We start from the raw sequence: 112933 nt of genomic DNA, 5'->3' as shown, positions 1-112933 counted from the left end.
ATGAAGCCAGCTGAACCTTTTGTCCTGTTCTTACAGGCCTTCCTGTGCCATGCTTCAACATCGGATCACGCCTCAAGTACGTGCTATGTTGCCGACAGCTACGATGGTCATCTTTTGCGGCTGCCTGCGTGGAAAGCTACCGCATGGAACGGACTGGCGCATGCGCTCCCTGGGACTACAACTTCGTCGATGATAACGGACCGCACTGGCTATTTAAGCTCAGTCTTCATCGAGCATTCGTGTGGGCACGGCGAGGCCTTCAGAATGAAGCCAGCTGAACCTTTTGTCCTGTTCTTACAGGCCTTCCTGTGCCATGCTTCAACATCGGATCACGCCTCAAGTACGTGCTATGTTGCCGACAGCTACGATGGTCATCTTTTGCGGCTGCCTGCGTGGAAAGCTACCGCATGAAACGGACTGGCGCATGCGCTCCCTGGGACTACAACTTCGTCGATGATAACGGACCGCACTGGCTATTTAAGCTCAGTCTTCATCGAGCATTCGTGTGGGCACGGCGAGGCCTTCAGAATGAAGCCAGCTGAACCTTTTGTCCTGTTCTTACAGGCCTTCCTGTGCCATGCTTCAACATCGGATCACGCCTCAAGTACGTGCTATGTTGCCGACAGCTACGATGGTCATCTTTTGCGGCTGCCTGCGTGGAAAGCTACCGCATGGAACGGACTGGCGCATGCGCTCCCTGGGACTACAACTTCGTCGATGATAACGGACCGCACTGGCTATTTAAGCTCAGTCTTCATCGAGCATTCGTGTGGGCACGGCGAGGCCTTCAGAATGAAGCCAGCTGAACCTTTTGTCCTGTTCTTACAGGTTAGTAAACAACATAAATGTTTTAGAAGTGATGATAGGTTCATTATTGTTCTGCCGTGCCCCACAGTGTGTGTTGATCTTGTACTGGAATGTATCTCATTGTTGTTGATACTTGCTGGTGATGTTGAGCAAAATCCTGGGCCTGATACTGTCGAAAAAATGTTCAGTGAGCTCTTGAAAGGACAGAAAGCGCTCATTGAGGATATGAGGCAAGTTAAAGAAAACCAGAGTTTGCTTTCCCAGCAATTTGATAAAGTGAATGAGAAGATGCTAGAAATTGAGAGCAATTTATTGAATATGCGCAAAAAAGAAGAAAAACTAGAAGCATTGGTGCATGACCTGGGAGTAACTATCCGTTCACAGCAACAGAAAATAGTCGAGATGGAAGACCGAGGCCGACGAAATAATCTTCTCGTATTCGGAATATCGGAAACTGATAGTGAAACTAGCGTCGAACTTAAGAAGAAAGTATTGGACGATGTGTTCCACGAACGCCTTGGTGTCAGAGTTAACACGGTAGAACGGATACACAGGCTCGGAAAGAGGGGTGTGGACAAGGTGCGCCCAGTGATCGTTCGTTTCTTCGACTACAATGAAAAAATGAATTTATTTAGGAACTGCAAGAAACTAAAGGGCAGCAATACTTCTTTATCACATGATTATTCCCAGGCGACTTTACATAAGCGTAAGAAACTGTGGGCAAGTGCACAGCATGAGAAGGACAATGGCGCAAAGATTCGGCTCGAGCATGACAGGCTTTTTATTGATAAAGAGGAATTTGTCTGGGATGACGACAACCACTGCCGCGTGAGGGTAGAACGCACGCTTGCTACTGTTAATAAAAACGAATGACAGTTTGGGACAAAAGAAAGAAATTTTACATTGATAAATTTGAATGCACGCAGTCTCCTGAATAAAACTACTGAGCTAGAACACATTATCATGCTTTACCAGCCAGATGTCATTGCAGTAACAGAAACATGGTTGCGTCCTGAAATAACTGATAGTGAGATAGTACCACCTACGTATCGAATGATACGTGGTGGTACGCGCGGTGGTGGTGTGGCGCTTATTTTTAAAGAAGGAATCGAATTTGTTCTTATGAAGGATTGCCCTAACACGGAGAGCATCTGGTGCCGGATAAAAGTTGGTGTTTCTTCTTGTGTTATTGCCGCAGTATATCGACCCCCCAGTGCCCCTATTACATTTCTTGAATCGTTACAAGAATACGTTTCAAATAATGTACCTAGAAACGCAAGTGTGATCATTGCCGGTGATTTCAATTTGCCTAGTATATCTTGGGAGTCACTTGATGCAGGCACAACTGATGCTAAACACTGTGAGGTCATGTTAGACATTGCTTTTAATAATGATCTCACGCAAATTGTCAAACGCACAACAAGGATTGGAGCAAGTACGGAATCAATACTGGACTTGGTTTTTGTAAACAGCAAAATAACTGAATATGATGTGTCCGTTAAGGAAGGGCTTTCTGACCATAACCTTGTTTTAGTTTCTTTCAAACGGCTTAGACCACCGGAAAAAACGAAAAGGCTAACTATTTCTGTTAACGATTTTTCGAATGCTGATGATGTCAGCATCATAGACTACTTGGAAATGACCTTGGATTCTTACCACGGGGAGGATGACGTCAACACTTTGTGGGAGAGGTTTAAAAATATAATCAGGTACTGCCTGCAAAAGTTTGTTCCGCAACGTCAAAAAACGATAAAGAAACGTAACCCTTGGATAAATCGTGAGATAATCCAGCTAAAGCGAAGGATAAAGCGAAGAAAACGCAACAGAGTAAGGAATCAAAATGAAATTTCGCACCTATCTTCGATACTTAAAGAGAAGTTATTGACAGCAAAAGATAGGTATTTTTCCGAAAAGCTCACCCAATTTATGAAAACCTCCCCACAGCGTTTTTGGCGTCACCTTTCACCCTCGAGGGAAAAAATGGAGTTTCTTACAGTGGATGGTTGTGTTGTTACTGATAAATCAGAAATCGCTAACAGATGTAATGCCTATTTTCATTCTGTATTTAGCCCTTCTAACTCTATGCCCCAGAATTCAATAAGCGGATTATGCTCCAAACCGTCTGACACACCCGCTATTACATTGTCCCATGAAGGAATATTTTCCCTCCTCCTTAATTTAGATACAAAAAAGTCTTCCGGTCCTGATTCTATTCCTAATGAGTTCCTAAGAAGATACGCGGAATGGATCGCAAAATATTTAATTATCATATTCAATGCATCACTGAAGCAACATTCCTTGCCAAATGACTGGCTGCAGGCTAGGATAGTTCCAGTACACAAATCTGGAAGCAAGCACGTTCCCGACAATTACAGACCTATTTCTATCACCTGCTCCTGTTGCAAGATGCTTGAGCACGTCGTGGCAAACTGCTTATCCAAATATCTTGAGGACACGAACAAACTAAATCCCAATCAACATGGTTTCAGGCGGAAGCTCTCTACTGTTACCCAACTTGTTGAAACACTGCATGATTTTTCAAAAGCCTTAAACAACAGAGACCAAGTGGATGCAGTTTGCCTAGACATGTCTAAAGCATTCGACCGTGTACCCCATGATGAACTTCTTAACAGGCTCATTGACTTAGGCATAAACAGATATTGTGTACTGGATTAAAGCTTACCTTACTAATAGAACCCAGTATGTGGAGGTAGACGGTGCGAAATCTGACGTCCTGGGTGTACCCTCAGGTGTCCCTCAGGGGTCTGTGCTGGGGCCCATATTATTTTTATGCTATGTTAACAACATCGCAGTCTCACTTCCTCCTCAAATAACAGTCCGACTATTTGCGGATGACTGTTTAATATACTCAATCATATCAAAGCCAGAAGACCAGCTCACATTAAATTTGGCGTTGAACTCCATTAATCAATGGTGCGCAGCTTCTAGAATGAAAATTAATTATACGAAAACATCATATATTACACTGACAAACAAAACCAAAAATATTTTTTCATTTGGTTATGAAATAGATGGGCGGAATATAACATGTGTCAACTCCTTTAAGTATTTAGGTGTCACTATATCATCTAATCTAAGTTGGAATTTACATATTGACAACATATGTTCAAAAGCTGAAACTAAGTTGTGGTACCTTAGAAGAAAACTGAAACTTGCATCCACAAAAGCAAAACTAACTGCCTATCTCGCGCTGGTACGTCCGACACTGGAATATGCAAGCGTCATATGGGATCCGTATCAGTCAAATCAAACGTATAAGATTGAAAAAGTTCAAAGAAGGGCCGCCAGGTTCATTCTGTCAAAATATAGATATACTGATTCCGTGACTGACATGCTGCAAGAATTACAACTTCCTTCACTGTCGAAACGAAGGAAGATCGCCAGGCTAAAATTTCTTTATCTTTTGCGCAATAATCACTTCAACTTAAACACAAGCTGCTATTTGCAACAGCGTTCGTGTCGCCCTGTAAGAAGCTCCCACAGTTACCAGATTACACCCATGATGGCCCGTATTAACTGTTTTAAATACTCCTTTTTCCCCAGAACAATAACAGAGTGGAATTCCCTGCCTCAGACCTTTCTGCAAATAGACAATCTCCCCCAATTTGAAAATTGCTTGTACCGTCACTTACCTGAATAGACATCCTTGTAATTTTGTTTTTCTTTTCATACGTTTTGTTTCCATACTGCTATTTTATGGTTGTAAGCTAAAATATTTACCCGCTAGCGTTTGTGCTTTAGGTCTGTATCTGCAGTGCAGGACAGCTGTGTTGCGATGACTGTCGTTTTCAATTTGACTATTTTGAATTGTGCACTGTTCATACTTGTGGCTGTGTGACATAACTTACATATGTATCTGTTTTCACCCTGTAACGGCCTACGGCTGACAGTATCAATAAATAAATAAATAAATGCACCAAGAATAGCCGGGGCACTACGACGGCAACTGGGCAAGGGTATGATGGTGTAATGAGTCTATGACCGCCATGCGACTGTGGCCGATGTGCACCGGAGGCTCACTCAAGGACACAGTGAGCCTGGACACAACCTCCAGCTGCTAGTCCTGCACGCAGGTGCGGCGGATGTGATTAAAGGTGCCCAGTCGGAAGTGGTCGTCAAATCAGTCAGACAGCTTTTCGCCCCTATGCCCAGAAGATGGCAATATGTTCCGTCCCTGAAGTTAAAACACGGGGAAAAGAGCCACGGGCGAAAGCAATGCTCCTCAACACACAGCCGAGGAAGCTATGCGCCTCGGGGAGTATTCAGTGTTCGTTGACTTCTCCAAGTTCCTGGAGGGCAACAAACGAATGGCGCAGGTTGGCGTACACTGCCTGGCTGCCACAGCTCGCCAAACAGTGAAAGAGCTGGCACTCGCGGCTCTCCCTTATTCAGGGTGAAGGCGGGAGCCTCGGAGCGGACGACTCAACAGACTGCATCCGAAAACACTGGCCCTGAAGACCGTTCGGTCGGCCCCAGGAAAAGGGACAGCTCGTGGACAAGCGGAACTTGCCGGGAGGAGACCGAACGCAGCCACGCGGTCGGGGCAGCGGAACTAGCCCCAGCAGATCAAGAGGTGCGGGTGAGCTCCAGAACAAGGACAGGCCTCACAAAGCGCCTCAACCTTGGGCCCAACCGATGTACTGGGCGCAGCTGCCCCCGGGGCACAGATGCCACTGGCGGGGCCCCATGACACCTGGGCATGATGTGGAGCAATGTGAATGACATCGCAGGGTGACCCAACCCCTCTCCAGGCGACCCCCACGCTATACCATATCACCTGGGAGTGCGAACTCGACTACGCATTCTACCAACACAAAACCCCGAGTGCGGAGCAATGGGAGAGCCGGCTCACCAGCTGCGAGCTCACTGCCCAAAGGGCACTAGTGCAGCACGCAAGCGAAGCAGCTAGGCTATGTGGAGCCCTGGAATAGGGGCGGAATCTTGCTGAGAGAGGTCAAGCGTCGACAGCGATGAAGACGAAGACCGAACTGCCAATCTCTTAAGAGACCTCAATAAAGTTTTTTTCTCTCTCTCCCGCGATTGGCCTACCCGGGGGGGGGGGGGGGGGTGGAGGGGTACGCCCGGTGACCTTTTCCAGATGGTTGGCGACCTCATCCGACACCACATCTTGCAGCAGTGGCCGCAGCAAGCGCAGTAAGGGGCGCGCAGCAGCGTCCCCGCCCAGCACCTTGGCGCAAGGAACAAAGAAGCTTCAGAGCGGGCTTTCTGAACCTTCACGGCGCTCGACGAGAACAAAAGTGGGCGGGATTCTACAGCGCGCTTCGCACAGATGAATTATCCGTATACGCGGTTGCCGAAACCCACCTCCGCGATCTCGAGGAGCCTCCCATCGACCCGACCTGGTGTTGGGCGGGCAAGAACAGATTGGGTGAAAGCCGGAAAGGTGGAGGTGTGGGAGTGATGTGGCGCCGTGATTTGCAGTGGCAGGCGCATAGTGCAGTGATCGTGTGGGTCATGATAAGGGATGCAGCGACCACTTATGAGTTGTAGGTGATCTCGGGGTCCCCACAGCGCTATGCGTGGTATGTTTTCCGTCCGCAGCGGTCGTCCCGACAAAAACCGTGGTTTAGTGGAGTGCGTGTGCAGATACGCCCACCTGGTTGCAAATGACAGCTAGGGAGGTGATCATTCTTGGGGACTTCAATGGCCACCTCTCCGAGCTTGACGGATATACTGACGCTAACGGTGACGTCATCCGGCTGACGGAACAGCTCCAGCTCAACGTCGCCAATCTGGACCCGAGATGCGACAGCCAATATACGTGGTGCGCCAGAAACAGTGCAACATGTATTGACTATGCGCTGCTATCGCCTCGTTTACTGAGCCTTCAGCAGCACCTCGACATTGATGAAGAGGGACTGGTTAGTATGGGCAGCGACAATAATAGCCTGCGTTTGGACTTCAGCCGCAAACAACGTCGGAAGACCAGACCACGACGGTCGAAAGCTCTCTACCTTCCGGTAAGGCAGATGGAGGTCGTCACCAAGGAATTTGAAGAGAGCCAGAGGCGGCTCGGAGCCGCTAGATACTGCGAGTACATGGAAGCCTTGCGTTCGATAATGCGCTCACACATTGTCCACAAGGGGCATGGACAAGCCTACTAGAAGCCATGGTGGGACAGGCAGGTGGCAGAGGCATGGCAAGCGCGCCGGGACGCGAATGGCGCCCATCGCAGGGCGGTGAAAGATTAAGACCCTGAGGCAGAAGCAGCGCCGTGGGACATGTACCTGCAGCACAAACATGAAATGTAGTCACTGGTGCAAAGTTAGCTGTTGCAAATCTCAAGCAAATGCAAACCCTGCGGGCTGATGGCAAGTCGGTGGCTCAGAAATTCTGGCGGTATGTCAGCTCACTGGACAGGGAAAGCGAGGGGCCAACAGAAACGGCGGATAGTGCTACAGGACCGCTCATCCCCGACCTGCAGCAGCATGTCATTGACTACTTGTCAGGCCTGTGTGGGCCACCAGCCTACATGCCTGAGTACAAGCTTGATGAGACATCGCCCTCAGCTCCAACCCATGACCAAGCGGAAATCATATGGGAGGTCGCACTGGCAGGCATGAACCGGGCACTGGGCCGCATCAGCGCTTGCACAGCCAGGGGACCCGATGGGATACCAGCTCGCCTACTAAAGCTACTCGGTCCAAACTCGAGAGAACAGCTTGCCGATTTGTTTACCACCATCATAAACGGCGGAGACATCCGAGGACTGGCACAATGGCAGGGTGGTGCTCCTGCTGAAGGACGGCGGCAATGCAGCCCACATCGGCGACTACCGGGCACTCACGGTCACCAGCGTGGTGTACCGAGTTTTCATGCAAGTCTTGAAAACCTGGATCAGCGGATGGGCAGAATCAGCGCACGTCCTAACGGAGGTGCAGAATGGGTTTCGTCCGGGCATGCGGCTAGAAGACAACTTAGCTCTTCGTACTCACCAGTTGTATAGACATCGCCAGGAATGAAGGCTTTCTGGACGTCTAAAAGGCATATGGTGGTGGAAGAGAGTTTCGTGCGGAACGTTATCATATGCAACGTTTCGCACGAAACTCTCTTCCATCGACTTGGCACTCTGGGGACGGCACCACCACTACTCAATAAGATAGAGGTCGTGCCGGGAAACGCAGTCACAGCCTTATTTGGCAATCGGAACGGGTCTATGTCCACAAGGGGCTTCGTCAGGGATGCCCATTGTCTCCCCTCTTCTACCTGCTGCATGTGTCCGGTCTGGAAAAGGCACTCCTGCAGGCAAACCTGAGATTCGGCTTTAAGTAGTCCCAAAGGAATTGAAAACTCTAGCCGACTGCCGGGTCTTGCCTTTGCTGATGACTTAGTAATTATGGGAGAAACTCCACAGGATGCACAAAAATTGCTAGACTTAGTGCCGCGGAACTGAGAAGCCTTGGCCTCAAGTTCAACCAACGAAAATGCATGGTTGTTCAGCTGACTGGCGTGGAGACTGATCAGTTGTCGCTTACGTTTAATGAAGAGCCTCTGACAGTCGACACATCGTACAAATACCTGGGCATAAATTTGTGCGCTGAGACTGACATGTTCAGGTTGCACGAGGCCAAGGTCCGTCAATCTGCACTCCGAGCGCAAAGCCTCCTCAGACGTCAGTGCTAAAGCCCCTCCATGACGCTACCGCAAACTGGTCGGAAAAAAACGTCATGGAGGGGCTTTAGTAAGTGCCTGTGGGGAAGCCACCAGTATATTATGGTCGGCGACCTCTGGAAGCTAGCGCACGTACCAGGACTCACGTTCGCCAGCGCGGTGGTCTGCCCCCCTCCCCCCCCCCCCTTCCATCAGCCGCCAGGAATTGGCTAGAGCGCAGAGGTCGGCCGCACTGCAGTCGGATGTCATGGACGGGTGGCCAGTGCAGCCGCCCAAGGCGAACTTGGATGGTCTAGTTTTGAGGCAAGGGAGGCATGCAGCAAGCTAGTGTACCGCGGTCGATTCCAGTTTATGAGCCGCGACCGATGGGCATGGTGGGTCTTAATAATAATAATAATTGGTTTTTGGGGAAAGGAAATGGCGCAGTTTCTGTCTCATATATCGTCGAACACCTGAACCACGCCGTAAGGGAAGGGAGTGAAAAGAAGAAAGGAAGAAGGAGGTGCCGTAGTGGAGGGCTCCGGAATAGTTTCGACCACCTGGGGATATTTAACGTGCACTGACATCGCACAGCACACGGGCGCCTTAGCGTTTATCCTCCATAAAAACGCAGCCGCGGGTCTTTGAATACCTCGCTGCGACATGCCTAAGTACTACATGGTGAAGCGCCTCCACAGGATAGAAGACAAGTATGTCCTTTTCCAGACACACATAAATGCTGAATCAGCAAATGCGAGGAAACAGGAGGCAAGGAGACGGATCCAGGAACAAGAGAATAAGCAATGGCTGCAGGCGCTCGCCCTGGCTGTGTACCGCGAGTGCAAGAACAGCATCGGACTCGGAAAGATATTTGACAACGGCCTAGGTAACACATTATTGTTTTAGGCCCGTGCCGGAGCGCTGCGAACGCTAGTGTACTATGCACCGTCGCTTCGCTGCAGCCACTGTACCAGAAGCACAGGCAGCACTCTGCCGAGCGTGTGGCGACGCGGAGACCATCGAGCACCTGGTGATGTTGTACCAGAGACTACATCCGATGCCGACAGAGGGCACCACATTCCCACAGGCGCTCGGGTTTCACGGTCCTGCAGTGGACGACGGAGGCAGCTCCAAGGACGAGGGCGAGGGGGTGCTGCGAACCAAGCGTCGACTAACTCATTGGTGGAGGGAGCACTGCGTCTAACCGCGAGAAACCGCAGAGTCGGACGTGAACGGGGTCGATGGATTCTTGTGCGCTTTCATCTTCTCGTAATTTTCTTTTTTCTTGCTATACCTTCTTTTGGTCCGGGTGCCCAACCTAGCGGTGCCCGCCCGTTACAAAGGGTAAGGCAGGTGTCTGTGAAAGATCGCAAGTTTGGTTCGCCGTCACCACAGACGATGAAGATTTCCGATTGACCGAATCAGGCACGTACACCACCAAAACGTAACATAAAACAATACTGAACCCCCAAATCCCACCTTTGTGCGAATTTTGAGCGCTAACGAGCGGCGGTTAGGCCGAGGAAGTTTTTTTTTCGATTTTATCTGATTTACGCGACAGTGAGAATTTGGTCATTTTTAGTTTACATTCATAGATTCCTGAAAGTCTCCATACTACTCCTAGCGCAGTGGTGTAGCGTTTAAGCGATGCGGCACTGCCTTGCGATGGCAGGTGCTGCCACCGGTGGGTCTTGCGCTACCCTGGTTGCTGTTCCCGAGCGGCCAATCATTCATTAAATGCCGCGGTGGGCGGTTTATAATGAAGCCGCAATGTCTTGGACATAGGTGGCCCATCTGCCTCCTAGGTTGCTTCTCCGGGGATCTTTCATGGATTTTTCGCTCACGATCGATCAAGACGCCGACGTTGGGTTTTCTGCGACACGAGATCCTAAACGCTATCGCGTTAAAAAGTCCAGTTGTCGCGCACACGTCTGGTGCCGGTCTCTCGCGCGAATCCTGCCATGCGATGCCATGTGACCCACGTGACGTGCAGCCGTGAGGGACTGTCATTGGCCCTCCAAAAACTGCAACGGCGTTCGTCGACGATCGGAGCACGCAAGGGCATGGCCGACTGCAGACGACGGCACGCCGTATATAGTTGGGTACAACACAAAAACGAACCGGCAAATGAACCTCAAAGGAGGCCGTCTAGCCAGCGGCGTCTACCGATTCTTATGACGTCGCGGTTAATCCCCTTGGACCTGCTGGCGTGACTTAACAGAGGGTGGCAGATTAAGTGGAATTAACCACGGCTTCATCGGATGAACTGCGATGTCATGAAAATCGTCGATGCTGTTGGCTGTAGGGCATATGTGCTTTGGGGGGCTTCAGCTGTTTTGTTCATATAAAAAACCACGGTGTAAGAATATATTCTTACACGAGGCCTTGGGCGTCCGCCTCGGCTGCGGAAGGTGGTTGGTTGGAAACCCACCGCCGGCTACCCCCGGTAAAAATGGGTACAAGCGTCCCCCGGCTTGGCGCCCGGCTTCCTCAGGGGTGTGTGGGCTTGGAAGAGGCTCCGCAAACCCCGCTGCACCCTGCGGGGTCAAAACCAGTTTCGGACACTCATTCTTCGTGATTCAGTTCAGATTCACGTTTCGGCAGTAAGATGAAGTTTAAATGAGTGCTCTACTCGACTTGAGTCCCAGTCTTCGAAGATCGAGAGTTCGGCATGCTCCGCCATCAAAAAAAAAAAAAAAACAGGGGGGGGGGGCACAAATGGCTTCTACCGCACAAGGCGGATTTAGGCTTAGCTTGACGGCTGAACTTACCTCTGATCCATCAAGGCAACTGTGGTCAAGACCCTTTTCCCAAGCATCTCACTGCAGAAGAGCCGAGCACCAGGCCCGGGGAAACCTTGTACCCATTCGAAAACCGGTGGGTACCCGGCGGCACTGGGAATCAAACCCAGCACCTCCTGAAAGCGAGGCGGATGCTCTACCACAAGGTACCACGGTGCAAGAATATATTCTTACACCGTGAGAAAAACTGAACAAGTGTATTCTGTGGTAACGTTGGCCTTAAGTGCCTCAAGGGGCCAGGGGGGGTAGGCATGCACTGAGGCACCTTTCATTTTCACCTCCACTCTTGTGCCGTGGCGGGAAAGAGAGTGGCTACACATGGGTGGACTGTAGCCCTGAACTGTAATCTTTCCTAGTGCACTATAGCACTAAAGCTTTCATTCAGCCGCTTTCCGAGTGGTCCCTGTGTGGGCAGGTTGACACATCACAAGGTCGCGTGACCTAGGTGGCCAACCAGCCACCTAGGCTGCTTCTCTAGAGATTTTAGTGCGCTAGCACTAGAGCCCCCGCTCGCCAATTTCACCGATGCTTTTTCCGTCGCTCTGCAACCTTGGAAGAGCTGGGTGCCACCTGTTGGGCGACACGTAGGCCACCTAGGTCACGTGACCTTGTGACGTCATCACAATCTGCCCACCGAACTGTGAGCAAACCACCCACTGTGCACACTGCCTATAAAAGCGGCCCTGAATCTAATAAACACCAGTTGATAGTTTGCGCTCTTTCAGTCTCCTTCGTGCTTTTCTTGTGTGTGTCTTTTGTGCGCAATTCATACCTACAACAGTATGCACCAACTCGCCCAACAAGAAGTTCTTCTTAACCACCCACTGTGGCAGGTCAGTTAACCAATTAGCTGCAAGAGGTTGCTCGGGAAGAGCGACCTGGGTCTCACAAGCCCCACCGGTGGCAGCACCTGCCATCGCACGACAGCGGCGCATTGCTTAACGGCTTAGGAATGGTACAAGGACTCCCTGCACTATAAGAGTGTATGTGGAGAATGGCCAATGAGAGAACGAAAACCGAAACGCTAGCGCGCCCAATTTGAATCTGACCTAGGCTAAACTGTCGATAACTTTTTTTTTTTCCGGCCCTTTCCATTGCTTGAGTTGAGTGACAAAAAAAGGCTGGGGTTCAACGTGACTTGAACCTAGTTATACGAGCGAAAGTTCTGTTAAGCATGGTCTCTACTGTCTGAAATCAAATGTCAAGTTTAGGTCCCCAATGGTCATAGTCATATGATCATGTATACTACCATAGCTTGGGCCATACCAGCACGCAGTTAAGTTTGGTTTGAACTTGTGAGGCATTGAAGGTCACTGTCTCAGCCACATCGAAATCGGAAGTTGTACCCCGAGTAGTAGAGCTCTTGCTCTAGAAGTGGATGGTCGATTTTAATCGCTGATATCTTTGGCGCTACAGAAGTATAGATAGAATATTTTTGCAGGAGGATGATGGGCGATTCAATATGTCATTTTTCTTGTTCCCGGTGAAAACCTTTTCACCGGACAGCCAGATGAACTCGTGTACGTATCCTTCTAGTAAGGGGCTACAGTTACACAAGCCCAGCGGATGGCAAGACAGTCATAAACAAAATTGACTAGTGTATTTTTTGCCGCAAAGTTCTTCCACCAAATATTAATGATGTAGCTAAAGGTGCTGTATGCCACATGGCCAACCAGAACACTCGTAAACAAAACGAAGCGAGACGTGGCCATACACTCGTATCGGTATAATATATATAGTTTATTAGTCATCGTTGCAGCAGATGTTCCATATATAATGTATGCGAGGCTCAGCAGCGATCGAGCCGACCAAGACGAGCGAGACAGAAAACAGACAACGGACACAAGACGACACGACTGACAGGAATGGATGGAGTCCTCGACCAGCTGACGTCGCTGGCCTTTGCCTCGCGCCGTGCGGAGCAAAAGCTCTGTAACATATTTTTTTATCGCTTAGGACGGCACCGCCCAAGAAAAGGAAAATAACACCCAGAAGGATGCGTGGAAACACGCGAACAGCCACTTAATTCACACATGCGATAAATCAGGGCACCGTAGGTTGACCACGTGTGCAAACCCAGCATAACCCCTCTCGTGGCCCAATCTTTGCACGGGACTTCAGAAGGGCTTTGTATACAGATTAAGTATTTAGGCTTTTTTTTTTTCTTGAATTTGAGAACCTGCATGTACACAGCGAGCAGTTTCCCCATGCTGCAAGCCAATGTGTACGTGTTGGAAGTTTTGCAGGACAAGAGTCCCAACAAATAGCCTCTACGCGCCTCTACGCACCGTTCTGGGTGTAAAAGTGCTTACAATGCGGCATAGTAGCGCAACACACCAGGTGCCTCATTCCCCGTGGTAAATGAGAAAAAAAAAAGGCCCCGGGTGAAAACGACACCACTTACGAAACATGGATATGTTGCAGTGTGATAACCAATTGCACTGAATTGTTCACATATTTGATTACAGCAACGGAACACTACAAATGCAACGTTCGTTGACGACAGTGACATCAGCTACTAGCAATGTGAATGCGATGGCGGGTGCAAACACCTTCAAGACAGGTACGGCGTACTTTTCCAAACGTATCTGATTCGTTTGCATGTTAAGTTCAAGAGGAAACAGTGAAAAATCGGCTAAAGGAACTAACATACACCATGCGTTGATGCGCGCTGTTTGCGACAACTTGTGCGTTACTATCCACATACACTGCTGGCGTGTAAGTGTCGCTGATAAATGCAGTCTTCGCACTCAAATATTTGCACAGCCTCTAGGGTCATTAACATTGCACTTTTTCTTGTCAGACAGATAACGCTTATTTGGAATAAAGTTTCGAGTGACCATATCGCACAGGAACAATAAAGATGCACAACCTAAAGTATGTCATTACGCTTCAGTGTACAGTGTCCAACACGTGAGCAATAAGGTGCAGCTCTACGTAGCTTTGTAACAGGTACACATCAGCTACGCTGAAAGTGATTCGTGAAAATGCCACCGACACTTGCGCCAACGGCTGACGACAGCTTGGAGTTCATCACTATAGGCGAACCAAGCAACGTGACGGGAGGAAAGACACACCCAGTTACCATGCTTGCCCCCCCCAACAGCGTCTCCGAATACTTTGATTCAACCAGTGAGCGTAGCATATTCTGCCATCGGCACTGTTTACTGAGCGCAAAGCACATGGGTCACTACATGGTGGCAGAGACGTCATTCAGTTAACGTACAGAGTCACACAACTGTTCCACCAGGCAAGGCTGCACAAATTTTCCAACATTAACCTGAAAAGCGTGCTATACGCTCCGGCCCTGCTGCACAATGGCTTCAAGGCAGTGCAACTTGATTTTCAGACTTTTGTAATGCAGTACCTTTTGCGAATGTGTTCTAAGAGGCGTTTTTCAAGAGAATGGACCGTTTGCACCAGCATTCCAGGACTCGCAAAAGCTCGCAGCACGAACACTCATGCCACCGTGCCTTTTGTCACAGCTGAGTGAATGCGTACATCCAGTTACTACAGCCACAACGACCCCAGTGCGCTACTGCAACAGATTCTTGTTTTTTCCTAAAATACAGAACAGACTATTGTTAAAGTGAACAGAAGACCGCACTGCCTGCCAGTGCTCCACGGAGCGCCACATGCGGGTGCCTTGAAAACCAATGAGCAGATGCGTATATCGCGGGAAACTGTGTGGACATGTCATGTGCTATACAGGAGAAGCACACTTCCATTTCAGTGCAGGAAACTTTTCTGATTTATAATTCTGAAAGAGTAAATTCCCACACTACAAGAATAAGAGGCAACCTACTCTGTAGAGAGGACTCAAATAGTGTCCACGAGAGGAAAAAGTTGCGTTTGCCTTGCCGCAATGTAAGAATGTTCCAGTAGCTGTCGACGCACTGATGGTGTACAGGTCACTCTGCACATGCGCATCAGTTTGCAAGATGCCTGCTGTGGCACTCAGTGGAATGTTGGTCACGCGTTCCTGTGTTCACGCTAACACTGTAGTACTCTGTGCACACATTCGAAAAGAGACAGCCACTCAAAAAAAAAAAAAGCAGCCACTTCAAACAGGAGAATCACATAGCACAACATGAGGTGAGCGCGCAAACCAGCACACCTAACAGGTTACATGTCACATCATCAACATGGGAAACAGCAAAAGCTCTGTGATGCATGTGTAGCATGCGCACACGCGGGAGAGCAGGTCACCGACCAAGTTCACACCAAACAATGCGATATGAGCCCACTGCAAAGGGTCGCATCATTTTCGAAAAGAAGGCAGGTCACCCGAAAGGAGCCGCTACAACGCCGCTTCTGGACGCTGCTAGACGGCGACAGCAAGGGATGTGGTGGGAATAACAAGTGGTTGATTCAATAGACACGCTAGGTAAGTGCAGCCGTCACCTCTAATCCACAAGGGAACTACATGGAGTAAGATATGCTTTGTAAGAGTTCAGGGGCAAGCAGAAACAACGTTGCGAGCATGACTTGTTTACCAAACAGGATGACTGCGATGCTACTTCCATATACACTGCAGCACAGACACACGTCACAAAAACCATGCACTAACGATATGCACATCCTGGCTGACACTAGGCTGTCTGGAAGTGCACAAGTTCTAAACTGGCGGGATTTGACAACAAATGGGCAGTTCATTAAAAGATGACGGCTGCACTGTGTACAGCACAACACAGAGCAGGAGAGGACAATATTCAGTGACGACAGTTTTGAGCACTTGACAGCAGGATGGCTCGATCGCTGCAAAGTTGCTGCACCAATAGGTGCTTGGCTCTGAGGCACTAGAAGGAACTGTAAAACTCTTCACTGTGAACTGCCAAAGCGCACAGGACAAGGTGAAGGAAAACTATGGAAAGAGCCCAGACGGAGAAGCCAATACGGTTAGGGCCACTTCACAGGTGGGAGGCAGGTTTTCAAACTGCAGAGCACAACCTTGAAGCAGCAGGCAAGCTAGTGAAATCAAGCCCTACAGGAAAGAACAGAAGCTCTGACAAATGTGATCATGAAGAGACGACCTAATGGTTCACATACAAGAGAGATGGCAAACTAGTAACACTTCAATTTCTTATTTCATGCCATTCAGTTTATTGTTGCACTGCCTTTTTCATGATATCATACTGGATACTTGCACATACAACTCTATTCTGCCATCTTTTTATTCTTTCCACTACAGATTTGCATGGCAATATTTTAATGCTGCCATACCTTGTCAAAGCTCAATTGTTACTTGTTTTCTAAATGACATTGCTACTCATGTTGAGGCTTTTTTAAAAAAATGGAATAAGAAAAACACTATTCAATCTTTCTATACATGGCTGCAAGCAATAATAATTAGCAGATGTTCACATTTCCCCTTCCAAGCCATGTTTTTTTTTTTAAGAAGCAATGACCTTTGAGCCAACACTGCTGCTTGCTGCAACACTCAGCAGCAAGCAATGTGCCTGTGTGGCAAGTTGCAAAGAGCAATACTAAGCTAGACTACAATGAACAAGAGCTACAGTGCAACTTTGAGAACAGCTGCAACGAGGGTAAATGCTTTGGCACTGAAGGGGGCATCATTTCAAGTCTGGCACAAGCACGGCTATAGTCGATACCTCCACAGGAATAACTGGAACGCCAGTGAAAATACAGTATTGGCAACGAGAAAGAAAGTACACCTCGAGGGAAGGGTGCATGTACATTGCATAATTGTGTGGCAGCCCATGTTACAAGGATCTGTGCTTGAAAGCTAAGCTTGGGGGTTGCTGCAATCTTCACAAAAACAAGTGCTTGCAACAACAGCAAGGCACAAAGAAGCAACATCATTGAGCTTCGAACACAGCTGTGATCATTGTATAGCACATTGTATAGCAGCAGGGTTTCAAGTCAGCCCTCTAGAAGGGTGAAGAACTGCAAGCCACCTAGTGCTGTCGGGGTTTCGATGCACCCCTGTCTCAACAGTTGCTTGTGCAGTCTACTCAGTGCATCGTACCTCAGCTACGGCCAATGTAAACAGTTACATGGCACAAGCTTTTAAATAAGGCAAGTTAAAATTGCACCTGAACAGCCAGCAGAAGTGTTCCAAGAATGAAAGCTCATGTGCACCATAGTTTCAGTTAAGTGCCTACAGGGACTGTAAAGCAACTGCACTACAGCCAAAGGTAATTTCAGCAATGCAGGCTGTGCATGCATGTTTCCAAGGCCCCTTAGCTATTGAAGCATGGGATTCGTTTTTTTAGGCTGTAGTATGCAGCCTAAACCACAACAGCTGCAGCCAGAAGACTAATGGCAGAGCAGACTAGCTTGCTTTTGTCCAAACCATCAATTCCAGTGCTCAGTGCAGAATTAAGCTCTAGGGTCTGAGCAAGACTTTCATATGAAAGCCAGATGACAATCACACAGTCCTTGAGCCAAACTTGAAAGCAAGCTAGTCAGCACTCACAGCAGCTGTTCTCTACTGGCCAACAGGCACAAATTTGTTATCTTTTTAATTCATTGTTCTTGTTTGTGTGTGTGCATGAAAAGCTGAAGGAAATAGGCTAGCATGTGCTACTGCTAATCTGCCGCCGTAAACAATCACTATCAGAACTGTAATGCAAACATGGACAGGAGAAACAAAAGCGACAAGCAAAGGCACTGTGTTCCTTTCATTTTGTGCTCGTTTCTTTTCACCGTTTGTGTTACTTTCTTTGTACAGTTTTTGTTTGCACCGTAGTTTGCTTTTTTTATTCACTCGAAATTAACACTCATCCAGACCCCTATTCTGCCTCATTACTTCCTTGTTCAATTAGCAATTAAACACAAGCAAGTAACGAAGTATCCTGCATTGTCAACACACCACACAGCACTACTAACATCAGCTTGACAATCTCTCACACGTAGGAATTAGCGTCCCAAGATGTAACCTGCAGTGCCATTGCTGCTTTACAGTCCCTCAAAGGCTGAACAGAAATGCTTTGTTGGTGCCGTAGATCCCAAGCAGAGCAGAAAGCACAAGCCCCCGTAAGCAAGCTGTTTGGCAGGAATTCACTCTGAGCTTTTTGCCAGTGATAACGCATGCATACACGCGACGCTCCTTGATATGCTGGTTCAAAAGGATATGCCTGCTTAATGATACGCACAACTGCGCCATCTACTCCATGGAGAGCAACATTATTTGTCAAGTGCAGCAAGCAAAAGACAGCACAGCTTTGACCAGGAAACAAGGACACAACCATGGCTCCACTTGAATGTGCTCTGGCATAAAAAATAATGTTACAGTGTAACTCTCGCTTCTGTTTCATAAGAGGGTGAAAGGTGGTAGCACAATAAATGCACAGTGCCGCCATATGAGGGAGTTACGAACCTTTGTTCACTTTGAACTTTGTTTCGAAGCACAACCAGAAGTAGTGGGGGAGGCAGCAGCCCAAGGAAGCTCTCCTCTGAAGATCAGCTTTTCGGAACAAATGTTTGTGCTACAGAGGCAGCGACATGAGCAATGAATCACGTTATTCAGGCCCGCTAATGCAACACAATACTGCCAATGAGGAGCAACGTGACGTGCGTTCCTTGATGCTCAACTCAAAAGCACAGATTTTCCAGCTATTCCGCAAGCTTGTAAAAGAGATCCACTTCAGAGGGAGAGCCTCCTAAACCAGTGGCGTGCAGCGCGGGTATGTTCTGCAACGCATGCACTCTGTGCCATTGTCCCAAAGCATGCTTTCAGATGTGATGGACGGGCAGAGGACAAAAACAAGCAGCAGCACTCCCAACCATTTTGGCACAAAGCATCCCCTTCTCCCCCCCAGGAGAAACATATTGCTGCTTTAGGCTAACTGGTGAAAAACGTGTGAGCAAGAGTAAGCAGTGGGCTGGAGAGACGTCTCCACACTCAGCAACGGCGCCACTTTCCCGTCTCCCTATTCTTTCTTCTCGCCAATTCTGCTTTCTTCTCCATCTGTCCCTGCCCATTACCTTTACTCCTATTCTTTTTCCCCTTTCCCCTGTCCCTGCTCTCATCTCCCTGTGCCCCTCGCAGACTAGCCATTCTCAGCAAGTTTTGTACGCTAGCTGCTGATATGTTGCGGCACAAAAGAGCCCACTTTGATGCGAGGCTGGACACGTGTCGCAGACAAAAATCCTGCAACTGTGATTTGCCACTCCGAACAGCATGAAAACTAGCAATAAAATGCAGTGCTCACAGCCATCTCACGGCTTGCACTCAGTGGCATACAAGACATCAAGGCGCTGCTGCGCCTCTGGAGTCTCAGTGAAGCTTGTATTAGTGCTACTCAAAGACATTTGCAAGGAACCACATCCATGCATCCTCAGATCAGCTACCAGAGTGATAAGCTGTTAAAGAAAGCACACCTTATTACATGAGCACATTCAACGCAAATAGTACTCCACTAACACAGTTACTTTGTGACGAGGTTTGGTGTGGCAGCTCACTCTTTTGAGAAAAATATCGCTAGCAAGAATTCAGTTTTTTCTGCTTATAAGAAGAGGCAGACTGAAACCTATGTTTCGATGTCAGCTAGGCACTGCAAGTTTTCCCCACAGTGTACAGCTTCTCTTGGTCGGGCAATGGACCAAACTGTTATGGAGTAATACGAAGACTAATACAATATATTCCACGTAGCAGCATGCTCTAACTATGTTGACTCAGATGAATGCACAGCATGCTTTGAGCTAGCCACCTGACAAATGCTCCAATGCATATCTTCCTCGACTCAACTCTTGCTTCCTCAGCTTAGTGAGCCTAACAAAGCTCAGTCACGAAGACCAGTACTTCTTCAACAGCATACTTCCGCTTTTCCAGTGCATAAAGCTTGCATTATGAGAGCATGATGGAATCAACTAGCTCACATGCACCTCTAACAAACTCGAAGTACAGCACTTATTTTTGCTTTTTGGCTCATTAAGCACGTTCACATCGGGAGCTGGTCTGCAATTTCACACCGTGGAGACCCTAAGGCTTAATGACTCATCGTCAAACGTGCACATATTGAGGGACAGTGCCCGAACAAGAAAAGTAGTGCAGTGCTTGGCTGTTGCACAAGATAAAAACAATAAGTAAGTATTAACCAGCACACAGATCAGTATGTCACACTACTCAAAGTACAAAGCTCAAAATTCCATAAACGGACTGGTAGATACAGCATTGCAATCATACACACAGCTGTTAACAAAAAGTATGTTCACCTGAATTCTACACCAGAGACTTCTGGAATGTCCATAATGGCACAATTACTATTATATAGAAATAAGCAGGAAACAAATCTACACAGCAACTCCGCACAAAGCTATGAAATGAAAATTAAGAATCATGATGCTGTGCACAACAAAATAAAATAATGGAAAGTTGCAAAACTGAAAACTGCCCTGCTCTTCACTTTTCTCAGGTCACACCTTGAATACATCTTTCACAGAGCCTTTGGCTCTCACACAATTCTTGCTGTCTTGAATACTGAAAATGTGGGCCTTTAAAGTAGCAACCCAGTGAAGAAGGGAGGTATAGTTAAAATACTAAAAGTGCAACCCAGGAAAAAATAACAATAATGCTAAACTCTCTTTTCCACAAAATTTCTCCACTAGTCACAAAAATATTACAAGATTATGTGCTCCACCATGACACCAATACCTGATGGGAACAAACAATCAGTAAAAAGTCTAACACGCCTATAGCCTACACTTATCGTGTCTGTTATATGCATCAGCACCAGCTCCTTCATAGAAGCACGCTTCAAGCCATTTGTCAAAGCCATTTAGCTGGACTGCGCAAAGAAAAACAAAGATTGCTTTTGAATGTTCACTGCCTGCAGTTACCATACGCAAATGCAGGGCACATGTATCCAGCAAAGCAACTCTTTGCTGCCACGCAATGCCAAAATATTGAACATAAGTCTGTGAACACAAAACAGCACCATATGGTACTTATTCTGAATCTAGAGGAAGGCGTATTTCTACATCCGCACTCAAATTGCAGGCTGCTGTCTTGAGCAAGCTGTGCCTTGCACAGTTGAAAATCTCAAAGACAGCTAAAAGCGTGCAACAATGCTAATGCTTGCGGCAGTAGATCAGCTTTTAGACGCCTTTAGGCCCCCCACAACTCAAGTGCCTGCATTCTGCCGATAAGAAAGCTCTCTTCAACACGGCTTCTGTTCATGGCATGCGCGTCATCAGTCTAGCATTGCTTGTCTATCGACAAAAGTCTTTTGTCGAGTCTGCTTGGTGTTCATAGCAAATTAACTACTGCGCGCCTAAAATTTCTTGCAAAAAACCAGCAGAACAATGCCTTCAACCAAAGATGGGCCCTTTTAGTTTAAAAGGCTTGGATAAAACTGCCACACCACTAAAGCAGCATCGCAGCATGCTACTATTCCCGTTTCTCCTTCCGAACACCGTTTAATCAGGTAGATGCCCTTCGCTCAGAACAGCTAGCCTCCAGAGACACGCTGCCGCTGTTTACGTTGCCAGGAGCCATGGGACGGTCGAAAAGTGCTGAATCCTCTGCTCTTGCAAACGCTGGTGTGTGGTGAGACAGTGCACCATCAGTGCCAACGGCGCTGCCGTCAGAATCGGTAGGCAACCTGTCACTTCGACTTCTGTCAGTAGCGAGAGGACGTTCAGGAGGCCTCGATGCCTCCCCTCGCACCTCTCTACCAGTGTATGCTGGCACATCGTAGAAAGGCCTGCTGCAGATAGCCACTTCCTCCGCAGAGCAGTGGTTGCCAGCAATCCCAGTCGCCTCGTCAAAGGCTGGCAAGAGGCATTGGGCTTCGCACTCACTCAAGTCCTGTATGGAAGAGAAGCGCGGTGGTGGCGATTCATCCCGTGGCCACAGCTGGCATGGCCACGATGGGTGGGTGGCAGCGGCAGTAGGACCACGTGCCGCTGCTGCGGCTGTGTTCCCCGTAAATGATGAGACAGAGCCCGAGTGCTGGTCCTTGCTGTTGGTGGCGAGCTGCTCAGTGCTCTGGTAGGGTGGTGGCGGGCCTTGGGCGAGCGGCGAGTACTCGGGCGGCTTGGGAAGCTGCTGGAGGAAGTGCAGCTTGGGCCGGCCACCCGGAGTGCCGCTGCTGCTGTACGTGGCCACCACGTAGCTGCCGTGGGCGCACGTCACCGTCCGCAGGTCAGCTCCCGCCAGATGAGCACAAGACGCAGGGCCCCCTTCACCAAAGCCCACCTGTCCTCAGGCAGGAGGAGGGGAAAGAAAAAAAAATGCAAATGTCTGGTTATTTAGCACACAGTCCGACAGACCAATGCAGATATGCTTCAAAGTGGGCAAGCTTGGGAGAGAGTACACCTTGCTGAGCAGCTCTATTTAGGGACACCAAAACCATGGGAAGGGATGAAGGGGGGATTGAAAGAAGGAAAAGAGAAAGAGGAGCCATAATGGAGGCCTCCAGAAAAAATTCAAGCACCTGGGAATCTTCAATATGCAATGACATCGCATAGCACATAGTCATCTTTAGCAGCAGGCCATTTTAAGCCATTTTTAAGGCTCCTAGTTTCCCGCAATTACGAGGTTCCGCAGGAAAATTGTGCATTTAAGCACTTTTTGCGGGACTGTATGCTAGCATCTATATATATTGGCCGCTGAAAAGTGTTATCAATCCTCTCCCCATGTAATACCTCAACTTAGGGGCCTTTAAAGGTGAATGAATGATAAACGATGACAATTCTCTCGCTTTTATACTAGTGATGCTACGGACATCAGCAGGAATGACAGAAAGATTGGGAAATGACTAATCTACCTTATTTGCATGAACATAACACGAGAGGGTAGTTTCAGACCTGAGGAGAATTTTAGAAGAAATATTATGATTATAATGCAATCTGAAACTTTCAGGCAAATCATAGCCGAGGGTTCCCCCAGAAAAAACAGACGCCACACTAAAATATGGCAACAATGGCATTACTTGTGACGCAACGCTTTAAATGTGCAGGCGACTCACCCCTGCTGCAGTGACGGGGTGATGCAGTGGGCGGCACCACGGCAGACAGCGATGGTCAGTGCGGCTGCTGACGAAAGGGAACGGGCTCGCCATAACGGAGCGTCGCATGTGTATGCGACAGATGGCGGCCACCATGACCGTGGCAACCAGGATGAAGACCACCGCGCAGCTCACCACCGTGTATACAGATGACTGCAGGTATTCGACGCTGGCACCCAGCCGCTGGTGCGGGGCACCCGTGAGCACACCCACAAGTGCAGTTGTAGTGTTGGCTGCAAGCGCCGCATGGTGTAAAGAAAAACCAACAAAGTGAATTCCAGCGGCACGCTCTGTGAAAGCTGGCGAACGTGTGTTCACAGCAAACATAGTTTGTGCATGTGATGTAGGAAACTCACTACTGAAACTGCGCTTGTCCAAACAGGGAAACTAACGTGAGGACGGATGGCACCACGGAAGCACCATTTTTGTAAAGATTTTTTTGTCAAGTGTTCTGCTCAACGACAGCTAGGGGTTAATTAAAAGCGGTAATTCCATGGACACCTGCTAGGCGTATGCACTGCGTGCCACCCCGCGTGAGCCGTCAGAACGGGGCATCCATCTCCATGCGTCTCGTGGTAGCTAGCACCACTTTGTCCTCATGCTGTTGTGCATGATTAGCAAATTTCACACACAGAAGAGCAGCTGCAAAAGCTGCAGTCAGCCCAGACTCGTCCCACACAAGTGCAGCTGTAGACATCTGGCAAGTACAGATCTGGACGCCACGCACCTGCGTAGACTGGCCCCAGCATACGTGTGGGTGCACAAACACGCTGTGCGTACACCTAGGAAGTGTCCATAGAATCGGAGCTTCGGCTTTGCGTGCTGCAATGCCATCCCAAAGGAGGTATATTGAACCGAAACCGCACAAAGCAAGTGTTTCACGAATGTTATTCCCTCAAGAAGAACACTTCGAGATTTCAAATACCAAATATGTCGATTGAATGCAATACTGAATGCCAAATATTCGGACCGAATCGAATATTGAATACTTCGCTATTTGATCGAATATTCGACCCTAGCGATTAAATATTACCTTCCCTTCAATAAACTACCTTCATCCTCAAAACTTCTTCCAGGACCATTTTCCCCTTAGTGGACACTGCAACACCATTCCAAAATGAAGGCTGTCCGATTTTGCTGAGCTGGAGCCTTGTTTAGAAGCCCCCAATTTAGAAGCAGTCCTACAAGGCTCCCACATCTGTATCCAGGGGACCTAATTTTAAATAATGTAACTGCTGAACAAGGTGCAGAGGCGTTTACTGACAATTTCAATTCATAAAAATGCTGATCAACATTTCTTGGCACAAGGTCTGAGCAGCTTAACAAGTGCTCGCAGAATTCAGTCTACATTTGCACTGTCTTGAGCGTGGAAGGAACTTGACAAAGTTGGCGAATTTTGGCAAAAGTAGCCAAAGTCGCTTCCCTGTCGGACGCTTCGCGCCTTGCACCAAAGCACTGTGGGGAAACCACCTCAGCAAGTGATTGTCATAGAGTTGGCGTTTCATACTGCATTCCCCAGACCCGGCCTGCTCGTATGTAAGCGCATAGCTGCATTTCTCAAATGCTTCGCCATTTGCCCTTAAGCATTACAAAATAACCCAGTGTTTCTCCTCTTCATGTCGCGTCCATGCAAAAATGGTTCTCTCATATGTTAATGACCAATTTTTTTTTGGTGCTTCGCCCCTTTGCACCTAGGTACAGCAGAGAAGCCAACATGGCGGGTGACTGCCACTAAATTCCTGCTCTTAATGTTGCATACCCTCACGTTCGGCCTATTTGCATGTTTCCATATGTTTAGTTCGTCACTGAACGTATTGTACGACCTGAATTTGTCAATTTATAACATAGTAAATAGAAAGTCATGTTACCCAGGAACATATTAACCAGGAGAGGTATAGTGTAACACAATGGGACATTTTTAATGCCCGTAATTTCGAGTGTATGAATCGGGAACATATCAACAATTTACTATATTTTATAGCCATCAGCAGCTCACGAACACCCCCCACCCCTTCCCGAGCTTGCTCCATGAGAAGTATAAGTGGTTCAAACCCCGATTCAAAACCCTGAGTCGGCATGAGTGTTCTTGGCCAGATTCAAGTGCTCTATCCCCCCAACCCTCCCACTTGAACTTTCTCCAGCAGGAGCATAAGTGTTTCTGATTCGGGGCGAGTGTTCTCGGCTCTGTCGCAGAGGAGTTCACCATTAGGCAGGCAAAGAAGCACCAGAACGCCATTCGTGATATGGAGGATGACAGGTGGAAATGGACAAACCGACCAAGACATACACCACCATGTGAGGTGGCACGCCTCATTTGCAACAGAAAAAAAAAAAATTACACGATGGTTACGACTTTGTAATGTCAATGAGCCAGGGTTAGCTGGCTTGTGAAGAAATGTAAACATATTAGAGTGGATGTTCTACCATGGCATCACAGCTGTCAGGTGGTTAGCGTATCCACCTCATAATTAGAAGGTGCTGGGCCCATGTCAGAGCTACATTTTTAATTTTTGCAGGCGGTAGGCCGAACGTACAGTTTTACTTGTGGGTGCTGGGCTCATAGGCCAGCCTTTACAGCAGTGGTGGCCCAGTGGTTTGAGCATCCGCCTCGCATGCGGGAGCTGCAGTGTTCGATTCACAGCACCACCGGGCACCCACCGATTTTCTGACAGATGCAAGGCTTCTCACATCCTGATGCTCGGCTTTTCAGGTGTGAAATGCATAGGAAAAGGATGTCTGGCTGTCCCCCTCCTTTCGACAAATCACTGACACGTGAAAGCTTCAATTCACCTCCCATGTGCTTTGGTAAAGCCCATTTGTGATCAATCAATCTAATTGAGCACTCTGCCCGTTACAAGGAACCTCACCTATGCTGGCCAAGTACTTCTTGCAGCAAGGAAGCACGTAGGTAACCCTACAGTCTGGCTGCATTGCCGGGTCACAGCACAGCGAGCGGGGAAGACAGCGGCGATCTTCACAGAGCACCTTGTCCTCACAAGGATCAGGCCCTGGAAATATAAAACCCACATTAACAATTTGACAGTCAAGAGTCATCACATGCCTTAGTCTTCTGAAGCCCTCAATGTGAGCATTGTTCAGAGAGTTGGCTGTTCATCATCGCAAAGCTAACTGCACATTTGCAAACAAGGAGGTGAAGGGAATACAACAAGGCAGACTTGAAGGGAACATACATACTTAAAGGGGCACTCTAGTCATATCATAAGCATCAATTTTTCAAGCAGATCCCTGTCGCCTTATATTCAAATGACTGACAGTTACTTTTTCAGGTAATGGTTGGTTAGTAGTACTCTCAAAGCAGGTGTCGTTTTTTGGTGCAAAACTTGATTCCAGATGCTGCTACGCCCAATGCAACGCAGCTAAACAAGCTGGTTCTCCGGTCATGTATGCTCACGAAAGACTATGCAAATAAACCAGAAAAATGCAACAAATTTTACAAGCCACCTGTACAACACATGTGAAAATGTTAAAGAGAGGACGCCACTACAGATATGGTGCGGGATGGCTTCACAAAGCCATATGATGTCACATACTTCTGGAGTCTCGTAAGCCTCCTAAGAAACACAGAATGAAGTCATTTGCCATTTCACAATGTGACTAATGTACTCTAACCTTCTCGAATGCTAATACACATTGAGCCACCACCACCACCAACCCTGAACCATGAAACTGGCAAAGCCTATGCGTTCATAACACACTGTTTGTTTGCTGTTCAACAAACACTTAAATGAAGTCAGCAAATGAAGTTTATAACCGTACTGGGGTCGAGATAGCTTCTTTTTAACTGATGCCAAATAATTAGTATGTCAAGAAATAATGTAATAAAAAAACGATGAGCATATGCAGAACAAGCTGTGAAATACAAATAACTGTAAAAAATACATTTCTATTTAGTTTCCTTTTCCTTGATAATGGATCTCATGACCTCAGAAAGGTCAATGACCTACAAGACTAACCTAAACTAAAAAAAATAGCCGGGGTGAAACAGAATTCCAGAATTGTTTTCAGAGAATAAAAACCATATTACTCTCCACATGTGAGCTAAGAGAATTGTATTTCTAGCCACAAAAGCACAAATTTAAAACTGATAGTGGCATTCCAGTGAAGAGCTCAAAGCGAGTCTGAGCTACCCACTGTTTCCTACTTTGTCAAAGGTTCAGCATGATGTCGTCTTGCAGTTTGGTAATGCATGCACAGAAAGTGAACTTGCAAGCTTGTACACGAAAGACTTAATTCTTAGTTTAACCATAGCGGCAAGTCCCTTACTTGTTTTAAATCGTAAAAAAATTTTGGGGAGGAACCTACCACAGTGTTCTGGTGCCTCGTCAGAACTATCAAGGCAGTCGACACGACCATCACACGCAAACCGCTTTGGGATGCAGTGGCCATTTCCACACACGAAGGACTGGTTGTAACATGGTGGCCGCCTGCCAGACAAGGCTGCAGGAGAAAGTAACGACAGCAACAATCAGATATTTTGGCAGAAAAACAATCCAAACAGCGGTATCGCCAGAGTGAAGCTATCAGCTAACTCCTTTCTTCATGAGGAGTCTGCATAAAAGTACACTTTACTTTGCTGGAACAAAACCTTCAAACAAGCGACAACACAAGCCGATAGTCACAGTTACCAAAAGAGCCATGTACAATATGAACACAACATTCAATGTAAGCTGAAAGTGACACGTGGACTGCTCTCTTGAACACTTGGTTGACGCAGGGATTGTGGTGGCAGTAGCAGCAGCGTAGAGTCACTCAGACGTCGTTTTGCCAGCAACCTAGTATCGTGACCTATTACGTTGCCCTCCTGTTTCTTTATATGCCCAGTTCCTATCTGCAATAAACTTTGTTCTTCACCGACAGCCGGCCTGCGTGCATCCTGCCCACATCCTGCCAGCCGGCCTGCCTACTTCTTTCTTCGTGAAGAGTTTGTATTAGAGTACACTTTGCTTTGCTGGAACAAAACCTTCAAACAAGCGACAATAACACAAGCCGATATTCACAGTTACCAAAAGAGCCGTATAGAATACGAACACAACACTCACTGTAAGCTGAAACCAACACGTGGACTGTTCTGTTGAACACTCGGTTGACGGAGGGATCGTGGTGACGGGCAACACATGTGTACCAGCCGGAATCGGGCTCTTCCAGGTGATAGATGGTCACCGTCCTTTCGTTGAAGTGTACCTCCTCGATCTTGATTCGGTGCGCTTGGCGCACCTTGTCTTGAGGGATCACCCATGTTATGCGGTACCTAGGAACCGAACCACACAGCAGTCTTCAACGTCCGCTAGCCATTGCGAGTTTGGGCTGAAATCAGCGACTCGACACTGGGACGGAGGTTTGGCGATGAGTATTACGATGCGCTTACCTTTCTTTAGAAGCGACTCTACAGGTGAGGTTGAGGTCATCCTCGACTCGCCGCGTTACTTTGCCAGACGGGACGGTTATGACAGGCTCTTTATCTGGAACGAAACGAATACTTGTTACCATCGACGAAACGAAGATTACAAGTCAGGCAACGCGTAGGGCCAGCGATCAACCATTTACCTTCATACTCGGAGGACCCGTGTACTGCACCAAAAAGAACCACGACTGCAAGCAATTGGCGAAAAGTAGGGAGGATATCCATTTATATAAACGCATTAAGGCAGCATTCACAGGGACGCTCGGATAGGCGACTACTCCAATTCCGAGCGCGTAAAAGAACCTGCGTTCCGCTCTTTGGCATCCGGCAAAACGGCGTAAAGATGTTAATCTTCTACGCAATTGGGTGGGAGTAAACTTAACAGCGTTTTACTACTACAACAAAACACACGCAACACTCAAAGCATAAACATTATCGTGTTGCCAACAGCTTTGCGTCCCGATTCTGCCAAAACAGGAAAGCAGGGAAGCGGCTTTGCTTAGAGAAGTGGTGGAAGAATTTCACACGCTACGAAAATATTTTCTTTCCAGCTTGTAAAACAGCCTGTTTTTGTTGAGGTAAAACGAGAAAGTAGATTTATTTAACCTTTCTAAAAATGGATAAACGCAGGCCAAGCAGATCTAGTCACGTGGTCCAAAACGGACGCGTGAAATGAAAAGCACGAAAAGGTGCCGCGGCTGTGTTCAGTTGGCGGTTAACTTTTGTTGCTAGTTTAGCCGGTTTAGCCAATGTTTGGTTTTATTGGTTGTAACAACACATTAGGGCCGATCACGATCCTTCGTGGCTGCCTTTCGTAAGGAGGATCGGTAAATCGAAATACTGAATCGGCGCGTAGAACGTGCCGAGTGTTTTTGATGTGACGCTGTTGAGCTTTTGAAAGATGTCCTTCTGAGCAAACCTGCGAAACGTTGGCATCGCTGCTTAGTTGCAGTGAATCGGGTGAGCGGAATATTTGTATTGCCATTAAGCGGTGTTGTGAATTGCAATTTTGAGCGTCGTTGGTTTTTCGGCTTCGCGCGTCGACTTCTCGCGTAGCCCATGCTACCTTGTTCGCGCCTTGCATTGAACTTGCATTGAATTTTGTCATCGCCTTCATGCCACCGCCTGCCGCAGTTCGTCCATGGTACTTTGTATCGCTAAGTATTCCCGTGTCGAAATTATTCTTGAGTCTGTAGGCCACGACGTGATTCGTGATTCACGGTGTTGTTTTGACGCGTTAAAACCTCTTCGTATTGACACTAGTGCTTGTATTTACAGGACTTAAGCCGACATGGATCAGCCGTGGATGCGCCAGGAAGATGAAGAGAGTGAAGATGAGAGCAGTACCGTGGTACTTTCCTTATTTATTAATGTTTCAGCTTATTAATGTTACATGAAATGCATGATACTACCGACAATAATAGTACAGACGAGAGTACCGGAGTCACAGACTGGGTTGAGACCGTGTGCAGGTGTTCGCTGCATTTCCTTGCTGCTAATAATCAAAAAACTTTCTTTTATGACAGGACTATGGACAGGCTGTTGATGGCATTTTGTTCCTTATCGATGCAACCGAAAGCATGTTTGAAGACACAGACGGCAGCACTGCCTTCATGCAATGCCTTCAGGTGGGAATAGCTAGGTTCTGTTTTCAGCATTCTCTCTTGTGTATTAACGCAGAACGAGTGCTGTTGAAACAAATTACCCTTGTGACAATCGTTGTGTGTTGTGCACTTAATACACGTTGCGTGAAACATGCTGGTGGTTCAGTGCTTTTGCAACATGATTACACCTTCACCACTTTAGTTCAATTTTGAGACATGTACCGATCGGAAAAAGAAAAAAAGTATTACAGTATGTCTGAAAACTCGGTGTTTATTGTTTAATAGCAGCTGTGTGAATACATAACCAAACACTTTTGTTACTGAAACATATTATTTTACCAGTTTTTACGACCGCTATTGAAATCTGTTTTATTGAGTGAAAGCTAAAGCAGAAAAACAGATACCAGTCTTGCATCGTTGCATCCTTACACCTTCAACATATTTGATGTTGTACACATCCCTCCAATATGAAAGGAAACTACCGTTCTGTGCAAAAAGACGAATTTTTTTATTATTCTCTACCAGTGTTGAAAATTGACGTTTGGATATTATAAGCCAGGAGGAAAACTAGTTGGAAAATGAAAAGTTGTGCTTGTTACACATAATTATAGGGTAGTCATTAATTGAATGTTCAAACTTTTTTTCCCTTTCATTTTGGAAAGACTTTAACAATCCCCCCCCCTTTCTCTCTCTCTCCTTGAACTCGATACTGCAATAAACGTCTTGGCCATTTGACACAATCATCAGCTGAACTGAGTCCATTGTAGTGCAGAGGTCTCTCCCAGGGACCTCTATTTATTGCTGTTTTGTGCCAAGGCTATAGATTGAGCATATTATCATTCACAAATATGCCAGACATTTGTAAGAATCGTTCATTCTAGTTGTTTGCTAGAAGCACTACAAAACTGCTAATCAAAAAGGGTTGTTGGAAAGCAGATGTAATTTCTTCGTTTTTTTTTTCTTTGCATATCTACAGGAAGTGTGCAGACTGTATGTTGGTAACAGTTACATGCAGAGAATAATGGAGAATACCTGTGGGGTCTCTGATGTGCTAACAATGTGGACCCCCTTAGCAACAATACAATCGCATGTCCAGTAATTAAGGACTTGCACTAGTTAAGCGCAATGGCAAGCTTAAAAATTACTGCAAAGAACACAGAAGTAATGATCGATAGTTGAATCACGGACTCTGGAACGGGGCGGCAAGGGGGTTGGTTGCCCACCCCAACATTTCTCCGGAGGGGGCAGCGCCCGCCCCACAAGTCTCCAACTTCTTGCAGTCAAATCAGATTCCTGACAAACGCTTGAATTTTAGGACATTATTAATGTAAAGCACAGTGGGTCTAAGCTCGCTGGCTTCATAGCCAGCATTAAAATGTTTAATTTCAGTAACCCAAATCAATTATGTCCCAACAGAAGCTTAGTTGACTGAGCTTTGTTCATGAGCATGATTACTAGCACTGAAACAGCATGAACAAAAAGTTTTTTTATGGCATTCAATCACAATCCTGATGTGTACATCATTATATATATATAAAGAGGTATATAAGAGAGATTTCAATTCAAGTTTTATGGCCATTACAAATGCGCTTTTGAAAAGCGAAGTATGAAAGTGTAAACAAAAGTAAATTAAATTGAATAAACATTTAAATAAAACATGCAATAACTAAATAAACAACTAAAAAGCTCGAAGATCAGACCCCCCACTTGAAAAAAAGTTCCGGAGTCCCTGGTTGAGGGTAAAAGTAACTGTTTATGGTAGGCAGTAAAGTACTGGTAGTAGTTAGGATGTGAACATCTTGCTAGACACAATAGTAGCACCAGATTTGGATCAGGAGAGTAAGAACAGAGTGGAGCGCATTCGGCAGTTGCTTCAAAGTTATGAACAGCAGCTTATCAATATCCTTTAAGAGGAAAGTATGTAAGGTGCGTGTTCTTCCAGTTCCATTTATGTGGCTGAAACTTCGAGGCTTACGGAAGGCTAGAAATCGGGCAAAGGACAGCACAGCAAGGGGTGGAAAAGAAAATTCTTGGTGTAATGCTGAGGTACAGACATAGATCAGTACAGGCTAGACAACAAACATGAGTCAGTGTTATTCTAGATGAAATTAAAAAGAGTGAGTGAATCTGGCAAGGCAAGTAATACCCAGAGCTCACAGCTTATTGTTTATTAGAGTTAGACAGTGGATGCCAAGGGCAGGAAAATGTAGTTGACAGCAGCTCAAAGCCACATTGAGCGACAAGCTTTGGAAATTTCCAGGGATTATATGGCTGCAGCAGGTGCTAGATGGATAATTTGAGGTTGTTCGTTGATCAAAGGGCCTTTTTTCCTTCATTGGAGCCTACTTGGCTGATGGTGCTAACATTCATGCTAATTTGGGGCTTTGAACCCATACCTACAACCCAAATAGTTTAATATTATGGATTTCATGAGTATTAACATCACGTATATTAACAAAATGCAGTCTCTAAACTAGGACCTCACTTTAAGCTGCCTCCAGTTCTAACATATTGTTCCAGTGTAAATTTGACGACACTTCATGGCTGTTGTTGCAAGATGGATAATTTTTCAATAGTGGCAAGTATTCGAAAGAAGAGAAGAAATGTGCAGTTGTTAAATCTCTGACAGCACATTTTCATGGGCATCCGTTTCTAAGCATGAAGATGGCTTGAATGCTACTTAGAAGTCCACCTGTGAGCTGACAGGATTTTTTTATTTGTGGGTTACTGGATTCTGTCCTCAGCGTTGCATTCTTTTTAACCTACTAGCAGTTATGCATATTTACATAATATTGTGAGGAACTTTAATGGAAATTAATGTTTGTTTTTGCTTACATTGTGCTGTGGTTTGCTGTTTTAGTATTGTTTGAATTGTGTAGTTTTGTTTTGTGCCAGGCTGCGAAGAGCACAATGTTGAACAAGATCACGAGCAGTCCAAAAGACCTGGTCGGCATAATACTTTTTGGCACAGTGAGTATCTGCCAGTATCATTGTATTAGTGCTCCTCTTGCATAGAGCACTTGTCTTTGCAGAAGTACTATGGTGCCCTCTGGCTCTTCTTAACGTGACAACCTTAATTCTTTCTACCAGTAGTTCATAACATGCATAAGAGAATGGAAAAGTGTAAAAATAGGCCCACAGGAGCGGGAGTTTATTTGGCAAACAGTATTCACAATACAAAAGACCAGTGTTGTCGGTAACGCGTTACAAGTAACGGCGTTACCGGTAACACGTTACTTTTTTTGGTAACTTAGTAACGTACTCGTTACCAATTCGGAACTGTAACGGGTAACGTACTTACAGTAACATTTATCGGTAACGTGAGGTGTCACGGTACTAGTTACTTTTTGTCCCAGTTCGTGACCCACTCCGCCCCCTTTTTTAGAAAAAAAAAAGCGCAGAGCACCTAAAGTGATGTAAATAAACAAAATGTACAGCTGCTCCCGACAACCCTTGTTGGGGCTCGCATGCATGCCTGAAAACAGCTGCGCTTGACAACGCAAACAACTAAAAAAAAAGACAATAGCCATAAAGCACGAAGCACCTGCACGAACACGCATTCACACACTTGCCTTCACCTACCTCCCCTTCCCAAACCACTCACACACACAACTCTACAGAGTGGAAGCATGCCAAGCATTTTGGAACATCACATTTTTCAGAATTACTCTAAATTTGTTGAGAGTTCAGCGATGTTCTCTTTGTGAAGTTAAAATTGATGATGGAGTGTCATTTTGTGTTTAATGCCACATTCAGAAGATGGCTTCACCATGTGCAACAGAGTTAGAATCCAACACTTGTAACTCTACAGGCAACTTTACGCCACTATAACATTGCTAAGCTCCTGCACATTTGTGCAAACTATCCTCGTTAAATCAGGATATCGCGTAAAATCGTTGTTTGGGCTAAATGTTTTATGTGAAATTTGAGCTTTATAAAGTTGTTATCGTAAGTTCTTAAAGTGACGGAAACTTAAAATTTATATCCATGAAGTAACGGCAAAGTAACATGCGGTACTTTTTTTCAGTAACAGTAACGATAACGCGTTACCTTTTTTTGTAGGTAATGTAGGGCGGTAACGCATTCCTTTTTTGTTAACGGAACGAGTAACGTATTTAGTTACTTTTTTTTCGGTAACGCCTACAACACTGCAAAAGACAATGGAAAAAGCTGCTTGCAATTCATATTTCAGAGTTCATCACTGTCAACATTGTATGCAACTCACAAAGTTTGCTCATTTGCTTTTGGCAAATTTTTCAAACTTAAATTTGAGTCTTACTTCACTGTGAGTACACTGCCATAGGACAACAGATGATTTAATGAACCAGTAAGCATATGCCTTTCATATGCTACTTGTGATGACTGTTTCATACATTTTTCTGTAGGTAGCAGGTCTCAGCTGCAGAAAATAAATGCAACAGAAGTACTTGGTGCACATTTGCATGCTATCAGCATGAACAGAAAAAAGATCGTTGGAGAGCTATGCACCGGCAGCAAAGAGAAACAGATCATAGTCACACGAGGATTACTATTATTATTCTTGTATTTTCTTGTTTGGTGTTGGTTGACTGATATGTAATAGTTTTATGTCGGGTACATTTACTAGTGCACCTCTTGGTTGTTATCTACTTTAGTTATAGTACTTCATATGGTTTTGACAGTTGCTTATGTTGGTCACATAAGGTTCATTTCAATTCTATTTATTACAGCAATAACAGTATTAGCCTAGTTCCCTCGTTGTTGCATTGTTGTCATTGTTGGTGTCGTCCGTCTGCATGCCCCATTCTGCAGCAAAAAGATAAGCAGTTATATGCATGGTTACAAAGCTGCCGGCTCAGGGCTCAGCCTTTCTGCCTTTGGTGAGGGCCTTCTTGGGCAACCAAATTTGAACTGGAGCTCGTATTCTGGACCGTGATGCAGAATACGCTTCCTGTCAGCCTCGAATCCACCCAACCATTCATTCATACGCCACTGCGACTGTTTGTGTAGTGACAGTTCAGTGGCAGGCATGCATGGCGTCATCACTGTGCTAATCATTTCACCTAGCACTGAACACTCATCGCGCCCTGAGGGTAAGCGGCTGTGACTTTTCTCTTTTTCTTGGGTGTTAACAGGACAAGGACAGCAATCCAAATCGCTTCAAGAATGTGTTTGTTCTGCAAGAACTTGAAAGTCCTGGAGCGGAAACTGTCCTCAAGCTGGAGAAATTGATTTCAGGTGCAAAGAACTGAGCAGTTTCTCTCCTGTCATTATTTTGAGTGTCTCTTTGCGTAACAAGATGGCGGGAGGCAATGCCGTGTTTATGTGAAAAGACGTGCTGGTAGTTTGGTTAAAAGTTAAGCCTAATACCATGGTTAGGGAAAGTATAGGTAGTTGTTAGTTACCACATTGCACACATAAAAGAAAATTAGAAGAGCTAGTCTTAAGAAAATATTTTTGTATTGCTGTTAGTAGTGGTGCTATATTTCACAAAAATTATGCTTATTAGTCTAATTAGATGGCCAGTATTCTGCGATTGTTTGCCCATTTTCTTTGTCAATAAACTGGGTATTCTTCAGTGCGATAATGCAAAACATTTTGTGCCTTGAAAAAAATTTTGGTAACATTTTTCTTATATATTTTTTAGTTGTTTTTTTATTTAGGTATGCACATATTCCGTGAAGAGCCCTATTGATGGGAGTGGGCAGAAAAGTCAACACCGATTTCTAGAAGACTGAGAAGCTTAGGAGTGGCTAAATTTTCTAAATGGAGCTTGAAAGGCAGCTTCCATCATAACATTCCTTTATACAATTTACCTTAGCAGGTTGTTGGTTTGCTCAGGTTGTTTGATGTATAATTTTAAATTGCAAAATGAAGGCAGGGCAGTTTTGTTCTGCGCTACCACAACATAACTTCAAATCAGCGTTGGTGTTGAGCATTTTTTTTCTCTAAACGTATGTACCCAACCACATCTAAAAGTCATGCTCAATTTCAGCGACATCTGCTTGAAAACAACCAAGAATGATTATTCATCTTCGGCTTCAGTAGCTAATCCAGCTCTTATTTTGTTGCACCTTACTCTTGCGCTTTCCCGGGAGCACGATATGTGTGCATGCAGAGATTTGATTGTAATGCGTTTCCATTTCAAGTTGTGTCTCAATTTTAATGGTGGATCTCTATGCATACAAAAAAAGCAGGCTAAATAAAATGCAATGGCAGATTGCACGGGAAAAATGCATAGAGTGTTGCCTCATGCAACATGGGGATCATAGAGCTCACACTGCTTCACAGAGTAGGATTGAACTGCACATCCCTTCAATATCTGATGGTTGCAAAGTGAATTTACGTGGGCCGGTCACTTATTACCTTCCTCCCTAGGTGGGCCAAAAAAACTCAAGCAGGAGTACGGACATGGCAGTGTCTGCATGGCCGATGTCCTGTGGACCTGTGCTCTCATGTTCTCCAAGTCGTGAGTGGCTTTGCATTCAGGTTACCTAAAACTACCGTGAAGAGCTGGGTCTCTCAAGCTACATCAGAATTTTACTGTATGTGCACTGCAAAGCAAGCATGAGCAAGATGAACAAGGATCCAGCATTTTGCATGCTGGAATGAAATTAATTCAAGTAGTTGTGAATGAGCGGTGGTCACTTTCAGGTGCTAAAGTAATGAGATTTTAGTACACATCAAGGGGTGTTCATTACACCTTAATGCTTTTAACATTAACTGAAGTTTTTAGAGCTGATGTTTGTTATGTATGGGAGACATTAGACGTGCGTGTGTCAGTTTGAATGTTTCTGATAGCATTTTTTTTTCATGTTAATTTTTCTTCTTTTTACACTAGAGGCTCATTTGGAGCTGAGTCAGCCTAGGTTTGATTTTGGTAGGAAAGACCATGCACTATTTTGAAAAAAAATAAGGTGAACAACATTTGCTAACTTATAGTTTCAGTATTCCATTTGGTATTCGAAGGAATTTTTTTCTTCATATTCATATTCGAAATTTTCAAAATTCACGCACACACCTAATGATAAGAAACAGTAGTAGTGCTTTTTTTTTTCTAGGCATGCTTTCTCTCATCTCACAAATAGCAGTACATTCAAGAATGCACAGGTTGTAACTGTTTTGCAGTCGTGCGGGTCAACGGCGGGTGCTGGTGTTGACCAACCAGGATGACCCTCACAAAGGCTCGGCTGACCTCGACGACAAGGCAGTCGTCAAGGCCAAAGACCTCGCACAGTCGGGCGTTGACCTTGACCTGGTTCACCTGAAGCCACCAGGAGACAAGGCCTTCCGGCCACAGATACTCTACCAGGTGCGCACTGCTGGAGGCTATGGGGAAAGACACATACTAAGCAATAGAACCTATGAAAATATATTCTTCAAGCGTACCACCAATCATTTGGATAAGCATTAAAGTTACCATATTAAAGCAGGTTTACTTAACCGAAAATACTTGGTCCCATTATGTTGCCTTGTGGCTATCAACACTACATGTGGAATCATGTATTTTTGTAGATTGTCCAGTGTTATCACTTTGTTGAAGCCACAGTACTACCCAGGGCAGAAAGGCACCTATATTGGCCATATGTTTGCAAATGTTTTGGCGGTCTGCACTTAAAGCATTGGTGATAAATTTAATGCCGGGATTGTCTTCAAAATTTCACATAGAATACTACGGCCCTTATGCGTTGTCCAGCAAGCGTCGCCTGTCAATTACATCTTGGAGTTGCTCAACCCCTCTTCGGACTTGCGCCACCGCAGCCGAGAAACTGTCTACGTCAGCTGCCTGAAGACATACTATGACCCGGTTCTCTTGCCCTCGCTATTCCTCTTCGTTCCCGGGAAATTGTAGTGAACCATGATGGCTAGCGCCTTATGCTGCCTAAGCAGATCACTGATGAAGCACTGATGAAGCGCCGATGAAAGACGAAGCACTGCTCGAGATCGCTTCGGTTGGACTGGCTGCCGTCTGTACTGCCCGCCATTCTGCTCGCAGTTTTGTGTTGTCCAGCGAGAATTCCATCCCCTTTTTTATTTGTGGACAAACCCCCTCTCAGCAGCAGTAATTTAATTCCCAGCAGTGCAGTTTTATGACTGTGTGAATACCAGGATTGAGACAGCCTTAAAGGGACACTAAGGGCTACTCTGTCGAATTACTTTTTTGCAGAGTAAATTGATTCCTTGGTTCTTTCCCTTTGTTGACCTTTGTTTGTTCAACAGCAAACAACGCATTTATCGGCGAGGAAAATTGTATTTGTAATTATTCCTGCCAGTTTATCAAACTTGCGGCGTCGTTATCGAAAAGGATGGGCTGCCACAAGCGAACGATGGTGTAGCATGGCTCTGGGATTGTCCTAAAAGCAGCGCGGATCTATGCGTTTTACTTGTAAAATTGGTCAGTGATGGCGACACCTGTATTTCGTGTTTTGGCCTTTTGCAGCTTATCAAAGCTCTGTTTTTGGTGAAAGTGGTCTCTCTGTAATTAGGATGCGGTACTCCGTCAATTCAGGCCAGCCACGTGGTCTATGACATCCCCCTCTCGTGCGGCCGCTCCTATCTAGGGCAAACTGGACGCTGCGTTAATGAGCGAATCAGGGAACATGAAAGAAATGTGGAGCAAAATAAGGAAGGGCCAAATTTGCCTAAGCATATAAGGTCTTGCCCGTCACGCTCTTGTGAGCCATGTTTTTCTGGTGTGCGAATTTTATCAAGAAGTAAAGACACAAAAGCCAGGGAATTAATCAAAGCATTCTTTATTGCTAAGAAAAGAAGCATGTGTGTCAGCGACACGTCCATATCGTTGTATAGGGCAGAGAACGATTTTTTCACGCGTTCGCTGTCATATCAGAATTGAACATGATAGTATTCCTTGCGTGTCAGCTGGTATATATATGTTTGTCGTGCCTTTGAATAAATCAGTTGTGAGTGGCGCTCCGTCCCGTTTATCTACCTTGTGGTCTGTCTGTTGTCGCGCCTGTAATCCAAAGATGTACCAACTTGCCCAGCAAGACGTTCTTTTCAGCTTTTATTTGTCCTCAGCAGCCCTTAAAGGTGGACTTCATTGAACGTTTTGAGATAGGTATTGTTATGCCAGGTCATATCAGTTGGTGTTGCTGTTTTTGGGAAGCATGGATGGCTTCAACCATGTTCCAACAGAGGGCAGATGACTTCGGCAGTCAAGTCACAATTTCCTATTTAGTGTCAGGGCTTTGCATTACTTAGGTTTAATTTTACATGAATTTCTTTTTGCCACATCCTCGTTTATCTTTGCAACCACCTGATTGCAGTGTACAGCGTGAGAATGGTGCAGAACTATACTGGCTAAAATTTTAAAATTTTATAATTTTGGCAGATGGGTGCACATGTGTACGTAAAGTTTGTTTTAATTCTGAAAGTTCATTGAGTTAGAAGAATTTTGAAGATCATAAAATTTTATTTTTCTACTTGAGAATGCTTGCCTACTGGCCACGACCACGATGCATTCAAGTTGGCTTGGCTACTGCATTACGGGCATACCTGAGTGGTCATAGTCTTGTGCGCTTTGTTCATGAGAAAAGACGAATATCTCTTACGAAGGTTTTTTTTTTTCCTTTTAAGGGTTGCATGACTTCAGGTTTGTTTTCACAGCCTGCTGCGTGCTAGCCGCAACTTTTCATGTATCTTAACAGCTGTAATTTTAATTAATTGTAACTTATTATTTGTTTGTTGAGAAATAAGAATACTGCCACTTGAATGGTATAAACACGAGTAGCGTTGCTTCTGTTTCATGTTTCTGAAATGTATATATTTTTTAAATGTGATTCAAGTTATGTGAAGTGTTCTTTGTAGCACATTCAGGGTTCATTGTCATGATGTACAGCAGCAGGAAATTTTTGTCCATATTTTTGTAACAGTTAACATAGCTTTCCTTAACACTTTCTTTTTGATGATGCATTTCTCTGCATATGGTTTACATATTTGGTTGTGTTATTTCACAATCGCTCAGAGCCTTCGTTAAATGACGTGCTAAGCTTATGAGCCCTTTTTTTTGGAAGGCTTGGGTGCCTTTGTATCAGCAAGCAAATCATTGAGTGTGGAGTTTTTTGTCCTCCTGCGCAGAACCTGTTGACCGACAAAGAAGGCTACGAGGATGGCTTTCCTGAGGCATCAGAAAAACTGGAGGAACTTTTGCTGAGGTATGTGCACTTATCGTCTCGCTTCCAAAGGCACCGTTAAGTTTTCACGTCTGTTTCTTGGTTAGTGTTGAGTAGGTAAGCCCTTGGCTGCAGAAGGCGGCTACTTGCAAACCTTGAAGGGGTGTGCCTTACCTGATTCACTGCTCTGCTGCACACTGCATTTCTTGCTTATTTGAAGTGTGCTTCCACTTTTGCAAGAAGCTTCACAGGAGGTGTGAATGTGAACAGATTTGTTCCGCATGAAACTGCTGTTGCTGGGAATGCAGGTGTGCCACGTAGTACAATCAAGAAAGAAAGTGACGCAGACACTGTCATGTATACTGCTGCTCTGAAGCAGGCCCACATGCCCTCTGGGCCGTTAGAAGGACGGGGCGACAAATGCAAGCATCATGTGCTGGGTTCCTACATGGAGGAGGCTTCTATTGCTATTCTCTACCTTCTATTCCCTACCTTTCCGAAAAAAAAATAATAATAGTGCTTGCAAAAGGGTACTTGAAAAAGATGTTCACTGGAGGGTGGTTTGTGCAACACAGTGCCTTAGAACCATGGAATAGTATAGAAATTATTTTTGACCAGACAGAATTAGGGCACTTTAAGACTGCTTCTAATAGCTGCTCACTGCTGGTTTCTGGTGGCGGGCCTTGGTTGCTTTGAGCAACGGTTTACGAACACTTTTGTCATAAAACGTATAGAAGAGGTTCACACTGTTTACCTAGTGTTTTTAATTTTTGATTAGAGCTATGTATAGAGCTTGCAAGCTATACTAGTTATTGCAAGGTTTCAATTGTGATGACATGTATGCAATTTGCTAGCAAGGAATTTTGTGAGTAATGCCGTTTCACATTCTACAGTTCCTTGATAGTGCCACGTGGTGATGACCACGCTGGGTAGAACAGACTGAGGTGTCACTGAAACGAACTCTTTATTGAGCTGTCTTGGAGCCACAAAGAACTAAACAACTCAGCGGCGGCGGTAGCATGCTTGGCGGTCATCAAACAGATTCACCGCCACTTTCGGTCGTGCTAAGCTAAGAACCTTCGAGATAAAGCGCCAAAGGATGTACAATAAAATCTCGTTTATTCAGTCTTTAAGGGACCAGAAAAAATGTTTGAATCATCTGGAAGTTCGAATTATCGATTGGCCCTAAAGAAAACTGCTGAAAAGAGTTTACATCACAGTAATTTTATCTAATGAAAGCCTGGAAAATGGTTGTCTACATTTGAGACGAAAGCCAAGCGACAACAAAGTTTTTTCGCGGTTTCGTCAAGTGCTTTGCTTTGCGCACACAGTCTGGATGTCGAAGAATTGCTCCAAAATCGTAAAGGCCTCCGTGGCCCTTTTCACAGTGCGACGCAATAGCAGTGGTGCCTCCTCGACAACAGCTTCGTCACGTTCTGTCGATGCTTCACTGCATGGACTGTGAACACCCCATTTCAGCTTACTGGTGAAACGAAAGAATCACATTGATGCAAGTGAATGAAGTATGCGTAGGCATTAGAACAGTGTGACACCATTCCAAAATAAAAATAAAAGACCAGTGGCATGCCAAGCAGCGTCCGAAATGGAGTGACTGGCCGATTCGCACTCCAGATGGCAGCAGCAGGATAGTGTGGAGTTAAGAAAAGCAAAACTGAAACTTAGTGGCTGAACTAAATTTCGGCGATTGGGGACTTGCGATCATCGTCATGCCTGTCATTGTGCTCACACTTGAAGTGCGTGGGCACCACTGTCTCATGCATTTCAGGTTCTGGGAGGTCTGTTTGGATAATCACTGGCTGTGTTCATCATACCTCCCCCACTCCATTTGAATTAATTGGTGCAAGCCTGCCCATGTTCGAATTAACGAGTGTCCAATGCCATAGGCTTACATGGGCCAGGACTGCGCTCCTAGTTCAAATTATGCGAATTTCCGAATTAATGATATTTCACTTTATAACAATCTCAAACAGGGTATTGGCTGTGGTTGTTCAAGATAAAAATGGTCATGCCTTGCTGGACGAACAAAGTGATAATGCCGCGAGCCGATGGCTTTCAGCGTGAAGAAACAGTACAAAGCTCTGTGGATATAGTCAGCTGTTCACCGTACTTACTTTTATAATTTGCCAGTGATTGAGTTTGGATACTCTAGAAATGGTTCTCCCATCTGCAATGGCATTTTGCATGTTTTGGGGCAAACACAGCCCGTCTCTGATCATTGCCAGTCGCTGTGGCCTTTCTGAGGAGGTGGGAAGGTGTTACTCTTGCTTTTAGATGGCTGGGCCCCTCATTGCAAAGTGTTGGCAGTGTTTTTGTGTTGCAACCAAAGCAAGAATCTTGATCTTGCTGACAAAACTTAGAAGACTGAATGATGTGAAATGCTAATACATATGCACAATTAATTTTGCCGAGATTTCTGTGTGTGAGTATCACGAGCATACTTCTGCAGCTTTACTGAAATCAAAGCAAAGTCTTGTAACAAGGTTCTAAAGCTATCCAAGCTGTTTAAGTTGCGACAGAAGAGGTTCCCAGTGCTGATGTCGAGCTAGTGGCCTGCAGAGTATGAACTTTAGGCTTAAAACAGTGTAGGCATTTAGAAACATATTTGTGAGAGACCCAGCGGTAACGTTGCAATGGTGTGTCAAGGCTAAGCTTCTTTGCGTGACGCCATATGGTGCTAAGCTGCAGTGTGCAGACTGGTACGAGATGAACAGGCTAAGCCTTTGTAGCTTTTTATGCCAGAGTGCAGCACACATACTGGCATGTCTTTTTGTGTTTGGCTTTGCCAGGGTGCGACTCAAGGACCACAAGAAGCGGCGCCTCATGTCCCTGCCCCTGTGGCTGGGACCAGGGCTGAAACTGTCCCTCTCCCTCTACAATCTGGTGCGGCCCACGGGCAAACCGTACGCAGTACGCCTCGCAAGCGACACCAATGAGGAGCTGCTCTCCCGTCGAATCACCTATGCTATGGTACGGTGGCTTCCCCATTCCTCAATGGCTTGCTGTGCCAGCTGCCACGGGATGCTTGGGCTGTTGCAGTGTCGAATGGACTGCTGTGAAGGGGTTCCCGTAGTCCCTCAGTAAATTATTTCTTTCTTTATCAGCCAGGAAACACAGGGGGTGTGTGAGGACAACATTCAAGAAGTAGCTTGACATTCACCCTTCTCAAAAAGGAAGCACGTAGTTAGCTAGTTGCTCTGTGGCACTTGATATCTTCTTAACGTCTTGGATTCAGAGTATATTGTTAAAAGGGGAATGTGGCGCTGTCAAACAGTAGACCTGTAAAAAGAAAATGCAAGCTGTGCCTGAAAACTTCGAGATTTTTTTTTTATATACTACATAGAAACTTCACATCTTTTTTCAGGGCAGTCAGAGCATGTACACAACCAAGTAAGTGTCTCGTTTAAGAGAACTGTGATACCAACGCCATTTATGTATGTGTAAGAGGTAGGAATGACGCTTACTGGAAAACATCAGCACTACAAATGTAGCTAAAGGAGGTATTCACTGAGGCCGCTCTACCGGATGGCGCAAGCGTCATCGCAGCTAGCATGCCATGTTGGCAGTCGTTTCACTCCAGCTCGTGCAGTGTCATGTACGCCGTGAGGTATCCGGCTCATATTGTGAGTGATACATAACATCTTTGCATGATGTTAAATGCATCAACGTCCACTTTTCTGTGTGGAATGTTCTGTGTACACGAAATTTGCAGCAGAATTTTTCTGTGCAGTGATATAACTGAGCTGCCTGTTCAGTGTTTCAGTTATGCGGCCACTCTATGCGGCAGCTGAGCTGCAAACCTGGCCAGCTGCATTGCATGCAAGAATGTACACTACTTTCAGCTTTTCATATCAGTTGGTAACTGTCTGCTACTCATGCAGGACACCTCATGGATAAGCAGCACAGGATTAATACTCAAATTCTAAAACTGGTGCCACAGAAACTCATATTTCCAGCGGCTGCAGTCCATGAACTACTGATGCTTCACATACAGTGTTTCAGCAGAAAGGCAAAGTGTCATAACTGCCTTATTTGTGCAACAGTATGGTTCGAGTAAATACTGTTATGTGCTCGCAGCACAAACGGCAGACTCAGTGAACATGTTTTGCAGTTTTGATTGTAGCAATGTAGCGCACTGCATTGAATGTACAAGACCTGGAATCTAGGCTGGTTTGCAGCAGCACGATGTGCAGCGATTCCTCTGCATCCAGTAGTAACACATCACTTCCAGCAGATAGAGATGGCAAGTTCAACTAGCTAAGCAAACAGACACGCAGAATTACTCACCCCTCCACAAATAGCACTTCGGCTGTTGGCACCCTCAGCACGGCTCTTGAGCTAGCCTGCTTGTCAAGCAGTTGCACCTTCTCATGGATTTGCACGGCTGAATTTCTTGGCCTGTCGGCAGACTTAGCTGTACACAAGCTGGGCCCTCAGTATTGGTGAATTCAACGTGTGGCAACCGTCCTGTATGTCGTACACCACGCTGGCACCTCCACATTTCTACACGTTGACGTTTTCACAAAGTGGAACCTTTACAGCGTGCCCGCTCTTTTCTGTTTCACACATCTCATGGCATATTCACTCAGTTACATGATTTTACTGGTCTGACTGAAATTATCTGCGACGAGATGCGAAATGCACTCGCATTTCACAAATCACCAGGCAAGTTAAATGCCGCGCCGGCCACTAGTGCCCCTTGTGGATGACATTGCATGAATACCTCCTATATGTAGGATTAGCTCTGAATGGATTACATTTTGAGCTTATGGTAACTTCATGGGTGCCATTATTATTTTTACTACATTCGGAGGCTTGACCACAGTCTAAGTTCCAAGTTCCCAGGATATCCCCCCCCCCCCCCCCTCCTGGAATATCCGTCATCTGAAAGAGAAAGAAAAAAACATATTGAGAAAATGTGAGGTTTGTGATTGGGGTTGTGAGTGGGGTACAGAATTTAATGCCCTTAACCCTTTCCTTACCACGGGAAAGATAGTCATATTTTATGGGGTTTTGTTAGTGTGCTAGCATTAAGACTCCCACTCACCGAATTCGCCACTGTTTGTCTGGCGACACGGGTTGCGATCAACCTGGGTTTCTCAAGCCTCACCAGTGGCAGCACCTGCCATTGCAGGGCTGTGGCACATCTTTTAATTAACCGCTGCACCACAGCGCCGGGAGCAGTATAAGGACTCCCATCGATTTATGAACGTAAAGTACACAATTACCATTTCCACATATATGGGCATTAACATATTAACGATATCGCATCATACCGTTAAGGAGGAGCCTAAATGTCCCCTCTAGTTTTAGTGTGCTAGCACTAAGTCCCGCACTTGCTGTTTTTGCCGATCTTTGAGGCTTGCTTGACCTTGAAAACCAAGCCTCTAACTGAAACCGAAGTGAAAACCGAAGTGCTAGCGCATCTAAGCCTCATTTGGCCTAACCATGCGTCTTTTTTTTTTTTTTGGTTCAAGAGCTATCGCGTTTGAAATTTAATGCAGGACATCAAAATGAAACACAGTTTTCAATATGTGTTTGCCTGTGTATCTTTTTCTGACATTTTTTTTCATATTGAACAGATATTCGATACTCGAAGGCATTTTTTCTTCATATTCATACTGATGATGATTATGGATTTTTATGGTGCAAGGGCATGTATGGCGAAAGAGCGCCATGGCACAAGGTATTTTCCATATCTCAAGGAAGGGTCAAAGACCCATTTCCCAAGCATTTCACCCTAAAGAAGCCGAGAACCAGACCAGGGGAAAGCTTTGTACCTATTGTATCACTGGTGGGTACCCGGCGGCACTGGGGATCGAACCCTGCACCTCCCGCATGCAAGGCGGATGCTCAGCCACTTGGCCACCGCTGCGTCATTCAAATTATATTTTATAAAAATTCAAATTATATACTCAAGTTATATTTGAAAATTTCAGCATTCGCACATTCCTAATATTAAAATTTATTAATGAAATCGAGGTTTTTAGATAAAATTTGAACAGAACTTGTAATGATATTCTTGTATCCAGAAAGAAAAAAGTTTTAAAGAAACTCTGGAATATACAAGATGCCTGCTATCCAATAGTAAATACTTCTGAAAAAATCACAGCTCTAGGTTGTACAGTTTTCCAGCAGGAAAGCAATCATTTTAAGTGCTATAGTTGGGTATACCATTGGGCAAAACAATCAGGCGAACCCTCCACAGCACATACAGTATCAGATCCTGCCCAAATGATATAGAAACCCTACAAATAAAACAAATAACATCGCTAACATCAATACTCTTTTCAAAATGATCGCTGAGTTGAGCAAAATGAGCCTGAATAAGAAACTGCCCCGAGGCTCTACCACTGATGTTCTAGGCAGGTTCCTCGAGTCTTCGCTGTATCTTCAGAGTAACTGCTACCACCTGCAGCGTGTTCTAAAACGGTGCAAAAGCGATTGAAAAAAGTGTTCGTATCCATCGGTAGAGCCCTAACCTGGCAACGTTTAACCCTCGAACCTTATCCAGCGAGGCTAGCCTAGCAGTGCTGCTTGAGGAATTAGCAGGCATTAAATGGGATGTCATAAGGCTTATTGAAGTTAGGAGGACAGTACTAAAGGGCGGGCACATACTGTGCTATCGCGGATTAGCGGATAGACGAGAACTAGGTGTGGGATTCCTCATCAATCAGGATATAGCTGGCAGCATAGAGAAGTTCTATAGTATTCACGAGAGAGTGGCAGCTATCGTAATCAGGCTTAATAAGAGGTACAAGATGAAGGTGGTGCAGGCCTACGAGCCTACATCCAGCTACGATGACCAGATAGTTGAAAACTTCTGTGAAGACGTGGAATTGGCAATGAACTAAGTAAAATCACAGTACACTGTACGGATGGGCGACTTCATGCGAAGGTGGGAAAAAAGCAGGCTGGCAACCAGGTGATAGGCGACTATGGGATAGGTTCTAGGAATAGCAGGCGAGAGTTATTAAGAGAGTTCGCAGTTGGAATTATTTTGCGGATCATGAATACCTTCTTCCGCAAACGAGAAAACAGGAAGTGGACCTGCAAGAGCCCAGATGGTGAGCCTAAAAAGGAAATAGAGTTCGTACTATGCGCTCAACCTGGCATTGTGCAGGATGTGGAGATTGTCGGAAAGGTACGGTGTTGCGACCACAGAATGGTAAGGTCCCGAATTAGCTTAGATTTGAAGAGAGAACGGAAGAAACTAGTGAAGCAGAAGCACATTAACGAGTTAGCAGTAAGAGGGAAAGTAGAGGAAATCAGGATTTCACTGCAGAACAGATATTCGGCTTTAACTGAGAAAGACGATCTTAATGTTCAAACAACGAATGATAATCTCGCTGCTATCATTACAGTGTTCGCCGTAGAAGTAGGTGGTCAGATGTTTCGTTCGACAGCATACAGGGAAGCTATCTCAGGAGACGAAAGATCAGATTAAGAAACGCCAAAGCATGCCGTCTAGCCCTAGAGACAAAATAGAACTAGCAGAGCTATTGAAGTTAATAAATAAGCGGAAGGTAGCCGACACAAGGAAGTTTAATATCGAGAGAATCAAGCACGCTCTAAAAAACAGAAGTAGCCTAAAAGCGGCGAAGAGGAAACTAGACATAGGTAAAAACCAGATGTATGGTTTAAGATACAAGGAAGGCAATGTCATTAGCAATATGGATAAGATAATTAAAGTAGCCAAAGGGTTGTGCACAAATCTATACAGTAGCCAATATAATCAGAACGTTGATGAGAGAGACAGTAGCGAGCAGCAATGCGTCATTCCGTCAGTAACGAAAGAGGAAGTAAAGAAAACCTTGTGAGCAATGCAGAGGGGAAAAGCAGCTGGTGAGGATCCGGTAACAGCAGACCTGTTGAAGGACAGAAGGCAGATTGTGCTAGCAAAACTAGCCACCCTGTATACGCAATGCCTTATGACCTGGACCGAACCAGAAGCTTAGAAGAGCTCTAACATTATCTTAATTCATAAGAAAGGAGACGGCAAGGACTTGAAAAATTACAGGCCGATCAGATTACTGTCCATTGCCTACAAGGTGTTTACTAAGGTAATCGCTAATAAAGTCAGGGCAAGCTTAGACTTCAATCAACGAAATGATCAGGCAGGCTTTCATAAAGGATATTCCATAATAGATCATAATCACACTATTAATCAGGTGATAGAGAAATGAGCAGAATATTACCAACCCCTGTATATAGCCTTTATTGATTACGAGAAAGCATTTGACTCAGTGGAAACCTCAGCAGTCATGCAGGCATTGTGGAGTCAGTGTGTAGAAGAGCCTTATGTGAAAATACTGAAAGATGCCTATAGCAACTCCACAGCTACCATAGTGCTCCATAAAGTCAGCAATAAAATTCCAATAAGGAAGGGCGTCAGGCAGGGAACAGTTGGGGATAAGAGTTAATCGAGAATGCCTAAATAATCTGTCATTTGCTGATGACATTGTCTTGCTGAGTCACTCTGGGGATGAATTGCAAAGCGTGATCAATGAGTCAGCTAGGCAGAGCAGAACGGTGGATCTAAAAATTAACGTGAAGAAAACTAAAGTAATGTTCAACAGTCTAGCATGGGAACAGCAGTTCACAATTGGTTGCGAGGCGCTGGAAGTGGTAAAGGATTATGTCTGCTTAGGGCAGGTAGTGACCGCTGATCCGGATCATGATGGAAATAACTAGAAGAATAAGAATGGGGTGGAGTGATATGGCAGGTTCTCTCAGATTATGAATGGCAGTTTACAAGTATCCCTGAAGAGAAAAGTATATAACAGCTGTATCTTACCGGTACTCACCTACGGGGCAGAAACATGGAGGCTAACGAAAAGGGTTCAGCTTAATTTAAGAACAACACAGCGAGCTATGGAAAGAAAAATTATAGGTGTAACGTTAAGAGACCGGATGCGGGCAGAGTGGGTGAGGGAACAAACGCGAGTAAATGGCATCCTAGTTGAAATCAGGAGGAAGAAATGGGCTTGTGCAGGGCGTATAATGTGAAGGCAAGATAACCGCTGGTCGCTAAGGGTAACAGAGTGGATTCCAAGAGAAGGCAAGCGTAGCAGGGAGCGGCATATAGTGGGTCCAGCTGGCAAAGGACGGGGTTAATTTGAGAGACATGGGAGAGGCCTTTGACCTGCAGTGGGCGCAGTGAGGCTGATTATGATGATACCATACTTACCCAAACTGTTTGGTCATCTAAAGGTCAGATGATGCAAAGGACACGAATCAAAAAAATTCTGCTGTAAAGCATCTGCTTTCGTTGGTTTTTTCAGGCCCGTCAACTGCCCTTCAGTACCGTATGTGTGCTGGTAAGGGCCAAACTTTTTTCACAGTTTTGGCAGGGTGCAGCCCTTTCTCGAAAGCAGCATCTTTCAGTTCAGTTTTCAAGCTATGTTATGGGGAAGCTAATTTGTTGTTTCATACAGTCTGATGCTATATCTGTTGCCTACACAGTGTTGCCCTTACCCGCATATATGCGGTAATTTAAAAAAATGTGATTATCTTGTCACCTCTTATAGCATGTTGCGATTTAACTGGCAGGACAGATTAACTAGGGGCAGGTTATTGCATTTATTCATGTAATGGACCCATTCACATAATGAACCCCCCCCCCCTCCCTCCTTTTGTCATAGCGAATTCTGTTTTGTTGTTTTTAAGTGTTAGCTTTTCTTAGCACGTTCCATACTTTCACACCATCCACAGTGCAGACCTTGGCAGCATGCCAAGATGCTGCGAGGCAGTAACATCGCAGCATGTTTATCTTTTGATGAGAGCTCTGGCGGGCATGGTGCACCTGGCAAACTTGGCACGACAGCTAGACTCTGTGCACCCTAGGAGCACCCTGGTGGCAATGGCTTGCTGGGCACCCAGCTGCGCCAATGTATGCTGAGAAAGCCAGCAAGTGCTCGCGCATGGGAGAGGAACATAGCAGTTTAAACCAAAACGCTATAGTAAAGCATCCTCTGAACTGAAATGCTATGAACGAAGCAGGACCTTCAGGCCCTGAAACATTTTGGCAAGCTCAAGTTGGGGGAGCAGTAATGCCTAACCTCTCTCACATCACAGTTTTAGCTTCAACATTTTTATTACACACTCGTAGCCATCCTGCAAGTTTTTTTTACCTCACGTAAGAAACTCGCACCTGACCGTTGAGGTCAGAACCCAGGCACTGCGAGGGAGGGACACTCTGAGGTCTTCATGAAGGAACAAAGAAACGTTTGTATTTACATTATGTACAAGGGTTATGTACAAGAAAGTAACAGAAAGAGTAGAATAATAATAGAAAGAGTCTACATCATGAGACCACACAGGTCCACGCCACGAGTGTCCATGACGAGTCCACCCTCCTGATGCGGGCTTTAAAAACTATTGGCACTCCCCATTGTACCTAGGAGTCCCTAGGATAAATCTGGCTCGTGCAATTGCTCGTGGACGCACAGAAAGGCAGCGAGCTTGCGGGTGAAAAGGATGGCATGTTCTCGGAACCCATTCGCCGCCACGCCATTGGCACGTGCTTTACACAGCAGCAGGAACTGGCAGTGTGCGGAGCATGTTTTCTTCTTCTGCTTAGCCTTAGCTTGTTCTTTCGAGCCCAAAGTAGGGCCCTAATTTATCTACCAAGTTGTTGTGCTCTGTTAGCAGTCAGTACTAATAGCATAAAGTAGTTGGCTAACTCATAAATGAACTGTGATGTGATGACCAAGTTGATTGGCCCATCATGTCCGTTCGACATTTCAGGACACTGCAGAGGCCCTTATGCCCGGTGACATTGCCAAAACCCAAGAGTATGGTGGCAGAAAGGTGTACTTCGACATCTCCGAAGTGAAACGGATCAAGGCATTGGCTCCTCCTGGTGAGAGGCTCTTTGTCTTGCTTGCTGTCGAGATGTGCGTGCTTCGCTACGTTGAAATCCTTCATGCTGTATCATTTTGTGCCTCTTTCAGTACAGTACCTTTTTTTTTCTGCTTGGTTTTCCAAAACTTTCAAGTCACATGTAGTCAAATTTCAATATAATGAATTTCAAGGGGCCACCAAAAGTCGCTCATTATTTCGAAGTATCGTTAAAGTGAAAATCTCGTAAGAGTAGCGCCAATAATTAAACTGGAGAAAAGAGATCACCTACCTCAGCTCTACAGCAGTGGGTACACTTGGAAATAGTCTTTTCCGACCAATAAATGCACACGGTAGAACACACAACAATTATTTGAAAAAATCTGTGATATTTTTCTGCTTCGTGGAGGACAAACGGTGCAAGACAAACGACTCAGTGTCGTCGACTTTCTTGTGTAGCGCCTTGGGCACGCTGATAGAAGCTCCAAGGTAGATGCGCACCTTCTCAATGGCGTTCAAAACATCGGAGCTTGAGGCGGAGTCGTCCGGACAATCATTGATCTCCACCTCCACGTCGTCGTTGTCACTGCCATCCTCCGGCTCGCGAACGCTGCTCACGATGTCCTCAGTTGTTAGCTCCGCCGCCGCCCACGCAGCCGCGTTGCACTGGACGTAATCCTCGAATGTCACCGAAGGGTCTATGGAGAGCTTTTCTTGCGCTTCCTCCCCCAACTCACTCGCATTGTTGTCTAATTCACTTTTGTGATCTTGCGGATCTTGTCTTCAGTAAACCTACCTTCCTCCAGCAGTGTCGAATGGTGGTAGGACTGACCTTCCACCACGACCCTGTAAGCATCTCCGTTGCCTGCTTGACGTTTATTGCTGTTGATTGGTTCATTCGAAGGTTAATCAGCAGCCGCTGAACAAGGTGCCTTCGAAATTCCGTCTTCACGCTCTTGATTATCCCCTGATCTAGAGGCTCGAGTAGTGAAGTGCAATTCGTGGGGCAGGAACTCGAAGCGCACATTCGTCGAGCGAATGTTCACAAGATGCGCCGAGCAGTTGTCGACAATCATCAGGATTTTCTTGCCTTCCTTCCTCATTTCAATGTCAATCTTGAGGAACCACTCACAGAAGAGATTGCCCGTCATTCAAGCACGGCTGTTGGCTCGGTAGTCACACAGCAGCGACACTATATTTTTCATGCAGCGAGGTTTTAAAGATTTCCTGATGACGAGAGGCTTGAGCTTCTTCGTGCCAGTTGCATTACAGGCGAACAGCACGATAGCGTAGGAGTTTCTAATGCGATAGAACTCCATGGGGCCAAAATGCTTTGTTAGTAATAAAATTTGCCCATTGGCTGGAGTGAATTGACATCACCCGACCAGAACATTCCTATTGACTATTGACTCGAGGGAAATTACGTCACTTCTGGTCCGGTGATGCCACTTCCCTTGAGCCAATGGAAATGCTCCGTTCGGGTGATGTCACTTCTTACCGGCCAGTGGGCACCAGTGATGCATTTTGGCCCCATGGAGTTTCACGGAAGTGACGTCGCTTCTGGTAAAGGCATGAACAGCTGTATTGCAACCAATTGAATTAGGTGTCCCTGTGAATTTTTTCTTATGCTGTCAGCTACTGTGGCATTGCTTATTACATTAGCTTCTCGTATTTGCAGAATAATGTGTGCGCTTATTCAAAAGTGCCTTAGACCGTTGATGTGTTCTAGACACCTGGAAAGAATGTTGGTGTCTAGCCAGTTGCCATCATTGTGACTGTTCCACCAGAGCTTCGCCACTTCATGTGGATTCAGCTTTGGGGGACACGCTAGCCATTGATTATTTGTACATTGTGCACGTAAAGCTCTTCTGTTGGTTTACTTCATTTTGTTCTGTGTGCAATCTTGACAGCAAGGTACCAAGGGCACTGCAGTCAAACTGACAGTTCAGTTTAAGATGTGACCATTTCCCCATCATATTTTCAGCTTAGGTTGTCTGTTACTGGCATGGCACTGCTGTGAAAGTTATAATTTATTTGACTGTACTTGCTGTTGAAACAGCTAGTAGTGGGCTGCCACTGACAACTGCAAATGAGCTTTGTAGCATGTGACCTTCAATCTCGACCCTTTAATGTTCTTTGTACACAATGTGTACACAACGAACTACCCCTTCTTTTTTTTCAGTTTTACGACAGGGATGTTTTTCTTGCTCCATATAGCCAGTGCAGTAATTAATATTGCAAGAAATGGTGAGCTAGGTAGCACGTCATCCACCATTTTTGTGCAGTCAGATTTTTCCACCAGTGCTACCATCGTTTTTTTTTTTTTTTCAGTTTCAGATGCAGTGTGCATCTTCGAAACAAATTCATCCCGCGATCCTTCGGACGACAATTCCTGGCTTTTTGATGTTGCTACTTTCATCAAAAATGACACTTGTAGAAAAGTTTGCATATCCCTGTAAAAACTAAAGCGCTCGTAATCTGCACTGGAAAACTTAACAAATTATCTTTTTTGAGACCTCAGTATAATGGTTGGGCGGAAAAATATTGCTTTTCAGTGGTGGAAAAAGAAAGGCAGCTAAAACGATTAATGCTTTGTAATTTTACCATAAATTGATATACTAGTGCATTAAATTAATTACGTTACAAAGAGTGGAGCGGCATGTTTTGCATCTGATGTGATCATTTTCCCCATTCTTCATACGGGACGCGATTTTTTAGTTTGTGGCATGTTTTGCGGAAAAACCTGTAGTCCTTCTTTTCTATGGCAGGCTTGCGACTGCTGGGCTTCAAGCCCCTGAGCTACCTGGAGAAGCAGCCACACGTGCGGCCATGCAGCTTTGTGTACCCGGATGAGAGCACCGTTAAGGGCAGCACGCGCCTTTTTGCTGCTCTGCTGCAGAGGTGCCTGCACCACCGAGTGGCCCCCGTGTGCTACTGGGTGTCACGCAGCGCCCAGGCTCCCAAGCTGGTCTACCTCCTGGCACAGGTCTGGGATGTAACAAAATGCCTTGCCGTCATTGGGTTGTCTCTTGAGTAGCGGTGTGTGAATATCAAATTTTTGTTTGGGAATTGAATCGAATAATTTTAAGTATCAGTAAAGATAGTTCAAACTGAAGGCAAATGCTTTTCCACAAAACACTGCTGTGAACAGGAACAGAGGTATTGAAAACAAATTTTGTTTTTGCCCATCATCGGCATAATTTACTACTATACCTGTAAGGCCTACTAGTAGGGGAGTGCGAACAATAAAGTATTCTATATTCGATTCGATTCAAAAGCTTCGTATTTGACATTGGAAGTATTCGTCTTGAGCGAATGATATTTCTGGGACACTTCTTTTTGTGGTTTCAGTTCAGTGTGCCTCCTCTGAAATGGCACCACAGCACGCACGTAGCCAAAGCGTATTAAGATGAAAGTACTTGCCAAAGAATACACCTTAAACCTGCTCTCTCCAAGGATAGGTGCACTCTTCACCTTTGCACAGCGGTACATTTGGCGGTGCAAGAGGGTATGCTCGCATCTTGTTGCATCACATGCTGGCCCATGCCGACGGCGTGCCGCCGTTCGAAGCAGCGCAAGGCGCAACTTTGCAAGGGTCTACTCAAGGAACCATCACAAAAATCCCAGATATACCGCGTACTCCGATTGGTATCTGACCGCATGCTGTGTTCCACTTCCGGCGCATGCGTGGTGCCTTCGCTGACATCTTTTGACTTTTGCATAATGGATGGATCAGGCCATAGCCTGCTCCAGCTGTGGTATGAACTCACCATCACGCGTGCACATTGCGATCATTTGACTGTATGCCACGCAAATGAGGTTGGAGAAATTGCGGTGTGAAGTGTCCGTAATTTCAGCCACTGTGCACTGAACTCTGCAGAATGCATGACTTGCGGTGCTGCACAAGTCAGGGCACCACAAGTCAGGAGTATGAATTGTTCCCGAAATTTCAGCATGCAAAAAATCTAACAACTTTATATTTAAAATCAGCAGCATGTAAAGAATCATGTTATAAGAACTTGAGGCTATGATGCCTCACTTTGACTGCTGATTGAGCATTGCCTAATGCAAGTTTTAAAGCTACAGTATGTTGTTATTTTGTTTCATTTTTTATTTCAATTGTTTTGTGTTTTGGTGAATCCTCCAAACCCTGTCTTTTGGCATAAGCTATTGAGTTCTACTCAATTTCCTCTTGCTTTTATTACCTCTTATTTACTATTCACACATGCCTAGACATTCTACATCAGAATTCAAATCCGCTGTTGCAGGTAAAAGCATTGTAAAGCGACAAATGTAACGTAATTTAGGTGTCTGCTTTTGAGAGTGCCTTATTGTGTCATGCCTTTTTCGCACAGGAGGAGGAGCGTGACACCCACGGTCTGCAGATGGTCCCACCAGGCTTCCATGTGGTGCAGTTGCCTTTCAGTGATGACCGGCGCCGGCTGCAAGCGCTCGACGAAGGCAAGGCCAAAGCCGCTCCAGCACTGGTTGCCTTGGCCAGGGAGATGGTGGAAAAGCTGCGTTTCACTTATCATCCAGACAAGTTTGAGAATCCAGGTATATGCCAACACGCGTGCGAGTGCATTCAAAGTTATTGCAGCTGAGAGCTTCGGTTAAATGCAGAATATTCTCCTCTCCTGAGAGTGTCTACTACATAGCGATGGTTGCTGTACTGCTGGCCTTTAATTGGTGCTTTAAACATGGATGTTCTTGCAACTGTTAACTTTGCTTTCGGTTGATTCATTGTTCATTTGCTTGTTGTGCACCACTGACCTTTCCTCATAAGCATATCATCCACATGTGTATTTTGAACTGTACTCTCAAGTGCTAGGCTGGTATTTTGAGATGATTCTCTACATTTCGTTATCTTTCATTTTTATCGTCATCCATGCAACACTTTTTTGATCATAGCTTGCTGATGACATGGCATGCTTCTGCAGATGCTGATGTTGTGTGACATTTCTGTCGTAGCGCTCCACTGTTTCTATGCAGGAACAGTGCTGGAGCTGACTAATGTCCATTTGCAGTGACAGTTGGAAACATGTCAGCTTTAGCGCTCTTGTCATAACCTCATAATCTGTGAACAGTGGTGAAGTCTTGTGGCATTAGTAGATAAACGAAGGCTTGGTGTGCTAATGAGATCACACCAGAGAATGGCAGTTCCTTGAATTTTTCTTTGCACCAAGGCTTCATTTGCACATGCAGTTCTTGCCGTTATTGTAAATAAATTTCGGGCATCACACTACCATTTGCTATAATTTGTGCCTACCGTATTTACATGATTGTAAGTCGACCTATTTTTTTTTTATTTGAAAATCCGAAGTGGGGGGGTCGACTTACAATTGAAACAAGAACATTGGACTATAAGTAAAGGCGAGACTAACGAGATATCGGGCATGCTACAGCGTGGTTACATTTTTGCTGCGCGGCTACGTCGCATCGCTCTTGGTGCTGGCCTTGAGCAGCTGCTATGTCAACGCGCAGAACTGGCATACCCTCCCCGTGTGCGCGGGCGGCGGCCGATGGCGGCTATTGATAAGCAGCAAACTGGCACCCTACACTTGGCTGCTGACTGCGGTTGGATAACGCAATCGCGTTCTACAGGAAGCTCAAGCGTCCAGCAAGCTTTCTTTTTACTTTCAAATTCGAGCTCTTCGCTCAAATGAGCGTTGATAGTTTATGGAAGGGCCGCTGTTCCAATCGAGGCGGCACCCCCACTCGGAACGGCAGCGGTGCCGGGGAGTGTCGGTAGCCGACGGAAGAGCCGACGTCATTCGCGCATAGTTTCTCTTTGGCCCTTACGCATTTGACTACTGCCGGCCGCATTTCACAAGTTTTTAATGTAGTTCTTCGTCAGTCATCATTTGTCCTCCAAGTCTGGCAAGCGACCGGTGCTCGTTGACAGCTACATTCAAGATGGCTGCCATTTCTTACGCCGAAGAAACGAACAGCCACGTACTGGGCCGCAATTTCGACGTTCGCAACGTGTGATACAAGTGTGGCACCTGCAGCGAGGAAAATTTTCAGCTGTTCCACGCGATGTCGTGATGTGGCTGTTTGCGAAGTGCGGGGTTTCGGTGGACAACGACGTTAGAACGACTTGCTGTGGGACCGCAGCAGCGATCACGACGACGGCAATGCAAGTGAGGACGATGGCGCTAGTGTGGACAAGTAGTCCAGTGACTAATACATTTTCGTTTTGGAATGTGCCCACGGGCACGCCACGCGCGGCAGCCGATAGCGGCTGGCGATAAACGGCGGCCGCTTGATAATGCTGTCGCGTTCAACTATTCAAGGCCAAACTTAAACAACCTCAATAGTTTTTTTTTAATTTTTCGGAAATGTGATTTGGGGGGGTCGACTTACAATCGTGTAAATATAAATTGTGTAATGTGCCTTTTTCAATTGATTGATTTGTACATATGCACATGCTGCATTCCATGTGCCCACTTCCACACTGCATACATATGATAGATGCTTGCTGAAGGATGTTCTTCCATTTGTTCTTCTTTTTACCCTGAAATCTGACATGAACTCTTGCTTCTATCAGAACTACAGAGCTTCTGGAGTTGCTTGGAGGCTCTGGCCCTAGACCGAGATGATGTCGAGCGCCCCCCGGACTACACTCGTGAGTGGTCTTGCAGCTGCATAGGCATTAATCTTGTGGTTGGCTCAGAAGTGGTTTTGCAGAGAAGCAGTGCTCTACAGCATGCACTTATGCCTTCTTTACTGCTAATTCTGGGCTCTTTGTTTTTCTTTAGTTTGTGTGGTGCCATGTAAACAAGAATGCAAGCCGAGCGCAGATATAGTTTCAGTCTACCTTTCATTTTCTGTCCAGCTGAAGTCCGTAATGCATAGGTCCTCGTGAGTGAGGCTAGATTGCATGGCCTCCTCCTGCAATTGCAGAAGAGCTCGTAGTTTTCGGCTGCTTAGCAGTCTTGCCTTTAGGCACTGTGAGTGTTTCTCATGGATGTCACATCCCTGATGGAACGGCCTTCTAGTATGTTAGCACACTTTTGCCATTTTTTTTTTTGGGGGGGGGGGGGGGTGCTTCACCCCTTTGCATCTAAGCGCTGCAGAGAAGCCACTGCAACGAGTGATACCCACTGCATTTTAGCTTGGAACATAGTTGCCGGGTGCTCGTGTGGTCAAGGAATGTATTGACCGGAAGAAAAACAGTGTAACTCTATGGGGTATTTCTATTGCTCACGATTTTCTGCTGTATTTACAGTATTGAGGTGCATGTGTTAGAGGGCAGGTGCTTTTTAATGAGCATGAAAAGTTTTTGTTCCCACAAAATAATTTTAGATGCTATGTAAATTCAGGAAATTAAGATTCATGCCGTGACCTTGTGTCATTTCATATCCAGGCATAACTAACAAGAGTGAATTAAATGCACGTGTTATTGTTAAGTAGTTTGCATACTAAAATCGCTGTTTTGCAATTGCTAGCTGTCAGCCTACATTAGCGTGTGCTATTCTTCAAGGTCCCAACCATGAGAAGATGAAGACCAAGGCAGGAGAAGAGATGGAAGCCTTCTTAGAGGCTGCATTTCCCGACGGCTGCAACTCGACCACCACCAGCACAGGATCCAGGAAAAGGGCGGTTAGTGCCTAGCATTCTGCTCAAATAAGCTGCAGAGTGGTCCCTTCTTGCAACAAGTCATACATGTGATCATGTCGAGCTTACGCATTGCTAGCTGCCTCGAGCAGTAATAGAAATTCAGGGCAAGGGGTAAGCTGGGTAATATAACAACTTTTCTCTTCTTCTCTTTCCTTTCCCCTGGAGAATTGCAAGACTAGGAAACAGATTTTGCAAGTCCATAAGTTTCTAGACGTGGGGAAAAAACTTTTCGCATGTTAATGTCAGTCATGCAGCGCTGAAGTTTAAAAGGGCAATGGGGCAGGCCTGTTCCAGTTTTTCCTTCAGTACGTTCCTGTCAATGTCATGGAGTAGATTTTGGGACAACCTCTGCGAGTCATTGCAAACAAAATAGAAGACTTCAGAAGTGAAGGAAATGTCGACAAAGGATGCTGGATATGAAGCATGGTTTTCAGAAGTGCCTTTGTGATGCTGTGCAGTGAGCTGCAGTGGCATGGAACATGCAAAATGGGAGTGCTATTTTGAAGCATCACATCTTTTCTTTATTGCAAAAATGGAAAGATATATTGTATAAACAGATGTGAGTGCCACACTCGTGTACGGGTTGCACCGTTTTCCCGCAAGGAAATATTTTTTTTTTAAATCTGTGTAAGGGCCGCACCCAAACTTTCCACGACACACGCGAGAATAACCTTCAAAATGCATGCACCATGGCCTCCGCGATCAGCTCCTGCTATTAGCAATGGTGCGCTTGATTGTGGAAGCTGCGCACGCGCACAGGAGCTTCCAGGTGCCGACCACGGATGGCGCTCGAGGCAGCGGCTCATCATCATCAACTTTTCCCTTTGCCGCGAGCTCCCGCTGTCCATATCATCAATATCTTTTAGTGGCTGTCCAAGACACAGGAGATGTGGTAGTGTGTTAGTTCACCGTAGTTGTGGCTTTCGTTTGCTGCTGCCAAGCGTCGCAATTTTAGCACGATGGGCAAGCACCTTAATAGCTAAACGGCTAGGAGTTTGCTCTCGAACACAGCAAGCGTGCGGCTGCCAGGAAATTTGACATGGCCGAGAAGTGCATCCAATGAAGGTGCAACCAAAATGATGTATTGAGGAACACAAGCTGCAAAAAGCGCCCTTTCCGAGGCAAGCCGTGAAAGTTTCCTGAATTGGAAGCAGAGCTACTCTGCTGTATGATGGAAGTGCAGAACAATGGCTACGCGTTGACAGCGGACATGGTGTGCGACTTATTGTGGGATGAGCATGCACCAGAGCATAGTACCAGCTCCAACTTGGAAGACTTCGCGAGTGACGACTGAACGTAGAATAAATGCCGCATATTCCCCGATTGGCCCGTTTTTCGCACATCGCGTGAATGGGCCGCACCCTGAAAATTGGCCCTCAAATCTGGGAAAAAAAGTGCGGCTCTTACATGTGTTTAAGCAGTAGTTCAGTTACCCAAAATGAGTTGGTGAAATGTATTCCATTCTGCACTGCAGAAATAGTCATTTGTAAACAAATGTGCTGCTTGATGAGCCCGACTTTTCCACATTCCTGCAGCACTGATTTTTGGAGCCCTAATCCCTGTGCGTCATGGGCCACTGGGAAAACTAGGTTCTCTGAGCTGCCAGAAGCGAATAGCGACCTTGCATGTGTGGTTTTCACAGGCTGTTTGAATCTTACTGAGCTACCCCAAGACCTCACTGCATGGCTCAGTATTAGTGGCTGCCGCTTGCATACGCAAGGTGACCCAGCGATGCAGTGAGAGCTATCCCATGGCTGCACTGCATGACTCGGTATTCTTGGCCATGCAGCTTCCGTACGAGTGTGGCCTACCGGTGACCCATGACGAGTGAACATGTTTAAATTAATGTTCTGGCTATTCTTCTTCACAGCAAGCTTCTGGAGATGGAAGCCCAGCCAAAAAGGGCCGATCGGAAAACCAAGGCAGTACTGTGGATATCCGCGAAGAGGCAAAGCGTGGCAAGGTAATGTAATTGGCTTGCAGCGTTTTTTCTTTTTTTGTCACTGGTTATGGATCAGGGTTCACAGAGTGCATAAGTAATAAAAAAAAATTGGCAGTGGGTTTAACTCTGGTTAAACCTGGAGTGACGCGATAGTGATGTTTTTGTGTTACACCCGCATCGAAATATGGCCGCTGCAACCGGGGCCGAATCCGCGAGTGTGGGACCAGCAGCCAAATGCCAAAGCTACTGAACCACCATGGTGGGTTGGGCACTCAGCACTGCCCTTACATCGCTGGCACTGCGATCGTCAGTCATGCAGTACACACCACAAGCACAGAGCGATGGCGTGCTGCGGTGATAGATCAATCCTGCCAGCCATAAACAGATCTGAGTGAATGCATTTCCCATATTTCAGCACAAGGGTTTTGCTCACTTTTAGGTGATACGAATATTTTTTGCGACTCCGTGAGATTTGTATCATTGGGATTCTACTGTATCTGTATGAGGGAATAATTCAAACTAAAGCATGTGTGCATTTCACAGCAAACAAAAACACTCATGTTGTGGTCTTGAGACCAGCGGCCTGCGCGCAGCTGACTACCATTGTTTCCAAGCACCACATTGTAAGCACACCGCATGTACCACCACCTTTTATGCATATGCTGCTCAGTTTGATGTAGTGTCAGGTTGGGTGTGGTGTTAAGATCTGTTTACCAAGACTTAAGTAGAAAAATATAAGAATCAATAAAAATTGTGGGTCTGCTATTCAACAAGATCCTCAAACCTAGACAGATAAGTAGAAAAAAAAATAGCAATCAATAAAAATCCCAAGACTTGTTCGGTAGTCCAAGAAAATAATGCTCCTGCTCCCTCACACTGCAGTCTCAAGGGTTACATGTCTGGCTCTCTTCTTTCACAGTTGGCCAGCCTGACCGTCAATGTGCTGAGAGACTTTTGCAAGCAGGAGGGCCTCCGCTGTCCATCTAAGAAGGCGGACATTGTTGAGTGCATCAAGAAGCACCTCAAGGTCTAGTCTCCATCTTCATTCCTGCAGTCTTGTCAGTTTGGCTTGAAATTAAGAGGAATGTCTGCACTGAAGGCTGGCAGTGGCAACCTCGAACTCAAGTGACATTGGACAAAATGCTAGAGCTTTGATGATGCCTTGGTGTCGCTGTCGATACAGCTGTCATGCTTGGGCCATCGGTCATGCTCTGCAGTAGAGAAGAGAGAGGCATTCATTTCATAATATTGTTTTCCTGATACCGTTTTAGTATGTTGATGAAAATAAACTATGTGCTTCAAGCTTTTCGTTGCTTCTTCAAAACTGTCATATTCCTGTATTACGTTGTTTCATATGACTTGGACAATGCAGAGAAACCATGTATAATAAAAACAAGACCACATCAACAGAGTGTGTCACATAACATATACTTCTTTTCTGGCAGGAGTACTGTAATCAACTGCATTCTCTAATTTCTGCATGCAGTCTGTATTTCAACATTATTCATCATGTGTGTAGCACTAATTCAAGCAGGGGACCGTTTTCGCTGTTACATCAGTGCCTTTCATAGGAACGACTTATTGGTGTTAATTATGGCTTGCAGTGAACTTCAATAACCAAAGTAAATGCCAGCTCTATAGGCACAACGAAAAGTCGAGAATATGCTTTTGTCTGTATGATGTTTGTGGCTGCTTTTAAAGGGACATGGAGGACAAATTGAAGTGTCCATAAGTTACCGCATTCTAATTGCACCGAGACTACTTTTCACCAAAAACGGAGCTTCTACAAGCTAGTAAAGGCCAGAAAATGAAGTACGGGTTTCATCACCACCACCCGATTTCGCAAACTGCATGCGTTGACACCGATTTTTGGATGCGGATTCCAGAGGCTACGCTATACTGCCATTCTCTTCAAAATGATGGCAACTAGTCCTTTTCGAAATGAATGTTACGAGTTTCAGTCAAAGGGCGGGAAATTTTTTTTTAATTCAATCATCTCGGCCATAAATGCCTGCATCAGTGCCGAACAAACATCAATGTAGCCAAAAAAGCCAGAGATTCAATTTTTACTGAGAACAATTATTCAGTCGAGTGGTTTTCCGACAAATGGCAGCACGAGTGCTAAACAACAATTTTGGTACCATTATCAAAAAAAAATTGTGTTTGCTAGGGCGTGCGAGTTTGATGGCATTTATCTTCGTAGAGGCACAAAACACAAATAGTACAAGACAGTCTGTCTCTTGAAGAGACGTACGAGTATTTACACTTTACACTCAGTTGTCCCTCTTCTTGTGTACTCAACCAATGACCTTCATACTTGTGTGAGGCATAAGGATTCAAAAAAGGAAAATCCTGGCTTCACACCACTGCAACCTAATGGCCAGTCAATATCCCCAGTTAAAGTATGGTGAATCTGAGTGCTGTTGTGATGAAAAAATAAGCTGTCTGTTGCACTCAGGTGTAAGTCTTTTCTGAGTAGCCACTATAGTGCAGCAATTACAAAAACGAAATTCAAGTTAAATGCCTGCACGAGAAAGCACCTGAAAAGGCTGCTGACCTGGAATTTCAAGTGTGAGAGATGGGTAGAACTGGCCGGCACCATCAACAACTAGCGTAGCTCCAGAAATGTAAGAGGCACCTGGAGACAGCAGGAAGCACACTGCTGATGACACCTGCCAGAATGCAAAGAAAGTGTTGAAATATCATATAGCACAAATTTGAACACCAACTTCACCACCACATACACACACACACACATTTTTTTTTTCTCCCTTCTTAAGTTTCAGATTCTACAGCAACAGGGTGCTAAGAACCGAATTGCACCTGCATTCGTAGGCAACTTACAGCCATTGTAAAAAATATACAGGCCAACTGGCTTTGCTCCTAGGCCCATACAATGAGGCTCCTTGGCATGCAGGACCGCTGGTGTGCTAAGGACAAGTTCCCCTCACCCCCTCAAGGGATTTGGAGCACTGGAAACAGAAAATTAGCTACAGTGCACAACCCAGAAGCAAAATCAGTGGCCTGCACATTTGTTGCAAAAGCTGTACTTGTTTTCATTCATCTCTGGGATAAGCCATGAAAGCAAAAGAGATGCAAAGGATTGTCAAGTGCGCTATATATTTACATGTTTACCTGAGGGGCAATCGTGGGCATTGCATAGGAGGGAACAATAATACAAATGCGAAACTCTGTGTTCAAACAGAAAATTTGCTCTACTGTTGGCAGCAAAAGCAAAAAATGGATGCATTCATTATTGAAGACGTGTGCAAGTTAGTACGTATTGATTATGTGAGGCAGCACAATCCTGGACAAGCATTTGGATGTCTATCCAGAATTCTCAATTGCCTGTGGTCCTCTCCCATTAAGCCTAGTCGTTTTCTGGGCTGTGAGACAGAATGTACACAACGGAAGCTTCTTGTTAAGAAGCATGTTTATATTGAATACAACTTTGTGCTTTCGCCTTGTTTCTCAATTTCTAGCTCCTGCTACAAAACATGTCCGAGTTTCTACAAAGCGTTTCTCTCTGCCAGCAACAGAATAAAAGCCTCCTCTGAAGCCTGCCATGGCCACAAGCATTTTGTAGCAGGGTTCACCAGAGGCTTTGTAGCTGGCATGCAAAAAGGGAATGCATTACGGCCACTAATAAAAGTAATCTGAAACTGCACTACAGACCTCTTGAGGGATGCCATGTCTTTTGGCAGGAAGTCGTGGCCTTACTAATGTAAATAAGTCAGTTGCATAGTTCTTTGCAGCAGTCTCGGAATAGATGGTACCCTGTCACAAAAAGAAATGTAAAAAGACTGCTGTTATACATGTATGGCACCATATTGCTGACCTAGCACTGAACTTGGGGCACCTGAGGGTTTCAGAAACTGCACCAAAAGTTGAATCCTGGCAAACATCAGAGAGATGTCACTGGAGAAATCTATTGCATGAGGTGCCTTTCACAGCTACATATAATGGCATTAGAAGTAGCACTATCTACATTCCAGTGCCACTTACCTTCACTTAGTGCCCTTTCCATGATGCTGCTTACCGTCAACAGAGTTGTTTATCCGCAAAGCAGCCACAAACAATTAAACACAGTGCACATTAGCAAAGCATACACCTGAAGACCTAATTTACCATGTTGCATAGAGCTCCGAACATGAACGTAATAAGCGCACAATTTTGAGGTTTGAAATTAAAAATAATGAAACATCCTTGCGATCGAAATATTAAGAATTATTTTGCGAGGCCTGAAGGGACAAATTTGGGTCGGGTAATTATTTCACATGGTTCATGTTCACTGCATAAGTTACCTAGTCATCGGAAACCAAAACATTGTATGCAGCACTTCACAAGAAATTGACATTGGGAGACAAATATGGAGGTTTGCCTTTTTTTTCAGCAACATCGTAATCGCTGCAATGAAATTTTCCTTTTTCTGTTACCTTCCAGCCATTACTATTAACTGCTATAAACATGGTTCCTTTCCTTCTCTTTGAACAGACACGAACAGGTGAGATATTTCTTTTTTCTATCTCACTCCAAGGCACAGAACCAAGCTACCTTCAACACAGGGAAAGCATTGAGCTCGACTGCATTAGAAGCACAACTCAGTATTCACAAAGACCCTATCTTTCGCAAAGTTCACTCTTACCCAACCTGTGAAATAAAAATTAGTCATCACAGATTCATGTTCTCACCGGCATGATAGCATTGATTCTGATTCCATTTGCTGCCCATTCGATCGACAACGAGCGGGTGAGGTTTTCCACACCAGCCCTGGCTGCTCCCGAGTGGCTGTGAAAATTGCACGCATAAGCACAACTAACACAATGCTCAAGCTATACATACGCATATATGTGGCCACATGTTTAAAGGAACTGCTTACGCTGCCATTGGATATCCACGTATGTTTTCCATAATGATGTTAACAATGCTTCCTCCATGCTTCTCCATCCACTGTTGATAGGCTGAAAAGCATAGGAACAAGCCATTCTACATTCTAATCTTTGCACCCAGGCCTCACAGCTGGGTTTTTCCTTGCAAGCACAGCACCCTGACTATGTATTCAAGCAGGAAGTGATTAGAAGCTGTGTTCTGAAAACTTCCAAGCAGAAAACTTGATTAAAAAGAAATAAACATCAGCAGAGAAACTTTTCAAATTGAAATCTATCATCCCTGGGGCTTTCAATGATGTGCTAAAGAAGGTGCCAAGAGGTGGAATTGAACCAGTAGCCAATGGACTTGAAATTTCTTGAATTAGATGGTAGCACAACCAAGCAGTGCAGCCGTGTGACCAGACAGTGATTGCGTGAAATTTAATGTGGCTAGGTTACTTCACGTAACACTAAATAACATGAAACTGCTTGCTGAAACATTTCTCTCCATAACACCAAGTGGCATTAAACTGCCACTGCAACTAAGGTGCCTCAACGCCAGCGCTGCCATTCTGTGCTCAGACACTTCTTTTGGGGGGTGCAAAAAGAGGGTAAGGCACTTATAGTCAGATGCAACTCAAGAATGCAGAGGTGAATGCCCCTCAATGCAGGCCCCCAAGCCAATGGCATCGACCGGTTTTCATGATGTCGCGGTTCATTCCCTAGCATGAAATCGCAGGTGACTGGCAAGTACCTCCGTGAAATGGGATTAACCGCAACGTCATGAGAATCTGTCAATGTAACTGGTTAAAGGGCCTTTCTTGAAGGGCATTTGCCAATAGGTTCTTGACTTGTGTCCCAATATAGATGCACGGAATATAACCACAGAAATACGCATTTGCTTGTTCAAGCAATGCACAAGTGCAAACAGCATAACTGTAACAGGAAAAAAATAACTGCTGGAGAGAGAATATAGGATAGGTCAATCAGCACTTCTACCTAATGGACTTCACAGTGCAGAGGCAAATATTAAGTAGGTTAGTATTCAGTTTCCCTCAACTAAGGTCTTCTCATCTTGTTCTTCGTGTTGTAACTGTCTTGTTCACATTTAATTTGATGCCGTTAGTACATTTTACCATTGCATGCAATTCTCGTTCATCTTGCTAACCTTGGTGGAGTGACGTAAGCAGATATGTGAACCATGTGGCATGTTTGGACAACATTTAAATTTCACCCCCTCATATTATGCTATTTGATCCTGCTCATAACTTTTATCAGATCTCAATCCACATTCATAAAGCACCAGTCCTATTCCAATTTGTTCTCTGCATGCCAAGATATGCAGTCATTATCTGCAGGAGTTGACTGCCGAAGGAATGCAGACTTCCCATAGATTTCTGCCTCCAAATTCATGCATTCAGTATTTTTAAAATTCATTGCAGTGCTTCAGCTAGTTGCCACCACTCTATATGATATGACACACACAAACACCTTCTCATTTGCAACAACCATTTTCGACACTTGCAGGTTCAGCTGTAGCAGCACGTCTGTCTGCACAAAAATGCCAAGCCAGGCTACCTGTCACTCACTGCAGTTACACTAAGTTGAGATTTTTGTTGATATTTCAGAGGGGTTTTTTATCATAACTGCTACTCTCACTCAGGTATCAGTAGTGGCGGTATATTGTCATCTTAGAATGACAAGAAAACTTTAATAAAGTGTAACGTTGGGGCAACCAATAAGAGGTGCCAAAGTTCACAGCCCAGACGCAAGTCCACGGAACACTGTCAAAAACACTAATGCTTGCTAGGTGAAAAGTTGTAAATTGCTTTCATTGGTGCTAGATATTTGTTCGTAAATAGGCTATCGCTACCGCAATGAATTTTCGCTCTTATTTTGAGTGTCCTAAGCATGGTGCTGCGGGGCAGCAGCTATTACACAGTAACCAAGCAGCAACGTGTGATTGGCAAGATAAGAAGTGCAGAATGTGATGCTAATCAAAAAATATTATAATAATAGGTTTCTTCTTTTTTTAGAAACACTAATGCCTTTTGTTGTTTGATGGTGCCAATACCAGTGTCTCAAGGCGTGTGCGCCAAACGCACTAATTCCTGCAAAAGAAGACGCATGAGAAATCTGCACTTTTGAGGTTTCATGGCACTTCAAAGGACGCACAGAGACCTTCAGTCCCTCAGATTTGGGCTTTTACAGCGAAAGCTCTACTTCACGGTTAAAGCTGCAAAAGCCAGGCCATCGCTGAAGCCTTGACTTTTATCTTGACCTTGAAAAACTAAACAAATAAAACAACAAAATAAATATTGCCGCAACTGGGATTCAAACACACGGCGGCACGAGCAGGTCAGCTCTGCTGGCCAGTGCACGAGAGCACTATGCTATAGCCACAGCCGGTCACGCCCCGTGTTAAACTGCAACACACTCTCGCGCTGTGCATTGCACATCATCGTCTTCGTCAACTTTCATCTGCAGAGCAAACAGATTAGATCAGCTTAACCTTGATCAGAACTTAACCTGAGTCTAACATCATCGCCAGATGTGCCGACGAACCAGCAAATCAAAACCATGAGCCAATCAGACTAAATGCATACTTTCGCACATCTACTCAGTTTAACTATGTGAAAATCCTACCATCTTTTAACAACCACCTATATTTCTTTTATCATGACATTTCCTTCAAAATTATGAACCAGGGAACTATGCGTGACCATTGCTCATGTAATTCATTATATCTACCCTAATATAGGCAGTGGTCAAATTCTGAACTGTATTAATATTTTGATGACAAAACAGCAGTGATTTCATCATGTGTTGCAGTTATGCTCCTTAATGCAAATACCTAGGCGTAACGTTTACAAACACTCTTTCGTGGTCCAAACACATTGATAACATTTGTGCATCCGCTGCCCGAGAACTCGGCTTTCTGCGTCATAAGCTGAAAACAGCACCTCCTGATTTGAAAATGCTAGCCTACAGAACTTACGTATCGCCGAAATTAGAGTATGCAGCCATAGTATGGGATCCCTTTCATCTAAAGCATAAACATAAACTTGAAATGGTTCAGAGGCGAACAGTAAGGTTCATTTTCAACAAGTTCAGGCCCACTGATTCCCCGTGCTTGTTCACTTTTGTTCTCTTCTCATGTTTTGTTCTCTTTCAAATGTTAAACGCAAGAGCTTATTTATAATTGACCTTAATTGGGAGAAAATGTTGCACGACATGCCCACCTGCTTGGTCTCGTTGAGACCGCAGTATTTGTAAACAAATAAAATAAATAATAAATAAATAACTTGAAACCACAGAGTGTCACATCTGCACTTTTGTCTACTACATCAGATAAGAATGCAAGCAGCACTAAATGTGTGATGTCAGTACCACTTCTTTTTGTGGCAAGCTCGTGAAAATTGTCACATCATAGCAGAGAAGCAGGATTTTTTTCAGGGCTAATGTCAGCTGTGATTCAAGCAGTACTAATAAAAGGAGTTCTTATTAGACAGCAGCAAAAAGGGGACTATAAACAGTTTTACTTCTCTATCTGCATGCGAATGTTCGGTCAACTTATAATTGCAGCATTACATGTTTTTTTCCCGACACCAGGAATGTAAGTAGTCAATTTAGATTCAGGTTCGCTCATATATGTTGGCAATTTTTGTTTTTTGCAGATGACAACGTCATGGTCAGCACTGCATTTGCCTTTCACATGCGTGCCTCACTGGCAGTGACACCATAGAAGCTATGCTAGTAAATGACAGTAATTGGAATTGTGAGATGCAAACAGTTGCTTTGACTCACCCTCCTTGCACATGAGAAATGTTCCAGTTAGGTTTGTTTCAATAACAGCATTCCAGCCCTTGAGTGAAATGTTGTCGGCCATCGAGAAAAACTGGCCACCACCATTGTTAACCAAGAAGTCAAGGCGGCCATATTTATCCAGTGTGTGACGAAAAACTTCCTTTACCTGTGAAAGACAGGGACGCACTTCAACGAGTCAGGACTTTATTCGGTACAGGATATTGTCAACCGATAAAAGTTTACTACAGCTTCTTAAAAGGTAGGCTAACAGTTAAGAACAAGGCAAACAAGCATTTTCAGATCATATGACTGGAACATGTGGATGCAATTAGGTAAAGTCAAGGAAATTTACAGGTGCCTTTATTTTAGTGTCTGCTTGTTAGATTGCTGTATCCGCACCAAAGCCTCAACTCTTGTATGCAAGAGTCCTGATGCTGCACGCAAGCAACTCTTGCTTGCGACTCTTGCTATTACTGTCGCCTGCTTTCTGAGTGGGCCATACATTACACAATAGCACTGCCTGCTTTGCGAGTTTTCTTTATTTTTTATATGCTGCTAAAATAAGTTAAGACCCCCTGATTACTTTTCATAGCGCTCGCTCTTTCCTTGGAGGAGGCGACAGTAAATTCCACAGGAAACAACTTGCCTGATCCTCCTTGCGGATATTGCATGGCATAAAAGTCGCGCGGTCCTTCTCGCACTCCGGCAGTATTCTTTCTTGAAAGTCGTTGACAGCACTCTTCAAGTTGTCTTCGTTTCTGGATGCAATCGTCACTGAACAACCTGAAATTATTCAACGTTTCTACACTGTGACGTAAACTTCGCGAGTGCACGGTGCATCAGGGAAACCTTTAGTTTGTTGCGAAAGTGAAAGCACGGAACTGAAATAAGCAGAATGCATGAACGCTAACCATATGGCAGATGTACTGCCAAGCTCGTCAAAATGCTGCAACTTGAGACACCGTACCTAAGTAAAGAAGCTCTTCGGTGATTGCTTTTCCTAGTCCCGTTGCACCGCCGGTGACGATAGCCACTTTGCCTTTGAACAAATTCTGTCTGAAGATGCTGCCAACCCTAATAGCGTTGCTGGCCGCCATTGTGAAGCGTCGGTATTAGATCTCCTACACTTTCTGTCACTCGTGGTTTCACCTAATAGCAAAAAACGCGTTTAGATGTTGCCTCATCTACATCAACAAGCACAGCTGTTTCCTTTTTGTTATTTTAATTTCGCTCCATGAAGTATTGTGTTGCCACTCGGGATTCAGAAACCCGCTGATCCTAGCGGGGAGTAATTTGATGGCTTTCGCGGTGGAAGTTGGAACCAAAGAAACTCTATGGTTGGAACGAAGCCAGCGCACATGCGCGTTCGCAACTATTGGAATAAGGATATAAAATTGTTATGTAAGTTGCACTTACATTATGTGTTGAATTTGTTTTGAGGATATGAAAGGCGCAGTAACTGTCTCGCATCTAATCTTGGTGCACTTAGGCCAATGTTTTTAGATTGCAAAAAATTAGCTGCGGTTCAACTACTGCTGAACCTACTTATGAGAGCGAAAGCTGTGGTGTATCGGTTAAGTAGACGCGGCTTGGCCTCTAACGTTGAGCGCGTTCCGCACACTGGATAGGCAACGCGCCAGGTGGCGGTTAAATTAATGGTTGATCGTAAGAGGTTGCTCACCCAATGAACGCTGCGGCTTATTGCTGCAGTGACACGTGTCTGCCACAACGGTGTCAGCGCTAATGCGTGCAGCCCACATCTTTCCGCGCCTCCACGTACCTCAAAGCGCGTATAAGGAGCCCACTGCTCCATGGAGCCTGTTATGCGCCTTCCTTTCCTCAAAATCATCGAAGTCTATAACCGACGGTGTATAGCTTCAGTGCCGCGTTTCTGCTACAACATTGTGAATGCCAACGCAAGCAGCGCACGCCTGTCACTACCGCCACGTAGCTTAAAGCGCGTCTGAGGTGTCCACCGTCTCAGGGGGGGGGGGGAGTTATGCGTCTTTCCTTTTCTTTCGAAGAAAACTGGATTGGTTATGAAGCAAATAAGGAAATGACGCAGTAACTGTCTCACATATACCGATGGACATTGGTTTTTGGGGGAAAGGAAATGGCGCAGTATCTGTCTCATATATCGTTGGACACCTGAACCGCGCCGTAAGGGAAGGGTAAAGGAGGGATTGAAAGAAGAAAGGAAGAGAGAGGTGCCGTAGTGGAGGGCTCCGGAATAATTTCGACCACCTGGGAATCTTTAACGTGCACTGACATCGCACAGCACACGGGCGCCTTAGCGTTTTTCCTCCATAAAAACGCAGCCGCGGTCGGGTTTGAACCCGGGAACTCCGGATCAGTAGTCGAGCGCCCTAACCACTGAGCCAACGCGGCGGGGTACCGATGGACACCCGAACCGGTTTTGAGGACAGGAAATGGCATAGTAACTGCCTCACATATACCGGTGGACACCCGAACCGCGCCGTAAGGTGGTTTGACATTTGGCTCACTCGAAGGTCAAAACCGCAAGCACCGCGAATTCGTTACGAAGAAGCGTAGTGAAGCTTTCGCTTCAAAACAGCTGAGCGGCGCGGACCCACGCCACTGGGTGCCTCGATGAGCGCGCCCACTACGCCGAGGGGGCGCGCGCATCAAGGCACACTAGCCTAGCCGGTGGCGCTGCGGTCTCTTTGGGATGTGCACGCCTTCTGGTACCCTGAGAAGCGCAGCGGGCGGTGGCTCGCGTGCGTTCAAAAACATATTTAAGGAATACAGAGGTAGTTTTCACCTTGATCTCTTTTGTATTAATGAAACAAGACGGTTTAGTAGCATTTATAAACGTAAATTTAGCCGGGCACCTTAAAGACGCGTTGGAAAACGGCTGCTCGTCTCGTTGTGACTATCCTACTGTAAACTGTGTAAATTTTCACGGAGTCGATATGGAGAGGGAATGCGGTGTTCTGTCATGGAAGCTTAAAAGCTCGTTGTTCAAGCTTCTTAAACCGTTTCTGCATGCATGCCGGACAAGTTAGTTTCGTTAAACTCCTAGAAGCCGGTTTTGGCGGCTTCTAACCGTCAATTTCTTATTTAACGAGGTGATTTTATGAAGTAAATGCAGTTTATACCCAGGCAGAGGCTGCGAAATTCAGTAGGTGTTTCAATTACTTCTGAGAATGTCAATCGCTCAGTTTTTATTCCTTAACACAACTTTTAAAAGAAGCCAAGGAAAATTCTCCTAATAAGGTGCTTTTCTGCTGCAGCCGGTGCTGCACGGTGAGCGTTAAGGGGCCAGTACTTCGCGAAATTTAGTGCTGTCACTGCGACTTCAGCCATGACGAAGCGGACCTGCAAACTACTTTTCACAGCCGCACATTACCCACGTGAAGAATTTTATCAAGCCAAACTACGAGGGAGCAATCGGCACGTCGTCTCTCTTCGATTTTACCGCATGGAACCACGGAAAGAAGGGTTTTCAAAGTTCGGCCGAGATCTACGCCCCAAAAGCTCAACCCCGAGCATCGTGCCCTCTCGTACCGTGGTGTAGAGCGCACGCGAGCTTATCAATACGTACACGAAATCCAAGCAGCGAACATCAATAGCGACGTGCGGCTAGAAGCAGCCGCACCAGACGCAGACGGCGCGATACGCGAGCCAGCGTAGACCAGTTATGCAGCGAACTGACCACGTGACCAAGCGCAGCCAATGGGCGCGGTACATTGGACGTGGTACTGACACAACTCTAGTGATGGCGGTCGTGTCTCTTCAAGATTAAAGCGGCGACAGAACTGGGGCCGCACCCCCGGAACAAGTTTTCCAATTGTCCTTGTCTAAAAACGTTGACTTAGGCTTAGGTGTACTACACTGGTGCACTATGGTGTACACCTCAACTGCGCCTTGTACTAAACTGGTGCACTGTGGTGTACACCTCAACTGCGCCGTGAGGGAAGCGATCAAGAAAAGAGCGAAAAAAGAGGGGGAAACAGATGCCGAAGTAATTTCAACCGCCTGGGGAACTTTAACGTGGTGCACTGGCATCGCACAGCACGCGAGCACTTTCTACACCTGCGTTTCGCCTCCACCGAAACGCGGCGGCCGCAGCCGCCTGATCAGTAGCCGAGTGCCCTAACCACTGAGCCACAGCGGCGGGCGGGCTATTCATGACCCCCACAGACAATTAATGGAGGAAAGAAATCCTCCTTGTCACAAGCACGCAACAAATGTTGGACAACCTCCAAGCTTAGATTCAATTATTCAAGCCAACCGTGGTAACATCACAGCGCATGTCCGAACAAACCGCCATAAGGCTTTTAAATAAAAGTAGGACGCAACCCTGTTTTGTTAGAATTTGCAAGGCGTTTGTGTAGAAGAATGCGCTGAAGGTAACATGACCCCCAACTCCCGCTCTATCGGGATCGAAAAAAAGAATGTAAACATGTGGCAATTAGAGGTTGTCTTCTGATATGTCATTTCCAAAGCAAAGCCGCACTGTGGTAAGCATTCAGCCTTTGATTATTCTTTAACTATATATATGTGTGTGTGTGTGTGTGTGTGTGTGTGTGTGTGTGTGTGTGTGTGTGTGTGTGTGTGTGTGTGTGTGTGTGTGTGTGTGTGTGTGTGTGTGTGTGTGTGTGTGTGTGTGTGTGTGTGTGTGTGTGTGTGTGTGTGTGTGTGTGTGTGTAGGGGGGGAGGTGACAAGCCCATTTTTTCCTTTAAGTTATAGCTTTCCTCTGGATAACCATAAGTCATTTTCAGCTTTAATGCAGACGTATGACAGAATTCGTTCTTGTATGCTACGTGCACTTTCAACACAGTAACATGAGTTCCGATGTTTGTGAATTCTTGAGAGTTGGTTAATCGAAGTCTTAATTGCACACTTAAAAATTTCCTCGGCGTTTTTGCAAGTGTAGACCTTATTTGATTTCATTTCTTCTTATTATCCCTCCGCTCCAAATGACCAATCCTGACCCATTTCCAACCGCCGAAAGCCTGGCAAAGCAACACTAGGTCTTGGATTTTTGTTATATTTTTTTTTATTTTTTGCCCAATTAACGCTTTCAGCCTCCTGAACCGCGCCGTAAGGGAAGGGATAAATGAGGGAGTGAAAGAACAAAGGAGGAAAGAGGCGCCGTAGTGGAGGGCTCCGGAATAATTTCGACCACCTGGGGATCTTTAACGTGCACCGGTCCCCAGGTCGTCGAAATTATTCCGGAGCCCTCCACTACGGCACCTCTTTCTTCCTTTCTTCTTTCACTCCCTCCTTTATCCCTTCCCTTACGGCGCGGTTCAGGTGTCCAACGTTATATGAGACAGATACTGCGCCATTTCCTTTCCCCAAACCTATTATTATTATTATTATTATTATTATTATTATTATTATTATTATTATTATTAGTAGTAGTAGTAGTAGTAGTAGTAGTAGTAGTAGTAGTAGTAGTATGTGTGAACACTGAACATACCAGTTCCCTGCACAGTAGAGTTCTCTAAATGTTTCCACTAAAATAGTGTAGCGCGAAGGTCCACATCTCTGCTTTCCAGAACATTCAAGCCATGAGACAAAGCTTCCTCCTCTCATCTAGGAGCCAAGCTTGGCCTAGCAGTTAGAGCGGGTGCTCGCTGAATTCACCTATTTTCCGCTTTAAAACATGCTTTACTCTGAGAAAAATACTCTCAGTGAGTGAGACATCTTGTTAGTATAGTGTGCCAGCTGCACCAAGGATCCATGCAGTCGAACCTTGATATACGATAGAAATCGAAGAGGGTCGTAAAATTGTTCGATGTATCGATCATTCGATAAATTAAAAATGCCAATAGATCGGCTTATCTGTAATCTCACATGCGATACACGTCTTGCAGTGACGTGCCGTCCGCCGGTATGCTGCAGCGCACCGCTCGCTAGGCCTTGCTAGGCCTAACCTACTATTTTGCATCGAGACCGCAGTGGACAGTGCTTTGGAACTAACCACTTCCTATCATAAGATGTATAATCCTGTTATCAGTACATTATAAATTGAATAACTTCATTAAAATTAATGTACAGCTGGTTTCCAAACCGCCTTCGGGAGCAAAGTGTGCCAGGCGAGAGCCGCGTCGCCAGACTCTGGTTAGGTAGGTTGGCTTCACCACATGACAGAAATGTGTAGTGGAAAAGGAGTACGTTAGACCGAAGGTCACCATCAAGAACACCCGACGTTCACCTCGTCACGCGGTTTCACGGTGCTAGCGCTACCAGAAAGTGCCCCAAGGCCGCGCAGGTGGCCCGTCTTCGCGTGTGAAAAGTAATCGGGGGAGAGCCTTTATTAGAACGTAGCTCGAAGTTCGACATATCGAATGTACCGCTGAACGCGAATTCGATCAACTCGGACTGCTATGCATTTGGGTAAGATTTTCAAGGATATTTTTCTTACTGTTCGATATAGACATTAACTGTATATATCCGAGCTCGACTGTATCAACAAAATGCAAGTGAGGATTGGTGGCGATATCTGTTATAAATGCCACAAATCACTAACGTTTCCTTTTCTGCGATACGAGAAAACTTACCATAAAATTGCGCCGTTCGAAGGTACAAAAACAAATTTTCAGTGAAAATGTGCACTCGGGCGAAAAGCAAGTCGGCAAGGCACCAAAAGAGTTAGCCAACCTGTGGACGTACTTGCTCCAGCCGTTGAGTCCTAAAGGGTGCAGAGGCCTCGGCTTTTCTGCAGTGCATGGAGGCTTCCAAGCCATGCGGCTGAGTTTGGACAACAGAGGATCGAGCGGCACGGGGGAAGCAAACGAGAAACACAAGCTCCCTTTTGATGTGTTGCGACGCTTACTACAATACCCGAGCTGCGGCTTGGATGTCTCTACATTCCTCTTTTGCATTTCCTCCTCTCTACATACCTCTACATTCCTCCTCTCTACATTCATCCTCTACATGCTTCTACTAGTCCTACTACGACATAAACCAACACGCGCGCGCGCGTGTGTGTGTGTGTGTGTGTGTGTGTGTGTGTGTGTGTGTGTGTGTGTGTGTGTGTGTGTGTGTGTGTGTGTGTGTGTGTGTGTGTGTGTGTGTGTGTGCACTCGCACATGGTGCCGAAAATCCTAAAGAAAAATAGGGTGACGTCATCAAGCGGCCGTATGACGCACACAGCATGCTTTCCAATACAGCAATCCTATACATGTCGTTCGTCTATATATGGACCGTTTACAACGCGCGGTTCTTCTGTTTGAGACCAGATGGCGCCACAGACGCGCTAGGAACACGGCGCCATTACGGGCCTCGTAAGTCGCCACCGTGTGTGCCTCGACGCAGCAGTGGTAATATCGCGGGTGGCTGCCGAATGTGTTCTTTCTGTGAATATGTGGAAAGGCAGAGGAAAAACATGCTGTGTTGTGGATTGCAAGAATTGCGACAGCGAGTTAAAGGTGCGAGGTACGATCGTTTGCGATCATCACGGAACCGAACTGTACAAGGACGTACTGTCCCTGTCGCGCCCATTCGGCATACACCCTTTCCAGACGGGCGAACACAACAAACACGTTCACCAGCGCTAGATAGCCAATATAGAAAGATTAGTTACGATCTTGGAAAATCTACGAGGGTAAGTGCACAACATAGCCGCATGAACAAGCTGCTCCGCCACCGAAACCGTACCTTCGTGCTTTCAGATGCTGTTGTTGTGATCGGAGGCCCCGACAGCGGGAACAGACGAGCCCGGCAGGCGCCATCGAACTATGTTTGACCCAAAGGTGCTGTCGTCCTGAGAAGAGGATTAGGAACGGCTCCTGGCGACGGTGAGCTGTGACGAAACGCCTCTCATCCCTTCGTCCGGAGTATGGAATGCGGCATTTCTCCCGAACTGCGCCCTCACGTGGACCGGCAGAAAGACCCGAAAAAAGGCGCCGGACCCGCCTCGCTCGCTTGCACTTGCGCGGCCAGGCAAAGCGGGGGCGGACACGGCTGATTCATCTTACCCTCTGGAGTGCTCGGGGCCGTCAGGACGCATCTTTCCACGGAGGGGATTACCGCCTACAAAGCCAACGACCTTATGCACATGGTCAACCCGTCGGAAACCACATTCCAGGACGCCTCTTTCCCACGGAGGGCACCACCGCCTGCTAAGCCAACGACCTTATGCACATGGTCAACCCGTCGGAAACCACATTACAGGACGCCTCTTTCCCACTGAGGGCATCACCGCCTGCTAAGCCAACGACCTTATGCACCTGGTCAACCGGTCGGAAACAGCATTCTAGGACCTCAAGGCGCCAGGATTCCTTATCGCCGGTGCACGTGTTTGTGGGGGCGGAGCGGTCACGGGGTTAGGGAAGAGACTATGAAGAGTGTGTCTGCCCATTGGACGCTTGGTCAGCCACCGGTTTCCCTAGCTAGGTGCCTAGGGAATATCCACTGTATTTAAGCCGCGATTTGGCTGGTTTCACAGCACTTCATCTCTGAATTTTGGTCTCCCTGCTTCTCTTGTAAATATGTAAATAAACCTTCAAGTTTACCAACCCTCCTGAAGGCTTCCCTCCGTCGTCTGCAGAGTTCATCGTCATGCGGTGAAGACCTCGGTCCCGATACCCAAGCATATCACTGTGCAGTTGCGTCCGCGTGTGCAGCGAGACCCCATTGCTCGTAAGTTAAGGTGTGCGGCCACTAGTAACAGGAGCGCCCGAGGACGAATCAGGTACGGAAAAGAAGGGCGACATACGCTCCTACATACCGCTACTGCAGATTATGCAGTGCACAGCCGCGCGAGCGGACAGCGCTTACCGTGTATTACATGACGTCTTGGTGCTACTGTTGAGCTTCGCTCCAGGTAGCGCGGTTTTCGTGGACTATATTCGGAATAAAGCATTTGCGTTACGGCTGGTGTGCCAGGTGGTTGTCACTTCCTTGCGGTTCATGCGACACAGTCACTAAAAATGACTTCCCAGGCCAGCGCTCAGAGTGAAGGTGATTACTTACCACCATGCAACACGACCTCGAGCATTTTCATGTCCGCATATCGAGCGTAGAGCGTGCCACAATTTTACATGTGAGGCTGACATAATTGGGAACTTCGTGCAGCGTTAACGCGTTTCCATGCGCGTGTTCTAACAATAATATCGCGGAATCCTTCGAAACTATTGCACACTGCAGCTCGTGAAGACTGCTTTATGCATGGTACTCCTACCATAATATAGTTAACATTTGTCTGTCTATTTATTTTTGTCGCCTTTCTGTATTTAACAAGCCAGTAGAAAATATTTTAGGTTTCCTAAGCACCGCTAACAGGTTGTAAACGAATGCGTACAATGAGCATATGTGAGCGTTTTAGAGCGGTGTCTGCGTGTATGTACCCAACACGACTACGACCCGCGCTGCCGCAGGAGCATTCAGCCCTGCCGTTTTAGACAATAACAGTAAAAACATTCAGCAAAGCCTTCAGCGTATGCAAAGAGAAGGATTCAGGCGATCCACTCCTATAGGCTCGAAGAGGGAGAGCTGAGCGGCTCTCCGCGACATGAAGCCCGTTCACGTTTTCACCCCTCAATTGATCAAATTAGGGCTCTCACATGTGCTTCGAAGCTTTGGCCAAACGATAGTGCCGTCTGCTCACTCTTTTACAACCATATCAGCCGAAACACTGCCTGTCGGAACCGAGCCATCAGGCGCAGCAGCCGTCGCAAGAGGCGTGCCGAGCAGTGCAGGAGGCGTGTAATGGCGGCGTGTTCACGTGATCAAAGGTGTCAGTCCCCATGATGCGGCGCTGTAAAGCCTGTATATATACTTTACATTGGCCAACCTCCATGTGGCGCCAGTTTTACCGACATTCGTACCGAAATTGTGATAATAATTGGTTTTTTGGGGAAAGGAAATGGCGCAGTATATGTCTTATATATCGTTGGACACCTGAACCGCGCCGTAAGGGAAGGGATAAGGGAGGGAGTGAAAAAGGAAAAGAAGAAGTAGGTGCCGTAGTGGAGGGCTCCGGAATAATTTCGACCACCTGGGGATCTTCAGCGTGCACTGACATCGCACAGCACACGGGCGCCTTAGCGTTTTTCCTCCATAAAAACGCAACCGCCGCGGTCCGGGGTGACGCAATTACTGTTTTTCGTACAGCGCCCTCCACTACGGCACCTCTTTCTTCCTTTCTTCTCTCAGTCCCTCCTTATCCCTTCCCTTGCGGCGCGGTTCAGGTGTCCGCTGAGATGTGAGACAGATACTGCGCCATTTCCTTTCCCAAACAGCCAATTCAATTCAAATACACGTACGTGCAATAAAAGAAGATCAAGAATCGTTTTTTATTCAAAGTCAACTGAATGTACATGGCTACTCGGTGGCGGTCGTCTCGTTATACGTTCTCTACCGAACGTGGAAACAGAGGCGACCGTGGAATTGAACAGAATCTACTTGGTTGGCGGCAGCAGGTAGGGCCAATTCTGGTCGAGGTTCATGCACACCTAGAACCGTGCTTGGTGTCACGGCTCCTGACATCATACTGGCGATCAAGTCACCCTACATTTGCAGTCGTTTTCATCTCCACCTATCATAACTTAAGTCCTCATCAGTTTTTGGTACTGCAATGCGAGTGCGGTAGGGGAGAGATTACTGCCTTTTTACTCCAACATATAGACGCATATTCGTGTTTAGAGTGCACCGTCTTCTATGATTATTTGGAAGGCCGCAAGACTGCTTCTATATAGGTATAGGTGTTATTTTATGGGGGAGGAGGAGGGGAGGTTGTAAGTTATTGTGAGCTGTATATCTCGTACCCTCGAACGGGAAACTTAATCGCATTAGACTTCCCTATTTTAAAAATGATGCGTATTGCGCAATGTTCTATTCGTATAACCTCGAGAGTGTGCTTTTTCCTCCGTGTTCTATGTCCCTTCTAGACGTCCAGTTTGCGCGTTGCTGTCAGTTTTCCTGTGCCCTTAATGCGGAGACGTTGTTGACTTTCGTAAGGAGTTTCTGGCTCCTTCAGTACAAAATGGACTTGCTCTTTCACCGCGCATATGCTGGGCGAAATTTCTACACAGAGCTGTACGTATTTCCTTCTTCCTTATATGACCCTCGGGCCTCTAAGCACCAACCCGTCTCGCCAAGGCGTCTTGCCAAGATAAACAAGCCGTCTGAACTGGCACTTGGGACCTTTACTGATTGTTTATAAGACGCCTAGTGAAGATGTGCAAGATGACTGCTTGCAAGACATTTCTAGACGTGTTTATACGGTTCGTAGCCATATTCTGGCTCACCTTATTCTGAACTTTACTAAACTACAAGATGTGTTGTTAGACATTCTGTGGAAATCTCGAACACGAATTCTATGTGTCTATGAAGGGCTTTGAAACCCCCTGCAGCTGTTCAAAATTATTAGTTTATTCGCTGCTATTTTGAACAAAATTGCGTCTCGAATAGGTCGTGCACTTGTAGATGTTTTCAGCACCACTGCCGGACAGTGAAATAAATACAAAACATTTTTCATGTCATGTAGTGGTGTTGACAACAAAGGGACACCTAATTACATTATTTGCTGGCATTGCAACAGCATTAGGAAGCTGTTGGTGCATTTACGCCGAGTTTTGTGATTATTGCATGGTTGCGTTTGCGGACACCTACTCGTCTGTCGATCTGCACAGAACAAGGCATCTCTTCGTGTCATCTGGCTGGTGGGGAAATGTCTCCCCGAAGGTGTCTACAGAGGTGGCGACAGGGACGCAGTGAAGATGCATCGAAAGTATACTTTGTCACTAGCGGTCTGGGGGCGTCACCTCCGGTCCTAGGAATTGTGTGACCGGCGACGCATTTTTTTCTTTCGATGAGGTTCTAATTCAGTCTCATTAATAAATATAAACATAGGTGTTTCTTGGCTACATGGCCCTCATTCGAGTGCGTTGTTGAATTCTTTTAGGGCGCAAAGCTTGCGGCTATGCGTGCATCGTGTGTTAGAAGTGGAGGGGGGGGGTGCAGAATACATGCCCAAGGAGGAATTATGAAAAGGACATCCGCAGGGTCGCTTGTGGTACCAAAGGCAAGATATTCACGCACGCTGTGACATTTCGCACTCTAAAGCAATGCTATTTTCTGCCACACAGACGAAATAAATCATGCTGGCCTATTCCTGCGAGGCATGTTATTTTTGGGGTACCCGGACATGCGGAAGTATGGGGCAACCTCAGGGCCGATGAGGCCGCCCGAGCTTACACGAACCGAGCCTCTCATCCACTCAGGCCGGAGGGGGCCTCAGAAGACCTAATGCCCACCTTCTCAGAAGTCACCAATTGCTACAGGGGGGTAAGGAAAAGATATCCGGAACCGCACTCTAGCCTGACTCAGGAAGAGGCGGTCATATGGAGGAGGCTTCAAACAGAAACCCTGGCTAATCTTTTCATATTAAATAAGATGTACCCAACGCAGTACAGGGACACGTGCCCCAAATTCGGAGGTAGACCCACGGTCTATCACAACGTGGGAGTGCAAGGACAATTATAGTTTCCATAATCAGAAAGAACCGTGTCGGGAGCAGTGGGAGGAAGCGCTTTCCAGTCACAATCCAGCCTTCCAACGAAGGCTGGTACAACGTGCTGTGAAAGCTGCCAGATCCAATGCGGCCCTGGAACAGGGGCTCCACTCGCTGAAGAGGGCGAAGACATCGCAAGATGAAGACGACCTCTGCACTCTGAAGTGTATAGAAACTAGAGCAGTAAAGTTTATGTTGTTGTTGTTGTTGACCTCACACAATGGCACAAAGTTTATCCCATGCTATGCTATCCTCTTCGTCTACTTCGCCCAGCTCCGCGCGCATGCATTGCCATCGTGGCAGGCATTTGAAGAGAAGACTGCACTGCACCTACACTGCACCCTGATCAACACTGCACCTACGCAAAGTGGAAATCAACATGCCGTATATACCAATACTGCACATGAAGAGTCACCGCGGAGCTGCACGGTAGGACCCGTTGTAGTTTTCATAGATATATAAGCCCTGGCATGTACAGCGTTGGCCAAAAGTCTCCGGGCCGCATGGTTTGCTTTTGAGTTCTACAGTGGAGCCCCCTTACGGCACCCGTGGTAATCAAAACGCCTTGAAGGTGAGGACGAGGGTTCTCACGTTAGAAAGATGCAGGGATGGTTATCCTCTGCACGGCTGAAAAAATAAACCAAGTGGCTTAAAGAGTTTTGACGAAGGCGGTACAGAAATATAGACGATGTTTATTCGAGGTTCACAATGAATTCTTTGCTCGGCCACAACTGTCTCTCCCACTGCGGTAACGTTCTCTGTCTTCTTTATCCGGCTGCCCTGAGGTGCAGCCGAAACTTTCTGCGCGAGCCTCCATGTACGTAATCGCCCTGCAATTTATTATTTGTACAGATTTTCTTTTATGAACTGCTATTACGTTTTTATAGCACATGTATCTTGCGATGTATGTGACGTCATTTTGACCCCTAGGAAGGGTGAATGTATAGGTTCAGTAACAAAGCATATAGGACCGGTCTGAAATCTGGAGCTATCTGCTCCAGGAGTTTTACGCTCGAGCAGCTGACTTCCACGCATGAGCATAAATACCCTTGAACCCAGCTACTTGGTTGAACCGCACTATCTTCAAAGCTGTGTGCTTTTTTACTGTATAGGAATGCAGTCAGCCCTCGTAAACACTTGCCGTTCATCTCTGACCTCTTAAGAGGATCGAGTGCTGGAATCTGCTCTAAATGGTTTCCTTCAGAACTTGAGCGCGTTTGGCGGTCTTGTGAGTATACCAGCAGCAGCGTTTCTGAATCTTAATCTCTCGAGATTAGGGCGTTAACCCATCACATGACTGATTTTTTTTTTTTCACACAGGGCTCCGAAAATACGAGTGGAACACGCTTGCTTCATCTGCAGCCTCAGTCAGCACGCACCTAATTGTGTTAAAAGACTTGGGTAGCTTTGTGCAGATAATACTGCGTAATGTGTATTTCTTTTAAACTGGTCATCTTAATTTTGTGGTGGGTTACAAGCAGAGGCGTAGAAGGTTTAACGTATAAGTGATAAAGCTGCACGTGCAGAGCCGCCGTAGTGGACGGCTCCGGGAGTAGTCTGACCACTTGCGGTTGTTTAATATGAACTCACATCGCATATCACGCATGCATTTTCGAATTTCGCCTCCATCGAAATGCGACCGCCACGGCTGAGTTTGGGTCTTGCGACCTCGGGTTCATAAGCCGAACGCCACAGATGCATATGCAATGACCCTCAACAGCAAGCTCTCACTTTTATTGCAAATTTTGCATTGTTATTGGCTTCTCTGCATCCAATGTTTATTTTCCACCAATTCTCTCTGCAGTACAGGCTCGTTAAAGTCATGCAATGTATATCTCACCATCGGCGTCATTATGGTCAGCTAAATTGCGATGCCTTCAGCTAAGGCAAACGCTTCTTTCATTGATATCTAATTATTCATTCCCTGTGATAACGCATGTGTTCACAAATAAAGACCAAACTTGTTGGCTCAGTTCGTTAGGACACAACACAACGTCGCGGGTTGCAGTGCCGGCCTGTGGCGGCCACCATTTAGAGGGGACAAAATGCAAAAAAATACCCTGTACTGACTTCTTGGCATACGCTGAAGAATTTCAGCGCATAGAAATAATTCCCATGCCGTCCATACAGCTTTCGCAGCCCATGTGAATGTTTAGGAAGTGAAAAGCTATTAACTATGCATAAATATGTAAGTATGACCCCTAAATATAGCTCTAAGTATATATACAGAGTGCGTCGGTGTTGGGCACAGCGTTCGAGCTTTGTGCTGCAGAAAATAAAAAAGCCCGATCAGGCAGCAGCATATGGTAAGGGTGTGGCATGTAGCTATGTCCGGGCATCCGGAGACAACACTTAAAGATTGCTGCGATCCTCCAGTGCAAGTGGTTCGTGCATGATCAAAGCACGCTTGAGGCTTCACAAGCATGCATGCTTCATCCCTGCGCAGAATACTCGCGCTTGCTTTGAAGGCCGGCAGGTGCACGCCAGCAAATAGTGAAGTCCACTAGTCTGCTGCCTCTTTCACAGTTCATCACAGGCAGTGCTGCCATATTTTCTGCGTCATGAACAGCATGCTGTCCCACTTTTCGCGCAAATGGGACGCAGGAATCTGAGCTGCCGTTGAGTGGCCCTGCAGGACACGCGCTGCAGTTCGGCAGATTATGCTTTAATTTTGATACACGTTTTGAAACGCGGTCGGACAACGAGGAAGGCTGACCAGGATGCATTGAAACATGCTCACAAAAACTTGATATGGCGATTACGTCCACATGAACGGTACGGCTATATACGTCCTCTGACGTGTATATCTCAGAGCTTCCTATGTGCCATGTGCACGGCGCCTGCTAGGAGTGCAAACTCCACTGTGGCGTGGTCGAAGCAGGCGACAGACAGCGTTCTGTAGCACAAACAGGAATTCGGACTTCTGTACAGGTTGGGGTGAGCAAATTCGATACCCTATGTACAGTGTAGACCTCCAGTGTACGCCACGACTGTCATATGTGAACGGCACAACACAGCCCAATGTGAAAATTCTGCTTGGTGATGCCTGCCGTGGACTGTTGATGTAGTTTGCATTCAGTGCACATTTTGTGTCATGGCCAAGGGTGCATTTAGAGCACATTTTTTACAAATCAAGATTTTCACTTCAACTGACTGCAGCACAACAGGCTGGGACACAGGGAGATAGGAGAAATATAAGAAAATAGGTGAGGCAAATCTCGACCGGACGCGATTAGGACACGAGCAGTTTAAATTAAAAAAGAAACGTGGGGGGGGGGGGGGTACTAATTTAGATTATCCTTAAGCATATAGAAATATAATCCTATTGCACGCATTATTTTTCTATTCTTTTTAAAGCGTGAATTGGACTTCCCTCTCCCAAAGAAAGCGGACTCCCACTGGGAACAGAACTTTGCGGTACATTCAGTGTGCACGTGCTGCTTGCTTCGCATTCGCCCCGCACAACCGCACCGCTTCCTCAAAACTCTATATTAATCGAATTTGGCGGAAGCCGCACCCGGTCGTCACGGAGCCCCGCTCAACCTCACCCATCCCACCACGATGCGATCTTTCTTTCCTCCTCCTGAAGGGAGGCTTTCCTGCAAACAAAACCGCTCTCCTTTTCTTTTCTTCGTTCATACTAAATTATTAAAATTGGCTGTGCCTGTCTACTTCGTAATACTGCGAATGCAGTTTGTCGGATTGGTGCAATTAATGGTTTAAATACGCATTCAAAGGGGAAAATATATACTAACAAACACACAAGAGTCAGATTGTATGGACTCACGAGTAGGTATTTTAAATATGTATATGCAGTCAGAAGCCATGGTCGAAGAAGTTTTTCGACGTTCGTTCTTCCCATTTCTTGGAAACCTTCCAACAAACCCTTGCGTCTGTATTGAAGAAAAGATGGCTTTGCCGCAATTTGCTCCATATTGCCGTGAAGCCAACAGGCCAGTTTTTTTTTTTCGGCTTGTTTTGCAGATTTACTGCGCTCAGAATGGTTAACTTTAAGGGTGTTGGTAATTAAAATGTGCATTCTACGCACCGCATTCACTCTCAAGGCCGTACGCGTCCGCTTTCAAGCTTTTGCTCCTATTTTGACTAAAAGGTGGTTTTGCCGCAGGCCACTCCCGCTTGCCGTGAAGCCAGCTTGAATTGCGCAAAAATACTCTAATTTCTTCATGCAGGCTTCCTGCATTCAATACGGTTTTGTTTAAGCATCTTTTCATTATTTCTTTCTGAACGCTCACTACCAGAATTTGCATGGTGATGCGCTTAAAGTAAACATTTAGCTTCAATTACGCTGGACGTGCCCTCCCGAAGCATTACAAAGATGCAGCAAATCTTGCTAATTATGTACAGCAGTGAATGAATCTGGCACTTGCATAAGAGACACTTCTTGTTCACTAATACTCAGTTGCGAAAAACCTTCTGTGCAAGTTGCTGACATTCAATGTTTTTCGAAAGGTCTTGGTCTGTGCAAGAATACAAGCAGCCTGCTATGTCGAACAATGTGTCAGTAATGACCGCATCAGCTATCCTTCGCAAGCGATAACCACTACGCTATGCATCGTTAATGTACTCGGGTGTGGTATGCCCACACTGGCTCAACGTACAAAACACATCTTTATGTCGATCGAACTTGCGTGCGCATTGCAAAACGTCGTTAATGTCAAATTCCCACAACGTCTCTGCGTCTAATGTCCGGTTTAGTTTAAGTTACCCCCAAATGAGTTTTCTGTGCTCCCTGCGCGAGTAGCTACTTATACCATCAGCAATGTCTGACAATGTCTGACAATAAACCGAACCTCGCTTCTAAACACGCCATTGCCTTTGGTGTCGTTATTTAGCACGTGTTTCCACGCCTCCTGTCTTTTTCACCTGATTTATACCTACATGCGCCACGTAATACCTGAAAGTCGGCGGTTCGCTTCGTGTTACGAAACTCGGCACTCGGTGTGTCATAGGTTAATTGTAGTATTTGTAGTGCGCGAGGTGCGCAGAAAACAAAGCACGCACAGTACTAATTGCAACATCTTGATGGCCGCCACACTGAAGGTCATCGCACCGAGCCGCATGCTGCTACAGCTTCCTCCAGTACGGCGCACGATAACACAGTCGAGGGGTCGCCATTGCAGCCTTGCACGCGCACAAAAGTCAAGACTGCGCGTAGCTCGAAGCTGCTGCTGCTGCTGCAGGGTCCCGTGTAGCGTAGCAATGGTGCGAACTCGGTGGGTCCTTTAACTGGACAGCTGCCGCCGGCCTCAGTGCAGTTGTTAACAGCGCTGGTCACTTCGCCACCGGGCGCGAACTCCAAGCACGAGACGCAGGTTGCGGCGGCGGCAAAGGCCCCCGGGCTAGCCCCGCTCGCGCACGCACACACGCACACACACGCACGCACAGAGACGCACCGGCGCGGTCCCGAAGCCCTGCGCAAAACACGGCGTTTATCCACGCTGCAGGAGGCAAGTGGCCAGCTAGGGAAGCGGGCGCGCTTTTGCCCCCGCAGCCCCGGCGACTCCTGTCCTGCGACGGAACCCCCCCGGCGACACAGTCAAGCGCCGATGTCCCAGCGGGCGAGAGAAGTCCCCACTCGGGGTGAGAGGCAGATCCCCCCCCCCCCTATCCCCCTTTTCGTTGACAATTCAGCCCCCCTTTTTCAAACGTAGACGCGGCGGCCCCCCACCCCTGCAAAGGGGCGGTATTTGGAAGGCGGTGCTCGCGGCGACCGCGCGCGGCTCCCATTGGAGCGCCGCGGTAATGAGATGCTTCGTTTGCAGGGCGTGTCCGCCGCATGTCGTGGAGAGGGCGAGGGCTGACGTCACGCCCGCACGCAGCGCTCCATTGGTCCGAGGCGGCGATTATCTGAGCCGACAGCGTCGGCGGCCGAGCGCGACAGAGCGGGGCGACCGGCGAGTTCGGGTCGGCGAGTTCGGGCGTGAAAGCCGTTGGGCGCGGGCCGCTGTCTCTGGCCAAGCGTGCGACGCTCTTCCCACGGCCCCGGAAAATTCGCGGCCGCCGACCGGAAGGGGGGTCCGAAGCGACGACCATGGGCGCGGCGGGGCGGCCACGGCTCGGCTGAGACGACCAGGCCCCGCTGCGTGGTGGCGGCTCTCGCCCGCTGTCGTCTGCTACGCCCCCACTACTGTACGCCAGGTGAGCAGACGACGGCCCTTCTTTTCTGCGGTGGCGTGACCCCCGACCGGCCGATGGCGTGACCCTTGCCTCTTTTGTGTGGGGTGGCGCGGTGTCGATACCGCCCCGAAAGTGGCGATCAGCTGTTTTTGAACGTAACTGCGGTTCGCACGGTTGCGCTTTTTCGACAATGCGCTTTGCACGTGGGCGCGCGATAATTGCCGTGACTTCGCGTTACTAATGTGATCCGTACGTTTCCCGGTCATTCACATCACACGCCGCCAACCGATTGTGCTAGTGGACCGTCATCCTTAGACCGTCCAAGCAGTACGAAGTTCAGTTAGGTACAGTTATATGGCTGCATAGATCAGAATACTTTTTTGCGAGTAATCTGTACTTGGGACTGCATCAAAATTAGCACCGTCCGTAATATCGTAAGAGAGCGGGCTGATCCAAAACTGAGCGTTTAGTGAATGAATGCGGGGTGTCGAGCACGGGCAGTCTTCGTGGGTATAATGGAGAGAATCCTGCAGTGGTGTCGTCCCCTCTCCCCTTTGCATGCAGCGTAGTCCTCATTCATCCGCGTAAAAGGGTGTCGTCGGGCATGAGCGCATTAAAACGCCGCTCTTCCCGCTTCCATTTGCTGATTGCACGCCGGGCCAAATTGTTTCCTCTTCGTGCGCACTCCATCATATCCGGGTCTGAGCTGTCACGCGGGCCGAACGTTCCCGAGGTATACGCGCGACTCCCGCGACCGACTTTATATATTCTCCCCGTTTGCGCAGACAGCTTCATCAGTCTGTGCTCAGCCCCTGACACATGCGGGTAGGAGCGCGAAGGTGCGAGAGGACGCGTTCGAAGGCTCATCCGTTTAACTTTGCGTCAGCCCTTGTCCGCATATTTTAAACTTTGTTAATGTATCGCGTGTCTCGGAAGCTTGTTTGGGGCGTGAGCACAGGTACAAAAACGCGATTAATAAATAGCTTGCGGTTGCACCATGAACTGACGAAAACCGCTTCCCTCACCCTGATATCCCCTCTCCTCCGCAATCTGTCCCTTACCACCATCTCCTGGGCTAAATGATCTTGTGAGTAGTGCTCTTTCCGTAGATATGTACTTTTGGGACTGTCGTGTCTTGTTTAGGGGCGTCGCGGTTGCAGGCACAAAGAAGGCGGAAGCAAGCGAAATAAAAGAGTTACAGGAGCTCTTAGCGGCTTGTCGCAGACGACGTTAATGGGTACATCTAGTTGCGCCTTGCGAGTCCTTTAAGGTCTTCATTCTGCGATGATGAATCACGTATTCGTTATTCATCGCAGACGTGCCTTCGCACGCGGCGAAATGCGCATTTATATATATCTTTTTTTCCGGTGGACTATAGTGCAACTTCTTCAACACCACTCTTGGCTGATTGGCTATCGTTGTATACACTCCAAACATGAGATTGTTGCCTTCATATATGGCTGCATACAACAACTTACTGAACAATGTGTTGCATGACACAACGCTTTTCCAAAGGCCTTCTTACCTCTCAAGTATGCTCACATTTGCTGCTTCCTACACAGCGCACTCCATATATAGGTATTAGGTATGTGTTCTTCCTCCTTACCACTGTTTTACTTTTCCCTTCTCTACACAACAATATGGGCTTGATACTGATTTTGTCATGAGGATATGTTTATTGTTCTGGGTCGTATGCGCAGAGCCTTAATTTGAACCGTGGTCCACAAGTCTTGCACGCGACGCAATTTGTGAGATGGCGATGTTTCTGCGACCCCTCCCCCCTTTTATTTTCTTGCCCCTGCCTCCGACTATATTCATATCTGTTTCGTTATTGTGTTTTCCTCTCTACTTGGTCTGCGACTGTCACATGCATATATCTTGGCATAGTATACACACAACACGCTGCATGGATTCAGTGTTGCTCTATATACAGCGTGAACCGACTCATATTGTTCTTAATTCACCGCTTATGCACTACTCTAACATCATCTCGCCTTTTAGGCCAGTGCTGTTCTGCAGTTATTTTGTTATTTTAACAATAAACGTATCCTGTAAGCAAAGTAGTGGCCATCCATGTTATGCAAAACTATGCCGGAATCTTGACAAAGTGAAACAAGACACAGTCGCTATGCTCACGAACAGACAGAGTAATTCATATTTCGTCTTTATTTGTTATTCTGACAGCATAAATTAATGCCTGCGGCTGCTCATACATGTAATTTTATGGCGCATTATTGGAGGTGTTCATTAGCATGTAAATGTTGGCCAAGCCGAGTGGAGAGGCTCTCATATAGTTGTCTGATGCTCGACAGCATAGTTATTTCGCACCTAACGCGGGCCAATCAATCAGAATTTAAAGAATTCGCATTGGGGCAAAGATGATAACGCAATGTTAAGTGGCCTGTGTCGGCCCGGCGTAAAGGTGCATACACATCACTGGACTGCACACTGTGCAACAGCGATATTTTTTTCAATGCAGGTTTCTTTATTTTTCTTACACTAAACAATTCACGGCAGCATAAAGATGCTTAGACATACGTATAAAGCAGATGACCAAACGAAATGACTGTATTGGAGTATATATGCATTGCGGTTATCTGCATGACAAAACTCAAGTTCGACGTTCACATATACGTCCGATTACCAAAAAATAACGCGACGAAAAAATAAAACATTATTTGAAGGCTAAATACTTTGGGAAGTTTTCCAAAAAATCCAATGTTCAGCACATAAGTCATAAGGGAACTTCGGGGGGATCACATATGTCACAGAAGTTATATTATTCGAAAAAAACTTGCAGTAAGATTCGGGAATGAACTAAATTATATAAGGCTGAAAGAGGAGTGCAATTCCTCGCTGCTACTGCGCATGTTTGCGCGCGTGTGTGCTTAGGTGGATGTGAATTTGTGTGCACCAACCGATGGACTTGGGGGATACCAGGTGGCGGCAGTGCGGACAGGCGTCCGGAATATTGGTGGCTATCCGAGGAAAACTTGGCGCCCAAACGTTACCAACAAGCACCACTTAGTTAGAGTGCCGCTGTCATGCAGAACACGCACACTAATCAAATTCACAAACTCATTTTGCCTTCTCGTTTCAAGATCGTATAGTAAAAGTGTAGACTATTCCTCTGCAGCGGTTGGACGTCACTATGGACGGGCTTATGCAGCTCACTACGAACCACTTTACTACGCTCTATGCAGATATCTGGTCACATGTTAGGACTAATGAAAGCACCAAACTATCAGCTTATACACCTTTCTTTGACGCCTAAATTTTCAAGTGTATATATGCCCGCAATATCGTTAGCGTCGAATCCGAAGCCCCCTGCAGCATCGCAAGTGTATATAAGAGATCGGTATTGTGGGGGCACATACCATCAAGGGGGGCAAGTGAAAGCCGCCAAACATCGAACCTCCCCCGATATATATATATATATATATATATATATATATATATATATATATATATATATATATATATATATATATATATATATATATATATATATATATATATATATATATATATATATATATAGCGCCCCTTTTCCACAATCGCTCCGCGGCCGCAATTGATACCACGACCAAACCACTCCACGCGGAATATATAGATTTGTGGCGCGTGCGCCATGGGCGATATGCGCCATACACGTGCAAGCACGTGAACGCAGGCACCGCTGAAAAGCGAAGATTGATGGCGACGTAAAGGGGAGGCTTGGGAACCGCGACAGTCGGACTTCGCGCTAGTGTGTATGCATGCGTGCGTTCGAAGAACAGGAGAGGGAGAGAGAGAGATCCGAGGGGTGATGATGGCTGCGGGATCCGATCCCGCAGCTATATATATGTATGTATACATATATATCTAGGGGCTTGGTCCAAAGCGCGGCGCGAACACCAACGCACTCACGCGGATCACGTGTGCGTCGCAGCTTGAATGCTGCAAGCGATGCGTGCGTGTGTGCTGGGGGGGGGGGGGGGGGGGGGACGCGGGACGAAAGGTTGCCGGAGGACTGGTTGCAGCGAGGGGCGATTGTGTGGGCTCCCGGGTGTTTGGAAGGGATCTGAGGGGAAGGATACCCGATTTTCGGGGGGATGCGGGGAGAGGTTGTCTCCCTTTCTTCTTTATAATCCTCCCAAGTTTTCGCTGCTTTCGTGTACTGACGTGAAGTTTTTGTGTGTTTTAGTGTTATTAGGCAAAACTGACTACAGTTCACATCATTTTTCTTCCCTTTCCCGCCGTTACTCTCCATTCTCTTGTAACCCTGTAAAGCTCGCTTTCCCCCTTTAAAACTTAAGGGGAAAGAAACGACTTAGATTGGTCGAAACGTGGGGTCCAGTTAAAGCAAATTTGCATTGGAGAGCATCTCCGGATACTCGTAGCCTAAGTATTCGCAGCTTGTGCTCTGTATATACTATACGCTCGCTCCACTAATTCCGAATGTTAACGAACTGCTGTCGAAATCGCCCCGGCTCATATATGTTACCTGTGTTCCTAAACTCTCGAACGTGTTTCTAGAAACAGTGCAGCACATCCTGTTTGACCCGCCGCGGTGGCTCAGTGGTTAGAGCGCTCGGCTACTGATCCGGAGTTCCCGGGTTCGAACCCGACCGCGGCGGCTGCGTTTTTATGGAGGAAAAACGCTAAGGCGCCCGTGTGCTGTGCGATGTCAGCGCACGTTAAAGATCCCCAGGTGGTCGAAATTATTTCGGAGCCCTCCACTGCGGCATCTCTTTCTTCATTTCTTCTTTCACTCCCTCCTTTATCCCTTCCCTTACGGCGCGGTTCAGGTGTCCAACGATATATGAGACAGATACTGCGCCATTTCCTTTCCCCCAATACCAATTATTATTATATTATTATTATTATTATTATTACATCCCGTTTGGGTGCATATATCGTAAAACAAACTCTCGGACCCACTGCCTTGAAAGGAGAGAAATCCTATGGATATATGAGCACACCTTCCCAATCCATGGAGTCATCAGTGCCAGCTGGTCCGTCAGGTGAACACGCGAAGCTCTCCACGTTGGGGCGTAAGGTCCCGTGGAATGGGGAGAGCATTTCCTTCTCCCTCTGCCCCGTTGTCGGGGAAGAAGGTGTTGATTGCGACAGCTCTGTTGCTCCCAACCGGTGCCTTTGTGCGTGCTTCATCTCTATGTATAGAGTGCGTGGTATGCAAGTGGTTGAACATCCGCCCCGCATGCGGGAGGTGCGGGGTTCGATCCCCAGTGCCGCCGGGAGCCCACCGGTGATACAATGGGTACAAGCTTTCCCCCGGTCTGGTGCTCGGCTTCGTTAGGGTGAAATGCTTGGGAAATGGGTCTTTGACCCCACTTTGAGAAATGGAAAATGCCTTGTGCCATGGCGCTCTTTGGCCATAGATGCCCTTGCGCCATAATAATAATAATAATAATAATAATAATAATAATAATAATAATAATTGGTTTTGGGGAAAGGAAATGGCGCAGTATCTGTCTCATATATCGTTGGACACCTGAACCGCGCCATAATGGAAGGGGAAAGGAGGGAGTGAAAGAAGAAAGGAGGAAAGAGGTGCCGTAGTGGAGGGCTCCGGGATAATTTCGACCACCCGCCATAAAACTATAAGCCTGCCTGCTTTCTTAACCAGAATTTACATTCCATCGAAAATAAGAGAAAAGCAAAGCCCTCCTTCCTATACCCCTAGTTCCAACCTCGCTCGACAACAAGAAAAAAAAAGTGACTATAATCCGCGCATGAGAATTTTGCCTGCTGCGGTGCGGTCGCACACATAGTGAGCTGCCGGCGAGGAGCACTGACGGCTCTCGCTCGGTGGAATTCCGGAGGCCACTCGCGGCTTCTCCTTCCAAAGTTGCTCTCCTTTATCTTTTACTTTCTCGAAGCACTCCCCTCGCGACAAGTTGTCGCGTGTATACGAACTCGAACGTTGTCCCGTCTTATTTATTTATTTGCTCGCTCCTAGTGAGGAGTGCGACGGCGGAGGCGACAGTTGGTCAGTCGCCTCGAAATCGCCCCCTTATCGACGGCCGCATCGGAGTGCTCTGGTCGACGAGGAGGCGGAGAGGGGGCGCTGATGGGGGCAGTGTGCGCGCACGCTCTGTCGGGCGCCTCACCGAAGTTGGGTGCAGCATCGTCCGTGCTGTGCTGTGCAGAACGACAGCCCACCGGGAGCCACAGGCCGGATAGTTGCCTCCGCGAGGACACGTGCAGTTGGTGAAAGTTTGGCAGTGCATGGTCTGATCAGCGAGACATAATGGCTGCGCGGCGCATACCATGCCGAGTCTTTTGATATCGAAGGATGCTGCTTGCGTGCGGCTGTGCAGAAGTGGATATCAACACTAGGCATTGTGTTTTCTGTTTCTCGTTTAAGGCTGCAGACGAAGTGTGGTTTTTCACATGCAATTTTTGAATGGAACTGCGCAGAGACAAGGGACGAATAGAATGGACAAGACAGGCACTGTCCCTCGCTTGCAAGTTCACTGACGCGTCGGGTCACCGAACTTGGAAACAGTTCTGTGCGCGCACCCGTGAGCGTATGACACTACCGGTCACCGTGTTTCAGTTGCGCTTGAATGCGGTCAGTGCCACGAACGGCTCAATGAACTATTGCGATAAAAGGCTCGGGCTTGGTTGTGCCCTTAACAATAATAATAATAATTGGTTTTGGGGGGAAAGGAAATGGCGCAGTATCTGTCTCATATATCGTTGGACACCTGAACCGCGCCGTAAGGGAAGGGAGAAGGGAGGGAGTGAAAGAATAAAGGAAGAAGGAGGTGCCGTAGTGGAGGGCTCCGGAATAATTTCGACCACCTGGGGATCTTTAACATGCACTGACATCGCACAGCACACGGGCGCCTTAGCGTTTTTCCTCCATAAAAACGCAGCCGCCGCGGTCGGGTTCTGCCCTTGCCAGATACATTTATGGGGGCGAGCATCAGAACACTATATATACCGCTTCAGGGCCGCGTGCCTTCCATCAGTTGAGTGGAGTCGCCGCGGTGACTCAGTGGTTACGGCGGTCGGCTGCTGACCCGAAAGACGCGGGTTCGATCCCGGCTGCGGCGGTCGAATTTCGACGGACGCGAAATTCTAGAGGCCCGTGTATTGTGCGATGTCAGTGCACGTTAAAGAACCCCAGATGGTCGAAACTTCCGGAGCCCTCCACTACGGCGTCCTCATAACCTGAGTCGCTTTGGGACGTTAAGCTCCCATCAACCAGTTAAGTGGAGGTCATCCGGGATAGCCGGACTTGATCCAGTATTTAGGGCTGTGTCCTCCACCATCTGAGTGGTCGTTACCCAAGGTGAACAGGCCTTGGCTGGTCACCAGACCCAGGTCTTCCCCGCCAGTCGATTGGCGGTCGTTTTGCACAATCCGGCCTTGGGCTAGTTTCCGGGACCAGGTGCTCTGCACCAGCTGAGTGGTTGTTATCAAGTACAACCAGGCCTAGGCTTGTTTCGAGGGCCGGGTATTCTCCACCAATCCAGTGGTTGTTATCCAGGACACTCAGGCCTAGGCCAGTCTCGAGGGCCACGTGTTCTCCACCAATCGAGTGGCGGTCATTCTGCTTCACTGTGTCGTTGCACGGAACTCCCAGGACAAGCCCGTGTGCGCTGCGGGGCAACAGTGGCAGCCAAGTCGCGCGACACGAGGAGGTGCCCACCGGTGGAGAGGGGGACGATGAGGTGCGGTGGGAGAGAGCACCTGTCACCGGATATGACATGCGCTAATTGCGTCTTGCTGCGGACTGCACCGTGGGCGTGTGTGAGTGCGTGTCGGTCTGCTCTCGCTTATCGCTCGCTTATCTCCGGTCGGCCGCCGCCCTGGGGAGGGGGAGCGCTGGACGTCGACGCAGACGCCGGTCCCTCTCCTCGTGTGTGCCGCTGCCTGATGCCCTGTGTCGTGCGTGCGTAGAACACATAGCGTTGTAAAAGAGTTCCTGCGTTTGCGTAGAATTATCAAATATATTTGTTCCCCACCGCCGGCGTCATGTTGCTTCGCCATTTGATGCCTGTAATGTCACAGCGGTGACCATCTGGGCTTGCACGCTGCCCTTGACGGCGCTTCTTTTGACGCGTGTTTGGATTAGTGAGAAGGGCTAATAATTGGTTTAATAATTGGTTTTTTTGGGGAAAGGAAATGGCGCAGTATCTGTCTCATATATCGTTGGACACCTGAACCGCGCCGTAAGGGAAGGGATAAGAGAGGGAGTGAAAGAAGAAAGGAAGAATTAGGTACCGTAGTGGAGGGCTCCGGAATAATTTCGACCACCTGGGGATCTTTAACGTGCACTGACATCGCACAGCACACGGGCGCCTTAGCGTTTTTCCTCCATAAGAACGCAGCCGCCGCGGTCGGGTTCGAACCCGGGAACTCCGGATCAGTAGTCGAGCTAGAAATGCGAATGGGAACAATTTATTCGCACTCAATGAGCGATTATCTACGAGAGGTTCGAGCGAGAGAGAAACATGTTTTTTTTTAATTATTATCACAGCATCAGATATTCAGACGACGTTGTGACGTTCCCTACGACGCTATAATTGAAACTTTTCTCATTTTGCGGTCGTAAAAGATTATCAATTGACGTTACTATTTAATTAACTTACCAGCGTGAGGGTTCGGGGTATTGGTAGTAAATGTGAATGTTCATAGCCTAACAAACACACTGTGACGAACAAGAGAAACAACAGCACGCCGACGCTACTCGTCTTGAACTGTTGTTTCTATTTTTAGTCCCCGTATGTTTGTTGCTTAGTGAATATTCGCTTATTTAAATAGGTGTTCACCAATTGACAATTTCCTGTCGTTCAAACGACTAAAAACGATGCTACTTTTCTTAATGCAATTGGCCCATGAAAGCTGATACGTTTCGCATACGGTAATTAGACACGATGATGACCCTAGCATTCACCATGTGACGCTCTTGTGCACCGAGCTTCGCGTTCTGTCGCCTGGTTTAAAGCGCCGCCCATTTCGACTGAAGCAGCAGATAGGAAGTGAGAAAATAAAGGTACCTGCAACGCAACAGTTGCGTGTGATGCAGAGCAGACGGGCAGATATGCTTACTGTATCTCCACCACCTGCAGCGTTATTTCTTGGCTGTCCCCCTTGTAGCAGCTCCAGCCTGAGGTGCATGCAAAAAAGACTCCAAGTGTTAAGTGCCGCCGTTTACGCCTTCTCATTGGAACGACGTCGTAACGTCACGATGTCCACCTTCCTTTTAGAGTGATCCTCCATACTGCGGCGTTTGTATGAGTAGCCTGTAACTGACTACATTAAGCCCCAGAGGAATGCAGAACTCTCTCTCTCTCTCTCTCACACACACACACACAACACACACACACACACACACACACACACACACACACACACACACACACACACACACACACACACACACACACACACACACACACACACACACACACACACACACTTTGTACATTCTTTGCATACAGTACGCACCACAGCGCAGCCTCGCTTCTGGTGTGAGCTTCTTCCTTTCTTTCTTGCTTTCCTTCTTTCTTTCCTTCTTTCTCTCTCTCTCTCTTTCTTTCTTTCTTATTTCCTTCTTTCTTTCTTTCCTTCTTTCTCTCTCTCTCTCTTTATTTCTTTCTTATTTCCTTCCTTTCGTTCTTTCTCTCTATCTCTATTTCTTCCTTTCTCTCTCTCTTTCTTTCTTATTTCCTTCCTTTCATTCTCTTTCTCTTTCTTTCTTCCTTTCCTTCCTTCTTTCTCTCTATCTATCTCTTTCGTTCTTTCTTTCTTCCCTCTTTCTTTCCTTCTTTCTCTATCTATCTCTTTCGTTCCTTCTCTCTATCTCTTTCTTCCTTTCTTTCCTTCTCTGTCTTTCTTTCTTTCTTTCTTCCTTCTTTCTTTCTTTCCTTCTTTCTCTCCATCTATCTCTTTCTTTCTTTCTTTCTTTCTTTCTTTCTTTCTTTCTTTCTTTCTTTCTCGCGTGTGTTCAGTTCGGCGCCGGTGTGGCAGCTCCGCGCGGCGGCGTCGGAATGCGTCGCCGGTCATCGCTGACAGATGGGCGATAACGCGCCGCGGGGTCCGCTCGTTGTCCCGTTGTGCGCTCTCGCGGGCAGCCGTGCACTCCTTTTTTAAGTCGACGCGGCGGCCTTCCTTTGTGCACCCCTCGGCCCGTCTCCCGTTTGTCCGCGCCGCGGTGCCGAACCCCCTGCTCTGACAGCCGGGGTGGTCCCCCTCGTCCGCAGTTGTCGCACGGCGCCGCTCCGTGTGACAGGGAAGAGACAGGTAAAGCCACACATGCAACGTGTGCTTGGCTTCGCCCTTTTTCTTTAGACAGTCTATAGACTGTATGTACACTTTTGTCTAAAATCCGCGGCGGCAGTCGTCATTCCAGCGAAAGCTACAACAATCAAATTTAAGACGACCCACGCGACAACATCGACGGCAGCAGAGCTCGCAGCGCTCTTAACTGCCCTTCATCACATTGGTGATGAACCGCCACACAAATGGACAATATTCTGCGACTCGAAGGCGGCACTGCAGTCTCTACTGTCACCTCTACGACGCGGACCGCACGAACAACTAATCTTCCATATTGCAGAGACGTTACACCATATAAGTGATGCCGGCCATGAAATAACGTTCCAGTGGCTTCCAAGTCACTGCGGGATTATCGGCAATGAACGGGCGGATCACGCTGCCCGCTCGGCCCATACTGAGGAGCGCCACGTCCCAATTCCTCTTTCTAGAACTGACGCGGCACGGAAGCTCTGCCTACTTGCTCGGCAGTGCACCGAGTCGCAATGGAACGAGCCACATTTAATAAATACGCGACTGTACTCACTTGATCCAACATTAAGTCTTCGAGCGCCGTCACACCTTCGCCGTAGAGACGCCACGCTTTTATATCGACTTTGGTTGGGTGTTGCCTTTACTAAAGCCTATGCCTTCCGCATAGGGATGACCGACACCCCGACCTGTGACCACTGCGGCCATGAGGAATCAATTGGCCATATATTGTGCTCCTGCCCGCAGTACAGTCCACAGAGGGCATGCCTTAGCCACGAACTTGACCAACTGGACGACCAACCGCTATCCGAAAAAAGAATTCTGCAACATCGAAAGGACCTACCGCCGCAGAAGAAGGCCGTGCAAGCGCTTTTGCGCTTCTTACAGTCTACCGGCCTGTGTAAAAGACTAACTGGAACGCCTTGTGTGTGTGTGTCTCCATGTGTGCACGTTCCTTTTTTTTTGCGTTTTCCTCTCTGTCATCTTTCTAACCCCTATCCCCCATCCCCAGTGTAGGGTAGCAAACCGGAGACTCACATCTGCTTAACCTCCCTGCGTTTCCTTTTCATTCTCTCTCTCTCTTGTCTAAAAAGTCTGCAGGCTTTTATAGACAAATCCTATACACTAGTATATAAGCAAAACAAATCCTTAGATAGTCTATAGATTTATGGCATATACTTTTAGTGGAATTTTTTTCTATCGACAATCTATAGACTATCAATTGACGGAAGGAAATATCCGTAGGAAGGCGACAGAGTCTACAGAAGTCTTTAGACCATTTTCTTAAGGGTGCATACCTTGGGTCCATGAGGCACCGAGGTTGGCACCACTGCCCGCGCTTATGTGTCTGCATGCAAGTGGTATGCATTTATAAACAGTAACGTCGCGAAAGTGGCTCTTTCCACCGTTGTTATGACTCGTGCTTCGATGTGAAAAATCTCTTTGAACCTCGGGCCATTTGCTTTGCGTGCGACAGAGTCACTTGTAAATTTCTTATATATAGGGGAGCAGGACGAATCTTTTCACTATGAATACATTTACATTTGATCGTGTGCGCGTGCAACATATATGTGCATGTCGTATATATATATATATATATATATATATATATATATATATATATATATATATATATATATATATATATATATATATATATATATATATATATATATATATATACGCCATTCTTCATCCATCATCGTGGTCACAGGGAGTAGAATATTGCATGGTCGCATATCGAGCCTATAACATCTCCAGTAACATTTAAAGATGGTCTCTTTCATTCTCTCTCACATTTTTTTTTCTGCTATCGTTCGCACCATTGAAACGGTGATCGCTTGAATAACCACAATGTCGAGACTGTCGCCCACAACTTCCCACCAAGATAGCTCAGCATATGTTCGCTATGGTTCACTAGACAAAGCTGCAGGTGCACCTTCCGCGAGCGAATAGGCTCTCGCCTAATGCCTTGACCAAGTGCATAATTACAGCTACCAGCGATCAGCCTTTGCAGCGCTGTTATGCAATCAAAGCTTCTGGACTGGCAGACGGTAAGGATAGGGACAATGAAGAGAGCGGCTGTGTCCGTTTGATAGCAGAAGCACACCTGACGCCTCTAATCGACAGCACGGCACAGAGCGAACTGTATACTACGATTGAGCCCACTTTGATTACAGTGCTCTCAGTTTCAGAGCAGGCTTGGAACTCGATATTAAGATAGTTTTTGATTCGTATATGTATACCGCTGTGGCGTGCTTCCGTATGCTGCAGGTGTATACTACATGCCATATGTAAAATGCATTTGTATTTTTTTTTTCATTGCGTGTGCAAAAGAAGCATTTCCGCTTCATATCACGCTGTCTATCCGCCATCCTTCCTCCCATGGTCTACACATTCACTACACAAACCGTATTTACTCTCGCAATGAACGCACCCCCTGCTTCGGCTGTCAGAAGGTTTTTTTTTTCCTTCGCGTATTAAATGCACCGCACTCTTGTGACGGGAAGTGTGTTCCTGACGATAGCGAATGCTAGCTGGCACTATTTCTTGGGCGCCGAAAAAAGTACGAAAAATTATAAAGCGCCATCTGCCGAATCTCAAAACTACTATACTTCTCATCTTACGGGAAGTACAACCGATAAAATGTTCCGCGAGGGATCCGAGAACTAAATGAAACCACTCCTGCCAAAGTCGTCTCTCTGTTTGACCTGCCATATTAAGGGTTGTAGCAACTATAGTGGTAGGACTCCTCGCTGAGTGCTGTGTTTTGCTAGATGAAATTCTTATTATCATCATCACCGTCATCTTTCTTTCCATCTTAATGTTCAAAAAATTACGAAAAAACTTTCAGTACCAACAGCCAAAGATTAGTGGCAGGTCCGACACAAAAGTAGAATACAGGAAATAAATGGAAAGTGCAAAATACAAGACAATGAGCAAAATTCAAGGAAATCTATTAGTGCGTGTTTTGCAGCACCAACTAAAGGTTAGACAATTGTGCAGCACCGAGAAGAAAAAAATTGAAGAAAATAAAAAGGTACAAAGCTTTTTAATGCGAGCCTATACTGTGTTTCGCCTTTTTACCTGCTTCAGTTTTTGTCATAACACTGTGTACCCCGCGTAAAGAACGCCCCCCCCCCCCGCCCCCCACACACACACATACGCATACACACACCTAAAGGAAAGAAGAAAACAGAAACAAATCAGCTGTTTTTTTAGAATAGGGCATTCATTATGCAAATAAAAACGGTATGCCGTTTTCGACTGAGTGCAGGTGATTATCGCTCCGTAGATCACAAGATTCGTTTCGGCCTTGTTTTCGATTGCTTTCTTAACACTAATCGTGTGTTGAAAAGGCTTGCTCCGCTTCTTCTATACGCTCTATACAGAGAGAGGGCCCGCAGGTGAACAGAATTAATCGCCCTTTACGTTGCAGTGTTCAACATTTTATTTATTTTCATTTTAATTTTTTTCTGTCATGTGCAGTCTTGGTCAAAAGTCTTAAGGCCACAGCGTTCAGCTGCCGCGAAATGAATGCTCCGTGTAGCGGATCATTCAAAACTCAAGTCAAGCATAAAGCCTCTCTACCGCAAGAAGAAACCTTCTGATATAGTATTTCAAGGTCATTCGGTATTTAATAGTGCCGTAACGGCTCTGTTATGTGGCTGAACCAAAAAAGCCTTTGGCCTTAAGACTTTTGACCAAGGCTGTACACCACAGTTCTCTTTCTCATTCCTGTCTCCACACGGCCGTAGCTATATAGGTGCGTCCAACTACACACACGACTCGTGGCTTGAGGTATACAAGGCACGTGCCCTGTTTCGTATTGCGCACGCATGCAGTCGCCGACTCCGCTGCCGGCGAGGAGAAGCGACACGCCTGGATGCGCGCACTCGCGGGATCAATTATACCGCCCGCAGGGATGCGCTCCGCTTAGGCGGAGATGTCAACGGGGACTGCCCATCGGTCATCGCGTGCGCCGCCAGAGGGAGCCAAACGGGGCGCTGCACGATGTATATGCGGATGGCTTACTGTACCAATGCCGCCTTACGTGCATGCAATTCTTTACTCCGGGCCGCACTCCTGTCGGGTGTATCTTCAACACGCACGCACGCACGCACGCACGCACGCACGCACGCACGCACGCACACACACACACACACACACACACACACACACACACACACACACACACACACACACACACACACACACACACACACACACACACACACACACACACACACGCACGCACGCACGCACGCACACACGCACACGCACACGCACGCACGCACGCACGCACGCACTTGTTGGAGAGGCTATGTATGGTACGTCTTCGGTTTTATTGCAGACTGTGGCTGAATTCGCTCCGATAATAATAATTGGTTTTTGGGGAAAGGAAATGGCGCAGTATCGTCTCATATATCGTTGGACACCTGAACCGCACCGTAAGGGAAGGGATAAAAGAGGAAGTGAAAAAAGAAAGGAAGAGAGAGGTGCCGTAGTGGAGGGCTCCGGAATAATTTCGACCACCTGGGGATCTTTAACGTGCACTGACATCGCACAGCACACGGGTGCCTTAGCGTTTTGCTTCCATAAAAACGCAGCAGCCGCGGTCGGGTTCGAACCCGGGAACTCCGGATCAGTAGTCGAGCGCCCTAACCACTGAGCCACCGCGGCGGGGCTCGCTCCGATGGAAAACTGGTTTAATGGCTTTTAAAGTGTTCGCAATTAAGCGATCAGTGTTGGTTGAAAATTTGGCCTCCGTTTCTAGCGACACCGTGTGCTTGTGAACAAAACGAAACTGAGCACGTGTGTATATAGTCCTTATAAATATCTTGGACAGGCTATGTCAACATATTGGAAGGGCGAGATTCACTGCTAATCCACAAAAGTCAGTAAAAGTTACGCAGACTGCTCGAGGAGTGCAGCGCCATGTCCTGAGAGACGAACCGGTTAGCCGCTCGCGAATTCCCCGTGGCTCTGAGCCAATCTGACCTAGGGTCGTATTCATCCACCGCGGTCGTATTTAGAGCATATGAAATCACATGTAGTCTGCAAGCGACGAAGAAAATCTATGTTCATGTATGGCTATGATGTATTACCTCTCCTCAAGTAAGCAGATGCACAGTCGCTTCTCCGTAATTTGAACTCGAAAGAAGGCGTAGATTTGTTAAAATTAAGCGGAGCTCGAATTAACGCGAGCCTCTTTAATACAGCTAGATGTTGAGCGGAGATCAGAACATTGGTTCGAATAAAGCGGCACTTCGAATTAACCCGTATATGTGCGCACAACGCGCTGCTATATAGAGGCAGCCAATAACTCTGTATACACACACGTTTACTCAGAGGCTACGCGGCTTCTTTTTCCATCAGCTGTCAGCTTGTCAGTGTATGCACACAAATGCGCGCGTAGTCTGACGTCTGTTACGTGTGTACCGTCATGCAAGGGCGCCCCCTGGAGAGCAGCAGCCCGTGGCCGCTCCTCGCCACAACAGCGCCAGAAGGAGCGGTCGCCTTGCGTAATCCGCTGTCTGCATGCGTCTCTCGGGCGAGACGTCGGGCCGCGCCCTGCAAATATAGCTCGTGACTCACGCGCGCCAAGCACGCGACGAAAGGCCGCGTTATGCGTGTCAAGTGGACAGGATGTGTTTGTACTCGGGGACATCTGCTCTAGCAACCGCGCACACGAGCTCGAGTCGTCATCTTTACATATAATTGGCTCTTGTGTATACACTTGAAGACTGCTGGCTTTATGGAAGCTGCCCCCGTTCATATACAGGGTGTCTCACATACACTTCACACAGTTTTTAAAAGTAGGCTTTTTGAGTTAGAAGAGCGCTTTTTTTTTTTTGGCATAGCATTGTCAGCGGTGTAGTATATCTGTTAAAAGATAAGTATTCAATATTAGTTAACCGGCCTGCTATTTAGCACATCTTGGCTGTTTTCTAATGTACTACACCGCTGACCATGCTATGCCGAAAAAAGAAACGCTGTTTTAACACAAAATCCACTTTTTAAAAATTGTGTGAACAGTCAGGTGAAGCACCCTGCATAGACATGCACACAGACACGCATACAGGGACACAAAGAAATACGTTGTGAGCTTAGTCATTTGCAAGAGAGCGAGAGAGATTGATTTAATAGGAGAGTGCTTAACTTTACGGAGACTGCCTTTGCGCGCTAATGTAAAGAGGTGGAGCTTTATGAACCTTGTTAACATGCACTCAGCGATTACTCCTCAAGTTTAAACGAGAAACATTTTTTCTTTCTTTCTGAGCAGTTCTCTTTTAGAACCACCATTTGCCAAACTCAGAAAATCTGGACAAACGATTCTAGTTTGTACAGCTGCCACCATGTTCCGAGTGGCGCTGAACGCCCAACACCACATCGGGGTCGAACTACGGATCTCGGTTGCATACCATTGATTTTAAATCGTCTCCGGTAATAGTAGGTATGAAAGCAGGAAATAACTTTGTGAGCCAAATTTTACATCGATCGAGGAGGAAGTGTCGACCGTGATAATCAGCATGTTCGAACAGTATATCTCGGGACTCTCAAATTTTCTCGAAACTTTACAAGTCTGAAATGTTCCCATTGATTTACTTCGTGTTTGGTACTCAATTTCTCAATTTCGATGCAGCAGGCTATGAGCGGGGACAGCTAGCTTCCATCAAGCGTGCTCTATTTAAAATAAACAGCATCTATTGTCGGTTTCTTGCGGCGCAATTTCATACACTCCACAAGTGACCTGAAATGGAAGTTATATTCTACGTAAGTACAATCAGTGCTGAAATATTCTTGTGTTTGCTGGGACCCATACACAAAGGAACACATTAATATGCTGAAAAAACTTCGAAATAAGGCTATTTGGTTTTTAAGTGGTAATTATGACAGGCGCCTAAGTATGACTATTACTAAACGGGTACTCGGGTGGCCTGATTTATAGGATCGTCAACAACATCTCCACCTCAAGTCATTTCACACTATTTACCTTTGCCAAACAGGTATAGATCGAGATCAGTATATGAAGCCACTCACATATATTTCACAAGAGACGCTACCACGCCTTCAAAGTTAAGGAGTTTCCATTTGGGAGTGATACTTTAGGTCATTCGTTTTTTTTTTTGTTTGAAAAGTTCGTCTCTGGAATGGAAATTGTTGCAACCCCATCAAACAGTGCATTTTTGCACGCGTTGAGTGCTTAATTTAGCAATGTGGGCACGTATGGCTTTTTTGTGTATTATGCCCCCCCCCTCCCCCCTGCTGCCATTGAATCAAGGCGATGCTTTTATTAAATAAATAAAAATAAACTTAATGCTGGCCGCAGTTTTTAAACGGAGCGTAACATTTGACGAGAACAAAACTTCCTTATCGTTGGCGGTCTCCTGGCGAATTTTTAAAAATATTACATAAGCCAACAGTTAGGCGACAATAATTAATTAGAATTTTTTGTTCAAGTGGAGTTCACGTGTTTAGCCAGCTCGATGAAGGGGTATGCAGTGATGGTGATTAAGCTGAGTTTTCTAATCCCGAGCGCACCCGGAGTATCGTGCAGTTCTTGATTCAGCGTGTAAACTAAGATATTCAGGCCAGAGGTGCTAGCGTCCTACTCTGTACGGCGTTCTAAGCGATAACTGTTGTGTGTTTTCAGCGATGTAAAAGTTAGCTGATCAGTACTAATTAGAGTTAATTATAGTTGATTGGTTGACTAGGAAACAAATTTCTGACATGGATGCACTGTAGGCGACCTATACGCGAACACTAGAGTTTCCTTCTGGTGCACTATAAACCAGTACCAGAAAATGGGGGAAAGAAGTAACTGTACGCGCGATTGCGCGCAACAAAGCAGTTGACGATCTTCAAGTGGTAACGCCTCAGTCACGAATGTCATTTTGCACGTTGTTTGGACCGCACTTGTCTGGGGAGTTGAGAAGACGTAAGCTTGTTAGGAACTTCCGCTTAAACTTATTTACTTTGCGAGGCTAACAAGCAGCACTTTCGGGCATGGCTCGCGTGGCCAAGCAAGGAGAGAAACAAATGCAAGAGCAGGAGCTGCACTATATACAGGACGTATATGGGCTCTCTGCGAGGGAGCATTTACCATACACGCTCGCACACACACACACCCGCGTGCCTGTTTGTGCGCTACAGACTCGGCTCGGTAATCTGGCAGAGCTCTGTCAGAGCAGCTCGGACTAAACTCCTGCTTGTACACACCGTACTGCGCGCACGCCCGCTCGAACTCTGGCCTAATCCGTCACAGCGATCCTGGCGCCAGCGGCGGCGGTCGACCTGCATGCGTTTAGCCGGCGCGGGCGCGCGCGACCGTGTTTCTATACAGATGTCGCCCTCTCCTTCCTTAGGCGCTCAAAGCCATTCCCTCTTCCTCTCCCAGTTGTTGCGTGCCCGACGCCCCCGCCCTCTTTTGAGGGCTATATGAGAACCACCCGCTGTGGCTTAAACGTCTCTCCTTTGTTGTTTGTCTCGGCGTGGTCGCGCAGCCTGCTGCGTTGTCGTCTCGCAGGCTTGTGTTTGCCTCTGCGGTGGCCGTTTTGAAGTGTGCCGCTCTCCGAAGCCAAGCTGCTGCTGCTGACCGCCAGCATCCGCAGTTCATTTTGCAGGCTGTTACTTTGCTGCTCCTTCCTCTCCGCTCCTCTTCCTCTTGCGCCACGGAGTAAGACTATACAGGAGGTGAAACTCCCGTCTGCGCGAGCCAACGCAGGCGACCAGATAGAGTCACAGTTGTTGTATGCGCCGACGGGGCGCATGCAGTGGCGGCGCCTCGTAGAAGCAACAGGGGAAAAAAAAAAAGGCCTGGCTTAGCTTATGGTTAAGCCTAGGATGCGAAGCATACGTCGCTTGGCAAGCCGTACTTCTCGTTCTTCTCCCGTTTCCGTGGCTGTTTGTAACTTGCTCTTTGCGGTCTGGCGAGCCGCCCTCTCCCTGGCCCACATCTCGCTGCTCAACTGAGTCAACGAGTGCGTCGCCTTTTATACAATTGCGTGACGTCAGTATCTCCTAGCGGTAGGAGCGGGAGTTAGGCCGCCGGCTGAGGCTGCGCTTCCGCAAGCGAGCGCACGAGTTGAGCCCCAGCTTTCACAGCTGTTGTGACGTCATATCACGTGGTGCGCCGATGTAGGTCAAGTGGTAGCTACGCGGCCGCGCGCGGCGCAGCAAGGAAGAGCTCGGTTGTGCGGCTAGTATGCTTCGCATAAAATTGCAGCGCCCGGGCAGGCGGCTCCGGCGGCGCGCGCTCATTTCAGTAGTTGCATTTCAGTAGTTTCTTGCCAGGCCGCCAGACGCCGCCAGCAGGACAGTGGCGCCGCGGGCTTGTGACCTTTTCTGGTCGCCGCAGACGGCGGAGTTCATAGTCTTCCTCCGTGGCTTGCGCAAACTCTTTTCCCTCTCAGCTCCGCCTTTTGCCGTGTCCACTGCAGTACGCCGCTGACGAGGGGTGTAGCCGCACTTTTATTTTTCTGAAATGTGTCTCTCACACTATTTGAGCAGGAGCCTGTTTGCTTATGGGGAGAGCAAAGTGCGCTTGAACTAGGTACACAGAACTTATGCCTAGCTGGAGTATGCGTTTGCGCTTTCGGTGCTGGTCGTATGTGCTGCTTGTATGCGCTCGTATGTGCCTTCCCTCTATAGCGAGCCCTGCACATATTGGCGGCTGAGGAACGAGCATCGCGGAAGCTAAGATTAAACCAACACTCTTCTGGTTAACATTCCTGCCTTCCCTCCTCCTATTTATCTCTCTCTCTCTCTCTGTCTCTTAAGGGCGCCATGCAGAGGCGGAATTATGGGTCAGTCTTGGTGGGTGTGGTTGGGGTAGGCGGGTCCATTTGAATTTTGAACCATGTATATTTCAGATTTTTTCGTCAGCAAATTAGTCATCGGCATAGTTTTCCTATGTAAGATTTCTCGCTGGAGAAGTTCTCCTCTGTCGTCACAGGGAAAAAAAATTGAGCTACTAAAAGGCAGTAAGCTACCACAATGCACTCACATTAGGCACAGGTTCGACAATATTTCTACGCATTCGAGGCATACAGTACCCAAGTGGGTGTGTCATAGCCTGGCTATGAAAAGTGCAATGATAAGCACGTTTCCCACATGTAAGCAATTTTTTTCAGGCTGCGGATCGTAGCCTTCAAACTTTTTTTCTCGAAAGCAGATACGTGTTTGAAAGTTTAAAACTTCCATGTATGCCCTTTCCGACATGCTACGTGCTAAGGAGTTCTTCGAAGGAGGTCATAAGTCTAACAGTTCGCCTGGTGCTCCTACGCTTGACCTGAGATTACCGCCACCAACACCTTCATGGTGTTGCATGAAAGCGATCCATCGCCCATAGATGTACAGCTCGCTTAAAAACGGGTCAGCTTCCTGAGTCGCGGCGGCTTCATTATTCGAGACGCATTCCGTCATGAAGTAGCTTGTCAAGCGTAGGCCAGGGACTGTGAAAATAAAAGAAAAGAAAAGCTGTATGCTTTTGCAAGGGGACATATACTGAATTGCTGTCTCAAAACGTATATAATAAGTATATGTATTAAAACTCCTTGTGCCTACCTTGATGCCAAGAGTGGCGTTAAAAATAAAACCTGCAGCTTGGTCAGAAAGTTTTGTATTTTAACTAAAGGAACTGCGTTGAGTAGCCGCTCCCATCACTGCTACACTGATTCTAAGGATAAACCAAGATCATTTGTGTAGGTCGACGCGTACTCCGTGCGATTTCCTCGAATTTAACTGATAGCTATTATTGTAATGACTCGTTGTGTATCCTATAGTACTTACTCTAAGCACGAATAAGCCTTTATGGAAGCAAACAACGAGTAAGCTGTCCTCTAGCGCAATACCTTTTAGGATCAAGTCCCGGAGTAGATTTCCATCACTATACATACGGAATGCTTATTCTTGTAACGGAGGGATATTCCCACCGCAAAGCATAGTCATTTCATGCAGTTAGCAATGGGAGGAGGCTTTTAAACGCGCAACCTGTGGTCTTGAGGTTAGCAAGTAGAAGAAACTGCAACATCGATTAAAATTTTCGTGACTGTTAGAACTTCGCATGATTTGAAGAGGGAATTTGTTTCCGTTGCCAGCCGTATGTATTTTTAGTGATGGAAATTTAATCCTGGGCTTGGGAAGCATACCTTGCTCCTAAAGTGCGCAAGAGGATAGATTAATGCATTTTTACCCCTATATAGGCTAATTCGTGTTTAGAGTGCAAATTCTTCTTTGATATTGTGCATTATCCGATCTGACCCAGCCTACAACGGAATTAATATGCATTTTATACTTAATATTTCATCCGCACACCCTTTACGTATGGAGGTCGTGGGTTCAGATCCCACCGGGGGCATGTGGTTGTTTTTCTTCTATTTTCTAAGCAGCGTTGTTTCTCTCGTTGTTTTTCTTCTATTTTGTAACTATAGCGGTACACCCGCTGCTTACGTCACGTCATGAAGCCTATATAATCAACTCTCACATCCGTTCAGTGCGAACAAAGTCCCCGGAGCGGGGCCGAAATGTCTCTTATCTTAAAAATATTGGTCCGCGCTCGATACTCTCCAGCCATCATTACTTTTTCGAGCGAGGGGCTTTTCTTAGCTGTATTTTTTTTACTTATAGTTACGTACCATGCATTGTCTCTGAATGGACATGCGACATTACGCCTATATAAGCGGCCGCAACGAAATTCAAATTTGCGCTCATAGAGCTACAGCGTCCTGATTGGTTGGCGCGCGTAACGGCTGCAGCTAATGCGCATGCGCGGAAGTTTCGATCTTCCGCGCTCCTCGACGACGTCGCAGGCGATCCTCACGCACCCGCGTGTGCTGATGCTCTCCAATGAACGCTCGTCCTCGCGCAGCAGCTCAAAGGGGGAAAAGAATAATGGAGGGAAATAATTAAAACGCAAAAGAAAAAAGAAGAGTGCATAAAAAATGAAAGAGGAAGAAAGCTTAAAGCTGGTTCTATACCGACAGAAATGAAGAGAAGAAAGTGTCGGGATGAACTGCTTGACGCGAGGACAGTTTTCCACCCCATTAGTTTCGCGCCGTGGTGATGTGGGTCCATTGTTAAAAAAAAAAAAAAGAGCAGGCGCCTCGGGACATGTCTCGCTTATTCGAGAGATAGAGAGATTCAGATATGATGCCGGCGTTATGCCGATGCTGGGTGGTTAATAATCGCATATGCCTTCCTTCAGGCGATTAGATGCAAGCCGAACAAGAGCGAAGCTTGTTTAATTTGCATGCACTCTTTTAAAGACACGTGCATAGTCGTTTGTTATATACGTCGCGCTGCACGCTTTTGCCGACGGAAGGAGTTTATAGCATTCCTCTTACGTGTAAAAAAGTGTGCATTGGCCAAACAGGGCGTTGTTTTAATGAAAGAGCGCTAGAACACTTCAATCTTGTAAAAGACGGTATCAGCGGCCATCTTGCCGTACACTGCCGGTCGTGCAAATGCAAACCTATGTTTAAGAAGGCGCAGTTTCTGGGTCACGCCAAGGACAAGCTTCAGCGTGAAATTATCGAAGCCTTTTTTATTAGGAAAGCCGGTGACAACTGCGTCAGCACGCCTTCACGGTCATTGCTGGAGAATGAAATGGCTTTTTTGGATGATTGTGGTTAGGTTTCACCTCATGATAACTGAATGTGTTTAAACGTCGAGATTTTTCAAATAAAATCAGCTGGAAGTGCAGCACAGTCCTGTCTTGTTTGTTCCTTGTCTTCTGCGTGCGCTGTATTCATGCTGCGAAACTTGTCTCCATTATGAAGGAGTTTGCAAGCGTGAAAGTCCGTCGTCTTTCCTGTGAGATCTCGGTTGTCAGTAATGAACATGTTCACCGTTTATCGAGAGCACGTGAATGAAATTGTGTCCTAACTTGTACTCACTGACTCCACAATATAAGCAGATACGGAGTCTGCACGCAGATGTTTCAAATACTGCGAATATAAATACTGCGCTGAACTATAGTGCTTATAAGTGCACATTGGATGAAGATACGATTTGGAGGTCCTCTATACTGATTAACGGTAGCCCCCTTAGTTAGCGGTGTGTAGGTATCTGGCATGTAAAAAGCCATTCTTGCAGTTTATCATTTAAGTGCCTAGTTTTTTTAAAGCATAAATAAAAACTACTACAATGTAAGCCATTCATTTAGCCTTTCCATTGAGTGTGTTTTTTTCTGCAATGGATGCCTTGTGTACCTAAAGAAATGTTTCCTGCTAACCCTAAAAAAATAGTGACAGCCTGCCTTGACAAATTACGCTCTTAGCTCCAGCATTCTGTTTTGATACTATGATTTTACATTTTTCTTCGTTTTCTTTGTTTGCTTTCTCTCCGCTCGTGTGCATTTTTGCGTCCGCGCTTTTCGAATTCATTTTAATTTTCTCACCTCCCCTTTTTTGTTTTTTTGTTTGTGTGCTCGGCGCATGAGTTTTGTGCCGTCTGCTGCCGGGCGCTGCCACTCAAGCCTTCTAAGGCTTTGGCAGGGCCGAATTTGTATTGGAATGAGGAAATAAAAATTTATTATTATTATTTATTATTAATGGCAGCTAGAATTAAGGAGGTGGTGGTGGTAAAAACGTTTATTTCCTCTGAAAAGAGGGAGTTACATGGAGGGTGCTCTGGAGTCAGGCTTAGTGCCCTTCCCCTCACAATCACTAGGTGGAGTCCCTAGTACGGGACCCCAGTGGCTTCCGCTGCCGCCATAGCTCGTTCGACCATCGCCTTTTGGGCTTTCAGGTCGCAACAGGCGAGTAGGGTCGCCTCCCAGTCCTCCCGGGTGGGGTTTGGGTTTGGAGTAAAAGCAGGGTTGGAGGGGACGCCCACACCATGTGGTAGAGGTCCGAGGACCTCTCCCCACAGTGCGGGCACTCCCCGGAGAAGGCAGGGTCAAAGTGCTTTAGCGAGGCCGGGCACATCATGGTGTTCGTGACAAGGCGGAGGAACAGACTCTTCCTCAAGCATTTGTCTGCCTTTTGGCCTGCCCCGCGGACAACTGCTGACAGCGTAGTGTAAATGGACCACTTTGCTGTCAACCGTGCAGGGTGACGCGGGCCCGGAGCCCGCCGGAGCGGCCGACCACCGTGGAGCTGCAGCCGCTGGTGCGGGGAGCGCTGTCCTCCGCTGGGGACCACATGCCCCACAAGGGGCACAGCGGCGTCAACCAGCTGGGAGGCGTGTACGTGAACGGCCGGCCGCTGCCGGACTCGACGCGCCAGAAGATCGTCGAGCTGGCCCACTCCGGAGCCAGGCCGTGCGACATCTCGCGCATACTGCAGGTCTCCAACGGATGCGTCTCCAAGATACTCGGCAGGCGAGTGTCCCCCCCTTCACGAATACGTGTACCCGGTGACGTGATGACGACGATGCCTCTGCTCTTCCTTCAGGTACTACGAGACCGGCTCGATTCGGCCGCGGGCCATCGGCGGCAGCAAGCCTCGAGTGGCCACGCCCCCCGTGGTGGGAAAGATCGCAGAGTACAAGCGCGAGTGCCCCTCCATCTTCGCCTGGGAGATACGGGACCGGCTGCTGTCCGAAGGGGTGTGCAACAACGACAACATTCCCAGCGTGGG

At 46.6% G+C, this 112933-nt stretch overlaps 4 protein-coding genes across 5 annotated transcripts in view; 2 read left to right on the top strand and 2 right to left on the bottom strand.

The window, feature by feature from the left end:
* Positions 1-12959: 12959 nt before the first annotated feature.
* Positions 12960-29112, bottom strand: LOC144128377 (uncharacterized). The gene is made up of 7 exons (XM_077661740.1): positions 28781-29112; positions 28602-28695; positions 28276-28484; positions 27539-27673; positions 26083-26223; positions 23177-23448; positions 12960-22404 (listed from the first exon to the last, which is right to left on the bottom strand). Exons 1-7 carry the CDS (start codon positions 28860-28862, stop codon positions 21628-21630), a joined length of 1710 nt encoding a protein of 569 aa, XP_077517866.1. The 5' UTR covers positions 28863-29112; the 3' UTR covers positions 12960-21627.
* Positions 29113-29282: 170 nt separating this feature from the next.
* Irbp (Inverted repeat-binding protein) lies at positions 29283-62080 on the top strand. The gene is made up of 16 exons (XM_077661738.1): positions 29283-29597; positions 29916-29988; positions 30164-30265; positions 33137-33211; positions 35356-35458; positions 36599-36689; positions 37349-37532; positions 40319-40395; positions 43161-43341; positions 51121-51235; positions 53982-54199; positions 55569-55770; positions 57764-57841; positions 58700-58818; positions 60707-60799; positions 61698-62080. The coding sequence occupies exons 2-16, from the start codon at positions 29929-29931 to the stop codon at positions 61809-61811; spliced, it is 1812 nt and encodes a 603-aa protein (XP_077517864.1). The 5' UTR covers positions 29283-29597; positions 29916-29928; the 3' UTR covers positions 61812-62080.
* LOC144128376 (peroxisomal trans-2-enoyl-CoA reductase-like) lies at positions 59330-70699 on the bottom strand. Its single transcript, XM_077661739.1, has 8 exons — positions 70421-70699; positions 70100-70236; positions 69454-69619; positions 65658-65739; positions 65470-65566; positions 64454-64555; positions 63336-63450; positions 59330-61989 (listed from the first exon to the last, which is right to left on the bottom strand). The coding sequence occupies exons 1-8, from the start codon at positions 70548-70550 to the stop codon at positions 61922-61924; spliced, it is 897 nt and encodes a 298-aa protein (XP_077517865.1). The 5' UTR covers positions 70551-70699; the 3' UTR covers positions 59330-61921.
* A 17123-nt stretch (positions 70700-87822) lies between these two features.
* The window catches only part of LOC144128374 (paired box protein Pax-6-like), a 62598-nt gene continuing 37487 nt past the window's right edge, over positions 87823-112933 (top strand). For both annotated transcript variants that reach the window (XM_077661737.1, XM_077661736.1), the window contains exons 1-3: positions 87823-88103; positions 112405-112674; positions 112748-112928. In XM_077661737.1, the coding sequence (XP_077517863.1) occupies positions 112496-112674; positions 112748-112928 (360 nt within the window). In that variant the 5' untranslated portion in view covers positions 87823-88103; positions 112405-112495. The remainder of the gene's footprint in view (positions 88104-112404; positions 112675-112747; positions 112929-112933) is intronic.

This window comes from Amblyomma americanum, chromosome 4 (genome assembly GCF_052857255.1).
Source record: "Amblyomma americanum isolate KBUSLIRL-KWMA chromosome 4, ASM5285725v1, whole genome shotgun sequence".
NCBI classification, from domain to species: domain Eukaryota; kingdom Metazoa; phylum Arthropoda; class Arachnida; order Ixodida; family Ixodidae; genus Amblyomma; species Amblyomma americanum.
The sequence above is the reverse complement of the archived record's forward strand: the minus strand, read 5'-3'. Positions and strand labels throughout refer to the sequence as shown.

What these genes read in the sequence shown, in the direction of transcription:
- Irbp (XM_077661738.1), top strand. Translation starts at nt 29,929, where the DNA reads ATGGATCAGCCGTGGATGCGCCAGGAAGATGAAGAGAGTGAAGATGAG. An exon ending in GCGCCCCCCGGACTACACTC is followed by an intron (nt 57,842 to 58,699) that starts GTGAGTGGTCTT and finishes CTATTCTTCAAG; the next exon opens with GTCCCAACCATGAGAAGATG. An exon ending in CAGGATCCAGGAAAAGGGCG is followed by an intron (nt 58,819 to 60,706) that starts GTTAGTGCCTAG and finishes TCTTCTTCACAG; the next exon opens with CAAGCTTCTGGAGATGGAAG.
- LOC144128376 (XM_077661739.1), bottom strand. Translation starts at nt 70,550, where the DNA reads ATGGCGGCCAGCAACGCTATTAGGGTTGGCAGCATCTTCAGACAGAAT. An exon ending in ATTTCTCATGTGCAAGGAGG is followed by an intron (nt 65,740 to 69,453) that starts GTGAGTCAAAGC and finishes TATGCTTTTCAG; the next exon opens with CCTATCAACAGTGGATGGAG. An exon ending in CGTGGATATCCAATGGCAGC is followed by an intron (nt 65,567 to 65,657) that starts GTAAGCAGTTCC and finishes CAATTTTCACAG; the next exon opens with CCACTCGGGAGCAGCCAGGG.
- LOC144128377 (XM_077661740.1), bottom strand. Translation starts at nt 28,862, where the DNA reads ATGGATATCCTCCCTACTTTTCGCCAATTGCTTGCAGTCGTGGTTCTT. An exon ending in AGAGTCGCTTCTAAAGAAAG is followed by an intron (nt 28,485 to 28,601) that starts GTAAGCGCATCG and finishes TTCGGTTCCTAG; the next exon opens with GTACCGCATAACATGGGTGA. An exon ending in GAAGTACTTGGCCAGCATAG is followed by an intron (nt 23,449 to 26,082) that starts GTGAGGTTCCTT and finishes CGGCGCTTGCAG; the next exon opens with CCAACACTACAACTGCACTT.